The sequence below is a fragment of the Lupinus angustifolius genome, chromosome LG08 (assembly GCF_001865875.1).
Source record: "Lupinus angustifolius cultivar Tanjil chromosome LG08, LupAngTanjil_v1.0, whole genome shotgun sequence".
Classification (NCBI taxonomy): Eukaryota; Viridiplantae; Streptophyta; class Magnoliopsida; order Fabales; family Fabaceae; genus Lupinus; species Lupinus angustifolius.
The window spans coordinates 24,348,894-24,462,940 of record NC_032016.1 but is presented as its reverse complement, the minus strand read 5'-3'; the positions used below and the strand labels follow the sequence as shown (position 1 = coordinate 24,462,940).

At 34.5% G+C, this 114,047-nt stretch overlaps 18 protein-coding genes, 1 long non-coding RNA gene and 1 other non-coding gene across 40 annotated transcripts in view; 9 read left to right on the top strand and 11 right to left on the bottom strand.

Annotated features, from left to right (window-relative positions):
• On the top strand, nt 1,522-4,424 carry LOC109355459 (uncharacterized protein At1g01500-like). Of its 3 annotated transcripts, none has more exons than XM_019598635.1 (3): nt 1,522-1,672; nt 2,619-3,438; nt 3,917-4,424. In XM_019598635.1, the coding sequence occupies exons 2-3, from the start codon at nt 2,737-2,739 to the stop codon at nt 4,142-4,144; spliced, it is 930 nt and encodes a 309-aa protein (XP_019454180.1). In that variant the 5' UTR covers nt 1,522-1,672; nt 2,619-2,736; the 3' UTR covers nt 4,145-4,424. The 3 variants fall into 3 exon arrangements, with proteins under 3 accessions (XP_019454180.1, XP_019454178.1, XP_019454179.1); XM_019598633.1 differs by lacking the exon at nt 1,522-1,672 and adding an exon at nt 1,911-2,176; XM_019598634.1 differs by lacking the exon at nt 1,522-1,672 and having other exon boundaries at nt 2,201-3,438.
• TRNAE-UUC lies at nt 4,956-5,027 on the top strand. The gene has a single exon. It is a non-coding gene; the product is annotated as a tRNA-Glu (tRNA).
• Nucleotides 5,427-11,641, bottom strand: LOC109355452 (coatomer subunit gamma-2). The gene is made up of 18 exons (XM_019598624.1): nt 11,526-11,641; nt 10,922-11,019; nt 10,789-10,839; nt 10,536-10,649; nt 10,244-10,444; nt 10,065-10,166; nt 9,585-9,692; nt 9,273-9,506; nt 8,820-9,070; nt 8,526-8,697; nt 8,269-8,424; nt 8,110-8,160; nt 7,849-7,989; nt 7,580-7,777; nt 7,363-7,494; nt 7,107-7,280; nt 6,706-6,945; nt 5,427-5,930 (listed from the first exon to the last, which is right to left on the bottom strand). The coding sequence occupies exons 1-18, from the start codon at nt 11,569-11,571 to the stop codon at nt 5,736-5,738; spliced, it is 2,664 nt and encodes an 887-aa protein (XP_019454169.1). The 5' UTR covers nt 11,572-11,641; the 3' UTR covers nt 5,427-5,735.
• On the bottom strand, nt 13,055-19,826 carry LOC109355451 (SWI/SNF complex subunit SWI3D-like). The gene is made up of 6 exons (XM_019598623.1): nt 19,290-19,826; nt 17,220-17,755; nt 15,310-15,948; nt 14,639-14,805; nt 13,678-14,569; nt 13,055-13,592 (listed from the first exon to the last, which is right to left on the bottom strand). Exons 1-6 carry the CDS (start codon nt 19,774-19,776, stop codon nt 13,218-13,220), a joined length of 3,096 nt encoding a protein of 1,031 aa, XP_019454168.1. The 5' UTR covers nt 19,777-19,826; the 3' UTR covers nt 13,055-13,217.
• Nucleotides 21,414-22,094, bottom strand: LOC109355454 (organ-specific protein S2-like). Its single transcript, XM_019598627.1, has 2 exons — nt 21,937-22,094; nt 21,414-21,682 (listed from the first exon to the last, which is right to left on the bottom strand). The coding sequence occupies exons 1-2, from the start codon at nt 21,982-21,984 to the stop codon at nt 21,419-21,421; spliced, it is 312 nt and encodes a 103-aa protein (XP_019454172.1). The 5' UTR covers nt 21,985-22,094; the 3' UTR covers nt 21,414-21,418.
• On the bottom strand, nt 25,810-27,581 carry LOC109355453 (mediator of RNA polymerase II transcription subunit 32-like). The gene is made up of 3 exons (XM_019598625.1): nt 27,499-27,581; nt 27,371-27,413; nt 25,810-26,487 (listed from the first exon to the last, which is right to left on the bottom strand). The coding sequence occupies exons 1-3, from the start codon at nt 27,559-27,561 to the stop codon at nt 26,042-26,044; spliced, it is 552 nt and encodes a 183-aa protein (XP_019454170.1). The 5' UTR covers nt 27,562-27,581; the 3' UTR covers nt 25,810-26,041.
• LOC109355449 (probable E3 ubiquitin-protein ligase ARI2) lies at nt 33,662-37,951 on the top strand. Its single transcript, XM_019598622.1, has 7 exons — nt 33,662-34,021; nt 34,428-34,460; nt 34,561-34,837; nt 35,197-35,677; nt 35,866-36,411; nt 36,505-36,632; nt 37,489-37,951. Exons 1-7 carry the CDS (start codon nt 33,896-33,898, stop codon nt 37,641-37,643), a joined length of 1,746 nt encoding a protein of 581 aa, XP_019454167.1. The 5' UTR covers nt 33,662-33,895; the 3' UTR covers nt 37,644-37,951.
• LOC109355444 (kinesin-related protein 8-like) lies at nt 39,735-42,793 on the top strand. The gene has a single exon (XM_019598611.1). The coding sequence runs from the start codon at nt 40,121-40,123 to the stop codon at nt 41,960-41,962; it is 1,842 nt and encodes a 613-aa protein (XP_019454156.1). The 5' UTR covers nt 39,735-40,120; the 3' UTR covers nt 41,963-42,793.
• Nucleotides 42,637-58,745, bottom strand: LOC109355443 (serine/threonine-protein kinase SMG1-like). Its single transcript, XM_019598610.1, has 15 exons — nt 58,377-58,745; nt 53,329-58,288; nt 53,046-53,234; nt 52,054-52,168; nt 50,817-51,867; nt 49,892-50,339; nt 49,407-49,460; nt 46,454-49,295; nt 46,250-46,363; nt 45,983-46,113; nt 45,551-45,643; nt 45,159-45,428; nt 44,332-44,977; nt 43,546-43,621; nt 42,637-43,465 (listed from the first exon to the last, which is right to left on the bottom strand). Exons 1-15 carry the CDS (start codon nt 58,628-58,630, stop codon nt 43,366-43,368), a joined length of 11,343 nt encoding a protein of 3,780 aa, XP_019454155.1. The 5' UTR covers nt 58,631-58,745; the 3' UTR covers nt 42,637-43,365.
• LOC109355447 lies at nt 57,137-73,098 on the bottom strand. Of its 4 annotated transcripts, XM_019598619.1 has the most exons (8): nt 72,902-73,098; nt 72,669-72,748; nt 72,444-72,538; nt 71,679-71,787; nt 71,090-71,103; nt 70,655-70,756; nt 70,424-70,578; nt 57,137-57,149 (listed from the first exon to the last, which is right to left on the bottom strand). In XM_019598619.1, exons 1-7 carry the CDS (start codon nt 73,081-73,083, stop codon nt 70,444-70,446), a joined length of 717 nt encoding a protein of 238 aa, XP_019454164.1. In that variant the 5' UTR covers nt 73,084-73,098; the 3' UTR covers nt 57,137-57,149; nt 70,424-70,443. The 4 variants fall into 4 exon arrangements, with proteins under 4 accessions (XP_019454164.1, XP_019454163.1, XP_019454165.1 ...); XM_019598618.1 differs by lacking the exon at nt 57,137-57,149 and having other exon boundaries at nt 70,188-70,578; XM_019598620.1 differs by lacking the exon at nt 57,137-57,149 and having other exon boundaries at nt 70,317-70,578; nt 72,669-72,750; nt 72,907-73,098.
• Nucleotides 63,227-64,792, top strand: LOC109355446 (transmembrane protein 45B). Of its 3 annotated transcripts, none has more exons than XM_019598616.1 (2): nt 63,227-64,253; nt 64,418-64,792. In XM_019598616.1, exon 1 carries the CDS (start codon nt 63,351-63,353, stop codon nt 64,251-64,253), a length of 903 nt encoding a protein of 300 aa, XP_019454161.1. In that variant the 5' UTR covers nt 63,227-63,350; the 3' UTR covers nt 64,418-64,792. The 3 variants fall into 3 exon arrangements, with proteins under 3 accessions (XP_019454161.1, XP_019454162.1, XP_019454160.1); XM_019598617.1 differs by having other exon boundaries at nt 63,227-64,257; nt 64,630-64,792; XM_019598615.1 differs by having other exon boundaries at nt 63,229-64,283; nt 64,427-64,792.
• On the bottom strand, nt 66,184-69,459 carry LOC109355445 (B3 domain-containing transcription factor VRN1-like). Of its 2 annotated transcripts, XM_019598613.1 has the most exons (5): nt 69,182-69,459; nt 69,052-69,145; nt 67,198-67,864; nt 66,904-67,103; nt 66,184-66,828 (listed from the first exon to the last, which is right to left on the bottom strand). In XM_019598613.1, the coding sequence occupies exons 2-5, from the start codon at nt 69,109-69,111 to the stop codon at nt 66,472-66,474; spliced, it is 1,284 nt and encodes a 427-aa protein (XP_019454158.1). In that variant the 5' UTR covers nt 69,112-69,145; nt 69,182-69,459; the 3' UTR covers nt 66,184-66,471. The 2 variants fall into 2 exon arrangements, with proteins under 2 accessions (XP_019454158.1, XP_019454157.1); XM_019598612.1 differs by having other exon boundaries at nt 69,052-69,455.
• On the top strand, nt 71,088-71,547 carry LOC109355448. The gene is made up of 2 exons (XR_002108662.1): nt 71,088-71,348; nt 71,411-71,547. It is a non-coding gene; the product is annotated as an uncharacterized LOC109355448 (long non-coding RNA).
• LOC109355628 (arginine decarboxylase-like) lies at nt 73,877-76,384 on the bottom strand. The gene is made up of 3 exons (XM_019598871.1): nt 76,230-76,384; nt 75,532-76,023; nt 73,877-75,275 (listed from the first exon to the last, which is right to left on the bottom strand). Exons 1-3 carry the CDS (start codon nt 76,344-76,346, stop codon nt 74,256-74,258), a joined length of 1,629 nt encoding a protein of 542 aa, XP_019454416.1. The 5' UTR covers nt 76,347-76,384; the 3' UTR covers nt 73,877-74,255.
• LOC109355441 (membrane-associated 30 kDa protein, chloroplastic) lies at nt 76,973-81,774 on the bottom strand. 3 transcript variants are annotated; one of them, XM_019598607.1, is made up of 11 exons: nt 81,570-81,774; nt 81,349-81,458; nt 81,137-81,247; nt 80,878-80,942; nt 80,712-80,793; nt 80,036-80,110; nt 78,998-79,068; nt 78,817-78,899; nt 78,307-78,371; nt 77,532-77,606; nt 76,973-77,311 (listed from the first exon to the last, which is right to left on the bottom strand). In XM_019598607.1, the coding sequence occupies exons 1-11, from the start codon at nt 81,697-81,699 to the stop codon at nt 77,195-77,197; spliced, it is 984 nt and encodes a 327-aa protein (XP_019454152.1). In that variant the 5' UTR covers nt 81,700-81,774; the 3' UTR covers nt 76,973-77,194. The 3 variants fall into 3 exon arrangements, with proteins under 3 accessions (XP_019454152.1, XP_019454154.1, XP_019454153.1); XM_019598609.1 differs by lacking the exon at nt 81,570-81,774 and having other exon boundaries at nt 81,137-81,270; nt 81,349-81,460; XM_019598608.1 differs by lacking the exon at nt 81,570-81,774 and having other exon boundaries at nt 81,137-81,255; nt 81,349-81,460.
• On the top strand, nt 82,248-90,175 carry LOC109353419 (ribosome biogenesis protein BMS1 homolog). 3 transcript variants are annotated; one of them, XM_019595687.1, is made up of 17 exons: nt 82,248-82,573; nt 82,683-82,773; nt 82,875-82,993; nt 83,186-83,376; nt 83,503-83,713; nt 84,368-84,608; nt 84,851-85,242; nt 85,514-85,619; nt 85,838-86,034; nt 86,331-86,680; nt 87,044-87,143; nt 87,221-87,439; nt 88,037-88,276; nt 88,402-88,611; nt 88,733-89,002; nt 89,104-89,313; nt 89,543-90,175. In XM_019595687.1, the coding sequence occupies exons 1-17, from the start codon at nt 82,289-82,291 to the stop codon at nt 89,696-89,698; spliced, it is 3,588 nt and encodes a 1,195-aa protein (XP_019451232.1). In that variant the 5' UTR covers nt 82,248-82,288; the 3' UTR covers nt 89,699-90,175. The 3 variants fall into 3 exon arrangements, with proteins under 3 accessions (XP_019451232.1, XP_019451231.1, XP_019451229.1); XM_019595686.1 differs by having other exon boundaries at nt 85,835-86,034; nt 86,334-86,680; XM_019595684.1 differs by having other exon boundaries at nt 85,835-86,034.
• On the bottom strand, nt 90,752-96,670 carry LOC109355440 (protein NLP8-like). 5 transcript variants are annotated; one of them, XM_019598605.1, is made up of 7 exons: nt 96,227-96,550; nt 94,645-95,730; nt 93,891-93,935; nt 93,004-93,750; nt 92,590-92,713; nt 91,063-92,135; nt 90,752-91,031 (listed from the first exon to the last, which is right to left on the bottom strand). In XM_019598605.1, the coding sequence occupies exons 2-7, from the start codon at nt 95,605-95,607 to the stop codon at nt 91,026-91,028; spliced, it is 2,958 nt and encodes a 985-aa protein (XP_019454150.1). In that variant the 5' UTR covers nt 95,608-95,730; nt 96,227-96,550; the 3' UTR covers nt 90,752-91,025. The 5 variants fall into 5 exon arrangements, with proteins under 5 accessions (XP_019454150.1, XP_019454149.1, XP_019454147.1 ...); XM_019598604.1 differs by lacking the exon at nt 96,227-96,550 and adding an exon at nt 96,601-96,670 and having other exon boundaries at nt 90,752-92,135; XM_019598602.1 differs by having other exon boundaries at nt 90,752-92,135; nt 96,227-96,549.
• LOC109353317 (U11/U12 small nuclear ribonucleoprotein 59 kDa protein) lies at nt 99,224-103,801 on the bottom strand. Of its 3 annotated transcripts, none has more exons than XR_002108444.1 (9): nt 103,171-103,429; nt 102,737-103,079; nt 102,555-102,638; nt 102,022-102,087; nt 101,565-101,637; nt 100,538-100,920; nt 100,267-100,307; nt 99,640-99,771; nt 99,224-99,357 (listed from the first exon to the last, which is right to left on the bottom strand). XR_002108444.1 is itself a non-coding variant. In XM_019595542.1 (9 exons), the coding sequence occupies exons 2-9, from the start codon at nt 103,335-103,337 to the stop codon at nt 99,693-99,695; spliced, it is 1,236 nt and encodes a 411-aa protein (XP_019451087.1). In that variant the 5' UTR covers nt 103,338-103,349; nt 103,647-103,801; the 3' UTR covers nt 99,494-99,692. The 3 variants fall into 3 exon arrangements, 2 of the variants coding, with proteins under 2 accessions (XP_019451087.1, XP_019451086.1); XM_019595542.1 differs by lacking the exon at nt 99,224-99,357 and adding an exon at nt 103,647-103,801 and having other exon boundaries at nt 99,494-99,771; nt 103,171-103,349; XM_019595541.1 differs by lacking the exon at nt 99,224-99,357 and having other exon boundaries at nt 99,494-99,771.
• Nucleotides 107,112-108,893, top strand: LOC109354125. 2 transcript variants are annotated; one of them, XM_019596480.1, is made up of 5 exons: nt 107,112-107,353; nt 107,835-107,949; nt 108,101-108,174; nt 108,316-108,392; nt 108,505-108,893. In XM_019596480.1, exons 1-5 carry the CDS (start codon nt 107,141-107,143, stop codon nt 108,614-108,616), a joined length of 591 nt encoding a protein of 196 aa, XP_019452025.1. In that variant the 5' UTR covers nt 107,112-107,140; the 3' UTR covers nt 108,617-108,893. The 2 variants fall into 2 exon arrangements, with proteins under 2 accessions (XP_019452025.1, XP_019452024.1); XM_019596479.1 differs by having other exon boundaries at nt 107,113-107,353; nt 107,802-107,949.
• The window catches only part of LOC109355435 (calreticulin-3-like), a 5,506-nt gene continuing 4,349 nt past the window's right edge, over nt 112,891-114,047 (top strand). For both annotated transcript variants that reach the window (XM_019598596.1, XM_019598595.1), the window contains exons 1-3: nt 112,891-113,024; nt 113,153-113,260; nt 113,348-113,540. In XM_019598596.1, the coding sequence (XP_019454141.1) occupies nt 112,913-113,024; nt 113,153-113,260; nt 113,348-113,540 (413 nt within the window). In that variant the 5' untranslated portion in view covers nt 112,891-112,912. The remainder of the gene's footprint in view (nt 113,025-113,152; nt 113,261-113,347; nt 113,541-114,047) is intronic.

Sequence of the window (114,047 nt, the reverse complement as noted above, 5' to 3'; positions counted from 1 at the left end):
TATCTTAATAAATTAACGTTAAATTCTTTCTAGCCATAATTAAAGTTGAGTTTAGCTCACATATTTTATTATCTTGAACATATTTGAGTTAGATTTTGGAAGGGAAAAAAGAGAAACGGAAGACTTGTGAGTTATATTGCAAGTGTATTTTTTAGGTCCCAAAATTTTCATTTCTCTTTCTTCTCCTCCAAAATTTAACTCTTCAACTAACTTTTAGAGTCTATCATTTAGTTGATTTATGATTTAAGCTTCTTGAGAAAATAACATAATAAAACAAATTAAGGCTTGAGCTTTTGTAAAGGTCTAGTTAGCAAATTAGTCGGGACGATTTATTAAATAATTACATAATTAGTATTTAATACCTAAATAATAATTCACTTACCACAAATCAGTATAATGTACCTTACTATACAATATAATTATTTTATAAAAAATAAATTTACTCAAAAATGAAATACATGGTAAAAATTATTATCAGAGAATAAGAAAATAAAATAAGTCGTAACTTCACTTGCAAACTTAATATGAGCTATTCATTTTCATTTGGTAAAATGAAAAGATTAGTTTTTTCACACAAAAATGTATTTATTTATTTTGCAATAGTTTTCATTATTTTTCATATATCTTTAAATATTCATTTTTATATTTATCATTACATATAGTACTATAAATTTTGTAATTTTAAGACTAAAAAGGTAAAAATAAGTTTAGTTTATATGGAGTTAAATAAGATAAGATATATATTTTTAATAGGGAGTTTCATAAAAGAGTAAATGAAATTGGAAATAACCTTAAAATTAATGATAAAATTAAAATTGATATTTAAATAGAAAAATAAGCTAACTTTGTTTCAATTTTGTGAGTTTCATAAAAGAGTAACACTATGAGCACCGTGTTAGGATGTGTTTCGTCTTCTGATTAGACAAGTTTCTAGTCAAAGTGAGGAGGGGAGAATTACGCAGATGCAATGGTTGAGATTTGAGGATAGGGCGAGTGCAAGACACAACCATATGCGCGTTTGCTTATCTATAATTAATAGTCCTTATGTCTATAGTTACAATTTTAAATTGTTGTTTAATACCTATTTATTATTTTTTTTCTTTCAAACAAAGACATATACATTGATAATTAAGAGTTTCTTATATTGTCATTCAATAATTCATCATTAATATTTAATCACCATTGATTTTATATAAAAGAAAATAGTACAAATGAATGTTAAACAATATAATATTAGGTATAAATCTAGGTATTACACGTTTACTTTTTCTTTATTGACACAGTTTTATAAAGACTACCAACAAAGACACGATCCTAATTAAGCATGTACATTGCAAGTATACTTGTCTATGTGATCGCATAACCAGCATTGATGTGAAACTCCATACTCTCCCACACCATTGTGGATAAGATCTTCAGAACATTTCACGTTGAGGGACCCACTCCTTTCACTAAATTAATAATTAATAATAAAATAATAATATTCACACCCAAAACATCTCTTCTATTCATTTCTACCTTAATCTACATACATTCATTGTAGCAATGCAGCAAAACTGAGAAAAAACAAGAATCCGTTTTTTAAGGAATCATCGTTCTCCACTGAATCTGAGTTATTTTGATACATTACTCTTGATTCTAAGATCATACAAAACAAGAGGAATCATTGTTTGTAAGATCTGAATTTGACTCCTCTGCATGCCACCGATACAAGTTTTATTTGTTTGCTGTTCTATTAGCCACACAATAATCAAAATTCGATTTTTCTTACGCCCAAGTTAATAAGACACACAAATATTTTGAGTGGTCATTAAATAATGCTCCCACTTTCTCTTCTTTTTTTAATGTTGTTGCATTTGCATCAATGTATCATTCACGTCATGTTTTTGTCGTGTTCCTGTGACGTTAGTTGTTTCGTATCTTATCGTTCATTCTCTCAAAACTCAAAATCTATGGAGAGGAGATTCAGTTGCTTTACAATTTTTCCTCTGCCCATTAATTTTGTTGGGTTATAGTTTGTTTCCAAATTCCAACTATATATGTGGTTAAAAATTCCTTGTTTTTCTTCGGTAATTTGTTGCATCCAGTTTCTGAAGATTTAGCTACGGAATAGATAATAAATTCGTGCATTTTCTAGATTTCTCTACTTGGCTCCCCTCTTATCTTCTTTCCACAGGTTCGGTAACTGTGTTTTTCGGCTTTCTGCTTTATTTGCTTTTATTTTTTCATTCATCTCAATTTTGATTTACTGAATATCCTTTTCCATTTGATTAATATCTTACCTGTTTGAGAGTAGATTTCTGTTCTTTTCTCTGTTCTTCATTTGGGTTCTCTTAAAAAATATATCTTGTTGTGAGGTGAACTAGGCTTTGTTAATTGTATTGTTAGCAGTGAACTTTACTTAGTTTATTTTATTTATTTGTTTTCTAACTACACTTATCTAGTTTTATGCTTTGAGGTTAGTGAAGGATTCTGTCCTTTATTTCTGTTCATGTTAGAATTAATCATCTTTCCCTTTCTTGGCTGATATATACAGTTCTTATGATTTCATGTATTGATTCTCCATCATCTGCACCTTTTCTTTTGTTAATTCAGCTGAACTCGCCTTATTGGTGCAGGTTTTTGTGCTACCTATTTAACTGAAAGTTCAGTGGCACTAGTGTTGGCACAAGTCATTGGTCTAATAGAAATGAAAGAATTTGAGTCAGTAGCTCAGAAGAATTGATTGCTCGGACGATGGAGAATTCGTATACGGCTAATGGACACGGGCCAACTGGTAATGGATACGCTATTGCAAGACACTCTTATCAACCCCCCATAAAGGGGTCATTACCTTGGCTTGACATAAGGGTATTCTATGTAAGAGTTTGCAAGTGTGAGCTTGATGATTTCACTCCCGAGGTTCTTACACTGAACCATGTTCCTTTAAATCCGGACACCCTTCTCGAAGTTAACGGTGTCCGTTCTAGTATATATTCTGATGGGATGACAGCCGTTCTCAAAAGAGATAGGGTAGATAGAAAATCGGAAGAAGTGACATTCGTAAGCACCGATAGCATAAGGATGACTGGCAATGTGAGGTTTGAGGTGTTTGATAAAAATCTTATGTTGCTTTCTGGGGCCTTAGAATTATGTAATACCAATGGCTTTATCCGGGAATCAAATTACAATGGACAAAGCTGGAGCATGAACTGTGAGTCATATATAATTCCAGGAACCGGTTTCTTTAAGGGGAAGCATTTCATGTTGCCAGGTGCAGCTCTCCCTACAATTGAGGTCTACATTGCTGGGTCCTTCTCGGGTACTCCGATTATCTTAACAAAGACCTTGCAGCTCAGTTCTCAGAAAAAGCATGCAAGGAAGGGGGTCTTGGATTCAATTCCAGAGCAAGAAGCAAATGAAAATGGGAAATACACTTCTTCATCACTCACTTTGCAGGTAATTACTGCTTGTTCAATTGTGTTTTCTGTGAGCTTCTTGTATGCCCCTCTTAAGCGATGTTGGCTAATAAGCCAAGTTTACCGTATGTTCGGTCTGACTTTATTTTTACTGCCTTGACGCACTTTTCGAGTCACAAGAGATGGTTTAACAAATATTAGCATTTGTATTGGATGGATTCTGGACTTTAGAGCATTAAAGGTGGAGCATAATGAAACACTTAAACTGCATATAACTTCAAATAACATTTGTTCTGTGTCAGAGGTTGTATTTTTTTACCTCATTTAAAGTTTTCTTGTTCACATTAGATCACAATATCTGTATTGTTTTGAGGGATAGCTTTCAAGAAATGATGTTGGGTCCTTGACATTTTATGGAAAAGTGATAACAAAGGCAATTGGAATTTGAAGCAGATCCCTTTTTTTCTTCATGAAAATCAGAGACTACCCATCTTAACATTCATATGCCAATGCTGCAGGGGCAAGATTACCTTGGGCAGAGACACGAAGATGAGGAGTATAACAGCATGTACTGTAGAACAGCATATGCAGATGGTGAAGATGGAGAATTGTCATGGTTTAATGCTGGTGTGAGGGTAGGTGTTGGTATTGGACTCAGTGTTTGTCTTGGTGTTGGCATTGGAGTTGGTCTGCTTGTCAAAACCTACCAAGGCACTACTGGCCGCTTTCGAAGACACCTATTCTGAATATTCTTTTTGTCCATGAAATATATTTGTGAGATGATTCTGAAGTCTTCTATTTCTCTTGTTTTTCCTCCAAAACCCAACTCACAAATGCACCCGAGGTCACTAACTTAGTTTTTGGATTCATCCCATTTCTCCCTCTTCATCCAAAGACAGCGGTGCCGGAAAAGTTTTTGTTTTTGTTTTATAGTTTGCTTGTTTAGTGTATGTAAAATAGTTTATTTTTACTGCCATTTTCAGCTAGTTGTGATATCAAGTAAAGCAGTGAGAAATTTTTCTATTAGATCCTCAGTTATGTAAAATGTTTTTTGTCTCACTTTCTATGATTTTTCTCTATTCATTTTAATGTCACTTGCCTTATAAATGGCGTATAATTCTTTTGAAAGAGAAAAAAATGATAGTTCAACAATCGCTCATAAATCAAAGCAACACACTTATAACTTTTTCACAAGATGTTTTTATGCATAAATATAAACTGTGGCTTCTTGTTCTTTTGTGCGTGCCATTAACTAAGACATCGCATGGGGTACTCGTAATTTATGAGTTATGAGTGAAGTTGGACCTTATATATATTGCATATAAAAGTAGATAGATGTTCAAATGATAGTTTTTTTACTTGTCTTTGTGTCACATATCGTGTATTATGTAGTCTAAAAAACCTAAATTTCTTCAGGAGGATGAAGAATTAAATGTGGTGTTCATATGTTTTCATGAATATAAGATTTTTTACTCTAAAAGAGGTTGATTTATTCACAAAGGCCTTCGCAATGTATGTATATATTGATCTATTTATGTTGGTGAGATAACACAAACATCCGTTGTCGTCCAGCGGTTAGGATATCTGGCTTTCACCCAGGAGACCCGGGTTCGATTCCCGGCAACGGAACTTTTTATGGATTTTACAAATGAGTTACCGTTGAAGTTGCAGAATTTAGCACTCATTGAATTGGAGTTCTGAAAAAGGATTGCGATTTATAAATAGCGTGGAAGGCTCTAACAAGGAGTTCTCTATTGCCTTCCTTGTACATGTGCTGGTCTTGATAATAACTTTGTTACCATCTTGAGTTCTTACCAATTGAATTTTAATTCCTTTTTACATATCAAGGTACTGGTGCCTATTTTTCACACAAGATTAGTCCTTTATAATCCAGTAATTAAGTTATCTAAATTGAGTAATAGTACAAGGAGTAATATCCAATGACAAACTTAAAAAAACATAAAAGACTATATAATCTTATTTAAATGTTGCCTTAAATAAAGGCGTAATTTTTGGACAAAACAACTATTGAACAAAAATCCAGTTCATTGATGAAACAAATATTAGGGCAAAATCCTCAAAATTCATATCACATTTGCCAAAAAAAGTATAATCACGAGGATGGAAGTTTGGTCCAATAAAACCGAAGTAGTTGGGGACTTGGGGTATCGCTGCTAAGTGTAACAAGCTTTGAGGGACAAATAAATCGCAATATGCTAAGCTCAACGTTCAGTTTTGCAATTCTTTACACACATCTATCTATGTGCCTATTTATAACTTCAATCTCATTAACAAGAAGAAAGGCTGAGTTGAGTAAACATTTCTTGACTTAGAGAACTAGCCACTTGCCACAATCTCGTGAATGAAATCGCTGACAGTATCATCCTCGGATCTGACAGACAGTTTCATCGCGATATCCTTTGGACCGTCAAGTCCAAATGACAATCGCACAAGCACCTTCACATTCCCTATGAATACACCTGACAATAAGCACGTGTGTGACCTTGAATTGGGTGGAACAACTTCTGTGCCCTGCATATAGTGAACAGATAAAAATTATTAGAAAGTTATTGCCTTCCTCGAAAATATACCAGTGAATAACTGATTCTGAAGTGCTTCATGGAGCAAGACAAATGTCTTCCCATCAGCACCTAAAAATCTCTTCTAATTTATATTCTCTGTGCATACAAGATACAACAGTATTTATGTGTGCATCCATAACCTTCTCGTGGTTGGAGTTTGACAATGTCACAAAGTTCAACATCCATAGCTTTCAAATGAACTATGATATTTTAAATGTGTCAAATGTATTTGCATTCCACATCTACATGTTAGTTGAATCAAACTCTAATCACCTGGGCATGATCTTTGTGCAAGGGGGAGATGTCTCTTAACCCAATAACCCCCCCATGCACCTAAAAATGTCTTTGAAGTCTGACTCTATGCATGTGTGTGGCTACACGTATCCACACAAAAGTATTCTGCCCAAACAACATCTTAAACACACACAAGGACATCTTTGTGGTTTGAGTTTGCCAGTGTCACAGTTCAACTTCAAAGGATATGCACCTTAAAGTACTACTATTATATTAAGAGAATACTAACTCCTGGTAATAAATTATACATAAAAACAAATCTGTCATCCAATCTTGATAGACAGCAACATTATAAAGGTCTTTCGGCAGAACCTAACAAGCAGAGCATTAAATTGCAGTAAAAATAGTGCAAACAGCTCATAACCAGTTTAATAAAAAGGGCCATGTAACAAGAAACATTTACCGATGCAGCAATCGATATATTGGCTTACCTCACAAGGCTGCAATCCAAGAAGATTGATGACTGTATTTACAGCTTCAGCCAAGCTCTCTCTTGGGCCGAGACCATATTCATCCACTCGTTCAGAATCAGGGTCCAAGCTTTCCCATGCATTCCTGAAATTAGACACCCCCACTCTCAGTATGTAATCTGCTGCAACAACCTCCAGATCTTCAAGCTGGTATTCATCTTCAACTCCATCATCATCTGCCTCACCAGTGGTTGGGTCAACCTGGTCATTATTCAATTCATGAAGCAGAGATGAGATTTCCATAAAAATAACAGGTTTTATTTAGAACAAATTCCCCGCTTGGAGTTTGAATTATACACGGTACGGTATATATTGGGAATCTAGGACAAATAAAAACCACTAAGTTTCACAAGCACAAGTACCTCTTTGACAATAAATTTCAGAATGTTAGAAAATTTTCCAGCTGTTGGCAACCCCTCAGACTTCTCAAATGCCACAAAGGTCTGCCCAGGTGAATCATACGGAAGAGATCTGAGAGGCTTGGCGAAAACCTCGGAAAACTCTTCTGCTTCTGATGCATCCACGATTACAATAACCTGGAATAGGAGGGAAAATCATATAGATGACCTGAACTTGCATTGTGGTATGAAATTGTACAGTATCTATATTGTCTCTTACATCTTCCAACAACTGTTCTGGTATTGTATTTGTGCAGTTGTACTGAAACACAACATGCCTATCGAAAATGTGTTTAACAACATTAACTGCATATTCTGTCTCTGCTTCAGTAAGCTCCACAGGTGCTGAGGACTGGTAAGAAATTAACATCAAAATGCATACCATCACACTAGAAATAGAAAGAAAAATAATTTTTTTTATAGAATTGTGAAGGAACCTTAAAAAGCTTCCCAAAGTTTGCAAACTCAGGAATGGACAGCAGCAGCCTTTCATATGCATCTGCAGTAGATGGGGGGCCATTAGAAGGAGCACCCAAACCAGTTGGCTTTTTACCTAGGGCTTTCTTCTCTGCAAGAGGCAGAGACTTGACATCCTTGGCCACCGAGTTGATGTCAAAAGCCTCATCCGAGGGCTCCTGGATTCACGTATAAAAAACTTGAGAAATGCCCTTAACTAATTAAAGGCAAGAAAATGGAGATGGCTTACATAATTTTTCAAACTAGTCTCTAGATTGACAAGTGGGATATCAAATGACCCAAAGAGGAAGTCCTTCACATCTTTATCAGTCTCAACAACTGAACCATCACCTCCAAGTGTGTTCAGATAAAGTGTTGCCCTATCACGAACCTGGAAATAAATCAAAACCATCCAAATACAAACCAAAGCAGGTATCAGTTTTACACACACCAGAATCGCATAATTTTATGATCTCATAAACCATCTCCATCAGATATGACAGAAATTCACCTCATCATCATTGTCAAAAAGACATCGCCTTAGGAGAACAAATATGCGAGGCTGAAAAGAGTAAGTATGAGATTAAGTTAATACCAAATATCATCCCAAAAATAAAATATCTTCAAACAATCTAATAGAAAAATAACTAAAAACAGAAGCAGGTAGAACCTTCAATCCATCAACTGCAGCACCAAATTTTGCTAATGTGCTCACAGCACTGGCCCTGACAGTTGCATTCTCAAGATGCACTCTGTTATAAATATAACGAATATATTTGCTTGGGTCTGATGTTTTTGGTCCTTCAACTCCCAGGAAGTGCAGTATCTAAGGTACAAGAACAATAAAATGAATAACAACAAAAGGGTAAAATTCCAAAGGCACGCACAGTAAATATAAAATGACAACCAAAAAACAAAAAATAATACCTGTGTGGATAAATAAGTGAATTCACAATCTTCAATGAATTCACACAAATGAAGCAACCCACTTTCCTTTGCATCAGGGATATCTCTAATAAGAATAACAATTGAATCTACAATTGCTTTCTTGAAATCAAATCCACCTTCTTCCCTGAGAATGTTACTCAGGAAGTTCATCCTGAAAATAATAATAAACAAAAACCAGTTATTTATTTTGGACCTTTTTCTAAGAAAAATATTGAAGTGAAATATGCACACCATCTGGAAGAAAGAAACATATGGAATGACACATATACTCACAAAGATCTATATTTTAAAGGGAACTTCAAGCACAATGATCTTATTGCTTCAACAACAACAATTTTGAACTCATCGGCAATATCAGACATGAAATTAGTGATCTGCTTCATAAGACGGTCCACACTTGATTCATTTCCTGTCTTCAAGAGAGTAGTAATAGCAAGTGTAGCAATGCTTCTGTTTTGGTCAGAGATTAAACTTTCCATATCAATGTTGCAGTTAGTGACTGCCATTGGGTGTGTCATTGCCACCTGCAAAGTTCAAAGACACACTCAAGGAGATTAAGCTTTCCATATCAATATTGCAGTTAGTGACTGCCATTGGGTGTGTCATTGCCACCTGCAAAGTTCAAAGACACACTCAACAATTGTAAATAAAAATAATAACAGTCAAGTTTGACCAAGAAAAATCAAGCATTTCTGCTAAAATTTAAGCGAATTAAAAAAGGTTAACCTTGTTCAAGGTGCGGACGGCAGCAAATCTCAAGACTGGTTTAGAAGAACTTAAGAAGAGCTGAAGAACAGTAATTGCTGGAGTTAATTCTCGGCTTGTTACACCATTGAGCTCTGTAATTGCCTTGGCAGCTTCAAAAATCACCAGCTCTGACTTGTGGCGAAGGCAACTCTCAAGATAATCATAGAAGGGGCGGTCCCCTGATTGTGTATTATTTCCTGACTCGCGAATGACCTGCAGAGAGTATAGTACATAAAGATTATGCAAATAAGTATCACCACAATTACAGCTATATATGAAATGGAAGCACACCTGACTTGTATAACGGATCAAAAGGCATTGGGCCAAAGGTGAGCGAACAGTTCCTCTTGTCAAGCTGGTAACCAGCTTGCTAACAGCTAATCGATCATTTTGCCGTATCTGTGACATTGTAATCCACAATATGTCACTGATTCTGTTTATAACTTACATTTGTTTTGAATATACTAATAAAAGTATGATAATAAGAAGGTAAAAATCAAAACTAAATGATGCAGAAGGTCATAGGAGGACTTCAGAAGAATATAGAGCATACTCTTGCTACTAATGATTTTTTAACAATGATAAACAAAAAAAATAGTTAATTGAAGTAATCTTGCCACATAATCCAACAAATAGTTATTTATATATTTCAGCACTGATTTATTAAGTGATCTAAAATGATGATCGACCAAGAGAGCTTTGATTTTTTAGTAGAATTTATTCTAATACACTAATAAACTTGCAGATAATCAAACCATTCATGGAGCATACCTGATGTAGCAAAGCCAGTGCATGAAATTGTACAAGAGCTGCTCTTGATTGAACAGCTTCCTGAACCTCATTGCTCCACCTTTTTACAATTTCAGGATTTGTCTGAAAAGGGGACATACATAAGCAAGCATCTTACATGGAATGTGCAGATATAAGGAATTGCAAATTGAAAATAATACCTGGAGTAGATGAATCCCACTAACTAGGGCCGCACTTGCAACAACTGGATTCTTATCTACAATCGCCTGTTTCAAATACCGCTCAATTTGGGTAAGGAGGGTTCCATCCGTGATACGACAGAGTACACGAATGGCATTCGCCCTATACATATCAGTCTTACTATTCATGTCCTTCATGAGAGAACTTGTAACAATAATAACCTTCAAATAAAGAAAAGGTAATGTAAGTTTGTGATATGCATGGCATATATATGAATCTGACGAGTATACAAAAATTGAATTAATTCAAAACCTCATCTGCCGAGGGGGAGAGCTCCTTTATAATCAAGTAGACCATTCTCCTTAACCCAAGATCACGAGACTGGAAAAGCTTAGTCACTGAAAAGAACACTTCTGTGGCTTCGACCTATAGAATTGCAGCAAGAACAAAGTACCAAAAATGGATTAATAATGACTCTAACATAACTCTTAGAAGTCAATGTATAAAATTAGCAAGAAACTTTATGGAAAAAAATTGTTCGGAGAGATGAGAAAAAACTCCTGACCTTTGTAAATGACTCTCCCTGATTCAGCAGGTATAAAAGTTTTGTGATAACCTACAAGCATACAGTCATACAGTGTCAAATTTCAATTGCCAAACAGATAAATTCTGTAGTTCAAGATAAAATAAAATAAAACCTGTGAGCATCTCCTGGCATCTAGTTGTGGATCATTAAAAACCCTGGCCTCCTGAAGAACAGCCCCCTTTTCAATTCCCAAGAATGGGGAAAACTCCGCTGTTAACAACCAAGAAATATTGATCGTATATGTGTATTATATCACTGATTTGTAATATATTATGGACAAAATTCATCACAATACAACAACCTTGGCTCAGGACCAAAATGTGGAGGGGAAAAAAACTATATTAGCTCTCAACTCGTCAACATAAACTTTTAAGCACAATCAAATTACCAATTGCACAAAATTAACTATCCACATTGCAAATAAGATGCCTATATCAATTCAAGATTTCTATAAACAATGATGAAACAAAATCAGATCAAACGAGAGACGATGAAGCACGCAATTCAGAGTTCAAACAACACTCATCAAAACGAAATAACAGTGATCTACACGAACCCTAGCGCAACGACAATTGGAAATGAGAAATAAACAACGGATCTGGAATCCGAAGAGAGTGATCCAACAGTGACAGGAGACGGAAAATAAAACGGTAAGCAGAAGCATGGTAGAAATTAGATCGAATTGCGAAACAAGAAAAGTAGAATTGAAGAATAACCTTCATCGTCGCGGTCATCGTCCTTCTTCACGAGTGGCTGAGCCATCGCCGGAGTATGTGAATATATGAGATCTGGTCGCTAATCAATATTTCTCTCTCACCAAGTGCCTATGCAACTGCACCACTCAAGTTTATAAATGAAGGTATAAGAAGGAGAAAAACGCTTCTCCGGGATCGAAATCGACAAATTCCGACAATATATTAATATTTTAATTCTAATTAAATTTAACCTTAAATAAAATATAAAAAACCATAAAATATTTATCTCTTACGTTCACACAAGTTTTTCTTATAAGAATAAAAGTAAAACCAATTGTAATAATAAAAAATTGAGACATGCAAAATTGATTGCAACGATATCCCGTGTCTAATATGACATTGCATAATATTACCAATAAAAAAGTAATTTATACGTTTTTTTTTGTTTCCCACAGGCATCATCGCACTGGAGGCAATCATGTCGAGTCAAGAATTTACACGTTTGCACACACAAAAAATCATTCCTTGGATTTGTGTTTTTTAATGACATTAAGTGGTTAAAAAGTAGTTCATGTTGGATGATATTTCAAACTTTTACCATGCCAAGTAGTTTATTTGACTAAGTTTCTTTTCTCGTTGCTCCTTTTAAAGTTACAAAGCCTAAATTCTAGTGTCTTGAAATGTATTGGTTCTTGAATATTTCTGAAAATGGGTTTGTGCATGTGATGTAGTTTGTAGGTAGCTGAAAGTGCTGCTTCTATGCTTCCTATCATTTCACGGAAATTGTTTAGGAAAATGATATAGTCTCCTACTAATCATTGTATCTACAAAAAAGTAACATTTGTAACTTGTAAACCAATCATTGAAAAATAAGATATCACCTTGTGACTATAGCATTACTCAATTGTTTATTCTCTTCTTGATTTAATGTTATGAAAGTATGTCTTCGACTTGTGGATTCCTAAGATGCACTAGGACTTTATGGCATGCATAAAATATTATGATGCTTGTATTAGTTTAAACATTGACCATCTTTGGTATATATAATTAATAAATCAATCTAAGGGGATATAAAACTACACCCATTTAAATGATAGCTAGGTTTTGTATGAGTAATGACTGAATCTTTATCTTGCTATCTTAAGATCTTTTATGGAGGCTTTCTGGCAAAGATTGTAACATAAACTGTCTGAGTTTTTTGCATGTCACATTACAAGTGGGTGATATGTACATATCTCTGTAACTCTGTTCCTTGTGCATTTGAAAACCCTAGTAACTGATTCAGGTATGCCTGTGTTCATTTCTGTGGATAAATTTCTCAGGTTTATCAATTACCACTATCAATGGTGTAGTGATTTTGTAAATATTAAGATATATGATCACTTTGGCAGGCAAGTCCTTGTGAGGAGTATGTGATAGTTCTGGTAAAAACATCACCAAAAAATGGATCAAGTACTTGATCAAATCGATTAAATCGAATGATGAGATTATGTTAACCTTCCTTTACATTTCTTAGTTTATTTTCTGTTACTGTCTTCAAATACCAGAACTTGACTAAATTATTCTAGTCATTCTCAACTGAAGTAATGTAGTGGATATTCTACCATAACAGCTAAAATCCACAACATGAATATGCTACTTACACAAGTGGTGGCCAGTGATCAGAACTCAAAAGTATGAAGACATGAACTTTCTTCTATTTGTACTCAGCATTTATTTTGTCCTAACTAAAGAAAGTTTTTCCTGGTTGGATGGTCGAACTGAATTTCCTGCTGCAGTTGCAGATGGTAATGGGTTTGGAATAGTAGTCGCTACAGCGCCCACGGGTCTTGAAATCAGCTGCATTTGGGGATTCGTGATATTTTGTGATCTTGGGATTGAGTTTGCGAAATTCACAGGAATTCTATTGGTTGGTAAAGATGGTGGTACGCCTCTAGATGAGGAAGGTGGTAAACCAAGCCGAGATGCAATTATGAGAGCACGCTCATGGTAAAGCTTATGCCGTGACCACTCTAAATGATCCCTTGCTTTCATCACTACATTCTCCACATCATTGAAAAAAGCCAGCTTGGCTTCCAACTTATGCAACTGCAAGTTAATGGAATACCATGTAAGTCAAATGAACAAAACATATAAATACAGGCAACGAGAGCTTTACTAGGCATGAGAGTACCTGTTTTTCTATCAACAAAGAAGTAAGTTGTCGGATTTGGTCTTCTTCCTGATTTGCTAGAACTTTGGCCTTCACTGCTGCTGCCGCAAGTGTAGAAACTGCAGCATGTTTTAGTTTCTCAAAATTGTTATCATGTTTAGTCTCCGTACTATTGTCTTTCACTACTGTGCAATTTTCTGCATGATCTTCACCTGCCACTGCCTCAGAATTAGGTTTCACTGGATGTGAAGGTGACGTCATATCTATATCCTTTTCTATCCCATTAACTTGGATTGAAACTGCTGTTAATAGTGGTTGAGAGTCACTTATCTCTGATGTCAAGGAACAAGGAATCATATCAACATCCATTTCTAAACCTGTCATTTCAAGAGACTCATGAACTGGATTTGTAGATAGCGGTTTTTGAGGTCTGTTCTTGTCTGAGGGCATAGAAGCAGATGCCATCTCAGCATCTTTCGGTATCTCTACTGGCTGCAGATGCTTTCCTGATTGAAGAGAATCAGACACATGCCCATCCTTTACTTCCTCTACAGGATTGCAAGGTTCTTTAGCCAAAGTTCCCTCACGTAGCTCACTAGGTGGAATTTCATCCTTGGATGTTGAACCACCTGAATCATGCAGAGTGCTTGGTGCTTGATTATCAGGCAACTTCGAATGCATGAGATCTTTACATTTGTCAAGTTCAAGTGCTTCATGATTAATCACTGCTTGCTCTTTTGAAGCAATGGGTTTTTCTGAGGCTCCATCATCTGTAGAAGCCAGCTGTATGTTGTTTTCTAAAACATTGTTGTCAATCTTCATGTTATTGTGATCATTTGGTAAATCTTTATTGTCTAATATTGGCTTATCCTGTTTTACATTCTCATCTTCCTGCTCTCCATTTTTATAATCCCTATCATCCATTCAGACAAATCATTGTAAGTCCTAATCAACAACTAGACTAGTTTTAGAACACACATACCTATCAGAACTAGAGGAATCCTTCTTATTATATGGTGGATCCTCCAGAAGAAAGCAATGTCTTGCAGCAAGCTCCATGCCAGGAGAATTTCCAGTCATTGACTTTAAGAAACTATGAGATGAAGCAACAGCCACATCAGAACTCACCAAGTGTGCAAGAAAAGATGCCTGGAGACAAAAAGGAACATCATGTTACTCTGCATGAGGTAAAGCATAAGAGTGAAAACAACTACGCTATATGCATGACATAACACAAGGAAAGAGAAATATTGTGTATAATGAAGTAGTAAACAATAGTATTTTTTTATTTTTTTAATGAGTAAACAAGAGTATTTAACATAAAAACAGTGGCCATTTGGTATAGCTGGTTACGTGCAAGCAACAGGCATGGCACGGCACGGCACAAGCAATAGGATTACCACCAGCAATTACAGCAAAATATATAATTAATGCAAGAAAATTGTTCTGAAAGGAGGAGATTTCCATAAATATGATTTGGTTAACTGGGATGCTTCCTTGTAATCCTAATCAACAGTAAAGATTATCTAAAGCCTGACAATAAATATCAGGGTCATTACCAAGTACAGAAGGTCTCAAATAATCCAGACTAAATACTTGTGGCCATCCCTAGAAAAACAGAATGGAACTCACACGCTCAAGCATTCAACTTACCAATGCCATGACAGGATTACCCACTTCAGCAAATGATGATGGGCCTTCAGGTCCAGGAGAATTACCAACAGCAACAAATGCTTCCTTTAGAGCATTTATAGCACAGTCATTGCTAACTTCCTGACTGCATTGTACTTTAACAGTATCTTCTGAATTAGAAGTTTTCTCATCGCTACCACCTTCTAGCTTTGGGGACTCTTGATTAACTTTTACTTTATCATTTCCAGCATTGGAAGTTTCATCATGGCCTTCAATGCTATCATTAGCATTATTCTCAGCATCCTCTGAAGCATCTTTTTGCAATGATGAATAATTGTTAGTTGCAGTCGGATCTGCCGTTTCTTTGAAAGTGGCATAAACATCATCATCGGAATCAATAAAGGCATCCACAATTGGCATTTGAACAAAGTGTAATATGCATTCAGCTTTGGATTTTGTCCCAACATGTTCTACAATTTCATTCCAATTTTCTTTATAAAGTTCCAGTGCTTCAAGGAGCAGGAGTGTCTCCTGATCAGTCCACTTCCCACCACTAAACCCTGCAGCTTCAGCTGGCTCCATGAGTATGAAATCCAATGAAGACATGCCAGAGCCAAATCTTCTATTACTAAAGCAGTCGGTGCATAGATCAAAATCTGCCTGCCAGATACATCACACAAGTAATAAATTATACATGAAATGGAGAAGAAAAATAATAATCATCATTACATTGGCATTCCAACACGGTAATACTTAAGCAATAGTTCAACAGCCAGTTAAACAGTTGACCAGCTTATCGCTAATTACATTACAGACACATTTTATCAGCAACATGAACAAAGACCATTTAGATCGATAAGCACTTAGCTCTCTTGATGAATACATTCTTTTGTAAGTTCACTAGTATTTAAAAGGTCAGTGACTTTTCTGAGCTATTAAATATGATAGAATCTTTAAAAAATCATTTTGATAAAGGTCTTGAAAAAAGTTCACTTCTGTGTATGCTTCCACAACTCAAGGACATTAGTTTATGGCACTTAAGAAGCATTACCAAGTGTTTTAACTTTTAAGCCTCTGCTATATTTGTCGTCCACAGAAGGGTCAGACTCACTGTGTGGGTCTAGTAAACTGACCTGATTCAATTCACATAAGAATGTAAACTGATCTGATTCAATTCACATAAGAATGTAAACTGATCTGATTCAATTCACATAAGAATGTAAACTGATCTGATTCAATGCACATAAGAATGTAAACTGATTTTGTCGGTGTGTAACCAACATTTTTTTTTTGAGACATCGTAAATGAAAATTACCAAATAAGACTCCTAGATGCAAATATTGCTAATAACATAACTCCTCACTGTTGGAGGAGTTAAAACTTGAAAAGTCTAACAACTTTTATAAGATAACCAGGCTTGGAACAACACCACATTTGACTAGTATATTAGGTACTAGAACTTCAACAGATATATTAAAGGTCGAGCCAAATAAGAAGTCTTCAATATATTACTAAATTATGATCATGTTTCGACCATTCTAGAATGTTACTTTGGGCACATAAGAAGTGTAACCTAGAGCTGTAAAGCTCCTGCTATATGTGGGGTATACGGAAGGGTGAGACTCACTATGCGAATCTAGTAAACTGATCTAATTCAATTCACGTAGGATTGTAAAATGATTCTGTATCACAAAGTGACAAAGGTAAGTAACACAAAAAAAATTGAGACATCATGAATGACTACCAAGCAAGACTTCTACACACAATATTGCTAATAATATAACTAGCTCACTCATGGAGGAGTTAAAACTTAAAAAATCCAAATACTTCTATAAGAAAACCAGGTGTGGTAAAGGCCAAACACATAAAATGTCTTCAAAATATTACTAAATTGTGCACTTCAATAACTTGTTCAATTATAGATAAATAACCTGTTTCTGGCAATGGTAACGTTTGCAAGAACAATCGGCAGCACAAGAGTTGCAATGATATTCAAGCATCTCAACTGCTGGGCCCTCCTGTTTCACTAACTCCCCGGCAATTGTAGACTCTGGAAACAAGCCAGAGGTCATAGCTGGAGTCGTTAGGCTAGGTTTTTGAACAACAGGCGGACATAATTGGGGTGTTTCAATGTGATACAACTTTTCAAGCAGAGAACTAACTTCTGCTTCCCCATCATCACTAGCATTGGCCACAGCAGAACCCATAGCAGGAAATGGGTGGAAATTAATTAAACCCCAATAGTCCAGAAACTCCATCACCTCTTGCCTAGCATTCAAGTCTCCACCATTGAGCTCTGACAAATCTTTCAACTCAACTTGTATGTTTGGATTTTCATGAAACTTCTTTATTATGCAATTTCGTATCATCATGTATGCATCAGGAGTCCGGTTTTCAGTTTTGCCATTAAAGAAAGAAGGCAATGTCGAATTCTCAATTGGATGAATATCAGTCCAGGAAAACCAACCTGCAAACCAATCCCAAAGATAAGAGGATAATACAAAAATAAAGCTATTGACCTTGAGGTTAGAACATAAATAAGTTTATAGTATAGTTTTACTTATTTGTTGATAAAATAAGCTTACTGAGATTAAATATTAAATCAATGCAAAACCAACCACATGATAATTAAGCGTCTTTTTAAGATTTAGGGGGTGACTTAAAAGGATACGAGGTCGCCAAGGATATGAATAACAGTTTATCTGATATATTTTAGCACAGCGGAAGCATTGTGCATACTACTACATGATAAAATCAAATGCAATTAGTACTTATATGTTCTGTTCTTTATGTTTAGCAGCATATTTTACTCCCAGTAGTAAGGACAATATCACTTGCTGCGTGGTTTTGTTCTTTTTCAAACCTATGAATGTTGAGATAAACTAAACAGAAATACTAGGTCATTATGCTTATTCCTGGTTGTCCATGCAAAGTTGCACTTATCTACCAAACACAGCAGACGATAAAACTAGGCAACACAAAAGCTTAAATGAGGGTTACCAGAACTATATTCTTGAGAGTTGAGACTTGAGAGTAAAGCTATGTTATTGAAGTGGAAAAAACTATATGAAAAAGATATATAGTCCATACAAAAACAATAACAACCAATCCTTAGTCCCACTAGATGGGATCGGTACGTGGATCAAACGACGTCATAATGTTCTATCATATATAATGTTCATTGTCAAAGCATTGATCTCTAAATCTTCTATAATCATTTTTTTTCATGGCTCTCTCTGCCTCTTGAATTTGGATTAACCTCCATGGCTACATTTGGTCTGGTCTCCTTACGGGAGTTTCTAACAGTCTCCTCCACACATGTCTAAATCACTTAAGGCATGATTCTACCATGTTTTCTACGATATGAACTACCCCAACTTTCTCCTTAATGTGTTACTTCTAACTCTATCTTTTCTAGGAAGAGATATAATCCATAAGGGGACTAAAACAAAATGATTGGATTTACATTGTTATCAATTACTTTGTAAAATAACATTAGGTCAGCTGGGGGTTATAAATTGCAGTTGCCATTATGACTGGGGTTATGTTGTGTTTGCTGTAATTGCAAGAGAATAAGGACAACATGCCTCAATGCAGATGTGGAGAATACCAAAACCGCAATATTACGGCTTCCATTGCAGTTGCTGCTACAATTAAAACTTTCAGCACTCCCTAATCAAATTTCAGAATCTACAACAATCACACACAAATCCTCGCATCTTCCATGCTCTTTTTCTAGTGCTACTGTAAATTAATAGACCTGAGGCGTGCAGGTAAAAAACATTTCCAAGTTTTCAATCAGCTACACATACTTAGCGTAATCCTACACCAATTCAGCTGAATCACTCGATAGCATAACCAACCGAAAATAATCAATTAACCACCTAGTAATCTAGTATGACATGATGTATTTAACACTATTAAATGCAGCGAAAGAAGAATATAAGATTCAAAACAAACGATAAACAAATTAGTGTATCAGAATAGAGACAAAGCCTCACCACAATGAGTGGGAACCACATGAGCATTGGTTCCACGAGATCTAATAGCTTCGAATTCAGCTTCAATTGCAGCTTCCACAGACTCCCATTTGCTCTCCTTCTTAATTTCCTCCGCCACCACGACCGAATCTCCGCCCAAACCTTGTTTCTGCGCCGCATGATCCGTGTGTTTCACAATGGCTGTGGCAGAAGCGGAACCGCCACTTGCCGCCAAAGAGGAAGCATCGGCGGGGGCAGCGGCGGAGAGGTTGGTGGGGATTTGACGGGCCCTAGTCAACGGGCCGTTGTGGAGGGGAGAACGATGAAGTTGTGAGGCCTTTTCACGAGTGGCGCGTTTGGAGGGCGTGGACGAAGAATTGGAGGCGTTGAGAGCATTGGCCTTCCTTTTCTGACCTCCAGCGCGGCGGCGCGTGGATGATTGCTCTGGTACAGGTGAATTGGCGGCGGGTGGAGGATGAGACGCAGCGACACGGCATTTCTCCTCCATCGAGACGAGGTGTTAGGGGAAATGGGCTCTATCACTTCTGTGTAACTGTGCTTCGGTTCACATATATTATCCCTATCCAAAGTGTATCGCTCCATGTATTATTGGTCGTGGTCGAAACAAAATATGGTTAAAGTTAAAAATTAGTAATGTTTTTCTCCTACGAATCAAAAAAAGTGATACATGTCACACATAAGATAGAAGATGAGTTTCCTCTTAAGATACTGTACCCCAATTGAAAGCTGGAAAATTATGACCAATATATCCTTATATATTCCAATTAATAGTATTGGTGCAATTTTAGTAATACAACTTCAACATCGTTACTGTTATCAATTTTAGTATTACATCAATATATCATTATCTAGGGGACAATAAACACTAGAAAATATAAAATTTATCATATTCATGTTTGGTATTGATTTTGTTTCACTCTAATCTCTATCATATCTTGTTATGTTTGTCCTTTTACTTGTGTTCTTCATTCTCAATTTTAGGGATGGGATAGACCAAGTGAACCTCCATACAATTAGGTGAATGATAAATTTAAACTTATACAAATGTCATTTGGTATAATCGAACGAATATTGAAGTATGACCTAAGCTAAACTTGATATAACCTAGTGAGCATTGAGTTTGAACAATGCCCAAATAGTACTCTATATAATTAAGTAAGTAATTAATTAGGATCCACTCAAAATGCTCCTTAATATAATCTAACATTGATTTTGAATATATGTGAGTTACAACTAAATATAATGAGTAGATGAAGAAGAAGAAGTGTAACTAATTATAATGATTAGATGGAGAAGAAGATACTTGCATTAATGTAGCTAATAGGAATAGTGTGTTTTGTAATTAGTGTATTATATCATGTGATGTACTATGATATCTAAATAAGGTAGATTATGCATGTAAAGTAAATGATGATCTACAAAAAAAAGGGGTGATATTTTCCTTGTAATTTGTATACTTTGTTTAATGATGAGATTGTTAGTATATTAGTACACTTTCTATTAATTTTTTATCTTTATTTAAGATTATTTTGTTTTCTATTTATGTCAAATATACAATTTATAATTCTTTATTTTTTATAGGCAAATATTTCTTCCGGATGGGAAAATATATTCTTTGTGTTTTGAATGTGGATGTGGACACTTTATGTCTAGTAATTCTAAAAATTGAGGTAACTCTCAATTACTTGATTAAAGTAATTATGGAAATTACAAATTAAAATATAGTAGTTTAACATGAAATATAAGAAAGATTTGAACACAAAACCTCTTGACTAAAGGCTCGATTACTCAAATACTCAGTCAATAATAAACACAACACCACTTGGATGATTAATAATTGGATTTAATATGTATTAATGTTTTTATATTATCAGTAAATCATTTATTATTTACGTGTTAAACATCATTGACTCTCAAACAAAAATAATACAAATTAACAATCAATGATGTGCTGGAAATGTAATAACTTTACACTAAATGGTGGACAGATTTTAAACTCTTAATACTTTCCTGATAAATATACTATACATCATGATCTCTATGGGCCATTTTTCATGGAGATGTGTAAATGACACGAACCTCTCAATAGTTCAACCCCTTTTGTTTTCTTTCCTTTTTTTGTAGTTTATTCAAACACGAGTTCCAATTTCTTGAAACTCCGGTTCAAAGTTCTTAACAAAAGGGTGTTGCTTCTGCTTCTTGGACACAACATGGGTGTGATATAATATGACATTAGGCCTTATATCAAAGTCCCTAATAAAATGATATTTCTCTGTATATGCTTGTGGATCTTGAACAAGGAGATCTTTAATTGTTTCAGGCATAGGTTGGTCTTTCATAATATTCTTCCAATACTCTCCTTGATGCTGTCTTGCATAGCTGAGGTTGGTAACCTATTTCATTAGAGAGAAAATAGAAAATACATGAACAATAATATATGATAAACTCATTGGTTCAAGTTTAAAAAATAATTGAGTTACTAAAATTTGTTGGGTATTCAAAGTGTGAATGAAGAACATTGAATAAAAATAGATGAGTTACTAAAATTTATTGAGTATTCAAAGTGTGAATGAAGAACATTGAATAAAAATATATGAGTTAAAGTACATATAAATGAACTTTTATAGAGTTGTTTCAAAAAGCTTACCAGAAGAAAAGAGAAGACAAGAAACAAAGCAAAGATGGACTTCATCATTTCTTTGCAAGCGACTTCTGGTTAAATGTCAGTTTGAAAGCTAAGATCTTCAGCTTCTGAATATTTCTTTTTATAGCCTGAACTTACCCACAATATATAACTTAAATTATATGAAAAATGAGAAGTCAAAAGGAGCTAGTACTCTTATATCCTTATATTAAATCCTCAACAAATTACCATTCTCACACGAAATAAAGTAAACACAAATAAATTATTATTTTATGACATGTTATTTTTTGGTGGGTATAAAGATCTGGAGGAAGATTTAGTAAAAGAATATATCATTTTTGGTCAAATTAATTAAAATACTAATATAGGTTGTGGTTCCGTCATTTTAACTAAGAAGACATTCGTCTCATGGAACCAACGCTGATGTGGTTTCTTCATTCGTTAATCTAGTGATATAAGGTCCTACAAGATCTTCATACTAAAAATAACAAGAGATCAAATGTCAGATTCTTATGAGTCATATTTGTTAGTAGAGTTACACACCCTAAAATGGATCAGTTCCTTACCCAAAAAAGTGAGAAGATACTCTAGTAGTACAAAAAAAAGTCACACAATTTATGTATGTATTTTTTGTCAAGTTGACTAGGTTTCTATTACGATATTTTTATAAGATGGTTAATATTAATATTGAGAACTTGGTCTGGTCCCTCCCACTAATATTAATATAGACCTTAGATGATTCCAATAATATTGATTGTTTGGTGAAAGAAAGATGGTATTAGTGGGAGTAGCCGTAGTATGTGGTATCTGAAAATAATAATATAAAGTTTATTAGAAAAGACAATGAGTTCGGCCAAAATGCTAGTTGGCTTTTTTGTTTGCTTGTCAAAGTCAACTTAAATGAGCATCACAACAAAATTACTATGATGCTTATAAAGAAATCAAAATTCAATTTCACCTTGTTTTGTATCTTATATAGGTTCATGCCTCACCCTTCACATGTAATCCCTCATTTAGGATATGGACATATAACATTTTTTTAAAAGGTGTAGCATTGTTTTGTTTCTCTGACGAATCAGATATTGTTATATAAGTAAAAATGAAACTCTAAAAATAAGGATTTAATATGTATACTTTGATAGTGTAATTATTTTTACTCATTTAGTAAATTATTCATCATTCACATGTTCACTATCATTGACTCTCAAATAAAAGTAATATAAATCAATAATAGATGATGTGTTGACAGTGTAAATAACTTTACGCTCACGATACATAGATTTTAAACTCTAAAACAAAAAATAATATTTTTATATTATTGTTAAAATATGATTGATTCGGGACAAAAATGAAACACCATTTGAAACAAATTTTTCTGTAACCTTGGGTTGTGGTCCGAGCACCAAATATGTTATCATTTTATGTGGCTAAGTAGTATAAGTAATTTAAACATAAAAAAAAATTGAAAACTTAACAAACTATAATTTAAAACATAAAGTGTGCCACATCTAATTTCATCCATATTTGTTGTTGTCAACTTAGTTTCTATATCAAACTTCCATTCCCTTTTTTTAATTAAATGAAAGTTTGTCATACAAATGTCTGAAATTCTATTCATGTTATTCACTATGGTCATACCGAGACTAACCTTAACACCTTGTGTCAAAATTAGGAAAATTGTGTAATAATTTTAATAATGTCATTGACAAAGGTGATAGGCACATGCAAAATAAGGCACAAGAGTCATAATTTACTTGTTTTTTTATTGAAAGTGTTGTTTTCCATGTTGAACATTGAAGTAGTTGAATAGAGTTGGGTAGGTATTACACCATACTCGTTAGGATCTAGACCAAAAATTGGGTTCATAGGATAGTGTTATAAAAGCATTAAGGAATGAAACCTTGTACAAGAAACTATAAAGCTTAGCTTTCATAGCTTTTGACTTCAAAAATGGCATACGCGCATGAAGATTTTTGGATATCTTTTTAAGATCTTATCTGTTCTCTTCTTAAGATGGTAGAATAAAAGTGAAAATGTGCACCCAAAAAATTGAAGTTGAATCACTTGTAAAAACTATTAGATCGGGGAGCCTCCCACCATCGAGTAGTTCTATTATAACTGAATTATGAGAAAAGTGGAGAACCACAAGTAAGACATTCAGGTATAAGTTTCATGAGACTTTTATACTTATAAACTTTTTCACTATCCAATGTAAAGTTTATAAGGTGGTCTACTTTCATGCTGGTATGTGAGAATGTGACTAGTATTACATCTTATTCTATTGGCATTTTCTATATATCCTGACTTGAACGGTAGATGTGACCCTCCTACCTTGTGGTGTGAGCTAGAACCACCAAATGGTGTAACATGGTAGTCTTTAGGGTATGTCTTTCGAGCTAAAATTTGGAGGGAAATGAATAGAAAGAGAATGATTTACACTTTAATTGTTTTCTAACATCTTAATAGTTCCAAGTTCCTGACTCGAGCACAGCCTTTAAACAAAGCTTGAGTGGTTTCTTGGAAACTTTTTGGTGGATGGTGGATTATTGAGCTAGGAGATGAGGTCCAATATGATATATGATGCAGATTGAATAGTGTTGCCATAACTTTCAGTTTCCCACTACGTGGGATGCAGAACTAGTCAAAGGATTTGATTATGGGTTACCCTGTATACTTTGAGAACTAGTGGATAGTGAGGGAGTTGGGATCCTCTCCATTAATGGAGAGACAAGATACAAGTACACTCAAAATAAGAGAAAAATGTAATATGATTTAACATTTTTATCCTTAAAATATAATAATATAATATTTTTATCCCTATATATAAGTGTCAAAATAATCACTGTCTATCCATTAATAGAAAAGAAATCCGCAGAGAGGTTTGAATCAAGAAGTAGTGATATGATTTGTTGTCATGCCACTATTCATTTAGTCAAAAGTTCACAAAAGGGTTTGCGGCTCCTTTTTCTTCATAATCCTTTTTTTCTTCCAAGAATCAAGTTTTTGAGAGAGATTGTTTATGTCTTTATGATATCTATAAGCTATAGCCAAATTGAAATCTGACATGTATAGATCCCTTGATAATTCAGTTTTTATTTTGCACTGAGGCTTATTTCAAGGAATTTGTTTGTAGATTAAAATGGACATATTATTTGATGTATACAAAACTAAGACAATTAAAAGCTTACAAGAACAATTTACAAAAAAAATTTAGCCATATATCAGTTATTGATATTGACTTCATCTTTGTTGGAATCACTAACTTAAATAAAAAATAATTAAAAATCAGATGTAAAAGTTTGAATTATTTATTTTCCAATATAAATCATCATATTGTGTGCAAGAAATTAATGGTTCATTTTATTACATAATCTTATTTTATTTGTCATTATTGCTGAAAGTTTTCTTTTTAGAATAGGCAAGGCTCCAGTATGCCATTTCTTCCTGGTAAAACATCTACTTTGGGTTGCACCACCTACAGAAGCTTCCGTCTGACTTGGAGGCTTTGTTTCATATCTATGTTGTGTTTGATAAAGGTATACCTCAGTGGTATAGAAATGTGTTGTCATCTTTTTTGTGATCTTCAATATGTGTGGCACAATGAGTAGTAAGATGGTAAAACCGTAAATCCATGCCGAACAGATATATTTTGTTTACCTCACTTGAAATATTGGTTAATAAACACAATACCCTTTTTATTAACTCCTACCGTAGCATGGAATCATAAAAAAACATTACAACAAAAAGCACAGTAAATGGGAGGGAAAAAGGAAAGAGGGACACAAAAAATGAAGACTTTAAAGGTTTCAAGCTGCAAGTATGGAAATAAACAAGGCAAATGAGACCTCAATTAATTTAGTGGCTATAAAGGACAAGTAAAGAGAGAACGTGTTATGCAATTAGAACTCAAGCATAGCCACTACAGTAGCTATAACTAACAAGTTTCACCAACATAAATTAATGACTGTAACATACATGTAAGTTAAACCCCTTAACATCAACATAGCACTTAAAGGTGTTCTTTGCATAAACAATGCCTAAAGCATTGTAGCCTAAGTACACCTGAAATAGAGAATATGAGATCATACACTGAAAATTGACATTTATGCTACGGAGCAGCATCTTCAGAAAACCTGGCATCAAAAGGAGCAGATGGATGGGAAAGAGCTGCATTAGAAGCAGAAGCTCCAGAACCATTCTGCAATTCAATCACAAGCCAGTGAACAGCTTTACTCATTTGTTCCAACCGAACTGCACTGATGGGAGAAAGACCGGTTGTTGTAGCTTGTCCAGGCCTTCCAGCCACAGGCCCTGTTGCCTCATCCACCAGACACTCCGATCCTATCCTTTGCTTTGCAGACTCCACAAACTCCTCAGCTTGATCACATGCTACTCTAAATAATTCCCACTTCTGCTTGAAATTTTCTAGTGCAGTATCTGTTGCTGTTGTTTTGACAGCACCAGCACTTTCTTTGGCTTCAAGCACAGTTGCTGCAGCAGCAATAAAATCTTGATAGGCATTATTTATAGAATCAACTACACTGTCCATTGTGCCTGTTTGTGATTAAAGAAGGGAGTGGTAAAGATTCTAATAATTACATATTATGAGGACAATTAATGCTTCATAAATTAGGGTTCAAGAACAGCATATGCTCTCATCCATTAATGCTACATTAAGATATTTAATGATGGGTAGATTAGAATAGAATGTGATGAAACGGAATGGAATACAACAAAGTTAACATTCAATTGTTTGGATATTCATGGAACTCAGTGTGGTGAATAATAAGCTGATTCCAACCCATTCCATTCCACAAGATAGAAAATTAAAGGTTCTGGATCGAAATAACAGAAAAGAACCTCCTTGCATCTCATTCCATCTTATTTTAAAGCATCCCAACAATCGAAGCTAGTTATATTTCATTCAGTTCCATTTCGATCCATTAAATCAATCCAAACACAACCTAGAGAATATAAATCCCAGAACAAATTACAAACCACAACATCCAAAGATTCTAGTAATTACATATGTTGAAGGCAATTAATACTTTGAATTAAAGATCAGGAACACCATATGCTCTCACCCATCAATGCTACGTTTGAATATATAATGATGAGTCGAATGGATTGAGATAAAATGCAATGCAATGGAATAGAACAAAAATATCATACCAATGTTTAGATATTTCATGATAGAATGAAATAATAATCTACAGTTCTATACCAATCTCATTCCATCCAATGAAATAAAATAGCGGTTCTAGATGTAAATGAATCATGTTCCATCGCATTAAATCTTAATTTAAACTTCAAACCATCTAGACAATGAAAACCACTATCATTTCATTATATCAATACAATGAATTACAAACCACAACATACAAACCCTAATTTAAAAAGGATATAAAGAAGAAGCTACAAAATTGGTGAAGAATACCTGATTCGTGGTCAAAGCTCTTATCTTTGTCTTCAATGTGGGAATCCCAATTTGAAGGTTTTCCAATCACTTTCCCCCTTACACTTCAACTAGGGTTTTGAAACCGCACCAAGTGGAGTAACCTAGAAACTGAACCTAGGGTTTGATTGCATCGAGTGTAATTTGCTGTCATCGTTCATAAATCTCATCATTCTCAGAAAGGAAAGTGTAATACTTAAACCACTAAATAATTATATCTTAATCACATTGGGAGGGAATACTACTAAGCCCTTAAAGCTTAAAGCCTAGGCCCATTCTATCTTGGCCCGTTGGCACCTACAATGAGAATCTTCCTGACTATCTTTTGTCTCATAAAAGTGTAACATTTCATGTGTCAATGTTTGTGATTGATTAGAGAGAAAATTCAATTATTAAAATTTTAACTTACATTTTTTCAACCCATTACAAATAGTAACAAGTTTTATGAGACAACACATATACTCTTTATATTAGTGATTGATAACTCTAAATTAATAATTAATATTTTATTCACAATTAACACCAAGTTAAGTTAATTTGAGCTCAAAATATGAATATAAAAACATTGAAAAATTGTGTAAAATGATAGATGGGAAGGTATTACTTTGCCTATGATTTCAAAAGGCCAAGGTTTATCTTTGGGATGAGAATTACTTATTTTAACTTGGTGTCCACAATCTTATCGTTTGTCTTGTAGTGCTATATCAATTAAAAATGTTAGCTCGTTATGCAGTAAAGAATACCTCTTCACATGTGACTTTTCCTTTTCATGATGAAATCAAACATTTCTTTGTTGCATTCTTGTCTTCTCTAACCCAAACATGTTCCCATTCTAACCCTCAAAATTTTAGTTCAATTCAGAAATGGTTGTTTTACTGAAGTGATGATTATAGAAAAGGAAACATGATGGAGAAGATGATATTAATGATGTGCACAAACACAAGAAAAATAAGGTAATTAAAAGATAGAAGTTGTATAATCGTCAACCACTTTTTTCTATCTCTATTCTATATGCTTCTCTTGTATATCTCTTCTTTTAGATTAACATGTTAAATATTTTGTGATTTTCTATAAGGATTTTTGGAATATCTAAAGAACAACATCTTATAGTAAAGTTTTAAGGTATAGCAGATGCCTTAATAAACTCTAGACTCTTTATAACCCTACAACAGAAGAGAAACCCAAATATTTCAGGTTAGAAACAAGAGTCCATAATACTTGGTAAGAATATGGGTAATACACATTATCAAAATCAGAAATGACTAAGGCCATGACTAGCGATGCTAGTGTCTTTTTCAGCTACACAACATCTTAGAGTCGCCACTACGTTTTATAGTCAATAATGTAGAAAAAAATTTTAGCCCTCACATTGGGCTTTGAATTTTTGATTTCTATGTTCTAGAGTCAATTATATAATAGATAATGTATTAGCGCATATTTGTCCGGCACTATTCACTGAATTATATGACTTATATTATATTTTAAATTATTTGGTTATTTAATTAATTATTAAAAAGGATAATTTTATTTATTTTTATTATTGTTGTGCATGGCAAGGTGGCCTTAATCCTACATATCCATATTTTAGATAGGGAATCAAGACTACATAATTCTTAGTTGAAGTATGATTATTGGTTGAATTTTTTAATTAAGGAAAAAAATGACGCAACACGACCGTTCGAAGGATGAGTTGTGAAAAAGAAGCTATAAGATGCGAATTTTCCATTCTTTATCTGTTTAATCATTTTTATATTTTTAAGTGAAAATATTTATTAGGGAGTTCATATATGAAAAGTGACTATTAATTATTAATTTAATTTTAAAAAGTTTTTTATTGATTCTAGGAATTAATCGAGTGAAAAGAAACAATGTATCACGACCATTCGAAGATGATATAAGAGTGAGAAGCGTTTCCATGACCCTCTTCCATCTAGGGATGACAACGAGTTTGGATGAGTCCCGGTAGTGCATTATCCAAACCTGCCTCATTGTTACATTTTTAGACTCAGATCCGCCCTAGACCCATGCTGATACACATTAGGTATGCTACACACAGATCCTTGGGTATCCATCGTAATTGCGGATACCCACAATTTCAAAAACATTAAAAATAATTGTGAGTAATTTATGTAATTGTAATTGTTACAATCTTATATGTTAGTGACTTAGTAAGAGAAAAAAATATAAAATATATTTGAAGGTTTGAATACATTTTAAATTGACTATTTTAATATTATGATGTAAAATGATTTAGTAAGAATTGTTCAATAAATAAAATATTAGATTACACATATCAATTAACAATATAACGTCACATCAATGCTTAACAATATAACATCATTGTTTAACAATATAACAATCACACTTATTAATTAACAATAGAGTGAATTACATTGACACCCCATGAGTTTTAGTGAAATTACATAAACCACCGCTCACTTCTCTGCACCTACCCAAATCTCCCCTAGTTTTTATACTTTCATTACACTCACCACCCCTGCACGAGAAATAAGTGTAATTTTTTAAACAAAAAATGTATAAATACAATTAAGTTAAACAAAACATGATATACTGTTAGACAAGTCCAAATAATATACAAATCAATATATCTTTATTATTTTTTGTTACAAAATGCATCAACAATTCTAAAGAAATATGGTTTAAGTCGCTCTTATAATATAGTCTAACGAACCAAAAATAATAAAGATACATTGATTTGTATATTATTTGGATTTGTCTACACAACATATCATGTTTTGTTTGACTTAATTGTATTTATCACATTTTTTGTTTAAAAGATTACATTTATTTCTTATGCAGGGGTCATCAGTGTAATGAAAATATAAAATCATGGGAGGTTTGTGTAGGTGTAAAAAAAATGAGGGGTAGTTTGTGTAATACCACTAAAACTCATGGGGTGTCAATGTAATTTACTCTTAACAATATAATACTATGGATTAACAATATATATATATATATATATATATATATATATATATGAAAGAATAACGAATCCGATTATCCGTGGGTTTGGGTACCTCATTATTCGGATCCAGACGCATGTAACAATTAGTCTTAAAATCTTGGGTCTCAATTACCTCCAACTCCAAAAACACGGACCTATATCCGATCCATGGCGGATATCCACCAATTCGGATACCTATTGTCATCCTTACCTCCATATTTGATTAATTCCCACAATAAGATCATATATGGAATTTATAAACATTGATAATAATTATCATATGTATGAAAAGTTTTGATCCAAATAAAATTGTGTTAACTAACATTTTAATTACTAATTAATTTTGGTGGACGATAATATTTATTTAATTTAAAAATTGGTTTGTTAAATGGTTTATAAATTTATGCTTTTATTTTGTTATTGTTATTTACCCATTGAAGTGTCATTATAATCAATATTTATTAATAGTTAATTTTTTATTGCTATTTTTTATAAGAATAAATAAGAAAAAATATTCAAAGTTTATACTTCTCGATCATGATTTAATAGTGTAAAAATAAGATAGTATAAAATGTGACTATATATTGTGTAAAACAGAACACATGAAACACGATGGACTAGCCACGTGTCAGTTTTTGTTTGGGTACGTAGGAGAAAGAGGGTTGCACACTCAAGCAAGTGATTGAATGGATGGTAGGGTGCAAGGTGTTTAACTGTGCACCTGTGCGCATGGGACTCCACCCCCAAGAGGAGCCAAATATGTGGTGTGGTAAGGTACTGGTAGGTGTGTCACACTTGGTGAGTGGTCACACAAACTTACTTTATGCATAGAATGCTTATTGTGTGAATGCATGAAATTGTGGTGACATTGGTTATGTGACTTGTGTATAAATAATACATGAGTTGTATTGAACAAATCACCTGAGTCTAAGTTATCTATTCTCTCTAAGTCATTTATCCTCTAAATGAAGTCGTTAAGTATGTTCTTGTAACCTTGTTTTCTTTAATCTCTTTACATCATCATTCGATGCACAAAAAGATGCAGGAATTTCAACAATGTAAAAGTCGAATGATGATGTAAACGAGATTAAAGAAAACAAAGGTTACAAGTAACATACTTAATAACTTCATTTAGAAGATAAATGACTTTATTTCTTGAAGTCATTCTCTCACTTGAGTCTTGCTAGCTTGTGCACCACATAATTGATTTGTTAGTTTTGCTTGCAATTAGGCTACTTCTTCAAAGGAATCAATGTCTGTGTAATCTAGTGGATTTGAATTTCATTATTGAACCTGAGCCTGTATTATTTCTAACACTTGCATTTGAATGAAGTAAAGTTGAAGTCCAAACCCAACGTTTTACTTACATAGTTGCTATCTCTTTTTGCTTTGCTCACCAGGTATTTGATAAATAGTCTAAACCAAAAATTCAAAATCATTCAATTGCTTTCTTTCTTTATTATAGTTATGAACATATATGATATTCTAGTTTCTTTCCAACCAGATCATTGTATAGCAAATTGGTACTCAAAAATAATCTCATTTAAAACATTTTCTTTTTTACTTAACCTTTTTTAAAATTACACATGATCTGATCCACTTTCCTGTAGTATCAATTTTCATTCTTATTTCTCAAGCACATTTAAGTTGCTTACTTTTCCTTACCCTATGATCTCGCTTCACCTTGGCAACTTCATGCAGGAATATATATTAATCAAAATAACCACAAGCTACAACAAGGTCATAGCTATCGTCGAGATAAGCATAATAATCATTAAATTAACCACCCCCGATTTTGTGTGGAGTGTCTGATGACCACTCCTCTAGGGTATAAACATAGTTCTATGATCTCCTGGGCATAGATTCCAAACTCCATAAATTATATATTAGTCACTTTCTTGTAGTATTAGTCATCTTCTTGTATTTATGCAGATAAAGATGTTCAACATTATAATTACATCTGCTCTATTATGTTAGATTTACTTTTTCTAGTTTTTGCTATCTCAAATAAGTATTTTATTTGCTAATAAAGATTGTTTTAGTTAGTAAATAATATTCATCTCATTGTATAAGGATGTGTGTTCCTGAAATTCTCTAATGGATAATCCATAAATAAATACCTATATAAAAACTATAAGAGGTGTGAGACATATCTTATCTCTTATACTTGCTATACAAAACCAGAATGCAGTATTTGCAGAAATGGCTAAAGTAATATATGCAGATATTGACATTATAAAACGGTTCAACTAATGGTGAATGTACCATGCTGTTAATGTGCTTGGATGTTAAATGTTTAGAACTTAGAATTTAGTTTAATTGTTGCCTCTTATGAAAAGGAATAAATGTTCTGGTGTAGTTGATCAAATGTTGGAAAAAGATCTCATGTGACTGTCTCAGTAGGCGATGTGGGACTTAAATTACATTTTTTGGTCTATAACAACCGAAAAGAAGTTGGGTTTTAACTCTAATACTATGTTAAGGATCAATCTCAAAACCAATTGGCAATTAAAGGAGTAACGCAACATATATTTAAACCATTTCTGAGTAAATGAGATAGACAATGTGAGACTTACTTTCTAACATGTTTCCTCCACACAAGCCTGTGTCAATTCCACAAGTGTCCTTGTTCTTGAAACACAAGTTAAATATCTCTAAGGCCATGTTGTATATGCAGATACCTTGATTTCAAGCCTCTTACATCACCATCTCCTTATGCACCTACTGTAACACTCTCTAATATCATTTATTTCTTCAAGTCCTTTTGGTGGGACTCAATCACCACAATTGATCCATTTTGTAAATAATATTAAGCAATCCCTAAGAAATAGGAAAAATACAAATAAATAAAATACTAATTATTTAAACGGTATATTCAAGACAATACAGTTAAAAGAAAGCTAGTGAATTTCAGTAATAACGAATCCGACAAATAAATAAATTCAATTTCCAACTTCAAACTCAACTTAACCAATCAGAATATTCCTTTGTCTATTGTGTAGCATACAAATAATACTAGACAAATTTTAATGTTGTGTACATCAGAAAATAACAATTCTCTGGTTAAACATATATATTATCTAAATTGATACTGCTTAAGGTAAAACCTGAGGTGAAGTATTGTTAACTGTACTTAAATAAAATAACAACTAAGAAGAATTTCAATATCTCATTTATTAATAAATAAACTATTACTTTCATGAAATAAATAAATGATTAACATAGAATCAATGAATTATTACTTTCATTTTTGGAATTATTACTTGTAGTTAAGCAAAAGCAAAATTGAAATTAGAAAAGGGAAAAAAGAAAGGTTACTTGTGTATGTGTGAGACACTGCTCTCTCTCTCTCTCTCTCTCTCTCTCTCCGATGCTATCGTCGGAATTTCCGTTCTTCTTCTTCTTCTCCGATCACCGAATTCGATCCAATCTTGAAACCCTGATTTTTGTGATAGTAACGATAAATCGTATTTATCTAATAAAATATTGATTCTTTGTTTGTTTGTTAGTTATCCAATCGAATTTTTGAGTGGTTATTAGGGATGGACGATTACGTCATCAGCGACGACGATTACCAATACTCCGACGATCAAGATGAATCCGTCGAAGCTTACGAAAACGATGAAACCGATTATCAGTTGATTACTTCCAAGGGCCCATCTACTCAGGTATTATTTCCATTACCATAGGGTTTTCATATTTCTTCTTTTCTTTTTCAATTGCCTTTAATTGCATTATATTTTATCTTCTATTGATATAGGTTTCTCTCAAAGATTGGAACTCTATAATGTGTTCGTTCAAAATGGGCAATTTTTTTATATTTTTTGAATAGAATGTTGTTTTTACAAACTATGTGCCTGGTTTAGTTTCTGTTCTGCTTGAAACTATCCTCTGTGACATTGTTTTCAATTATTATGAGTGTAATAGCTGTCCTGGTTGTGATTTCTGGTTGGTCTTTGGTTATATGATCCTATTATCAATCTTTCAATTATGGTTATTATGTGATGTTGCACCTTTCTTTACATGCACTAATTGCACTAATCATACTCTGCGAATATGCTTTGTTATTTGCAGGTGATTACAAAAGAGTCACTGCTAGCTGCACAGGTAACATTACAAAGGAAGAAATTACTCTACTCAGTGTGTATTTCATTCAGATAAAATATATTTCTATGTTTTGCTAAGACCCTTATGCACATTCATGCAGAGGGAGGATTTGCGCCGGGTGATGGACATGTTATCAGTGAAAGAGCAACATGCACGGACCCTGCTTATTTATCATTGTTGGGATGTGGAGAAGTTGTTTGCAGTGTACGTGGACAAAGGGATATCACATCTCTTTGCTGAAGCTGGTGTTACTATGGATAAACATCATTGCTCTGATTCGTCATTCCACTCTTTAATAATGTGTGAAATCTGTATGGAGGATGTTCCTATTGATGAAGCAACAGGAATGGACTGTGGTCACTGTTTTTGCAACACATGTGAGGATTTGTTTGTTTTCTTATTCATCCGACTTCTGTTTTTTCTCCAAGATTTATTAGGATATAAAAAATCTGTACCTTTTCAACAAGATTATCAAGTGTTAAGTGGATGGCATGACTGATGTTGATAGTCATCGATAATGCAGTTAGTAAGGGTGCATCTCAGCCTTCTTTTTACACCCTGATCAGTGATTGATTACTGGTTGCAATATATTGTGATTTCACTATTGAATGGTTGAGATTGCTTGGACCTGCTGTTTTACCAGAAATTATTTTTCTTTGTTATCTTTTTGCACAATGGTGGAATTCCATGCAAACTTATTTTTGAGATTTTTCCATATTTATGTATATTTTTACAGGTTGGACGGAGCATTTTGTTGTCAAGATAAATGAGGGCCAAAGTAAACGCATTAGATGCATGGCTCATAAATGCTATTCCATTTGCGATGAAGCTGTTGTAAGAACTCTGCTTGGTAGAAAGCACCCTGATATGGCCGAAAAATATGAACGCTTTCTTCTTGAATCCTACATCGAAGACAACAAGAGAGTTAAATGGTGTCCTAGCGCGCCTCATTGTGGGAATGCAATACGTGTTGAGGATGATGAATTATGTGAGGTAGAATGTTCATGTGGTTTACAATTTTGTTTTAGTTGCCTGTCAGAAACGCACTCCCCATGTTCATGTGTGATGTGGGAGCTTTGGGCTAAGAAGTGTCGAGATGAATCAGAAACTGTTAATTGGATGACAGTTCATACAAAACCTTGTCCAAAGTGCCACAAGCCAGTGGAGAAGAATGGTGGGTGTAACTTGGTTAGCTGTATCTGTGGCCAACCATTTTGGTGAGTGTTCATTATTTCTGCATTTTATATTTTTGTTTAACTTTTTGTTTATTCTATTATAATGTTTCCTTTTGGCTATAGTATTTAGTTAAGTTGTGGTAATAGGGACGTTGAATTGAAGCCACTTATTACTCTCTCTGCTCCCATTAACCTATCCTCACTAAATAATTTGTCCTTTTTTGTTGCAGTTGGGTGTGTGGTGGGGCCACTGGCCGAAATCATACTTGGTCAAGTATAGCTGGTCATAGCTGTGGTCGCTACAAAGACCAAGAAAAATCGGCTGAACGAGCAAAGCGGGATCTATATCGTTATATGCACTATCATAACCGTTACAAAGCTCACACAGACTCCTTTAAGCTTGAAAGTAAACTGAAAGAGACTATACAAGGGAAGATTGATATTTCTGAAGAAAAAGATTCTAAACTCAGAGATTATAGCTGGGTAATTAATGGCCTCTCCAGACTTTTCAGATCTAGGCGTGTCCTGTCATATTCATATGCATTTGCATTTTATATGTTTGGAGATGAGCTTTTTAAGGACGAAATGTCAGAAGCTCAAAGGGAAATAAAACAGAACTTATTCGAGGATCAACAGCAGCAGCTTGAGGCAAATGTTGAAAAGATCTCTAAAATTTTGGAGGAGCCTTTTGATACCTTTCCCGATGATAAGGTTATGGAGATAAGAATGCAGATAATCAATCTGTCGGCAGTTATTGACAAACTTTGTCAAAAAATGTTAGTGCTGCTTTTAAATAAGGTGCTGGTACATATCTGACTTTTGAGTTTTGACATTGGTAATTGTCATTGTGAATTCTGATTTTAATGCAGGTATGACTGCATCGAGAATGATTTGTTGGGTTCTCTCCATCAAACTCACAACATAGCTCCATACAGGTCAAAGGGCATAGAGAGGGCATCAGAACTATCAGTTTGGAGCAATAAAGCTAATAATACTGGTATATATCTATTGTAGGTTTTTAATTTAATGCCAACAACCAAAGTTTTTGCATTAGCCATTTATGAATTTTCTCAAAGTATTGGAGGGGAAGTTGAGTCAACCAATGATTATTCTGACTTGTTATGAAACAACTAGTTTTTGACGGTTTTGATTCGTGGCAACATTTTTTTAGTACTTTATGGTTTTATGGTATTGACTATATTGCATCTATAGTTGTTGTTGTGTGTCACAATAATGTTTAGTTTTAGAAAGGGAAGGATTGAAGGAGGTGGAGAAAAGGCTGAGTCAGAATAATAAGGTCCTGTTTGGTATAAGAAAACATTTTCATTTTTCATCTACTACTATTGTTGACCTCGTGCTTTAATACATGATATTTCATTTTCAATTTTCACTAATAATTTCCGTTCTTACCCCAATAAGAAGAATCACGCAATTATCATTATGTTGCTTATATATTTATGGGCTACAGACCTATATGTAGATAGTTGTGGTGTTCAACTGTTTCAAGCAAGAGACAGAGTAAGTTACACTGTATAGAAAAATATTTTGTAAGCACATTCATGAAGGACAAAATATATGGATGAAGGACCGGGGCCCACACTTCCCCCTCTCTCCATCCCTGCCCTATGTGGTATTGACTAATCTTACTGGTGTATTAATTTCTTTCAGTTTACCTGGAAAAATTATGACATGAAAATATGGTGTCAAATGTTAATTATGACATGAAAATATGGATGAGCTTTTTTATTGTATGATGTTATGAATGTTCTTATATATCTCCTCTTCATTTTGACTTTGTGGATGCTAATCAGTAATGTTAACTGAGTGAGAAGGATTATTGTGCTGCATTGTAGGTAGAATAGCAGAAGTTGATCGGCCTTCTGGATCAGGGAGCTCAGATGACCATGAATGTTCTTCTCATAAGCGTGCTAGAAAAGAAAGTAATGGAGGTCGTGGTGGTGCCTTTTTTGATCTAAACTTGCCAGCAGAGTTTGTAGACAGAAATTGACATTGAAGGAGGAGACCTTATATACACACAGGTGTACATGGCTAACTGAAATTGCTTTTGCTGCCTTGACCTAGTTAATCATTTTGGTCATGATATGACATCCATGGATGCAATTTACCCCCCATTTGCCTCAATCCTGCTTCAAATCCTGGGGTTGTGTATATATATATATAGCCTTGAGGCATTTATTTACTAATAGTTTATGTCAAATGTGTATTTGTGTTTTGAGCACCCTGAGGACAAGTTGTAGGATGCTTTCATTGGTATCTTATGGAGTTGCAAATAAAAGTAACTTCACTGATTTTTTTCATTGTTTTTCTCCTTCTACTGGGTTACTTTTCTCTTTAAGACAGACAGACAATTTTCACATGACATGTATTTCTAAAATAATTAGGATACATAGTACTCTTATTTGAATTGATTGAAAACCCTAACCCACAATGTCTCCTACAATCCATCTGTGTGATTCTTGTTTGGACTGTATATTCATGTGAAAGGAAATCATGATGGAAAAAGATCACGGGCTTCATGTAATGTGGGTTAAAGACTTGGAAGTTTTGTCCATTGTTTCATTGACACATAAAATAAATACCAGTTTGTGGTAGTCCTTTTAGGAAGGTTGAGAAAAAGGAAGTTGGGGAAAGTGTGTGGAATTGTAAGAGGTTGAGGAAAAAGACTATGAATGTGCTTAACAATAGTACCTCTTCTCTTGTTTATGTTTCCTTTTTTTGTCAATATGCTATCACTTGACTTCTAATTAAACACCAGCTATCTAACCAGAGACACTGCATTTGGCTAATCCTTGAGACATGGTCTATGTGCCAAAAGATATGGTTAGTTTCATTTGGTTATCTTGGATTAATGCTTTGTTTATGTTTGTTTGTTCCCACTCTACTGATATTTTTTATGTGATTTAATAATAATAGCAACAATCACACAAGTTGGGCCCTACTTTGGAAACAATATGATCTAATCTGCATGAGGTGATGCTAGCTTTGAACAATCTCAGGCCAACATTCAAGTAGAATTTCATTTTGTAGTAGAAGCTACATCAAAACTGCTAATACTATTGTTAAAGTATTAGCTTTATGAATCAAAATGAGATTTAAATACTAAAAATATGCACGATTATTTTGGTATTCTTATCCATTTTGAAAGAGGTTAATTGGTTAATGGATTTTCTTTTGAAAGACTTTAATGGATATTTGATATATACGAGGAGACAACATATATATCTTTTACATTAAAGGGGCGTAAACGGTATTTATTTAATTGGACAAGATTTATTGGTCACCCCGAAAATAAGTCTATATAACAACTTAGAAACAAAAAATATTAAACAGATAATCAGCAAACACGATATATTCTTCCTGATAATCCATATTCTATCATCACACTCTTGATAATCTAATTAATTTAATATTAAACATATAAGAGAATACTCAAATAGATACAAAAGGAGAACAATCAAATCTACGGCAGATTTTATTAAGAGCTGAAGGTTTTTGTATTAATTTAATATTTAAATCTATGAAATGTTGTTAAACATGTCTATATACGTTACACTTTAGGTTTTGCATCACATCGTAAGTTAATACTAGATACAAAAGGAGAACAAGTTATCTGAGTGCAAAAGCAGTGACCTTAAAATATGAAACCTTATATTTGTTCACATGTTATAAGGGATACTACTGCTACTATCATTGCATGCCAACCCATTCCCTCATTAAAGAAAAATCATTCATATATCTTATATTTAACTTCTACACATTTATTCACCAATGTTTAGAAAACATATCGTATCTCAAAACTATGGATCATCATTCTATATGATAATATCAATAGAAAAGCGCTTTTTTGACCTCCTATAAAAAAATGTAACTAAAAATTACACCAAACCCATATTTGCCATTTTCCAAGTATAGAAATAGAAATAGTATGGAAGCCTAAAATACAATTGGTTAAAGTAGTATATATTTGATTCCCCTTACGCAATGTGTTGGGTTTAAGTCTTGTAGATGAAAAACATATCCACTAAAAAAGAGTTAGCATCACATAACTACAGATATTCTCGGCTCAGACATAATTACATATATGACATGTGGGAAACGAAAAAGAAATACAAAAACAGTAAACTCAATAATCATCCTCACGTTGCTTATCCTGATTTCTCCCACACAAGACCTTAACTATTTCCAGTTTCAACGTTACCGGTATCCCAGGTTTCCTCGCATGACCACAAATCTTTCTCATTCTCTCTCTCACTCTTTTCTATATAAACGCATTCCCGAACTTCTCTCCTAGCTTTTCATTTCATTCTATTTCGTCACATCAAACACAACCTTACCCGCAATCTTTCTCTAACTCTCTTTTGTTCTTCTTCTTATTATTATTTTTATCAAACACTTTCATTCATTCTCATTAACACAACACCAAATAAAACCGAATCCTCTTAGTTTTCTCGTTCTGCTTCTTGAATGAAAAACGAAAGAGTTGTTAGTGGCACCATGTTAGTAGAGCGAAACACATACCATAGACCGAAAGTAGGAGCTACCTTGCACTCCGATCCGACGTCGCTTTATTCCCCGGACCACAACGACGACGATGACTACTCCACCACCCGTCATAGCAACGTCTCCGCCGCAACACCTACCGGCAGCAGTAGCAATGCCTCCCCCTTAATGATGTCACCATGGAACCAAGTCCAAGACACTTCATCTCCTTACAACAAGTCACCATGGTTGTTAACCTCTTCCACGATCAACTTATTCAACCACCCTGAGGATGAAGACAACAATGACAATAGCAACCAATTAGAAAACGGCCTCATCGGATCGCTCGTTCGCGAAGAGGGTCACATATACTCATTGGCAGTTTCTGGGGGCTTGTTGTACACAGGCTCAGACAGCAAGAACATTAGGGTTTGGAAGGATATGAAGGATTACACCGGCTTCAAATCAAGCAGTGGATTGGTCAAAACCATAGTGATTTCCGGTGAGAAAATCTTCACAGGCCATCAAGATGGGAAAATCAGGGTTTGGAAGGGTTCACATAAGAACCCTAGCAGCTACAAACGCGTGGGAAGCTTGCCTAAATTCAAAGACTACGTGAAGAGCTCAATGAATCCGAAGAAGTACGTTGAAGTCAGGCCACACCGAAACGCAGTGAAGGTTAAGCACTTCGACGCCGTTTCGAGCTTGAGCTTGGACGAGGAAGAAGGGTTGTTATATTCTGGGTCATGGGATAAAACCCTCAAGGTTTGGCGCGTGTCAGATTCAAAGTGCGTAGAGTCCATCACAGCACACGATGATGCAGTTAACGCGGTGGTATCGGCGTTAAAGGGATACGTGTTCACCGGTTCAGCGGACGGCACGGTGAAGATGTGGAAGAGAGAACCAAGGGGGAAGAAAACGAAGCATGATTTGGATAGGGTTCTGTTAAAGCAAGAAAACGCTGTTACTTCTTTAGCAGTTAACCGTTCATCAACGGTTATTTATTGCGGTTCATCTGACGGGTTAGTTAACTACTGGGAGCGTGATGATAAGAACAACGGGCTTACTCACGGCGGCGTTCTGAAGGGTCATAAGCTGGCGGTGCTGTGCCTAGCGGCGGCGGGGGGGAGTCTTGTTTTCAGCGGCTCAGCCGATAAGAATGTTTGTGCTTGGAAGCGTGAGGATAATGGGTCCCACATTTGTCTTTCGGTTCTAACGGGCCATATGGGACCGGTTAAGTGCATTGCGGTTCATGAAGAACGGGAACGTTATCATGACAAGGGGGTTCAGCGTTGGACCGTTTACACTGGGAGTTTGGATAAATCAGTGAAGGTGTGGCGCGTGACTGAACACGCTCCTGAGTTGCATATGAGTAGTCCCACCTATGATTCCTCACCACCTGGATCAAAGCGTTCAAGTGATGGGAAGAGTATTACTACTGCTACTAGTAGCAGCTTCAATAGTAGAATGTCTGATCACGCGCCAAGTGAATCTTTTGATTCTTCGCCCACAACACAGATTAATTCTGTTAGAACCATTGGGAAGAGTAATCTTAATATGGGTAAGTTTGAACACGCGCCGAGTCATGGTGGCTTGTCATTTGATTCACCTGTGGCAGGAGTACTGAGTGGTTCTACGGCCTCAACAAATACAATAAGTGTCAGCAATGAGAGCAATAATAATAATAATTGTTCTAATAACACTTGGCAAAATTTAAGTTCAAAGTTTGGAAAGGGAGAGGAAAATAGAACAGGTGGTGATTTTGATGCTACAAGTAGCAGTTACCTTAAAAGCAATGCCGACAACTACCAAAACTGGAGGTTCTAAAATTAGGATTAAGTTTCATTTTTATTTATCTTTTTCATGTCACCTTTTTAGCTTCATTATGCACATGAACTATTCCTTGTAAAAGACAAATTACAAAAATGTGTTAAGAGTTTCTGTGTAGATAAGAATGTAAAGGAAAGAAGAAAGAGGGGGCCACCACCCTTTCTCCTTTGAATGGATGTGGTACCATTATATATATACCATCATATATACATATACATGTACTTGTACTATATTTTTTTAAGAAAATATCTAACCTCATGCTAGTATGTACTATGTACCTAGTATGCATTTGTATTGGTGCAAAACATGGCTGAAGTAAACCCATGGACCAGTTTGTTTCCCTCAAAAGAGGAGCAATTCAATTCAATTTTGGTTGCTTCTGTGTTTGAGTGAGACTCATGCCCTGCATGTGAGGGACTGTTACTAATGGTTGCACCATATTTCACACATCAGGCTGAGATGAGTCTTCACTTTCAAAGTGCAAAAAAATGGCCAAGAGATGACTAATCTGTGGCCACGTGCCCCGCCCATGTTCCAAGTGTCACGTCCAAAAGTGCTATACGAGTATGACTAAGCCAACGTCCTCCTCCAAGGAGAAATTTCTTTAACTAATATAAAGACAACTTTCTATTACAATTCTGTTCAAATTTATAACGAAAATACGACAAGAATTGAAACTAAAGAATACTCAAAAAGCTTTAATAATGTTGAGGTGTGATCAAAGAACAACCACTAACCCAATCTTGAGTAGGATTGAATGAACTTACATCATGAATATACAGGTAAAATGTTATATCTTTGTGCAATAACGCTGGACTTTCACATTTCCAAAAATATAATGCTCCAGCCAGAAACAGTGACTTGGATTTTCCAACTATCCAAGTGATAAAGAACCAAGTCTGCTCTATAGTTGGCAATGTCATACAACACTCTTTTTTTCAGCCTTGAAGAGCTGGTATCCAAAACATATTCACCATGGCAATGCAAGTAGCAGGTGTCAAAGCAGTTCAACCATAAGATAAAGCAAGGTAATAATACTCCATCAACCATGATAGTAACTGCCATTCTTGGACTCTTGGGGGCATGTCTCACAGGATGGCAGATAAGGTGTTGATAATAACTGCCTGGAAAATGCTGAAATCAAAAGCATGGCATAAGCTAATCGGAACACGGTGTGGCCATAGATACATTAAGAGATTGTGATCAATGGCAGTCTTCAAGATTATGGCCAGACTAATAGGACCTGCAAAAACATCACCTTGGTGGCTCCCATATATCATGAGGAAATAATATGAGGACCTTCACCTCACCATGGCCAACCCAACCCACAATGCCCGAGGGCAATTCTTGCATAATATGAGAATGGGGACTAAACTTAAGATGCTCAAGTCTCATAAACCTCAAATCCATGGTGTCCAACCTTCATACATGTTGCAAAGATTATCTACACTAGTAGCTTGTTTGAGTAGACAGTCTACTTGCTCTGCAATACCAATTTCTCTGAAATCCAAACAAAGCTGGTATTAATGAAACTTTTCAGCTAAAGATTTATAAAGTTCCAAAATGAGCCATACTCATACCTGTGTTCAGAAATATCTCGACCTTCAATTTTCATCTCAACCCGCCTCAATACTGACAAGGCATAAGCATTTTTACCTAGCAGATAAATGCAAAAGGCCACAAAGAAAATAAGGGTATATCAATTCCTTTTTTATTTCATCACACTTCCCAACAAATAAGATATTATGAAGTAAATCAGGCACAGTTGTTAAAGGTACCTGTATGTAATCCAAAACCTAAGACCATTTTCAAAACTAAACATTATAGATAATTTAAGATGAGAGGTAAAGATAAGATTTGCACAGTCACACTACTCTTCCAGAATATAGGGTTTGGTATAGAATTGGAAGGAACATAAATCATGAAGGGCCTGACCAGATCTAAAAGAAAGAAAACCACAAATAAAAGGTAGGTAAATTAATGAAAGGGGGGGATAAAAAACAAAATCTCACTCCTTGCTCCCTCCACATTAAAAAAAATAAGAGAAAGGACCTAAAAACTGCTGTCCTTCACAAAACTTGAAGCACACTACACCTTGTTGACTTAAATAACACTCTACACAGGATAATTCTTTATGCTTTATACTAAAACCTAGTATCATCCGAGTTCATGAGAATGGTAAATTTTTGCTTTTAATTTGATATAGGTAATATATTAATTTATAAGGTTCATATTCTTTCACGTGTTTATTTATTAGGACACCACAGCAGAGGACGAAACTAATCCAGAACAAAAACCTCAGCATTCATTTTTAGTACATTAAAAAAGATGATAAGAAAGATCAGTAAAAAATACTTCATACATACCCCTTCCTACTCGACTTCTGACATTTATGTTAGGATCAGGAGCTTCATGATGTTCAACATCATTCTTAACTTTATTTGCAGAAAGCAATTCATCTACACCCTCAAACTTGTCTAAGTTCCCATTTGATTGATGCTGGGAGTATGTAGGGATGGCATCAGATTTATCACTAGCTTTGGGATGTTCAGTGGCCTCATCAATCAACTGCACAGAGCAAGCACCGTTGACATTAGCCTCCATGGGATAAGAGTCTGCAGCCTCAAAAGGTAATATTTCTTCAACACCAGTTTGAGACAATGGAGTGGAATGTATATGACCAGTGGGGTTTCTGCTACTAGATGCTTGTGAAAGCACATCTTTATTTTCTGCTGAATCATTCAAGCTATCAGGAAGGCTAACTTCAGTTGAGGTATTGTCAGATCCTGAGCTGCTATAGCAGATGGTATCCGGTGGTGATATCCAATCTTTGTCTTCCAAAGAAAGTTGAGAAAAGCCTATAAGATCTTCAGTGTCACCACAATCAGAGCTAGAGAGATTCTCCACTTCATTATCATCAAATTCAACAGCATCACCACCAGCAGCTGATGATCTCGACAAAGCAATATCCTGGGATTTTACTTCTTGACTTTCTCCTATTCCTTCAAGAGCCTGAGCACAGGGAACATGGAGTTGTATAAAACTTGCTCTTTAAAAATATAAACAAAAAAATTCCAACAATTTTTGTTGGCAATAGTTCAACATAATTGATTGGATGGGTGACAGTTCAAGTAAACAATCTAAGCAGCATATAACAAAGCAAAATAACAAGATCATAAAACTATCACATTACCTTGTGCAGATTGCCAGCATGGAGATTAGCAGTTTTTGCAAGCCTAGTCAACAAAGAATATAGTCCCTTCACAGATGATGTCAGAAATGGTACCAAGGGCTTAAAGGTCTGGCAAGCCTCTCTGATTCTTAAACAATATGACTGGTGTATAGCTTGCCCATGAATGTGTGATATTTCCTTCTTGGTCTCTCTTTCCCTAGTTATAGCATCAGTCATGGCAGCTACATCCTTAGACAACACTGATTCAAGTGGAAGGAGGATGCCATTCACCTAAGAAAGCATAAAATCACCACCAGAAAACAATTCTGTCTTTATGGAAGCTCAATGTCACAAAATACAAAATGGACAGTTATAGTTGAAGCCTGAAGGTCAAATATAAATACAACAAAAACCTTTGAAAGATCCTCCATAAGAGAACGGTGGATAGCAGCAGCTTCCTTCCCCAGATTGTGAACATCGTGTATATCTTCAGTTATTGCTAGAACCTAGAAATAAAAGAAACATTAGATTGCAAACAATCCATAGAACATAGTCGTGGTGGATGGAATGCAATGTAACTTAATTGGACACTTTCTATAGATTGTTTGCCAGCTACATGTGGCAGAAATCACCTATAAAAGGGTAAAGAACATATTAGTTAATCCTTTTTAATTATTTGCTGATTTCTTATTAACTTATCATTACTTGGTTAAAGTCAAGAACCAGCTTTCCCAAAAGCTTAAGCTGTTGGGTGAAGGCAAATGAATATTTTTATATTATCATCTAACAGTTATCAAATACTCCACAGTAATTTACTACAATATCAAATACTTTAAAGACCATACCTCTTCAAGCATAGAGCCACATTCAGAAGTCAAAGCAGTATGAGTCCTTGAAACCCGAGCAAAAGCGGACAGTGAAACATTAGCATCATATGCACAATCCCTCATTGAAAGGACAGTGCTTTGTAAATCACCTATAAAAGGGTAAAGAACATATTAAATCCAACACATGCAAGCACAATGCAGATACATTCAATTGAAAGAAAACATGCACATGCATGTTGAACTTCAATGTGCAGATAAACAGTAATATAAGATGGTGAGATCCACCTGAAGCGGACTTTGCTTTCAAAGAGGCAGTGCAGAGTTCATTAGTTGCAGAATATAATCCATTGGAAGCAGCTTCAACCGTGCATTGTGCAAGCTTCCACTCTTGTTCAGTACCTTTTACAGGAACAGGAGTCATTTCATGCAGAAATTTAAGTTTAACTAACATGAAGAGACTTCAAATGCTGAAAAATATAGCAAACTCACGTGTATAAGAATGGAAAATAACATCTAATCTTGTTAATGCGTTCAAGTACACTTGCTGCCATGTCTTGCCATCAACACTACTCCTGGAGGGATATGGTTGGCCTGGTATAAGCAAATACCCATCTCTTGATGCTTCAAACTCTAATACTGACATACATAACTTCACAACATCAGATGCCTTTTCTCTAAATTCCCACAAAATCTGCCTCCGAGTCTTGATATGTTCATGAAACTCTAGAGGAATTCCTGAATTTTTAGTTGAATTATTTCCAGAGCTATTGGAATTTGGACCCCCACAAGCCCAACTCATTGCTCTCTCAAGCTGTCCTTCAGCGATAAGCGAAGTTTGTTCACAAGACTGAAGGCAATCCATTGACCTTGTTATGTTTGACACAGCAGATTGTATATTTTCCAATAACTTAGATCTGTTGAGATTTAAAATGACTGTATACAAGCTGTCATCAATATCAACATATTTCTCAAATCTGATTCTTCTGTTATATGATGGATCCAAATTAACATCATGCATCCATTCCATCTGAGCTACCTCAAGAGTAGTTTTCCAAAGTGCTTCTTTCAACTCATTCACTTGTCTTTTCATGAGAGAAGATGCTGACTTTGCTGCTTTCGCAGTTTCATGTACATTACAATATTCTTCAAGCATAAGTGAAACTTTTTTTACAGCCCCATCTCTTTTCACCAGATCTAAAGCAAGTTTATTCGATGACTCTGTTAATTGCTTCAAGTGCTCAATATCTTCATCTAAACAAGCCAACAAACAAGGAGCAATTCTTCCTTTCAAATAGTGACCAATGTGTTTCTGAAGTTGAACTTCAAGCTTTTTCTTCATAAAATTGAGTGACTGTTCAAAGCCCAGATTTTGTTCAAGTGACAAAGCTACATCATGTATGCACGTGTCAAGAAAATAATCTACAACGCCTATTTTCCAAATAAAGAATGAATGATCATTCAATAAACCTCCAACTTTCCAGACATAATCAGATATAGAATTCCCAGAATTGATCAAATCTGCTAGAGTATGAAATCTACTTGATGGCATTGCACCAGAACCATCATCTGAAGACAGCAACATATCACTGGATTCCAATTCCGAGAAGGGCTTAACAAGTGCTGCCAATAGTGATCGGCTTCTCAAAATATGCAGCTCACTTTCATCTTCTATACCAACTAGAGACTGAAAATGACAACTCACAGAAACCAGGGCATTTTTAATATCAGCTTCTCTCTTTATAAGAGAAGAAATCCTTACATCTCTCTGACTCCATGTCTGATGGAGTTGGTCCAGTTGTGCCCTACAAGCTTCCTCTTGTGATGCTAGTTCCTCTGCCTCTTCCCAAGAAAGATGGTCTCTGCCCATAGCTGCAGCTTCTTCAAGAGCTAGCTGCTGCTCAGTAATAAGACCAACCTTGACAAAATAGTTTTGCTCCAGTTCAACCAGTGATGCTCTCTCCATTTCAACCTCCACAAGCTGCTCCAGTGCAGTTTCTATAGACCCTCGAACTTGTGAGATTAATCCAAATGCATCCATAACTTCTGAATTTAATGTAACGGCAGACCGTATTACGTTGGGTAGAACAACTTCAGTCATTTGACTCACCAATCCCTTACAGGAAAACAAAATGGTTTTGAAAATGGAAACCGAATTACTTTGAGAAGAAAACTTCAAATGAACTTTGTTATCAGAAGGGATCTCCTTTCCCATAGATTCTAGTGGATCATTAACAAACTCCGCCACAAGATTACATTTTTCTACTTGCTCTTCAAACTCAGCAAAAATAGTTCCAGAATCATTCTGCATCATATTGTATTGATTTCTTCCTCCTGATAAATCACTACATATATTAAGTATTCTATGCCTAACCTCATTATAGAGTGAACTTACAGAGAGGTTGAGAACTGATAGTGCCTTCTCCTCCTCTAGTTCACCCAAAAGTCTAATATTTGTTGTCCCATCATATCTAGATTGAACAGAAGACATTCCATCTTCATTTTTTAAAAGACCAGTAGACTGCATGAATTTCATGAAAGCTAACCAAAGGTGATCCTTAGTTTTCAATTCAGACTCTAAGCCAATAGAACTCTCTAATGCAGCACACTCTTTCTCTATTTTTTCTATTTCTGCGGCATACTTCTCCACTCTAAAACAAAGATCATCGTGACTGCTTTTGATAGAATCAATGCTATCTCCTTGAAACTTTGCAAAAAGTTCAGAAGCCTGCCTTCTGGCGAGAGAGAGAATATCAGATGACAGTGCATTGATAGATAATTGCAGTACTTGTGCCCAGCCATGAATTGCACTGGTTGAAAGGTAATTTAATGGTAGGATTCTTTGCAGAGCCAAGGAGTATGCTTGCAGAGATGTTGTGGCAGAATTTAATCCATCATCCAACTCAGTTATGCACTGAGAAACTTCCCTATCTATATCATGGCATTGTGCTTGTGTTGGCTCAGGAACAACAGCTAGTGGAACACCTGCTACAGTAACTGCAGATGTAAGGGATAAAGCCATTTCCATGTTACTCAGCTTAAAAGAATCATTTATTTCTGGGATTAAATTGCATCGTAAAGCATCAAGAATCCTTCCATGTTGCTCAGCCCAAGTCATTGCCTCCTGAGCTTTGTCTGAAACAACAGCCTTTGCTTGCGTAAACTCCCGAGCCTGGATTTCAAATGAAGTTCGAATTTTCTCTGAATTACAGGTCGCTTCAGCAACAATTGACTTCGCAGATGTCTCATGCAACATGAGGTTAGACCTCTCTTGATCAGCTCGACAGTATAGACTAGAGGCAAGCTCGTATTGATTTAGAACATCAGCAAACCTCTGGTACATAAGTTCTCAGTCAATTCAAATGAAGAAATGATTGATTGAAAAAATCTAAGCAAAGCTACAATTTAAGTGTAGCAAAGAAAGTTCATGGCATTTCATCAATACCTCAAGTGTGGATTCAACAGCTGGTAGGACCATCAATAATTGATCATGGTGTTCCTACTCAATAATTTGGGGGAGAAAAAGATCAGCTATTTATCATATGATAGATAGATCTCAAGAAACTATGAGAGAATACACACACATATAAACAACTAGCTAAATTACATTAGACTATTTTTCACACTGAATTTGCAAATTAAAGGTTAAAGGAAATCAAGGAATTCAAATATGAATAAACTATGAAATTTCATATTTATTCTAAGTACATTATGCAAATTCTAAAATATACCACACAAGAATAATAACCTACACGAACTCTTGAAAGGAACACACACGCTAGCATACACACATTTGTCTTGGACCTTGGTGCATCTTGAACCAATTACCAACTACTTGAATTATAATAGCTTGGAAGTAGCTCATCTAATTATGCAGGCACATATTCTTCCTTAAATGTAAGTCATATTAGCTATTAGTTCAATAATTACCTGTAACGGAACACGGATTTCCTGCACACGTGATGCAAATAGACTCAAGCTAACAGCCAATTCCATGCCTTTTCTTTCTTCACCACCAATAGCAGCTTCATCATGAAAATCACCCCGTGTCCACTCCACAAGTGGATCCCAAACAAAAACTTCTAATAACATCAAAAGTATGTCTTTGTTCTTCCTTAGAACACCAATAACAGTCTCACAGTTTGCTCTGAAGCTACCCTCTATTCCAGTCAGCCCTAAAGCTGCTTCAATCATTTGCGTAAGACGGAAGGGAACAATCTCTGGAATCTTTAGTCTTTGTCCCTTATCAAAACACACATTGTAATCAATATGTACAATATCCCCACTACAAAAATCTATAAGAATGTTATCTAAATGTCTGTCGCCTAATCCCAGAACATGACCAACCATACTCATTGCGGCAACGCTCCCAGAATACCTGCAGATTGATAATAAAATGAAAAAACCAGCAACAACAACAACAACACTAATAATAATAATAAACTAACTGTGCAATGTGTCGTTTGCATATCATAAACTTTTGCCTCTAAGCAAATGCTCGTATCTTATACCAGGCAAAAGTTTGGGCGTAGATGCAAATAGAATAGTCAACAAACAGAACTTTGTATTGGGCACCGGATGAAAATAAGATCATCATGCTAACTAAGTTACCTCCACAAAGAATTAAGGAACAAATGTATGGGATAAGTTTTTAAGCAATGAAAATTTGTGAGCCTTCAAAGTGAAAATTGAAGTAGACTTGTGTCTAAAAGCAGTTCTAAGCCCAAAGATATGACGTGGTAAAAACAAGGCAAAATAAATAAAGTCTAGATCCATATTTCTGGGAAGGAATTTAATTATGCATGATATAACCCTAAAATGCACCAATAAAGGCTTAAATGTTCCTTGAATGTACCTCTTCATTTTTGAGCTGAAGGCCTTATAACCTTCACTAGCACACCATAACTCTTGGTAAAGAAGATGCTTAGGCACCTCCTTCATGAGATCAATAAGTACTTTGCATTTGACTTCATGAGGCCAATCCCTTCGAGAAATCACTCTCTTAATTCCTTTCTCTTTAAGTGCAGGTATGATCTTCCCATAAAACATATCACTTGGACGGGGAACAGGTGGAGGGGCTGAAGATTTTGTACTTGTAGTGCCTACTGAAGAAAACTGTGCTAGATGAAGACGGGTTTGCCAAGACTTAAATACACTATAAATGCTTACTACATTATCCACCCACTGGATAAGGCCTGCCCGACCACTGATTGGAGTCACAGAATAATAACGAATGCCAAGAGAGTTGCTACATGTAGAAGAAGAAGAAAGCAGAAAACCGTTTATAGCCTGTAGCAATTGCATAATTCTAGCATCAAGGCGCAAATCTTCACGTCCTTTAAGGAGATATGTGTACTTCTGACCATCCGAACCAAGTATACCAAGTTTTTTAGGCTTAGTCTTTGTGGATAAGATAGTGACCTGTTTATGGAAAGAAGCAATTGTGACAACCCCTTGGAGATCAGTTGCTTTGTCAGAGTCGGGTACTTTCATTTGCTTCTCAAGACCTGGCATCGGAACATCTGAAGATGATAACAGAGCCAAATGTGGTGCAACATCTTGTAATGAAATTGAAGACTTCCTCTGGTAAGAAGCCAAGGATGCAGCAATACTATCAAAAGGTCGCCAAACATCTCCTAGAGCAGCAGAAGATGCTGGAGGAGTCTTAAAGGATACAGTAGCTGATTTCAGTTGTTCTTTATACTCTTCCTGGAACCAAGCTTCATGAGGAGTCTCAGGTTTTCGAGAAGTTGAAGCTAAACGACGTTCCAGAGCCACAACTATTGGAGCCATCATTGCAGAATAACGAGCAGAATTTATCTTGTTCTTCTCATTCTGACTAAGTGTGATATTTTCTGCAATTCTTGCAGCCTCCTCTTTCAGCACATTTATTCGCCTCATTACATCTACAACAAAATATAGTCAGTCTCATTTCTATTCATCAACAATAAATCCTAACTCTGCAATAAAAAGAAACTCTCAAATGCATCCCCCCAAGTAGTTTTTTAAGAAATAATCATTAGTTCTTCAACGCGATACAATGAAAAAATATCCCATGATCAATAGAAGAGTTTGAAAACAAGGAAAGCAACCTGTGTGAAGATCCTGAAGAGTACTGAGCCATAATTCCTCCCAAAGAACAGTAACATTTCCAAGTTCATTTATCATCAGCTGAACATCCTGAACCAAATGCGGGTAAAGTTCTTTCTGCATTGAAACAAAAAAATAGTTAATCATTGTTTGTACCAATACACTACTTTGACCAAGCAAAAGCTAACAAAAGGTCAGTAACAATAACAGTAATTCAAGCATTAGTCAAACTAATGAGTATCTATCGAGATACCAATTAAACTGAACCATATTATTATCTATTTGTCATTCCAGATTCCAATTTCAGACTAATAAGTATATTATGATAAATATGCTGACTCACTTATAACTCCAGTGTAACCCTTTTGAGGACAATAATGCAAAATTGAGACAAGATGGTGCTGATAGGTTGCTACTAGGTTCTAAGCACCTATTATGGGATGCAAACGTCAACACTGATAGAACCACGACAATGCTGAAGATATGAGAAAATGCTAAATCACCATGCACATCACTTCAAACCAAAATGTTAACTCACTTAATTGTTTCTTCTAAATCTATTTACTGAAAAAAAGAATAATCATCTCCAGTTCAATGGACAGATTCAATACCCACATAAAGAACAGGGGACCTATATTTGGGGCTTTCATGTTACAGCACAATTTGGGGTAAAAATTGCCAATAACCACCTCTTCCAAAAGCTTAAGCAGTTAGGTTAAGGTTCATGATTGGTATGATAGCTCTACATTCAACAGAAAACCAATGACTACTTATCCAAAAACTTCTAAAATATATACACGACACCAAAACTATTATAAATCATTTAGCACTTTGAAAATATTATTTAACTACACATCATGGTTTTAAAATACAAACCAGCAGGACAGCTCAGACTAGTTAAACCATCACCTTCTGAGAAGAAGATTGAAGAGAGTATTTGCTGTAAAATATATATAAATAAGATACACAATGCAGACAGAACTTTCCACATTACCAGACAACCAAGCACATGATGAAGCTCTTCTGAAGACTTCTCTCTATAAGCATTAACATCAACTAGTGTTGGGTACACTATAGAACAGGGAGATTGCTTGGCCAACATGATCAGTAAGCCTTCCAGATGCTTACGAACCACTTGTTCAGGATGAGAACTTAGACGTGCAAACAGCTGAGGGGTAACTTCCTACAAAAGAAACTTCCAGTTAAAATTTCGCCAGACTGTCCCCCCTTAAAAAATGAAAGAAGAGAATGTAAAAACCCAAGATCTAGCATGCAACCTGCCATGGCAACAAAGGAACAACAGAAAGAGCAGATTCAAGAGTATCTTTCAATTCCACACCGTAATTGAGAAGTATATGCAATATAAACAATGTAGCCCTCAGGGTGTAGCTGCCATTTTTTTCCTTCAAAGCCACATAATCTGAACCAGGCATTTGACAATGGCGAACATGAGAAGATGAGTAGGAAAGAAATTGTATGTAACCATGAGCTGCATGTCCAAACAGTGACACTCTCCTCCTCCTCAAAGACCACCAAATATCAACAAAACCATCCAATGCGGATATTATGTCAGATTGTCCCAGCCCAAGATTTGCATGTAACAAACAAATCCTCAATTGGGAAGATACCATGGCTGAAAGACGTTCACCACCAGAGTTTTCTGTACCTGGTGCCCCTGCAGCAGTTTCAATAATATTCACCAAGTGCCGAACCAATGTCGTCAGAGGATTGCCATTACTTGAGTGCACCGCAGATAAATCGAACCACAAGCTTCCCTCTTCCAGTTCTTCTATGAAACCTTTCATATCACTATTGTCATGAAAAAGACACACAACCAACGACTTAACTCTTTGCACCTCATCCTTAGTCAACTTGAATCTCTCAGGTGAAATTTCTGGAACAAGTATCGGAGAAAATACACATGAGCGGAGGGTAGTTTCATTTTGAACAAGGAGTGAGTCCCTGGCTTGCTTAAAGCACCAAGAAGCATATGAAATCCATGACTTGCCCATGGTGGGGCAAATCTGAGTAGACAATTTTGTTGCTGTACCTACAATTTCCTCAGTAATAAGACTCAATTTCTGTTTACAGTTTATATTTTCTTCATTGCCATCTCTGCCAGGTGGAGCTGATTCAGCCATATCAAAATCTGCTGGCACTTTAAGAACAATACTCTCTGGACTCCAATCTGAATAATCCCGCTTCAACCAATCTGCAAGTTTCAAGCATGCTTTGGCCTTCAGAGTTCTCTCATCAGCATCAGATATTCTGGATGCAGAAGAAACCATGGAAGGACGCAAAAATGACCAAAGGTTTGAGAAAGCATCATCAAACTTGTTTTCAGCATACAGAAGTAAAATGCTCTCGTACTGCAAATTTAAGATGAGGTTGTTGTACCTCTCCTCTGTACAATTAGATGCATGATCTTTGAGATAATTGTTCAAACGGTTTGCTAACAATAGGTTTCTTTGCTTACGAGCTAAATTCAGCAAATTCATGCAGAATTTTAGAGTAACTGAAGAAGTTGGAGAAATGGTTTGATGAACTCGAAGCACTTTCAGCCATGGATTACAATCTTGACGGATTTTACTGATAGAAAATGGTACTGGGTGAAGTGAATTTAACATTGACTGAAGTTGCTTGCCCTTCTCATGGGTTGATTTAAGCTTGCATTCCTCTTCAAGAAGGGTAATGCAGTGCAACTGAATAGCAAAAGGTGCTGCTTCAGCTAACCCATCAAGTGGCAGAACAGAAAGTGGTTCCTCCAACATTGACCTCGCCTTCTGCAAATCATGCAGTACCTTATCAGTTTTTCCCTCCTTCTGGAAAAGCAATGATTGTAGAAGCATCTGCTCACTTCGTTGCAAGGCTATTTTTGGATCAAGGGTAAGCTCACTATTACTTTTAGGTGTCAAATCAAGGCAAGACCATGCAGCCTGATTATCACCCTCGTCAAAATGTGCTAATGCATGAATTGCATTAACTTCATTGCCTGCCATTGTCAAAGCACCAGAATAACTTTTACCGGCATGCTTTGCACGAAGCAGTTGCAGCTCTAATAGCCAGGTTTCAAGAGATTTCCAATCAGATATAGCTGTATAACTCTCGATTATACGTGCAATAACAAACTGTATACCATCAGAATCCAGAGAACTGAGTAACTCTTCAGTTTGTAGCAAGTGGGTAAAGTGCGCAGCAGCATTTTCATACTCGCCTCTTGCCTGGAATACAAGCCCACGTATCCACGAAAGGGGTGCAACAGGTCCACACTCATTGAAGGACTGGTTTTCATCCCCAAGTAAGGAGGAGAACGTAATCAAAACCCATTTTTGTAGTCCAATCAAAGAATCTGGTTCAGAACTCTTACAAAGAGCTAGTGAAATATGTCTAACAACTTTTAAGACATCTCCTTTATATCTAGCTCTAGCATTGTGGAGGTTGTCGTTTACCTGAGTCCTTGATTTTTCCTTCAAAGCTGACACAAAAAGATTCTTGAGCTCCTGCAAACGCAGTGTACAATATTGAATAACAGCATCATTACAATGTAGAGCCAATCCAGCATTCATCATCGGTTCACATATACGGGTAAACCAATCCTCACATACTTTTTTGTTTGCTCGAAAGAACAAAGAACTTTGACGGGTAGCAGGTGGTAAAATGACAGACCCCTCATATGCATTATATACATTTTTCTTTAGAGACTCGACAAAATCCAACAGTAACCTCATTGGTAACAAGTGAGCACCAGAAGACCCTATCATACTTAAGTTCCCATCATTTTGCTCATTATCAAGTTGTAAAAGGTGTGCAACGTCCAAAAGCATGCGCTCCAATGCAGCAAATGTTTGGGTAGGCCCACCAAGGTTAGTCCGAAGACGTGTGGCAATACAGTACCGAGCTGCTTCTTGTACAGCCCACCAGGCACCAGCTAAATTATTGACAGAACATATTTTTTCAAGTATGTCTTCATCCACTGGTACATCCAACCACTGAGAGCTAGCACCGAAATTTCCTGTTTCTTCAGGCTGACTTAAAATAACATCCTTTGAACTCCGGCAACTATGAATAAGCCGCTGGATCCAAGAAGAAAGAGGTACCTTCCATCTTTGTGAAATGTAACTTAAGATTGACACAAGTTGTTGGGAGTGCAACTGTAGTGGCAGCTGCTTCAGTGCAAATAATTGTTTCCAGTGCATCTTAGAACAGTTGCCAAACCCAAGGTCAACTGACCTAAATCTCCCGTGATTGTAGAGACCACATGTATATATAGTAGAAGGCAAAACATGGGCAAGTAGCTTCAGATATGCATCCCGTATCTCAATAGCTGGATCACCGAGTTTCTCCAGTATCACTTCAGCTACAGGATAAAAACATACAGGATGTAAAAGCTTTGCTTGCATAAACATCTCCAATGTTATTGCCACGTGTGATCTTACTTCTGGTTCCCTCTCAAATGCACAACCTAAAAGTGAGGAAACTAAATTCACTATTGCACCAGCATGTCCACATGCTTCACAGATGAAACCTTTTGCACTTGAAATCTTATTGACGGCCATAACATTCTCACAGAACTTTTGCACCCAATCTAGAACTACTAATTTAATTGCCAGAGGAGATGAAACATGAAGAGCTTTTATAATCATCATGCTATACTTATCTAAATGCTCAATTATAACAGCTGAAAACCCATCACTGAAATGATCTTCATTCTTTTTGGTCAAAAAGTCAACTCCAGCTTTGTCAGAATTCTGTTCTCTTAGGGAGCACTTGACTAAGAATTCAACTGAAGTTAGCCTCTCCAATGTCTTGAAAACAGTGACTTGCAACTCCATGAAGGCCTGAATAGGTAATTCAGAAGGATTCAGTTTTTTTGTAATAAAGGACACTAGCTTTTCTGACCTCTTGAGACTCAAGTTATCAATTTCTGTTTGGACTATTAAATTGTTTTCCCCACCGAAGGAAACACACGATGACAGAACTTTCAAATCAAACTTGATTAACGCAAATAATTCATGTTTAGAAAATATTTCAGGAGCTAAGACATAATTGAACTGGTCTGCATGTCCGGTGTTTTTTCCTATCATACTCTTCAACAACTCTAGTTCTTCAATCAATGAGGTGACTGCTTCATCGACAATTTCTTTATTCCCATGTTGAAGCAAGAACACATAAGTAGCAGCAGCACTTCCGGTTACTAAATGATTTGGATGCAATCTCAGCTGAGAAATTGAAGTATCAAACTGCAACAACTTCCGCACAGATGAAGGAAGCAGACCAAGCTTTTGCAATGATAACAATTGAAGATTAGTTTTCAAAACCCCATGAATTTGAAAAGACGTAACCTTCTTAAATCCTGCCCGTTGACCGGTTGCATCAAATTCCAAGCTTTGAAATAAGATATCAACTGCACGAGGATAAAAACTCGAAAAGCGTTCACACAATATTTCTGCTAAAAGAGTCAAACACTTCCAAGAATCTTCAATCCATTCTGACCATCCAAACTTCTGCCCAATCATAGACAAACACATCAGCAAGCGAGGCAGCAATGCGCTAAGAGGTTCTACTATCTGTTCAAGCATATTCATCTCAAGCAAGCCAGAAGCAGTAGACTGCAGAATTGTCGAAAAGCAAGAGAGCAAAGCAAGTAGCCTCCGAAACTGTGGTGGGGTTCCAGGACTTCCATCCGGAAGCAAGGCCTCCATGTCCCCTAAGAACTTCGTCAACAACCTCAACGACATAGCCAAACTACCAACCCAATGCTTCTGAAATTGCAAGAAGCTATCCATGATAACACGGCGATCCGATTCAGCTAGGTCAGGCACTAAAGCCCACCCAAGCAGCAGGTCAACAATATCGGTAAAATGAGGCTGAAAGCATCTAATAAACTTCAACGATATCAAAGTAATAACAGCTAGAAGCCTATGCAACAAAGTCAAGGAGGTTCTCTCGTCTTCGATGAGCACTTGACACGCTTTGAGAATAGACAAAGCATACCTCTCAGTTCCAACAACATCACCAACATTGAGAAATTCACGCAAACCTTCCAGTGCTAACTCCTTAGTGCCGTCAACGGCAGTTACATTGTTCAATAACGGCAATGCCCAACCAATAAAACGGTCAACTAGGGTTCCGAGTAAAACACTGTTCTGTCTAGCGTTAGAGGTAACGGGAACTGAAGAAACAACCGCACAGAGAGCACCATATGCAGTAACCGCAAGTTGACGCACTTCATATGATCTGTTACAAATGAAATTGAGATTGAAATTAGGGTGAAATGAGATTGAGATTGAAATTAGGGTGAAATGAGATTTGAAATAGAACTTACTTGTCAGAGAGGAGCTGGGAGAAGCCTTGGGCGAGGAAGGCGGCGGAGTGAGTGATGAGGAGAGAGTTGTGAGGGTGGAGGATGGCGCGGTGGAGGGAAGTGATGGCGGAGATGCGAGAGGTAGGGTCGTTGGTGGAAGAGGTGGTGGTGGTGGCGGTGGTGGTGGTGGAAGAGGAGGAGGAGATATCATCTTTGGGGAGAGCGGCGGAGAGAAGCGCTGCTAGCTGTTGTTGGTGGTGGTGGAGACCTTGCATCGTTGTGGTTGTTGTCAACAACGACGAGCACTCTGTAACTTACTTCTCATCTCTCTTGCTGCTTTCACTTCCATCCTCTCTCTCACTATGCCAATCAAAATAATACAATACATACTTTAACTCATCATTTTTAAATAATCTATATCACACTAATGAATATTGGATTCACTTAATCTAATATTAACAATTAGATATCTTGATGATTAGTATGGAAAAAAAATTATGTAAGTGGATCTTCACTCTCAACATTAATTCCTATAGATATAATCATCTACATAAGTTGAATAGTATCATAACAATATATTATATGAGAAAATGATGTATACATTAATGGTATATGAGTTTTATATACTGTTATTATATCATTCACAATTGATATTTAATTATTGTTGACTTTTCATAAAAATAGTCCAAATAAATAGTGAATGATGTATTCATGAGTATATATAAATCTTTATATTAACGATATATAAATTTTAATTTCTATTTATATATCCATGAAGAGATATAATCATGGTTGTGTTTTACTAATAAGTATAAGGAGATGTTACATTTCAAAAAGATTAAAATGTTAGTGGTTTAATTTATGGATTTGACAATGGTAGTATCTAAAAAATAGTGTTATTTTTTGATATATTGTATAGTTTAAAATGAGTTTTTCTGATATGATATGCAGATTAAGTTATTCAAAACCGATAAATTTATAGTTTATTCATTTGCAAGAATAAACGTGTCTTCTCCATTTCCTAATACATATTTATATAAAACTGATAAATACTATAGATATTTAATAAAAAATAATTTTTACATAATAAAAACAATGTGTTCATTGACTTTATATTGAATGTATCAAGGTGGTTCAAGCAGGAAACAATGTTTTTGAAGCGCTCTATCTATGGAGTGTTGACAAAATCTTAAATTCCTTAATCCTTACTGTGCAAGTTGATTTATTGACCAAATATGTGCCTGCACATGAGGAACGACTTAATTGAGTTATTGAAAAGAGTGTAATATTGATGCATGTAATCAATTATGTGCATCATTCACCCTTCATTTGAATTATTTTTTCTTCTGAAAAGTCAAATATAATTAGAAATGAATGGTAGATAATGAAGTGATAGTATAAAAAATTCTTACACTATTAATGTATACATCTTTTTTCTAAATTGAAAAAGTATAACTTGCCCTAGCTCATTTGTTTTGTTGTAAGGTTGTTGATTTTTATTTCAATTTTTTTAATGGTAATTATGCACTACATACAGCACTAGCATACTTCAAAAAATTGTTTATGGGTGTTTCCACTTGAGATTTAAAAAAAAAGTTAATGCTCCAATTCGGGCTTCTTTTTCACATAGAATTAAGAACAATGTTTATTATCCATCTAAATATATAATCGTTTGCTTAAATAATTCTAAGTTTTCATGGTTTTTATTATTTGATTAGTGTCTTAGTGTCAGCACTTGAGGTAATTAGTTTGACATAAAGGTAAGTGCTTTGTGATACGAAGATGAGTAAGACTTTATATATCTAATTCTCTACATTTATTATGATACTAAGTGCTCTATATATCAATCTCTTTCATTCAATAGAAAAAATGTATACACTGACAGTGTATGTATTTTATATACTGTCATTGATTTTTTATTATTGTTGACTTTTCAGAAAAAATAATCTAAATGAACGGCAGATGATAAAATGCATGTATATAAATCTTTACATTATTAATGTATACATTTTACAAATGAAATGCTTACTTTCACCTAATAATGGATATGTGTGTTAAGGTTTTGCAAGAGATAAAAAATGACACTTAACATATGAAAATAATTTTATCTATGCGCACAGTTAAATAAGATCAAACACAAATACAACATCTGTAATAAAGTCTATGAATTTTGATAAACTATAAACTTGTTTCTTAGCCCATACAAGAGTAGATGGAGTAACCAGTAATATATATATATAGTTCCTTTTTATTGCATATCCTTTTATATTGCATATTTGTCTCTCATCTTGAGTTGTACATCTGTTATCTCACACTTAATATCATTTTATCTGTCATAATCTTATAATTGGTCATGAAATTACTTAAAAATTAATTTTAATTTAAATATATTTTTTTCCAACTAATCACAAAGTCGTAATACTAAGTGTGAGACAATAGATGTGCACATCTCACCTCCGTCAAGCTTCTTTCATGCAAGGCTTATTGATTGCATGTTGGTGAGTTTAGTCATTCTCAATACATGTTGAGTCAACATCTTTTGCATAAAAAAGCAATTGGATTCAATGATATGATGATTTATTATTCACTAGCTAAAGAACCATATAAAATGAATTATAAGGAGACAATGTTTCCATTATAAATCATTCTTAGTTAAATTGTGTGTGTATGATCTCCACTATGTATATGTGAATGTGACATATATATATATATATATATATATATATATATTGTCTTACAAGTTGTTTCACTGTATGTCCAGTTATGATTGATTAAAAAAATAATTAATTATTAATTTTTTAACTTAAATATATTTTTTCAACCAATCAACGATACAAGTTGCGGTATAATTTGTGGTACAACAGATGTGCTTCCATTAGTTGCACAACTAAGTTTAAATTTCTTCAATTAGGCACTGAAGAAACTTTTTAACATATTATTTTTCTGTATTATACATTTCTTCTTCCTTTACCAAACTTCTTTGATTGGTGTTTTAATGTGGTTGTTATGCAATAACACTTACTAATAAATCTCATATCTACAAAGAAAATGGACAATTGATACCTCAAATGGTATATAATAGAATAAAAATAATAATTCAAGTTTCATATGAGGAGGTCAAACTAATATAAGAGACTTTAGTTTGCAAATATGAAGTTCTAACAGCACTAGGTAGCACATTCTACTTTGAACTGAAACACTAATTGTGTGTTTTTTAATAAAATAAATCAAACATTGCTAGTTATTTTTATTATACAATAAATTAAAGAATATTTACATGGAAGAGAAAAAGAGCAAACTATTTGAAAACGAAAAATAAATTAACTAGATAATGTTGAGGGTAATTTCTATATATAAACTCTTGTATTTTCTTCTTTCACATCTTCATTGAGAAATTATGAGAAGTTTTCTTTATCTCATTTTTTCTCTTTCTTTAAACTTTTTATTTTTCTTAATTTATCAAGAAGATTATTCTTTCATACTCATATCATTTTAACATACATGATTTTTTTAATTTAAAAATTATTAATAATTAATATGTCAATAATATAGTGTAAAAACAATGACATTTTCGGTTCATACATATTTTATATTTTCATGTTGCTTACTTTGTTATTTACTTATTTATTTATTATTATTTTGTTTGTATGAAAAGATGTTGGCCTAATTTACACCACTTCATTGGAGGATAGAATGCTAAATTTGTTGTTAATTGATAAAGGCACTTAACTTTCCATTGATAGGTTACAATAACATCGTAAGATAAACCCGTGATGGATTATCTTGTATTGGAAATAGCTGTCGAATCTTGAATAAAATTATATTGTCTCAAACTGTACCATAAATCAATGAAAATATATCATATTAATTAAAAAAAATTAAATATTCATTATGTTTTTGTTTCAATATTTGGTCTAAAACATTTAGACATAGTTTGAGATAGTAGATCTAAACCAACCTTTGTTTGTATTATTTTCTAATTCCTTCATTGGCCAATGCAGTTTTCTATTCGTCTTATTATTAAATCGTGTCCTAACTTCTAACACCTTATAATAAAACTAAACTTTTGCTTAATAAAGAATGAAAACTACAATTAAACTTTAAATAAAGGAGTCAATATGCCACTATGCCCAATCACTTGTGGTTGTAGTAATTCTAATATTATTTGTCTTTCCTAATCTTATTTAATTTTGCAATATAAAGTATGATTCTATCTGTTTTTAAGTGTGAGACCTCAACCTTTCTAATAGAGGACCACATTCCAGAATTATCAACTAATACAAAAATAATTATACTATGTACATCAATTATCCAATGTAAACAACTATTTTCTCTCGGACTATGTGACTCTCTGTCAATAAATATCATTTCACAGACTCGAATATTTGACTTTTGGCTTAATTCAATGCTTGAGAATTTAATGAAATTTTATACAATTAGATCAACATGTTTGTTTTTACGTGAATTTGATATGAATGGAGAATAGATTATTTTAATGAGGCACAAACTTATTGGACAAATTTCACTGTCCACTTGTTAGTGACACATTTTGCTTTTATGGCTCAATGCAAAAAGCCAACCACTAACGCTAGTGGTAGTTTTCTGTTTCACTATGAAAGGGAAGTTTGCATGTACTGATTGATGTTATATTTGGCTTCTTTTTTGATAGTGGAGTTTTGTATTATCATCTCAACTCTGATGAGGATTTCCAATTAGAGTGCGTATAGTTTCTAAATTCTGAACCTTTACCTTGGTGGTTACTTTTATTCCTTATGAAAGTGCTGTCCACATTTTCATCTTCTTTCAGGATATGTTACTCATAATAGACTCCTTTTTATGTTTGTGGAAATACATGTACAATGCACTCACTCAAATGCATGGACTGATAAATCATATAAAGCACTTTCTTTCTTGTAATATGCACCATCTTTGCAATGCCTTCATATATTTAAGTGAACAAATCTAGCTCAAAATCTTCTGAAGAAAAACATTGTCATGGGCACACTTGTAGGACATATAATACCGGCATTAGCACTGATCCTTCTCGGCCTATGGCATACTATAAACACCATCAAATCTTACCTTGTGAAGGGCCCTGCCAACTTCACTGTAAGATTCTGGTACCAGTTTAACACCCCTCTGTCTAGACTTAAACACTTGGAGCTTGTTTCCATTTTATCCTTCTCCGTTCTCGCGATTTTCATGCAAGTTCTAGACTTCCCTCATTTCCAATATGCTTTTAAGCTTGATAATTTTGAGCATGCAACTATGTTCATACACCTTGCTTTATTTGCTGGTTTTTCCCTCTCGGCCGAGTTGTCTGATTCACTTGACCTCTTCTCCGGGTTTGTTGGGACCCTTGTATCCTCAGTGTTTAGTCAAGAGCTCTTCTTACTCCACTTTCACTCTACAGACCATGTTGGACTTGAAGGCCATTATCACTGGTTGCTGCAACTCATAGTGCTTGTCTCACTTGTAGCAGCTGTGGCTGCAACTGCTTTCCCAAATAATTTCACTGCGGCTCTTGTTCTCGCTATTACAGTCATCTTCCAAGGTTGTTGGTTCTTAAACATGGGGTTCGCGCTGTGGTTTCCTGCATTTGTCCCTGAAGGATGTGCAATGAATTTGGCCAAGGCGAGTGGCAATGACATGCTTGGAGCAGTTACTTGTAGCTCTAAGGAGGCGGAATTTCGGGCTAGAGGATTAGCCAATTTACAATTCAGTTGGATCCTTTCTGCAATTCTGATATTTGCAGGAATTGTTTGCTTGAAACTGTCTAGAAAATGTACCATCATAGAGAGGTTGGAATACGAGAGACTTCAGGTGAAAGGTGCAGACTCAACTATGGCCGATGAAGGTTTCAAGCAGCAGGCCAAATATTCCACCACAGTTTGTTAAACAGATCACGTGCTCGCCCTTTTAAGGTCTGTTTGCGAGTTGTGTTTTGGAGAGGAAGGAAGGGAAAGAGAAAGCTTTAGAGTCATCTCACCAGTGTATTTCACAACTCTCAAGTCTCCCTTTTCCCGTGGTTCCCCTCCAAAACTTAACTCGCAAAGAGATCCTTAAAGTCCGAAGTATATACAGCAGACCTTAGATTATGAAATGCAACAAGCTATAGTATATTTTATACTAGTCCATGTTCGTGTAGATGCAGTATCCAACAATATATTGCACTTCATAACTTGTTGGGAAATCTTAAACAAAATTACCAGATATTAATGTTTGTATAGTTTTAAATTGTCTGGTGTCTAAAATTACTTGTCTTTTGGGGTAAGTTCTTGCAATATATGTAAGAAGCATGCTATCTACAGATCCTGTCCATTACTTTCAATCAATGGGACTGTTGATATCAGACTTATAAATTATGATGGATGTTTTATATGCATCAGTTTAGTTTTGTGTTGCAATGATAACCAAATAAAACTTAGAGGTCTTTCCTCCGATCTCGTGTTTCAAAATTTCGGCCTTTCTCTCCCTATATGCATACTATTTACAAGGATGAAATTCTAAAGGGGATGGAGTAACCTTTTCTGTTTCCCAAATTGAGTAAATGAAAGTATGTATACCAATAAAATTGCTAGAAGTAGCACTTGTCTGCATGCTCAATATCATAATAATAAAAATGGCAATTGAAATTGGTTTCCTATTTAGACTACAAGTTTATAGGCTTATAGTGAACTAAGGTAGTTTTCAAGTCCTCCAAAAGGACATTTTGTCCTTATCTCAGTAACATTCCACATGTGCTATAAGCCACAAAATTGTGTACAATTCTATCTCCAAATAACAATTCATACATCACACTTAATTTCTGTGCTATTTTTAATTTAAGATAAATATATGAATCAAATGAAGTTGATGAGATTCTTACTCAGCAGCCTCTTCCACCGATGCTTCCTACTGTGGAACTTCCCACCACAGTGATTGTTGCCGAAGATATCATCGCCGAGGCTGTTGCCATTGTTCTCTGAAAATTAGGAGAAAAATAGAAAGTTATAGGAGGGAAGATACTTTGTGGTGTGCAAGTTTAGATGCTGATCAAGAAGAGAAGTTGACTCCTATATGCTATTTTTGCATGCACACTTAATTCACTTATGGCTCTGCCACTCTTCTATTCTTGGCCACACTCTCTTTTTTCTTAACTTGGTAATTCATATGGTGGCACTTGTTTCCTGCTTTTGGAAACTGAATGTGTTATATGCAGTAGTGACCTATAAGCTCATCAATCATCAATAAGGATACTCTATTTCCATAAGTTGTCATTAACTTCACCCTTAAACACATGCATTTGACCCTTTTCTCTTATTTAATTCAACTCAAATACACAAACTTCAGTTTATAAAATGCCATGGATCAAGGCATTTTGAAAACAATGGTTCAAGTTCAACCACCATAAGCAACTTTCAATTGCTCTGTTTAATATTTTTGAAGTAGTATGATGAGCAATTTGCATGCATGTGAAGGTTGCTAGTTATCTTCATCAGCTAAAGTTTCACCCTTTTCTCCATTATTCAAATCTCTCACTTGAAAATTCTTTGACTTCAGCACATAAAAAGGTGGCATGCCCACAAAAATGGTAATGTACTTATTATTGCTTACATATTTATCACTTTTTTTACCTTGTGTTTCAACTTCCAAAATACATATAGAAAGAGGGTGAAATACAACATTTCCCTTGAAGATATGTACATTAAGTTATGCCTTTCAAAAAAAATTGTGAATGAATCAAGCCACAAGAAACTGAAAGCATATTTGTATGAGCATTCTGAGGCATAATTTATAGGGTATTAATAAAAATAATGGGAGAAAATAAGGAGCAAACAAGCCACTAGAAAAGAAAAATATGAAGTCAGATAGATTAAGATTTTTGTATCATAAACTGCAATAGACATGCATTGTCTTGGTTTCTGATCAACCATACTGAACAACTCTATATACAACCCATGTTACAAACAAGAAAGAAAGTAACAAAAACTACAATAACCAATTTCCACCATAGTAATCATGGCATGGTTATGGTCATAAAAACATCTAACTTCCAAGTCAAGAAATTAGGTGAATAACTAATCACGTGGAACAGAAGCATGAGCTAGTTGACCACACAGGAAAAAGACTGGTACTAGTTTCTAGCAAGTTTAACTGGGGTGAGGTGATGCTGCAAGAGAGTGTTCGTCAGTTTAGGTGGGCTCACATTTTGGTTCTGCTGCAAAGGAGGGCTCGACAAACCAACATCCTCAACGACACGAAATATAGTAACTTTGAGCACTACCTCCTTCATTCTAAGCAGCTCAAACACACAAACATCACCTTCCCCTATATTGTTCTCTAATGTAAATTCAAACCACCCTTGGCTAAACTTAGCTCTACCTCCCTTATAAAGGCACCGAACCAGCCACTGTCTCCCATCCGAGTTTTGAAGTTTAATAAATCCTGAAACTCCATTCAATTGTTTTTCTGCAAAGCATGATGGCAAATACTGCAAAACACAAAGAAGAATTTAGCATGCAAGATGAACAAAAAAATGTATTTTGTGGTAAGTCCAAGGGCTCGCCATTATGCACCCCCTATATAAATAGGAGGGTCGCAGGACAACCCGGCAGAAAGGATTATCTGGTTCAAAAGCTTTTGCTGCATTGATTGCCCGTTCTCTTTCTTCTGCTGTCACGGTTCTTTTTCTTGCAGAAGCACTTTCATAAAATCTATTGCGCATTTCTGTCTCCTCTTCATGTTCAATAGAGGGTTTCTGGCCTTCTGCATTTGCATAAATTCTATTAAACCACAAAATTGAATGCTGAGATAACCAGATCATATAGAGAAAAACTAAGTTATAAGAGCATAATATGACCTGATTTCCGCTTCTTTCTCACAGGTTTTATAACCTTTTCCTCAACAGAAGCACGTAATTTCAATTCTTCAGTAGACCTTTTAAACTCAACTTCATTAAACTGAAGACCTATATCCCTGGTAAACCGACTGTCTAGTAAACCGGCACCTCTCGATGAAAGGGTATCCTCACCCTCTCCCCAGTTTATGCTATTAAGTTTCGAGCCATTAAATAGATTCTGCAATGCTGGAGGAGTATTGCTCTTGCCAGGTTTGATATCTACTGATCCAGGAAAAACTTTGTTTTGCAAAGAACCAGAAGTAATGCGAGAAGGTGAATCGAAGAAATCAACAGAGTCTTCATCTTCCATTTCTTCAAAAAACTTGAGACAATTTATGAAGTATTTCCCTTCGGTACTAGTTTGTATGGCTGACTGATAGTTTATCTCAGAAGTAGCCAAATTAAATATATGAACATTGAAAGATGACTTTCCTTCATATGTGAACACTAACAAGTATCCAACACCAACGGAATAGCGTTGAACAAATTCTGGCCAACCATCGAGGAACCAAAACTTTTTGTCAGCATTTTTTAATCCTATGTGCCAGACAGTACCATCGGGAACAGATAGAGTAGCAGTTGCAGAAAGCTCACCCCCGTATTTCCTCAGAAAATCATCTGGAATCCTCTGCAATTTAAAAATTAAATTAGGTTACTTTCAATAGTGGGAAATGCTTTCCATCACAATGATAATGTTTTTAACTCTAAGAAGTAAAAACTCAACATTTATTAATGAAGATATTAGGCTCACTGTGGCCCATCCATCACCATTAAATGCCCACATGAAAAATAATGCAGGTATAATTCGTAGAGGACCACATCAATCAAAAAATGATAAAACCTGTTGAAGAGCCCCTCAGCGAGCGCCCTCATGGCAACTTACGAGAATCATCAAAGATTCAAAGTGCTTCATTAATGAGTCATCAAACTGAAGGCTACCCAAACAATGATCTAAAAAACATTGGTTCATTCTAAAAGTGCAAATTCTATGTTTATAGAATTTGTTTTTAAGTTTTAACTAGTTCAGGTAAACCAACATCGGAGTAATGGCACTTTTCAAACTCCATTAAATACTTGAAGGACAAATGAAGGTCAATGGCAAAATACAGAGATAGACACCTGAAAGATTCCAGTTATCACTTTTAACATAATCCCCTTGCATTGGTGTAGGTTTACTTAAAGTTCTTCCTATCTCAGTTCAAGTATCAGTGAATAGGTGCAACATGTGAAACCAGTTTCAGTAGATAGGAAACAAAAGGCATAAGTTCACTGCATGTAAGTGTTTCCTCCTTACTAGAAACAGTTGCAAAGAAATTGCTAGTGTTCAATAAAGAGATAAGATTTCTGGCAATTTTGTTGGAGGTTTTTTCAATTAGAAATATAGAGAAAATTAAAAGGCTTATATGTGTGCACACTGTTGGAAAGAGACATAAATTAGCCAACCAAAACACTGAAGAGAATAAATAAATTATAAATTCATAAAAAAAATTATAAATAAATTATAAATAAATTATAAGTTCATAAAAAAAATCTTACAAAATCAAAACTTGATGAAAGGAAAAGCAAGACCCATAAACACTAAAGATCCATTTTTTTCACTCATAAATTTCTCATAAGCCCATGCACAACTACTTCATAAAAAGGGTAAAAAAAATCAAGAACAGGAAATATTAACAAGCCCTCTTTTAATTCACTTAAATTTCTAATAAACCCAGGAACAACCACTGCAAAATTCAACACATGTAAAAAAAGGCCAAAACAAAAACTTTGAAGAATAACATAGAATTACAGAGAAAAGGGTATAAAAATATGTACCATTTGATTGGCTTGGAGAGTGGAGGGTAGAACAAGCTTGAAGAAAGAAGGGTGCGGCATTTTCTGAGTGTTTATGAAACCAAAAAAATCGAAGCTTCAAATCATTTGATCCTCTTTTTTGTTCACCCTTTGATTCAAAGTTGAGAACTTTGTAGTGTAGCTATTGGAATTTCTTCACCTTACAAATCTACTTCACTACCTTCTCTGTCTTTTACTCAAACAATGTTTTTTTTAAAACCTTAAAATAAACAAACAAAAAAACTCAACTAATCCTAAACCTTATTAGAACCTAACGAGTCAAGGACTCAGTGAGTCACAGTCTTGCTAAAAGTATTTGGAGTTTAGACATTGGAGGAAAGTGAGTGAGTTGTACACTTTAGTGGCACTTTTCATCTTCAGTCCCTATGTTTTTCCTTAATTCTAGTTTTGGACTTCAACAATAGAGGTAACAAATAAAGGCCAAGGACACTTCCATTTATATCCTTAAACCCTATAAAAGAAAAACGACAATTCATAAAGAGAAGGCATTATTTCCATATCCTTCCTTTTTTATGTACCAAAAAATAGACCCTTTATTTTTTACATTATTAATTATTAATAAAATCTTTAATATTTTTTTAGTAATATATAAACGTTTTCTCAAATGACAAGGAATTACCACAATGCGTTGGTCTAGTAGGCTAAGGCCACACGAGATCCTTAAAATGACTAAAAGGTTCAGAGTTCAATTCCTATAAGTGATACTTGTGCGGATGAACCAAAAAGATTAGTTTCTTATATAAAGGAACCCTTAGTAGTACCAAACAAATGATAAGAAATTGTTTTATTTCTTTTCTTTTCCAATGTACCAAAAAAATGATAAGGAATTAGCTTTCCTATGTATAACAAAATACAAGGAATTAATAAATTTGCTATCAAGAGAAAGAGTTCTTCATGATGTCAAGGTTCCACCATGATATGTATATGAAAATTATTTTATTTTAAAAGCAAAAATTACTTGAATAATGTTATAAGAATTAATTTTAGTCTCTCCCCAAGACATGTAATTATGTTGATTCTATACCAAGGAAGATTGATATGTAGACATATGTGGTATGAAAAAACATATAGGTATAGAAGATATTTCACAACACTAGAAAGCAATAACTAGTCACTCTAGATTGAGTTTGGTATCACACTATCACCTTAAAATAAAGATGAACAATTTAAAGATTAGTTCTTCATACAAAATTTCAAGTATGTATCATATTTAAGGCCATTTTTATGAGTACACTGAACTCAACCTTAAAATAACTCTTCAAGCTGTATAACAATTTCGAATGAGACATCTCATGTTGCCCCATTAGCCTTAAACCACTAGATCCTTTGTAACAAGTTCGCCGTGCCGCAAAGTTAACTAGAATCTTGTGAGTTTTCAGGCTCAATTATAACATTGAAGCCGAATTCAGTTCCGGGTTTGAAAGATTTTTTGAGTTGTTCTGCTGTTTGAGTAGTGCTTATCTTCCTGTCCTTCACATCCAAGTTTTCCTGGTATTGGGTCATGGAATGTGGAAATAAGTTTATATCTATGACAGCAACATATGAAATGGTATAAACTACTTACCTTTTCTGCATAATCAGCCATGGTAGAATTCAGTATTTCTTGTATTACAAACTTCGTGACACGTTCTTCCCCAAGCATCTGTACAAGGAAGTCTTTTGGGATCTGCATGGATTTCCTAACCATGTTATATTCAAGAAAACTACAGCATATGTGATGATGGTATATCGAAGTTTCGTTGCATTCATCGATATTAAAAGATTACTCGTTAGTCCTTTCTGGAGTCTGGAGAAGGACAATTGATAGAAAAAATGAATCATCCAAGTTTTATCAACCCCATATATTTTAATTATATATGTCATCGAACAAAATCATATTTTTATTATACTGATGCCAATAACAATATTACAGAAGAATGAGTGAATAATTTATAGATTTTAAAAGAAGATACTAGATAATAATTCACCAAACATGAAAGCTTGATTTGAAAGCACGCACCTTCGATGATTTTCCTGCAGCAGTCGCACATCACAGGCGCAATGTAATATGGTTAAAATTCATGAACTGTAAGTTCTTGTGCTGCTAAAATAATAACTGAACTATGATGAACAGGAGAATAGATCACATGTAAAATCACAGCTATGGCAATAAACAAGTACAAAATTTATGGGCAGCGACTCTCGATGTAATTGTGAAGAGTAAAATGGAAATCTGATTTCCTTTCTTTTCTCCTTAGTCTCAGCATTGGGTTGCATGTGTGGTGCCAGAGACAGATGACAACAATAGAGGAGAGGGTAGAAGGCAGAGAACTCTCAGAAGGTGGATTTCTCACTGAAAAAATGGGCTTACCTTGGTAAAGCACTCAAGCCAAAACCAAGATCAAGACCACCTATGCCAAGGATATTGCAGGAGCCATTTCACAATCCTTTTTCGATCAAGAAAATATGAGATGCAAATAAAAAAGGGTCCACTATTAAGACAAACTTTGGGAAACCAGAGATGATAATTTGGGCATGAAAGCTAAAGACGTACTACTAATCGATGGACATGTCAAGTTACAGTGTTAATATATTTTGCAGCTTCTTACCTCCTTTTCGCATGCGGAATCCAGGAACAGGTGGAGCAGTACGACCCAATTTTACAAGCATCTTGTCAAATATCTTTCGTGTTTGATCACCGGTCAAGTCTACTCTTAGCTGCCATTTATGCCACAAGATAGTATAACAACATCAAGCCCAAAAACAGCAGGATACAAGAAAATGAAAGCATCAAATTACTCTACCACAAAAGAAAGCATTGTGGAGTAACTTATTATAGCACAATTGGGTTAGAATACTACACAATGAAAGGGGGAGGGAAAAGTGAAAAAGAAAAGGCTAGTTGTAGTATATAGTCTGGCCTCATTTTGTTGATTATATGTCTGGTCACATTTTGTGTATATATGAAGCTGCATATTGCATAATAAGTCATAGTGTGTGGATAACAATCAATTCAGATGTGTAAAGCAACATTAACTTCACCATTGAACTGTTTGTTTAAACAAAACACTACTAAAGGTTCAAGTCTATCCTAGTTCTTAAAGGCTTCAAATTGATAAAGTTTATTAGTAAAATTAATAATTCTCCAGTATATCAAGTAGAAGAGTTTATATAATCCTCTGCGGGAAAATATGGTTTTTTTCTACACAAATATTGATCATTCTACTCGATACGAGAAGGCAAAGATGGTTATGTCCAGAAAGACATGAGACATAAGAAAAATTCAACAGAAATATAAAAACACTGAAGATATAATTTAAGATAGAGTATGGCAACATGAAATTTAAAAAATTCAGTTTTTGCTGCGGCCTCACTTGTGTCTTATTTTCATCTCCGGATTCTGCAACTATTTTAGCATCTGTTATGGTGACTGAATCATCCTTGGAATCAGTAATTGATGCTTCTAAACCTACAAAACAAAGCAAGAACATAATACTAGTTAAGCACTTAACTTAATTATAACCCATTTTCTTTACTTAGAATAAAAACTCCACTATATATTTCAAATCCAGCAATGAAAAAAGGGTTAAAAAAATCACCTGAGTTAATAGCTGAAATTGGCTTATTGAGGGATCTGAGTGTGAGAGTTGTCCTAGTTGGATTATAGAGAATATATGAACTAGAAGGAAATAACATGAAAGTAAAATAAATGAAACATGCAGATAGTGTATGAGTATAAAAAAATGAAGAGTTAGTAATAGTAACAATAATGGTGAGCAGATAAGGAAAAAGTAGTAAGTAAAAGAAAGAAGTGAAGTAGTAATTTGTGTACCTCATGATGGAGAGGTTGAGAGAAAAAATGGTGTGGGGTTTTGCATTTGGATTGAGAAGAAAATGAGTAGTTCTAGTAACTGGGAAAGTTGTGAAGGAAGAAGCAAGTCCATGTGTAATGGAACTGGAGTTGGAGGACATGTTCATGTTCATGTTCATGTTAATGTTCATGTTCATGTTCATGTTAATGTTGGTGTTACTCACACCACTCTATAATCTTTTATCCTATCTTCCTATGTGAGTATGTGATGTCATTATGTGTGAATTACCATTCTATCCCTTTCTCTTTACTGTTTTTTTTGCCTCAACAAGGTTGGGACTTGGGTTTACTGCAACATCCAATTTCCAAACAACCTCCATTACCAACCTTATTTGCTTCTGTTTGGGCTTTCAATAAAAAATTAACTCATTTTTATTTTATCATTTTTAGACCCAAAAAAATGCACCCTATAACATTGAATAATTAATGATTTTCATGACACTCACTAAAAATTCTAGAACAAATGTTATTTTTCTTGGACTTTTGTCATGTAAATTCTAAAATGTGACATCTATAATATAGAAGACCAAGACGATCATAGCATATGAATTTGAAGGGTCAAGATACTCTCTGGTATTAGAGAGGGAAATACATCAAAATTAAAAAGAAAAAATAACATAATATAACACTTTTACTCTTTAGATATAATGGTGTGACATTTTTATCCTTACAATTTTTTTTTAAAACAACTATGTTTGCCAACATTAACCCTTGACCTATCAAACTTTGATCTTCCATGTTACCATAACTAAATATCTTCTTAATGTCATATTTCCATTATATATTTATTTACTTAGAAAGAGGGAGATCTTATAAACTCAATGCTGAATCAAATGGTGAGTGAGGAAGGCAAGGTTATCAAACCAAACTCTGTCTACAAATGCTTGCACCACCCAATCAACAGGATGGTGGGCAACTTGGTTGCCTGACCTAACATTGAAGGTAAAAAGACCTACATTAAAACTTATCCACTATCCTAAGAATCAAAGTTTTTCATAGAAACAAGTTTTCCATTTTATATTTAACATTATGTAAATCTATCAACTAGACATCAATTTAAACATCCAACTGATACAAGTTCTCCATGCATCCAGGTTGTTGCTTCTAGCCACAGTTTTGGTCCTTCGATACGGATAACTTTAAATAGTTCTGTGAGTGTCACGACATTCCAAGTGATTCTGAACTACATTCAAGCATCAAAATCAAAATCGGGTAGCTGTATCAAGAGAAGAAATTCTGCTGAACTCATTGTAAGAATTCCTTTAATTTTGCTATATGAACTCTATCCCTAAGTATCATATAGCCTTTTGGTTTGCTATACATTGCATACAACTATAGAAGAAAGTGATGGGTCAGAGGCTCCACTTATATCAGCTCCTTCGCCTCTAACATGGAGCAGATAGTCAATAGCTTCTTTAGTAATAACCTCACCGGGTATCAATACTGGAATGCCAGGTGGGTATGGGCATATAAGCTCCCCGGAAACCTCACCGATGCTCTCCATTGTTGTTACCTTCCTTTTACTTGCAAAGAAAGCATCTCTTGGGATTAAACTCATCATTATATCATCAAAGGGTGCATGCTTAGTATGCAGTCTCTCTTCAGGTTGCTGAATATATGCATGTGTTCTGGCTACATTCTTTATTCCCAATAAAAGCCTTTGGATGTGATCCCTACAAGTTCCAAGATTAAGGGCATAAGTAATAGATTTACTCCCAACAAGTTCACAGACAATTCCATAATCCCTATATAAGATTTCATCTGCTTCATAACCTGATAGACCAAGCTGCCAAAAACCTACAGTAAGCCGCAATGGATCAATTGCGGGAGAGGTTGGGAAGCTTGAACTCTCAAGCACTGATATACCCGGAATGCGCTTTAGCATGCACCTAGCTTCATAGGCTAATTTGATCGCTTGGTTGAAAACAATATCAGGGCTTTCACTAAGTTGAGCTCTAGCAGCATCCAGGGATGCCAAAAGCAGATAACTAGGGCTTGTGGTTTGAAGAGTTTGTAGACATCTCGAAATCTTTTCCTTATCCACAGTATTGCCTGACATGTGTAACATAGATGACTGAGTAAGAGAGCACAGAACTTTGTGAGTGGACTGTACAGTCAGATCAGCTCCTTGCTGAAGGGCCGAGTTAGGAAATTCAGAATGGAATCCAAGATGTCCACCATGTGCTTCATCAACGATGAAAGGAATTTTACGAGAATGACACAACTCGGAAATCTCTCTCAAGTTGCTGCAAATACCATGATAAGTAGGTGAGGTAATGAACACTGCTGCTGCTTTTTTACCTTCCCTTTCGAGTTCCTGCATAGCTTTCAAAACCTGCAACAACACCCAGCAACCCGAATCACAGAAAAAAGTGAGAACATTAGATAAGATCACTACAAGAGAGTATTAATAAATAATAATGAAGAAAGTAAAAATCATCAGAAATTCAGAGAATTCTATGTAGTTTGCTTCTTAAATGAACATGACAATAATTCTATTCATATCAACTGCTAGCACGCCAACTATTTTTCCCAGAAACTTTTCATAAACTTAAGCACGATATGATAGTGTATAGTATCTGAACCACTACCTGCGATGAACTAACACCAGCAGCAATGTCCCAATCATTCTTATAATCAGGAACGATATACTTCGGCACTGCACCAGATAATACCATAGCCGATATAGCGGATATATGACAATTCCTAGGAAGAATCAGAAATTGTCCCGGTGAACAAGTTGCCATTATTGCTGCCTGGATTCCACAAGTAGTACCTCCAACAAGAAACCATGTCTGCGAGGCACCAAACAGTTTGGCTGCTTCTGTTTGTGCTTCTAATATAGGCCCTTGGGGACAAAAGAGGTTGTCAAGTTCCGGAAGCTCGGGCAAATCATGAATATACGGTCGAATTCCAATTAGGCGAGTGAATGAAGGTGGAGCAGCATGGCCTCTGTTATGTCCAGGAAAGTGAAAAGTGGCAGCATTTTCTTCAGCTGAGGCTTTTAATGCTCGAACTAGAGGAGGCAATTCTGGTGTGTCATCAGTGATTGATTCAAAAGCTGGCAATGCAATGGTTCTTTCCTGAAAGACATGGTAAAGATTGAGTAAGGATCCTCTCCATTAATATTAATAGGAGACAAGTACCACAGAAAACAAAGAAAAACTTTTTTATCCTTTTAATACAATATAATAACACTTTTGTCATTATTAGGGAATAAAAACAATATAATGAACAATAAATGAAACGCAGTGAATGAAGTAAAAGAGAGAGGGATAGTGAAAGTAACCGGAGAGGAACGAAGGGGATGAATACGTAGCGGAGAAAGAAGTGAGAAGGAGGAGTATGTTGAGGAGTTCAAACTAACGCCAAAATGAGAAACAGGTGAGAGCGACAGTAACATCATTACTCTCCTTCTATCCTCTCACTCCCCCTTCTCACCCATATAATATATCACTTCATTTTTTGTCAAATACAATTCATATAAATACAAGTAATAATAATAATACACCAAAGATTATCTCTCCCATTCATTTTTTGTGAAAGTAACATGCTTGATTTCATTAAGTAAGATCTCGGATTTGATTGTAGATACAAAAAAATGTCTGATGGCAGTTAGCTCACATACTATTATTACTTAATTATTACTTTGAATTTCTTAACTTATTTTATTATTAATATTCAATTTAAATTAAGTTCCATTATTTATTCTACACCACTCAAGTAAATTTTGTCAAATATGACCATTTTTGGTGAAAACATGTCACTTCATATCACTTTTTAACGAGTGATAAATTTTATTGTAAAAACTAAAGACATAAAATTTGCGATTCTTTTAATACATAAAAAAGTATGTACATTTATGGGTCTTTAATCTCAGCCTGTCAGCACTTAGTTAAGAAAACTCTTAAAAATAAAATATAATCAAAATTATTTTTTTATAAATAAAATAAAACACTTGTATGAACAATAAAAAAGGTTAATATTTAGCTAGTTGTCGAAATTGTTCATGATAGAATGTGCGAAAAAGTTTGTTACTCGTGCATTTTTAATAAAAAAACTCTGATTATTGATCTTACATATATTACAATATAATCAATTAATCACACTGAAGGTGTTTAAATGTCACATGAGCTGCAGAAGTATGAAGCTAATCTGGTAATTTTACCACCAACATTCAGCCATTAGTGAAACAGTGTTAAAAAAGAAACTAAATCCAAGCATGAGATACGAAGAACCAAAAAGTCTACTGCTTTAAAATTCCTTTGCTCTTTGTCTCAATCGATCAAGTTCATTCTCAATCTCGGAATCTCGAAATGGAGTTCCAGTGTTGCTGCTACCAGTGCCTCTTCCAGGAGGTAGCTCTCCCTTCTGCTTGAATCAAACATTAAAACAATGAGAATGACATAAAAAGTTGATGTAGCCATGTTGGTATTATATGACATTTCCTTCTCCCCCATTCACAGGTTTACCAACTTATGGTCGTGAAAATGGAAAAAGAAACAAACTTGTAATCATATAATGACTTCTCTAACATTTTCATCCCATTCTTAACCATATATACGAGAACTATTTTCCATTTGAAGCTTACCTTTATATCACCAGATATTTCTTTCTTCAATTGTGCAAGGTCGTCATCAACTGATGAGCTCTCAAGCAATGCAAACTGCAAAAACAACCATTCACGGGCACAGTACAAAGAAATCATTAATTCCCCAAATAATTATATATAACTAATGGATGAGGTAGCCCACTAGTTCTAGATAAGACTGACTATAAAAGAATCCATTTGACCAGGGTTTCATATGGTGAATCCCATATTATTTTGGAAATTAGGCTTGTTCTAATCTTATGGTTTGGTGGTTCTGATTTCTGAGACATATTCAATATATTATTTCTCAAAGGAAACGGTCTATAAAGAAGATTTGGTTACATACTATAATCACAAAAGCTTAGTCCTTTTCATCCAAAATAGCTTTTGAGGAACTAGTTTCCACATTCCCCAAGGTCAAGTGGAATAGACATATTAAAATACATTGCTATAGAATAGAAAACAGAGTTTCGGTGGAAGACTGGCTTTAACATCTTGCAGGAATATGTACAATAACCCACAGACAAATGTTGTGAATCTAGCTATGACATTAATATTTTCAAATATTTTAATTTCCACTATTTTAAACATTAAATTTTCCTATGATAAACGACCATAGGTTTGGCTCTTTTGACCCTGTTTTCCATAAGAATAAAATAAAAATAAAGCTAGGCTTCATTCCTTTTCTTTTGTATTCATTCATTTCCAAGCTCGATATATAATTCATATTAATATATATGAACTCTGAGTTACATGACATACAAACAGTTACTACCTTCCCTTCCAGATCATCACTTGTCAGCTGGCCAAGAGCTTCAGCTTGGGACTCCATCGCCAACACTATCAAGATAACAGAAACTATTAGGACGAAAATTAATTTCAAATACAATAACGAGCACACCAAAAGTTTATGTAAACAACTCAGGCATCCACTTGAGTAAAAGTTTGCATATTGTTTTTCTATTGTTTAGGCTGAAGTTTTTAAGCATCACTTATTGTGTTCAGCCTAACCAAAATATATCATGATTATGCAATATAGCCCTTATCAGATTGTTGAAATGAACATGTCACTGTGTTCTCACTGATTTTAAATGGGTATTAGTTAGCAAAAGGAAAAAAGAAACGGAAGCAGAAAAGGAATCATGGAACCTATATATGGCATGCCAGACATTGTATGTTTTTGTTTGTGGTTGAGGGCAAATATCAAGTGCAGACCATGTTATAACCTGCAAGTATTATCTATATATCTAAACAGCAAAAGAGTACACTCAGTGAATTTTCTAACCTTTCTCCTCCATCTTTTCAAAAGCAGAAAGAGCACTGCTTGTATTGACATTTCCCAGCATCTCACTCACCTTAGTTGAAGTCCTAAAGGAACATCAAGTCATCAACCATTATTAAAAAAGCCAGAGAATATAACCTGGAATAAAATGGAAGTCAATGAGAAAAAGGTTTGAAAGACAAACTTTGCAGATTGAGCTCTTGCTTTCAGAGTATCCTTCTTCGACCTTGCTTCTTGTATCTTACTCTCCAAAAGCTACAAAACAACCCATTTTTAGTGCACAACAGTCATAAATAAATATAAATATGTATTATAAATTAAAAACAAAAAATACCATCATTAGAAAATTAAACTAACACTAGAAGAGATCAAATAATGTATTATGCTTTCCCTCCTCCCTCCTGTTGTTAACTTCTTTTGACACTTGCTTTTTCCTATTACTCTATTCTCAAAATAATTTGCATTCATACCTATGGTAAGGCAAATTTACTACAAGATATAGGAGGATATCATTGTCTGATTTTTTTTATACAGTGGAAGGCTGACGACTGACAAGGTTAAGATAAGGGTCTCATGGAAGGAATGCTAGAAAATAGGGGTAAAATCATTGTCTTTTAACAATGTGAACAGTATAAGAATTGGAAATCACGGTTCATTGGTTCTAGGTATAATCCAAAGAAGGAGCAATGGTACTTTTCAAGGATAGGAATAAAAGGTGGCATGCCAAGGAAAATAGCTAAAATTTAAAGAAAACAAGGTGAATATTGAAAAAAGTAAATTAACCTAAACTTCACACCTACAGTAAAATAACCCTAAAGAAAATAGGTTGCACCTAGGATTTAGTTTCATCATGCAATAAAAAACATAGCAAATTTCTATAAAAATCATAGAATTAATCATTGATCTTAAAAAAATGTATTTTGCATAGTTTAACTTCTCCTAGAAGTAAATGGACTGAAAACAAAGTCACAACCCTTTACAGTTTATCATTTTAACTAAACACAAAGGCAGGTTTGGGGATACACAACCATCTCATGATCAAAACTAATTCAGGATGCTAGCTGGATTAACTTTAGACTCGAGGTGATGCTAATGCGTTCTATGTCACAACTATACTCCACACAAAAAGAGTCAGCACAGTGATTCAAAAACATTGGTTTCTAAATACTAACAGTGACCATTTCAGTGATGTAACAAACTTAAAGAATATGGTTTAGCTTACCCGTGTATTAGAGACAAGATTGTCAACAACACTCTTTTGTTGATCAAGTTGTGCTTTCAAAGAACTGGAATTATCCTGCAACATATTAAAATAATTTAATGAGCTTCCAATAATGTGATATGCAGAATAAGATATCACTTCAAATTTGCACTTTTCTGAATGATCAATGACTGATCTAAAGGTCAAACTCCAGCAAATCCCAAGTTTTTAATCATCATATTATAGTTGTATCCGATGTAAGTTGAAACATGTACATGAAAGCACTTTACGGAAGTAAAATATTGTGAGGTATGTTTATTATCATCTACGAAATCTGAAGTGCCTTGAGAAAATCAAAACACATTATGACCCAGGGATTTGGCAATCTGAATGGTCATTTCATTTCATAGACCTACTACATAATTGGTGATGAGAATAAACTAGTTGTGAATGTTATGGAGAGTTTCCGTAAAACATTACATTGCTTATAGGAATAGGAACAATAGAAAATGCAATATTATTAAGCAATGATATGAGCACAAAGTAATATAATCTTTAACCAGCATGTGTAAGGAAAAAGTAAAAAAACAATAAAACCAATTGATCAATTAAGACACTGCAAAGACAATAAACTTTAATACCTAAAGTAGAAATTTAGTAATAGCAAAAAAAACCTTCGACAAAAATGAGAACATACTGCATAAGATTTACGCCTCTTAAGTGCTTCACGAGCAAGATTTTCTTCACCTTTCTGAAGAGCAAGTTGTGCTTTACGGTACCTATATCAGATGAAAAGCAAGTAAGTGTTATTTATACACCAAACATTGTAAGCAAGCTACACAAACAATTCTTTCATATATTACCACTCTTCAGAAGCTTGTTGTGCGGCTTTGTATTTATTTTCCAACTGTTTTTGGGATGCCAATACCTCAAGGAAGAAAACATACAATTTTTAATAAAATTCAGTGAGAGAGAAGAGAGTGATATAGCATGTGGAGGGAAAATTACAAAATACTTTTTTCTAAGTCTATTTTCAGTATGTTACACCTCCCAGTTAACATAGAGAATAGCATAATCGAGAAAACACAAAGGAATCAGAAAAGGTGAAAAAATGTAACTAACTTGTGCAGTAGCTTGACGCATTTTAGTTAAGTCATCATTCATTTCAAGCACTGATTGCTCCAATATCTTCTCAGGATCCTCAAAGGTACTTATGATTGCATTTGCGTACGACTGCATTACTAAGATGACAAAATCTAACCATAAAAATGACAACAACAATGAGATTAACAAATCTAAACTCAAAAAAACTGGTCTCTGTTGACTGATTTCACCTTCACTACTCTTGTGAATCGATCAAATAGGTTCATGCGAGTACCAAGAGCACCTCCTCCACATTGCACTGGCTTAACAATCCTTATCCTTCTCAGTTTCAGAACTTCCACTAACATAATCGGAAGTTAATTAATTAACTAATCAGATGCTAAACCTAACTATCGATTAAGCAAATTAAGTTTAAAAAAAACAGGATAATAGAAAAACGAAAGGGCAATACCTCCTGTACCGAGAAACGAGGTGGTGAGAGGTTTCTTCTTGAGTACACAAAGAGTAGAGGAGGAGGAAGAAGAAGAAGATTGAAATTGCGGTAGGGGTAAACCTGTAAATATCTGAAGTTTCGTCGCCATTTTTGTGATCAATAGAGGTTGTTGAATGGTGAATGATGATGACCAATAAGTTGCAGTAGTTACATATTATACGATAGAATTGTAGATAATATATTGTGTAAAATCTGAATGGGCTGTCCCACTACATGTAGAAAATAAAAAAATATACATAGCATGTGATTGATTTAGGGACAGATAATTATGATTAGTAAAAAATTCTATACATTAATAGTGTAAAATCTATATACGAATTGTGTAAAATTATACACATGCACTTTATTACTTACCATTTATCGAATTTTTTTCTTTAAAATGTCAACTATAATTAAATATTAATGGTAAATGATAGGTATAAAATTCACTACATGTATCTCTTATCTAATATATATTGCAATTTTGGGAACACTCCTCGCTCCTTTCCATGCTTGCATTGGGCCCACAAGCTGGACCAGCAATTTTCACAGGCCCATACCAATATTTTCCGAGGCCCGTTATTTTTAAGGCCCATTAAGAATTTTTGGTAACGTCGTTATTGCATTGCCGCCATAACCGTTCTGAAAATGGAAGAATTTAAACCCTACACTTCGTGAGTTGAAGTTCCTCGATTTCAATGGCAGTAAACGATGCTGATCAATCGAACAAGTCACACAGGACGCGTCAATCTGGCGCCAAAAAGGACAAGAAGAAGCTGAAGAAGAAGAAGCAATACGATTTTGAAGATGAACAGAAACAGCAACAGAACCCTAAGGCATTCGCTTTTTCTTCCTCCAATAAAGCTAAGAAGTTGCAATCACGCGCCGTCGAGAAAGAGCAACGCCGTCTTCACGTTCCAATCATTGACCGTTCTTATGGGGAACCTGCTCCGTTCGTCGTCGTTGTGCAGGGTCCACCCCAGGTGGATTTTCTCTTCTCTTATGTTTCAAGTTCCAATTTTGAGTTTTGGGTCGAAATTGAATTTATATAAGTTTGTTGTTAATTTTGCTTTGTACTGTTTTTGCTTTCAGGTTGGGAAGTCACTGTTGATAAAGTCTCTGATTAAACATTATACGAAACAAAATTTACCTGAAGTTCGAGGTCCAATTACTATTGTGTCAGGTTTGTGCATCTGTTTCCTTTGCCATGTTATTATAGTGTTATCAATGTTTGTACATTCGTGGTAATATAGTATTAAATAAGTGTTTGAATGTGAATGCTAGGAAAGCAAAGACGACTGCAATTTGTGGAATGTCCAAATGATGTCAATGGCATGATAGATGCAGCAAAGTTTGCTGATTTAGCACTGCTTCTTGTAGATGGGAGTTATGGTTTCGAAATGGTGGGTATTAGAAAAGGAAGATATTGTTGTAAATTGCTTGTGTTTTGCTATTGTCGCTGCGGTACTATATGATATAATTTAGATGAAGTTGGTATGCAGCGGTACTATATGATATAATTTAGATGAAGTTGGTATGCGATTGATTTTTCAAATTCGGTTCTCTGATTTTTTGAGCCTTTAATTCACTTGCAGGAAACCTTTGAATTCCTCAACATTTTGCAAGTTCATGGGTTCCCAAAGGTGATGGGGGTTCTTACTCATCTTGATCAGTTCAGGGATGCTAAAAAGTTGAGGAAAACAAAACAGCGCCTTAAACACCGGTTTTGGACTGAAATATATGATGGAGCTAAATTGTTTTATTTATCAGGCCTTATTAATGGAAAGTAAGTAATCAACATAAACCTTTTTTATGATTATACAGTTTATTCTTTTACACATGGAGGTTGACGGTGTTTGCCAAGCTTCATTGCATGTTTTACTTAATAACATTGCCTTTCCTTACTAAATAGGTACGTCAAGCGTGAAGTCCACAATCTTGCCCGATTCATTTCTGTGATGAAGTTTCAGCCTTTATCTTGGCGAACTTCCCACCCATATGTTTTGGTAGATCGTTTTGAAGATATCACTCCTCCCGAAAAAGTGCATGAAAATAAGAAATGTGACAGAAAAGTCACACTTTATGGCTATCTTAGAGGGTGTAATCTGAAAAAGGGGCATAAGGTGTGTTCAGCAGTTCTATGATCTTTAATTTCTTTATAATGAAATTGAATTCATTAAAATCTAGATTTTTTTGGGAAGAATATGCAAGGTTTCAAGTGCCTTCAGTTGGTACTGGAGATGGTTTGAAGCAATAGATTGAACATCATTGTCCTCATTCTCCTATGTATTTGTGCTTTTAACCATATATTCCTCATATTATAGTTGCTCAAAGTTCATATTGTGTCTTCATCTTTTACCATTATACTGATCACTGGCCAATTATTGGAAATACTATTCTGATGTGAGTGATGAACCTAAATCCTGATACTGGTATCTGACTTTTCATAAGAATTAAATTTAATATCAGGTAACCTATTTATGCATCTCCGTGTGTTTGTCAACTAATAATTAATTATGTACTCATTATTGATTCACTCCAGTAACCACTTCCCTCAAAACATCCATGACCTTTGTATTTCTCCTTAAAGGATTCGGTGTATATTAGATACGATGAATTCAGTAATGGCATACTTTAACTGTTTTAGCTTGATGCGTAGACAAAGTGTGCAGTTAGCGTGGACTATATGCTTGGAGTGATATTGTGACCAATGGTGCTTGAAGTATTCTGTTCATTCCCCCACCTGTTGGTACTCTAACTTATTTTTTTGAAACCAGGTGCACATTGCTGGAGTGGGTGATTATAGTTTACCTGGTATTACTGCTTTACCAGATCCTTGTCCTCTTCCATCTGCTGCAAAAAAGAAAGGACTTCGTGATAAGGAGAAGTTATTCCATGCTCCAATGTCTGGCCTTGGGGATCTTATGTATGACAAAGATGCTGTATACATAAATATCCATGACCACCTTGTTCAATTTTCAAAAGTTGATGATGAAAACTCAGCCATGATGAGCAAAGGTTATAGATAGATTCTCATCATGCATTTTATCTTTGTCTGAGAAATCATAGTATGACCATATGGTGGAAATTTTCAATAAAAGATTTCCAAGTTTGTGTTGTCCTGAGACTGTTATTGCTTCTCTATGTTTCTTTCCTTCTTGTTAGATCATGAATAACATAATGTTTTTTTTTTTACTTTTCCTATTTCCTTCTTGTTGTCATATATTTTGTTTAAATAATTATTTTTATGTTTCTAACAGGAAAGGACAGAGATGTGGGGGAAGTTTTGGTGAAATCACTACAGAATACCAAATACTCAATTAATGAAAAGTTAGAGAACAGCAGTATCAATCTCTTTGGTCAAAAGCCAAAAGTGTCATCAGAAGCTCTAGCTGATACACGGGATGATATAGCTGGTAAAGATAGTGAAGATAATAATGAAATGGATTCAGATGGTTCAGAATCATCTGATCAGGATGAAGCTGATGCCATGACAGATAGGGAAGCGTCTGGTTCTGATGATGAAGATGGTGATGCATCTGATAGTAAAGTTACTCCTGGAGACCACTTAAAAGAGCATATTGAGTTTATTGATGGAAGACGAAGAAGGGGAGTGATCTTTGGAAGTGGTGTTAATCAAAATGATCTGTCGGTAAGCTTAAAGTTATTGTTTTTGTTGAGCTGGAATCATGTCTCAGTCAGCTCACAAGAAAGAAAGAAACTTTCTTGTTGGCTATTGTCTTGATTCTTTCTGGATTTCATTTGCCAAGGACCAGCTTTAAACTTGCATTTAATCTTGGGCCAAGCTTAAACATTCATTGAATTATCTGACTCAAAAAATTGTTTCCAGTTTTGTTTCATGTGATATGCATGTCATGTTGCATTGAGAGTGCTCATAATTTTTTGAATGATTTCCCTTATAGGATTTAGAAGAAGAGAATGGTGCTGCCAGTGACGATGTAGCATCTTCTGAGTCAGAATCTTCAAAAGAGGAGGAGGATGACGACAATAGTGATGATGGCCCAGATGGTGCAGTTTCCTTTTGATTGTTAATATTTGTATCTTGTTGTATAAATGTATTCATGTCATGCATCAGTGCTATGTTTTGTAAATCAATGTTCAGTAATAAGATTTATATGACACATTGTTTTATCACTTCCCATGTCAATTACTATAAATCAGTGAGTGACTTGTCCCTTGAGGCTTTATATCGTTACTGACTTTTCTTTCTTGATTTTTCTCAGAAGATGATGACATGGGAAATGTTTCAAAGTGGAAAGAGTCTTTGGCAGAAAGAACTCTATCACGGAAATCTCCTAGTTTGACGCAACTTGTCTATGGGGAATCTACTGTTAATCCGACCTCTATAAACAATGAAAATGATAATAGTGAGGATGATGGAAGTGAAGATGACTTTTTTAAGCCTATAGAAGAAGTTAAAAAGGTTGGTCCTTTATTAACTTGCTCTAGTTTTAGTGAATTTTTTATTGCTTTCAGAGGACTGTTTTTAATGACAGATTGCAAATCTATTTGTTTCCATTTTTTGTTGTATTAAAATTGATCTTTTGGAATTAGTGAAATACAGCACTGACAGTGACAACTAGAAAAGCAATGTCTAAATTGCATGTTTTGGAAGATTTTAAAGATCACTTTTTTAAGTTTGTTGGCCTTCAAAATATCTGTTTATTTGCTTCCTGAACTAAGAAACCTTGTGTTTTGCTTATAAATTTAAATATATAGCAGAGCATGACAGACGGGTTTAACGATGGAACGGCCAACATTGAGGATTGTTCCATGCTTGCACATTTTGTGCATCAGAAATGGGATGATAAAGATAATGAGGGTATTCGCAATCGTTTTGTGACTGGAAATTTGGCAAAAGCTGCACTCCGTAATCCACTACCAAAAACTAAGACTGAAGAGGAGAATGATGATTTGTATGGTGATTTTGAAGATTTAGAAACTGGAGAAAAATACGAGAATCATCAGACGGATGATGCTTTTGTTGCAACAATACCCAAGGGAGATGATTTGGAAGCTGAACAGCGGCGGCTTAAGAAACTTGCTCTTCGTGCGAAATTTGATTCTCAATATCCTTTTTCTGTTTCTCTCTTGATATACTTATTTAACTAGAAAATATATTTTTTGCTTTCTGAGCCTCCACCAAAAAAATGGAAAGGAAAAATGGTTTGTCAGAGTAGGGGGATTAAACCATTTTCTATCGCTTCTGTGTTATCCTAAGGTTGAGGCCCAACTTTTTAAAATTATCTTTGATTGAACATCAGAAATTTGAGATGTTTATGTAGACAGACTTTGATTGATTTTCTGATGCTATCATATTGTACCTTTGACAAAAAAACAAAATTCTTTTTTTGTGTGTGTGACTGATTCATTCGTGGAGGTGGGGTGAGGGCAAGAAAACAAGTGCATTTGTAACCTTAATTTTGATCCACATATGGTGATGACTCTGGGTCAGCTGAGGAAGATACTGGTAATGAAAATGAGGTCAAATTCCATCGTGGTCAAGCTAATGAAAGTAGCTATTTTGACAAGGTAAAACTCATTGCTCATGTTTAATGTCAATTACCTTCATATTGAATGGCCTCTTACTTAGTCTTGTGCTTTATCAGTTGAAGGAAGAGATTGAGCTTCGGAAACAAATGAATATAGCTGAACTCAATGAACTTGATGAAACTGCCAGAATAGAGACAGAAGGCTTCCGTACTGGGACATATCTAAGATTGGAGATTCATGATGTTCCTTTTGAGATGGTTGAATACTTTGACCCCTACCATCCAATATTGGTGGGAGGGGTTGGTCTTGGGGAGGAAAATGTTGGATACATGCAGGTCAGCGGATTTTTCTTAAAAGCATAGTTCTCGTAAAGTTCAAAATGTACACAAATCATTGAAGCTTTTAAAATTGAAATAACAATTGGCTTCCTATGATGTTTAAGATTAGGGATTTAGGGAGAGGTTATATAAGGGGAAAGCTAAATATATGTTGATTGAAATTAGTCCAGTTTTCTAATTGGCCTTGTATTATGCAATAATCTTGGAAACAAATGCATGTTATGAAATTTTGTAGAGCGTGAAAGTGAGTATATCCTGGTAATTAGGTTTGAATGGTACTTACAGCTGTATACTAGGGTGTGGGGGGTAGGACTTCCTTTTGATATTGCAGACATGGAATAATAAACTACGCCCTTGTTTTATGAATACATAATTGAGCTGTTTATATAGAAGTTAAAGTTTTGGCTTGAAGACCATGTTGTGACTTTTGTTAATTAGCTGTCTGGAGTCTAATGTGAAATTGTGAATTGATAAAAGTTGATTGAAACGTTCTGATCTTTCCATTTCCTTTTAAATTCATCATTTTCATTGTTTTTTCCTTCTCTCCTTCTGCTCTCTTTTGTTATAAAAAAATCACTTTCTTTTCCTTGTCAGGCCAGGTTAAAGCGGCACAGATGGCACAAGAAAGTGCTAAAGACTAGAGATCCAATTATTGTTTCTGTTGGATGGAGGCGTTACCAGACAACACCAGTTTATGCTATTGAGGACATCAATGGAAGGCATCGAATGCTAAAATATACTCCAGAGCACATGCATTGTCTCGCTATGTTTTGGGGCCCACTTGCCCCTCCCAACACTGGGATAGTTGCTGTTCAGAATCTATCGAAAAATCAGGTCAGACGCCACATTCTTTTCTCTTGCCGAACAGCATTGCTTGAATTTCTCTCTGACTGTGGGATGCCAATTTGTTCCGGCTATATTTTTCCCAAGTGACTGATAGGCTTTATTTGATTTATCAGGCAACATTTAGGATCACTGCAACTGCTGTTGTTGTTGAGTTTAAACACGAAGCAAGAATAGTGAAGAAAATCAAATTGGTTGGTTACCCGTGCAAGATATTCAAGAAAACAGCACTTATAAAGGATATGTTTACTTCAGATCTTGAAGTAGCTCGGTTTGAAGGTGCATCTATTCGAACAGTCAGTGAGATCAGGGGGCAGGTCAAGAAGGTCTGTGACTTGTAACTTGGAGACTTTTGCTGATATTTTATTGATGGCTAGTCCTGTTAGTGTCAGGTTGATAGTTATATTTGCTATCTATTTTGTGCTAAGTTATTTTTATGTCTGGCAGGTTGCAAAAGAAGAGATAGGTAACCAACCAAAAAGGAAGGGTGGACAAACCAAAGAAGGAATTGCTAGGTGCACTTTTGAAGACAAAATTCTGATGAGTGATATTGTTTTCCTGCGTGCATGGACACAAGTTGAAGTTCCCCAGTTCTACAATCCATTGACAACTGCATTGCAGCCTCGTGACAAGACTTGGCAAGGAATGAAAACTGTTGCAGAATTGAGAAGAGAAAACAATCTTTCAATACCTGTAAACAAAGATTCACTTTACAAGGTATGTCCTGGTTAGATACCGATAGAATTTTAAGCCTCCTGATCCATTTCTCATCCTTTAAGATTGTGTCACAACTTAATTTTCCTTTTTTTCTTTGGCAGAAAATTGAAAGAAAACAAAGGAAGTTCAATCCAGTGGTGATTCCCAAGTCTCTACAGGCAAGCCTTCCCTTTGAATCAAAACCCAAGGATATTCCCAAGCGGAAGAGGCCATTACTTGAAGAAAGAAGGAAAAGGGGTGTTGTGATGGATCCTCGTGAGCGCAAAGTTCATGCTCTTGTTCAACAATACCAGTTAATTAGACATGATAAGGTAAGAATGTCAACTAATTGGATGTTTTGCTTTACTTTTGTTTTTTGAATTTCTATCCAAAATTTCGTAGTTTTTTAGTTTAATTATTCCCTTTCAAAAACAAAAATATTTCTTAGCCACTATACTAGATGCCAAGTATATCAAAGTTGAGTATGACTTGAACTTCAAACATAGCACATTGCCTTCTCACATCTTGTCGCATTCTGTATTTTGTCCAACCCTCTTGCAGATGAAAAAGCGAAAGGTTAATGAAGATAAAAAGAGGAAGGTACTTGAAGCGGAGAGAGCAAAAGAGGAGGAGTTGTCAAAAAAGCGCCGAAGAGAGGAAAGGCGAGTGAAATACCGGGCGCAAGACAAGCAAAATAAGAAAATTCGTAGAGCATAGATCTACTGAGTTAATAATGGCTTGGGTATGTTCTCCAATTGATATTTATTTGGAGGTATATAATCTTGAAAAAGTGGAAACCATCATCCAACTCCAAGAAAGAAGGGAAAAAGGAAAAAAAGGAAAGTTCATGCAGTTTGAGCTACCTACATTATGGGAATTAAAAAAGAGCAAACTTAGTGTATTCATAATCTTGGAGATTGTTTTGAACATGGTGGTACTGATTTTTGAAAATACAGTCAACATTTGATAGATAAAAAGTGCTTGGGAAATTAGCTGAGTAATGAGTACTAAGCACAATTGGACTTGTGGCACATTTTTTGCCTGATAATGGCTTCATATAAAGGTTGATTGATAGGTAATAATTTTGTTGTGTAATAGATGCTTTTGTTAGTTTGCTTCTTAACTTTTCAGTATTCTGAATATCATTTTTTAGGCTCTATATTTTCAGGAATTTGTATGATTCCTTTAAACAATAGTTTAGTTTTAAATTGAGTTTCTCGTTTATTAATGGGTGATAAAGTTTAACTTTCCGCCATTTATATAATTTTCCTCTTTGGGTGTTTACTCTGAACTCAAATTATTAGTATCTCATAAGCCCATTACAAGAAGTTAACATTGTTACTTGTACAATGCACATCTTATAGACTTCTACAACTTTGGGGGGGAAAAGGGAAAGATGAAACATTAAATTCATTTACTTTATTTTCCAAAAATAAAAAGGTGCGCACTCTACCATTAAAAATGTATTTTTGATTTTTCTAAACATATATAGGTCATGTCAAAGTCATTTTCAAAATGTATAGGTTAAAATAAAATAATATGAAATACTTCCTTGAGACACATGGAATGCATATTGACAACAAATAAGAGTATGGCATCAACACTTTCTTGATTTAGGAGGCTATCTTTATTAATAAAAAAATCATTTAAACTTACCCAACCAAAATTTATTGACCAACATAATCTAATAATTCTACATAATTTATTTAGCTTACTTTTGCCATGGTACTACCATAAACTAGTCATACAAACCCACAGGATTATGGTATCTTACTAAACTTTATTATATTAATGGAAAATTTATACAAACTGAGATATATTCACCCAGGGCTATTATTCCTATTAACCTCAGTTCAGATTACAACTATATTAACTTCTATATGCTGCTTCTAATCTAAGATAAAGAGACCTACATATTTAACATGCTATTGCTACTGCTTCCATATGAGTTTATAAAACAGCCACTCAGATGAAGCATCATGACCTTACCTCAAGGTCATTTATTCTTTGAAGACTGAACTTCAATTCTGTTCTATGCATCAACTCATAATACTATGAGTTTAAGTTGGCTCTGCTAATAGGCAATTGTTACTGCCATGGTTGCTTACAACACAAGGCATATCGCGAACGATAAACTTCACACTACGCGTGTCGATATCACCCATTATTTCAACACATTCTTGCAAGTCTGAGTCATTAACCAACATCACCCATTCCTTTTCATCATCTAGATATTTCAGCTGGAATGAACCATTTTGCAATTTGAACCTTGTTGCAACTTCAGCATATAGCTGTGAACAACCTATAGATGGATCAAACTTGAAACGGATAGTATCTTCTCTATAGGTAGCTTTCACAATAATTTTTGACTCACTATCAACACAAGTCGATTTGCGTTTGGACTGTTTCTGGTTTTCAGAGATCTGAGAGCTTGAAGAACTGCCATGCATTGTGGAGCCAGAGCCACTAGATGAGTCTGTCATGCTTGAAAGAGTGGGGTGGTTATGTTCAACAGCGCCGCCAATTTCCAACTCATCAGCAACCAAAGAGCTTGAATTATGACACTCAATATCATGGCTACTTTTATTCAGACTCCCTGAATCTTTTTCAAGAAAAGAACCCGGATTGATTTGGTCAGGACAATCCTGAGACTTGGTCCAAGGGCAGGTTGTTCGGTATGATTCGTTGTCCACGGTCACTGATTTTGAATAATCATTACAATCAAAAGAAAAGGCATTGTCTTTCTTCAGTTCACCATCACAGGAATTGGAGATAAGCACACTTCTCGAGTGCAGAAGCTGATTTCCCTCCAAAGAAACATCCTCCTCCTCCAACTTAATCACCAAACTCTCATCTTCACTACGAGACGCTGGAAGTACTGAGACTGCACCTTTAGTTAAAGACTCGGGGTCTTTTACAGTCCATTTCTCAGGGAACATAAGGCCTTTATGTGCATCAATTGCTTGGATGATTGACCCTCCTGCCACAAAACCCCCAGTAGAAGGATCAAACTTCAACCCTCCTTCCACTCCCTGCACCGAATCAAGCACAATCTGTATTTTCTGCAATGATCGATTCACTTTATTTATCTTGCGGGATGGCCATCTGGAAATACCATGCTGCCTGCATATCCTTTTTAGAGTTGTTGGGCAAACTGTTCAAAGAAGAAATATTGTTAACAACCAAGTTGTCTTTTCTAACAACAATTACCTTTCAGAAATATTTAACATCTTCTATAGTCAATGAAAGGACATTCTTAATACAAGGATATAAACATAGAACAATAGCAATAGAAATTTAATTTGTTATTAACAAGGATGTTAATGAACTGCACTTATTTTTGACACAAGCATACTGCAAATCTTACTTTGCAATTCTCTCTTTTATCATTCTGTGAATTGCTTTCATTATTTCCCTGGTAACATTAGAAGAAATAAGAAATCCTACAATGGGTTTCAGAACCAGTATGTATGCAATCTAAATGATTGTGAACACCAACACTCATCTAAAGCATACCTGATATTTAACTAACATCTGTCATATAACCCACAATAATAAGGTGGGCAAATAATTATGCAGAAATTAGCCAAAATAACATTGAGCCTCACCACCAATGCTTTTTGCAGCATCCTTAAGACTACCAGAAAAATATTGTTGGAGAACACTCAAGCTAACATTCTTCTCCACTGTACTTCTCTTTTTCTCGGCCTGCCTTCTTGAACGATTCATTGCCTACAAGACCAATTCGTACGATGTTAAAGTTCAATCACAGAAGACATCAAAAATCATTACACCAACAGCTTACAATGTTGAATCATAAATTATATGTTTTTGTGCCATTAGTTCACTCCTTTATAACCTACATGAAGACTAAGGGACATTCAGTATTTCCTCCACCACTCTCCACAGTTCAATTCCACACAATTCACAATAACTTATAGCAAATGCTTCCTCAGATGGAGCAGCCATTTCATATTAAACTCCACAAGGATAAAATAAAAGAAGATACAGTAAAGATATACCTGGTTATGAACAGCTCCAATTCCATTGTTTCTCAGGTTAGATGCCTTCAAGGACATCTTCTGGACTGAATCATGGGCACCATTTAGCATTGTTGAATGGGAATTTTCTCTAGACAGAGAAAAAAAACCTGAGACCTTTTCATTTTCAAACCCCACTTGGGGGCCTTCTATTCCTGATAATTCAGCATCTGAGATAGTCCTCAAATTCCGACAAATTCTCTGCATAGTACCTGAGAGATTGTCTAATAAAAGTTGTTGTTCTGAACTCCCAGTCATATCGACAGGCAGGAAGAATTCCAATATGTAATCATCATCGTTAGTATAGATACTCCTTAGCCTTATTGCGACTGCAGCATTCAAATTATATTTGCGTGCATGATGAACAAGGGGGTATTCACCAATATCACAGACTTTGACATCAGGGTAGAAGAATGGAAGGTTTGATTGAAGAGCTTTCCCAGCTATACCTTGCCCTTCCTCGAGATAATGTTCAACGCATGCATGAACAAATCCTCCTACCATTCTATCATTTATATAGCAAGCTGATTCCTCAATGCATAGTATGCATTTCTCACCAGAACTTGCATGACCCTCTTTAATTCGTACTCTCCCCGTTCCATCTCTCATTCCCTCGCTGTAACAACAGGGAATCCATGTCAGTGCCAATGGCAATTTATGCGCATGACACACAGCTCGTAACACATCAGTTATCTCTGTTAAAGCAGCTCTTTTGTTATTTGATAGACACTGCAGAAAAAGAATCAATTTGTAAGAAGTTCGGAATCCAGATAGTTAGATTTAGTTTATCTTTGTTTTTTTTCCTTCTCTTTTCTTATGGTGGGGGAAAAGTACAATCAATAGGAAAAAAATTGAAGTTCCAGCAAAACCTGGGGAAGAACTCGTGGAGGCATAGGCGTCCTTAAATTTACAAGCTGCAGAAAGTCATGTGAAATACAATCATCATTACTATCTTCAATTTAACATGATCTGAAATTTTTTCAAACATAAAAAGGAATACTTTTTCTAAGTAGTTGGAGAGTTCAGCCATAACTAAATCGACCAAGATTTAATTGTTATTTGAAACATCTTATCACAGATTAACAGGTTTCTCAATCAAATGGGTAGAAAAATTTGATATGACCTAATGAGTATAGGATGCACCTACAGAGCATGATCACAGACTACACAAATTTAAGTATGTATGATTTTTGTTCCAGTTTTGGCAAAGTAGTCTTAAGTCTTAACTATACAACGCACACCCAGAGAACATCGTGAAATAAATTGAATGAAGATGTGAGAAAGAAACTTCCCGATAATAACCTTGTAGCAAGGCATCAGCGTTCCCAATGAAGATGTGCGAACAATATGAAGTCTATATTCTAAAACATAACATATTTTCACAATTCATAAATGAAGAAAACTCAAAGATATGTCATGCAAATAATAGGTAAAAAATAAAAGAAATCTTCCAAAACCAAGGCAACATACTTCTGGTTAAATTTGAGTAAAAGAAGAGGAATAAATTGAGCCAAGGCCATGAGTACAAGGTCAACTAAAACCAGATTCAATATAAAATGCAGAGCGAGACAGGAAAATGGCAGAATTGAATTATAGGCTAAAATTAGCAAAAGAAAAACTAACCTGAAGTGCATGAGAAACAATTTCCAACTCTCTGTCAAAATCTTGCTTTTCCTTTGTAGTGACAAGTTCCAGTACAGCACAGCACGGCAATTCAGACTGCAGATCGGATATGGGAAGAGCAATTGATCCACGAACCTCATGATTAATCGCATCCTCCACCCTCATGTACTCGGATTTATTGTAGTAACCAATATGGGAGGTCCATTCAGGAACTTGGGAGAGAAACACTCGACCGGGAAGCCCTGGAAAAGAACCCGGTTTTCTTTCTGCAGAAAATGTGAATGTCCTTGACACTTCGCGATACCCTGCAAGCATTTGGTCTAGCAGATAGGGTTGCTCACTCGTGGTTAAGATTAGTTCATCGCCATGCTTTTTAGGTACCCAAACTTGTGCCAATATTCCTTCACCGGCTGATTCCTTAAAGAAGGACAAAGCCCTCAGCATTCTCTCATCAAGAGATAAACCAGATGGTTTGGAGGTTATGTAATTGTCTACATCTAAAGTATTAAGTTGTTGAAAAGAACCATTGAAGTTTTGGTTTGAATCTAAGTTACTTGTATCATTTGCATAATCTGAGAAACCAAGTTGAGTGTCCATTGGCTGAAATACAACTTTCTCCCCATAACTAGAGGAGTTTTCCATAGTATTGGAATTTCCACTATCTTCTGTCATAAAGAATGGACTATTGTTCTGTTCAACTAAATTGAATCCACTGAGTGGTGGATATGGTGCTGAGGCAAATGATGAAAGACCATTGGTCAAACTCTGATCATTCATCAATGGACTAGTGCACCAACCAGCATAATTATCAAAGTTGATGAGCTCGGAGAAATTGTTAAGCATATCCTCGGAAATTGAACTTCTCGTTCCACCGTCTAACGATGGCGGTCCCTCCTCCACTTGAGCCTGAGGAGATGTCCAATACCCAAATTCTTTTCCCTTAAGGAAAAAGGGATCTTCCATGATTAAGTTGGAGAGAAAAGTTGAAATAGAAACTAAGCCAATGTTAGAGTTTCTTTGGATCAAAAGTTGCACAAGACATTCCTTCACACATTCCCAACACCCTATAGGCCTGCAAGGTTAACACTGCACAAAAACATTCTCAGCAGGAAGGAAATTAAATAAAAACTAAAACTTCAAATCTTTCAATCACAAAAAGGAAATTTCAACCCCTCACTCCAACATTGAGGAAAATTGCATGGGAAAGATTTCTAGGAAAACAAATTAAACCCAAATCAAAGATGAATATTAGAGTGCTGAACTGATTTAAATCCTAAATTTTAAAAGTCCCCCTTTTATTTTATTTTCCAAGTTTAAAAGTCTTTCTGGAATTAAATATCACAAACCCATAAGATCCTAATTTCAAAATCCACAAACCAACCACTGAAAATTCAACAACTACTCTCAAAGCTAATAATTAAAACATTTCCAATCTTCAAATAGGTACAACTATGTAAGAATAAATTGAGCACAAATTATGTTTAAAACATTAGAAAAGAAAAAGCCTACTTGAAATAAAACCGACGAATTTAACTAAAAAGCTGATTTTTTTTGTAGGCAAAAAAAGCTGAATGGCTTAAACCTGAACTCCGTAGGATCATATCTAGTGCAGTGAAACAGTGTGACCTAAAGGAAGCAATGATTTTTGACAAATGACAAAGACCCAGTTTTTGTATTGCACATGAAGCATTCGTTAATGCAAAATTCCTGCTCCAAACTCAAAAAAGCTTGAAACTTTTACAACCAAACTCAGAATTTCAAAATCTCACAAACCCTGGGAATTGAACCAACTTAATAATTAAAAGGGTCAGAAACAGAGACAATTATGTGTAGTAAATAAAGAGAGTGAGTGTGAGGGTAAAGTAACAAAGAGGAAGAGATTACTTCTATATAAGGAAAGATATTGTACTAGGTTCCACACAAAATGGTTACTGAAAATAGAAAGTCTTTACTTACCAACATTCTTCAGAGCACCTCAAATCTCATTGGTTGATTTGCTTAACTAAGTTCAGTTATGGTTATAGACATAATAATAGTAATAATATTAATTATGGTTATATTAAAATTATGAAATGAAACTTTAGGTTGTTGTGGATTTATAAGCTATGGTGATTCAAATGGAATCTCTCATCGCATGGGATAGACAAAGACGTTTGAAAATGTTAAAAAGGTAAGTAGAAAATTATTCATGTGATAGATCGATGTTTTTTTGTTTCTCATATGTATCTTTGCACTAGAGTCAATCATATTCGAGCTGAGAATATCCACAGATACGTGAAACTTACTCTTCTTATAGGTATTTTTTTCATCTACAGAATTCGAACTCCTCACTTATGGAGAATTAAACATGTATTACTTGAACTCATAGTAGTTAGTATTCATGTGATAGATTGGATGTTGAGAATGATGTGTTATTTTTTAATTTTATTTTTTAACTTAAGATGTCTTCTAATAGTCAAGTTTTGCCACACTTTTCCTTTTATTGTACTTTGGGGTCAAACATTAGTATCTTACTTTAAATACTATTTTTATTAATACTATCTTGTTTATTCTAATAGTCATTACATATTTATCAATTAGAAATGTACTTGAACCAATGAATCGGTTACTTTATCAATTAGATTTTTCATGCACCAAAATTAAAGTAAATCAATACAAACCTATATTATTACCTATGTTATGATATAATAAGTATCTTTAAAACTATAGTATATTGATTAAGAAATGTACTTTAATATGCTTAATTATATTAAATTTATGTAATATTTTACTAATTTGTATCTTTTTAGTATGTTTAAAATGTATATCACATGATCATATTTATTATATACTAAAATATGTGTGTGTTGATTTAATCATTTCTACAGTTGGAACTTATCATTAGTTAAATTAGTAGATCACTAAGGAATATATGATCTAGTACTCTCATTATATCATTTCAGGTTTAATGTCATTACTATAAAAAGCATGACAAAATCAGATTCCCCTTTAATTACATGTTATTATAGTACAAAGTAGATAATCTATTTTATTTTTTGGTTATTGAGTAGATAATGTCCTTGAACACAAACATCAACAAAAGCTACAATAATTTGTATACAATTATTAAGGTAAAAATACACACCATTAAGGTTTTCACAAATGTTAAAAATTCAATAAATTTGAGTTCTTTTGAAAAGCTGATCACGTATAAAAAATTATATAGTTTCCAATCAAAGTTGTTTGTGTAATTATAATGTGATATAAGGTCTGGATTTTGTTTATATATTAATATAAATTTCAAATCATTTCGTTGTCATCTTGTGTAATTTCTTCTTTTCAATCATGGTAAAAATCAAAAGCTTACACATCCATATAAAAAAAAGTAAGTCTTAATTTATTTTTAATGAATTATAATGGTATAGTATAAATACTTTGTCAGTACCATAAACTTGTACATTATGTTTGACAAATCCTATTCATAATACGTGGGTACGATTAGTGGTTTATCGAGATGAAAAATCTTGATACGAATTTAAAATTAGTTTGCGTTACTATCCTAATGTCATTTCATATTTCCAGTGACGTGAATTGCATTTAAAACTATATATATCCTACAAAGTAAAATATTCCAAAATGAAAATAATATAAAATGCATTTGTTTAAGATTCTTTCACGAACATCCCTTTCTATGTTAGGATCCTTGATTAAGTATTTGTAAAATACAAATATTAATGTCAACTTTTCAGGGATGTATGTTTCTTATTTGTTTCCTATATCACATCACATTTATTTTGCACCAAGCCTAGATGAATTACATGAGCATTAAAGCCCTCATTACTAAACATATGATGCATATAATCCTTATTCCTTTTTAAGTATCCATTTTTTAAAAGTTCTATTCATATTTATTTATCATTTTCAAACATTAAACAATATTATCTATTATTTTATTATGCAGAGAGAAAAGTTATGATGGGTTTGAAGAGATGAGAGAATGTTAATATGGAAAAGAGTTAACCCTGGTTAAAACAAAAGGAAAATGTTCTCCATTGTAACCAAATTTTACGACGTAGTAACAATGAATAAATCTTTGCACTGACAGTATATGAATATTACACTTTGATTATAATACCAATAATATTATAATAATGCTATCACCATTTATTATGCCTGATAGTATGTTACAAGCTTCATTATAAGACCCAAAAAATTTATTGTCCATGATGCACTCCACCAATTTCTATGACAGATGAAGCAAGGCTGACATGAGCTCAAAAGTGTTTTTTTCAGACAAAAATATCATTTTATAATGCCTATAAGCATGAAAAAAGTTTGTTTTGAACTTGTTTTTAAAGTGGAACCATACTTCTTGTGACTTAGATCAACAAACGTTGATTTAAGTATCTTGACTTTGGTGATGAAGTTGGTGGTCTCTTTTATTAGAAATGAACAAAGTCCATTAATGGCACACATTTCCTAACAGAAAAACAAAAACCGAGTATTTGTACTTTCCAATTGGAGAATGTAAATCAAAGGTAATTGTTATATATTGAAAATGTGTGTATCTATGTTTTGAATGTTTAAAGATTATGAGTTTCCAATACAAACTTCTATTGTATTGCTTCATCAATGTCCTTATGGCATCAACATCAATGTTTTGGTGCATTTCTTGACTAAGTTGATAACTGTTGTAGTGTGGGCTGCATCATTAAAGTGGGATATGACATGATCCTTCAATAAGGACATTCCTTCAGAAATGGTTCTTAGCATTAAGTAATACAAATAGAAAAAGAAAATAAAAAGTGAAATATAAAAAAGGTTTTGCTAAAATATAAAGTAAATCTTGAAAAGTTAAAATGCCAAGTCTTAAAAATCAAATACACAGCATACATTTTATGACTAGCAAAACACATTTATAAGAGCCAGAGTATGACATGAGTTATGGAATCTATTTTTAAAATGGGAGGTAATGAAATATATAAAAAAAATAGTTTAGTATGTGAGAATCAGCACCTTTACTCGTAACCTCTTTGTTGATGAGCATGCATGTCTCATAGTTTAACTAATCATTTAGGCCTCACTAAGTAAGATGCATATATCTCATTGGCTGGAGGAGGAGGCTGAACCCAGTGCCCTGGTATGCGGCTGTACAAAGTTGCAATGAAAAAAATCATCCAAGTAAGCAAGATAATCAGACTTTTTATTTTCATTTTTCACAATGATACAAGGAATGATTGAATTAGAAATTAGTAAGCTGATGAACATGCCAGGTGACAACAGTGTCAAGGTTATATGATAGGCAATAAATATCAAAATAAATTGTGGTCACTCATAGCTATTATAGCAGCACTAACACTGGATTTTGATTTAATAACAGTGGTATGGATGACATGATATACTGTACAGATCCGTGATGTTATAAAAGACTGTGGTGGCAGATCAGAGTCATGATCTCATGAATAATATATATATATATATATATATATATATATATATGTATGTATATGTGTGTGGTATATATATAATATAAATGACTTGACCTCGTGCCCTCCTTGTTTCACCCAGTTTTGAAATGCAATCTAATATATGCCAAAAAAAATGAAATATTAGCACAAAAGCTTCATTGTTATTGTTTCTTACCTTCCTCCTGGTCTGATATAGGCATCCCATCCTCTTCTAACCTGCATGAGGTTATTCAGAAGTCTTAATAATTTCGAGCTTATAATGAACATGCAGTCGAGAAAAACATAAGTTGGTTAAAAAAAAGTAGCACCATTAAGCTATAATGGTGTCAGTAAAGTAAAATTAGCAGCCTTCGTACCTAGAAAATTCAACTGATTACATATGTACTCAAAAGAAACAAGGGAGAAAAGTGTTGTTTCTCAAAACATGTAGAGTTCAATTGAAATACCTCGATAAGTGTGCCCATGTCATTGTTACTGCCATGATAATAATGATAGAACTCAATAGGTAAATTTGCCAGAGGGTCATATACTCCGCTGCTCTGTCCTTCGGATGCTATTTTACTAGATTTCTTCTCATCCAATGCACCAGAACCCTCATCAGTTCCACTGTGAACGAGTTGCTCTTTTCTCTCCTCAACTGGCTTATCACCATCGCATCCTTTTGAGAGTTTCCCTTGATTCTGAATAGCCTTCCTGGACTCCTCAGCAGTTGCGATTGCATCTTTAGCAGCATCTGTTTCAGCTGCAGCCAAAGCATCACGCTCCTCTGCTTCCACAGCAGCCTGAACACTCTCAATAAACTTGTCATCTTCCTCTGGGAAAAAGTGACCTGCATAATTTGTAAAATGAATCACATGTTACTTACATGAATATACACACACTTGCACACATAAAGGACAGACATATTGGAAAAATCCAATTAGAAAAGCAAGAAAAATCATGCCTGTTACATTATTATTGAACTAGAAATGTATGATTTTCAATTGATAATGAACAAATTTGTCAAAGATATACATTTACAAGGTGAATAGGTAACTATTCAGCTCCAATCAAAAGGCTAAGTGCTAGAGCTTGAACTCAGGCACACATGATTTATAAAGAATTTAATCTATCACAAAACTGCATTTAGGACTCAAAATTTAAAAGGACAGCCTAGTCGACTCCCATCTAGTGGAGTCTAGGGGTAGATGTACGCACCCTTACCTTTACAAGCGAAAAAGTTGTTTTCAGGATTTGATCAATTGGACCTATGACCTCTAGGTCACAAGGCAAACAACCTTACCATTGTGACAAAGCTCACCATCATTCGGGACTCTAAATTTAAGGTGATAAATTAGGATACGAAGTTCAAAAGTTATATATGGCTGCAGGGCTGGAGAAAAATTACCAAGCAAACACATGAAGCACTTGAGTCACAACGGGCAATACAATTACAACAAACTTAGAAGCAGACTGACTTTCGTATATATTTACCTTGTTTTTTCAACTTTTGTATCCTCATGGAGCGTAATTCTTGAAGCTTCTCCACTACCAACAGTAGCTCAAGCTTCAACACAACAAGCATGCAACAGAATTGAAACCCAATGAAAAGTGAGGGGACACGGTAGAAAATAAAAAAATTAAAGTGATTCATATTGGTTGAGTAAACGAAAAGACAGAAGAAAGTTGTGTATATGCTTTTTACTGGGGACTGACAGAAGAAAAAAAAAAGTGGTTCATAGTGATGGTAAGGAGCTAAGGAACATACCATATTGGGAATAAAAAAGGAAATGGTTCACGTGATATATTTGTCATAGACAAATGTGAGATAAAAATCATGACATATGGGGTTATGGTAGATTGCAGAGAATGTTTGAACAAGTTCATCAAACTTGACAACAACCATTAATTAGCAATGATTTAACAGCCATTTGTACTAAAAGAAAGTTACCTCAGATTCTAGTTTCTTCTTCTCTTCTTTAGCTTTAAGCTTCGCAATTTCTTTCATCTTTTCTACCTGCAAATAGACATGCATCAGATATTACTAAGATTTGCATTGCAAACTGGTATCAGGGCTAATACATCTGCAAGTCATTTCCAAACAGAACGAATCAGTTTTACCTTCCTTGTTTTTTCGTGAGGGGACAGTAAGGAAAAGATAGCAGCAAAAAGTTTGAGTAGAAGTAGGCAAAAGTAGAAATGTGTGATTGGAAGTATCATCAACTACCTTTCAATTATTTCCAACATCTACTCTTAATCTGGAAGTATATAGGGATATAAACAGTGCCGTAAAGGGGAGTGCACTATAGTTATGTGTAATGAGGATAAAAAAATAATAACAATGAATTATACGAAGTTTTATGTAATTGTTCATGCTTATTTCAGCACCAATCCTTGAGTTTCCAGAGATGATAATCACATATCTGATTTTGAAAATCATATCAGCATGATCTTTCATTTAGCCTCTGGCATAAATTTGAATACCTTAATGTTTGCAATGTCCTTGGCGATCTCCCTAGCCCTCCACTCATCAGCTTCTCGGTTGATTTGGTCAAATTGCTCATGCTCCTACATTTTTTTAACAAAGAGAACACCCAAACAAAGCTATCAATCTTAAAAAAATGGCAAAGGAAATGTCTAACAAAAATAAACCAAGGGAAAGTAACCTTTGCCAGCATTTCTGCAATTCGCTTCCTTTTTTTCTTCCTCCATAGTTTATTTCGTTTTGATTTATGCACTTTATTCTCAAACCTAACTGCTGCAGATTTCTCCTCCCATGGACTTGCTTCATCCGCAACATATCTGAATGGCTCTAGCTGAGCTTTAAGCTTTACAATCAAAGAATTCGCAGCTTCCACAGACAACGATTCTTGGGTTTCAATACTAACCCATAAATCTTCCATACATTTCAAAACACCAGAGATATAAGGTTCATTTAAGCTACGTTTTACATCTTCTAAATCCCCCTTAGCATCTTTTACCATCTCTAAAATCTCTAGCTCCTTCTGCCTACAATATGAAATAGCATGTACCCAATTACCTTATGTTTGAAATAAGCATATGATTAAAGATGTAGAAAGTTGCAATAAGAACAACATACATTGCCTTAGCAAGATTGAGAGTATGTTGCAATTCTCCGAGGCGTTCAGAGAGATTCCTATTCTCCCAAAAGGAACATGAATTTGGTGATTGAGTCGGTAATAACGGAAATTGAAGAGGTACATGAGGACGAGGTTGTGGTGCGGGTTGAAAGTAAATAGGATTCATTGCAATCTAACACTGAGAAACAGAATACCTAATTATTATGAGAATAGCTGAATTTAACGGCATAAAACGAGAACTGGAAAAGCGCTAGCATGCTTCTCACACGATAACTGAATTACCTAAATACACCACTCCAAAGGTTTTTGGAGTCTTAAAAAACGCAAAACCTTGATAGCAACTGTAATGTGAATGGAGAAAAACGCAGACCCTAAAATTGTTCGATTGGTGAATTTCTAACCCTTTTTCAGTTTAATGAAAGTGATAAGAACATAAGATTTAGTTCTACAGAGAAAAACGGAGAGAGAAAAGAACCTGGTTGTGGTTGGTGGTGGTGGTGGCGGAACCGGGTGGAGGTGGTGGTTGAAACATGATGACTCGGGAGTTGTTGAGTTGACTCGCTGAGTTTGTTGAGTGTTATCGTCAGCACTAACACAATGAATCTCTCTAAAGGCTTTACGTGGTAATTATTTTGGTTGTTTTTTAAGTATTTTTAAATATACATTTTTTTTATATTTATCATCTTATATGTATTTTACTTAAAAGACATGCATTCTTTAAATATACAATTTTTATATCACCATAATAATTTTATAACTTCATTATAAAGGCTAAAAAATTAAAATAAAAGTAAAATGTCAATATTTAAAAACAACATGACACATATTTATGAGTGAAGTTTAGTGAAAAAGTAAATGAGAGTAGAGATAACATTGAAAGTAAAAGTAAAATGAGAATTTACATTTCTATTGAAAAGTAAGTCAACTTTAAAATAAACAATTCATCGTGGAGGAGCTTCCATTTTTTTTTTCCAAAAAATTAAATTGAGTTTATAATCTATAGAGGTTACCAAACATACTTATGCTGCAACTTTAAGCTTATTGAAAAAACAAAAAACTACAAACTTTCATGTATACCAAACAAGCAATAGATATGATGATATAGCATCTGATGCAAGTATGGCTAGGGTAAAAGTTATCTCTTATGGGAAGTATGGTTATGGTAAAGATTATCTCTTACCTGATCATAAATATTAATTGTATCAGTCTTCTCAATATTATTTTTTATTATATATATAATAATTTGATATATGAAATGATATATACATATATTGTTAATTATATATATGATGAAAAAATTAGAGAATCAATAGTACTTTCGACCAAAGATATGTATATATATATATTAATCGCATTGTTAATGATATTTATTATTAGATATACTTTGTACATAATTGATAGAGACACATAAAAATATGATGAGTGACCATGAATCAGTTTGGGTCATGTGTGTCCCCTATTCAGCCATAAAGATTGATCGAGTCTTATTTTTTAACCCAAATCTTAAGGTTGACAAATGACAATGAACCAAACCAACTCGGAATTCGATCGAAACTCAACTCGTGCGTTAGCTCGACAAACTTGGTTCATGAACCAAATGAGTGAAACTTAAGCTGAAAATTGAGCTCGTTAAATAAACGAATAGAACTTTACTTATATATAGTTCGACTCGTTATGTTCATGAACTGGTTCGATATGTATATATATACATATATTTATATTTATATATAAAATATATTTTTTATGTTTATTGTGATTATTTATGACTCATATATTATTTTTTAGGTTTATTGTTATTGTACGTAAAAATAATATTATATATATATAACCTTGTACAATATATTGAAAAAATCAATTAATTATGAGCTGTCTAAATAAATCAATTTGGACTGATCTGAACAGATGAGAATTTTAATTAAATCAAATTCAAACTAAAAATATAACTTGTGAATTGCGATCTTCCTCGTTTAAAATAATTGGTTGATCGAGCATAATCTCCATGTTCAAAAGATAAGAGATTAAAGCACTAAATAAAAAGATAAGAGATTTATCATAACTAGTTGATGTAAATGTAGCTCATTACTTTATCACTTCCTTCAAATAAAATCATAAATAAGTGAGTTTGACACAATTGGATAGGAATTTAAACTTTGTTCTAACTCGAATTCTTTTATATCTACACGATTTATTTCATGATTACCCAATTTACGAAGCCATAAAAAACCAATGTAATTTTCCATTAGTTATTAGCCGGTTAATTATATAACAGCAGAATGTGCTTAGTTCAAAAAAAACCTTAGTACCTTCCACTGAAAACATATAAATTAAATTGTATAATATCTATGTACTATAACAATTAATATATTATTTTTATTTATTTATATATTTTTTTAAAGAGTCAATAATAATTTAAAATGAATAGTAGATAATGAGTTAATAATATATAATTTTTTTACACAATTAATAAATACAGTTTTTTCAAATAAACTAAATCCTCCAAAAAATAGTAATATTGGTTTTTCATTGCACAATTACCTCCTCATCCCCTCATAAAAAAATCCCAAATTTATGTATTTCAACATCTTATCTATCAATTCTAAAAATCCAAAAATTTAGATTAACTTATAAATTCAAACTATTAGATTTTAATAAAATTGATAGCTAAAATAATATCTCGGCAAGTAAGGCACAAAAGATAAATAAGACAGTTTGAAAACAGAAAATATTCCGCCATATCAGTTTGCAACAGATTTTCAAATTTCATATTCAGAATATGCAATCCAAATCCTCTATTTATATCTCTCACAATCGCTCTCTCCATCATCTTCAATCCCACTTTCTTCTTCCTCCGATCCATTCCCCTCTTTTTGATTTCGCGGTAATTGGCGGGAACCAATTGTTAACAATTTGAATACACTTTGAATCTCAAGAAAAGGAGTTAGGGTATCAAAACAATGTTTAATTCTTCATTAAACAACGAGAATTCAGTTCCTGGTCCTTCATTTGCAACTTCTAACAACAGTTATGGCTCATTATCGGTTTGGACCCCAGAAGAACAAAGGATTCTTGACGAAGGACTTATTAAGTGAGTATTTTTTTCTTCTTCATCATTTCAATTTTCAACATATTCGCTGAGTTTCATGAGATTGTAGGTATGCATATGAAGAAAAGCTTGTACAATATTATTCAAGAATAGCAAATGATCTACAGTATAAATCAGTTTACGATGTAGCTCGGCGAGTCAAGTTTATGAATGTAAGTTGATTCTATCGATTCTATTGTGAAGAATGCCATAAAATTTAAGAGAAAAATTTGTATAGATATGCATGTAATACGTCACATCTAGAGACCAATGCATTTTATGGTTTTTGATACTATCATTTAAAGTTAAATTTAATTAGAATTAAAATATTAATATGGTGTCCAGATTTTAGTTGTCTCTATGTGGTTTCGTATCTACATAGGTCTTTCTCGAAATTTAATTAGTAAGTGCTATGAACTATTTGTTGCTAACAGTTGCTATCACTTTAGGAACCGGCACGTGAATCTGTAGACTTTAAGTGGCTAACATATGAGGTATGATCCAATTGGCCTTTGTTTTTCAGCAGTTTCTAATTATCATTGTCCTTTTTTGTATATAGAGAGATTATTATTTGTCGCTAAAATTTCAATGGTTTAATGAAAGTGGTTCATGGTCCTAATTAAATTTATTCCGTTTCGAACAATTGTTCCTCCATTAAATTCACTTGTGGTTTGTTTATTAGAAATGGAGATCTAAATCAATTAAAATATATCAGAAAAATATAAAATCAAAATTATATTACTTGGTCTATATTTAATAGATAGGGACGGAAGAAACATGGTTTTTAGGACAGAGGATCCTTGGTCGTTCGTTAGAGTCATTTATACTACTCCTAGAACCCTCTGCCTTATCTTCTTAGCCATTTAAGCACAAATGTTTTCTTTCCTATGCTATTCTTTGCACTCAAAGCTCTTGATATGCATCCGCTTGAGTTAAATTTACATTCTGATCTACATAGAGATCTTATAATCTGTTACGATATAATATATTTGGAAGTAATCGTTTTCTCTGACTATAACATGTTTGGTTTGCATTTTTTACAGGAAAGACAAAATAGGGAAAAAAGGAAGGGTGATCATGACCTGATAAGGGAAAATCAGGTATGGCTTCCATTTATTGGATGTTCATATTATTAATCTGGTGGATGTTCATATTTAATTTATGAGAAGCTGTCTTGAATAAGGTATTGATAATTGAATGAAGATCAGCTATCTACATTTGTGTCTCAGTCTAATGAAAAATTGTTATGTTTTGAAAAAAAAAAACATCAACATTTTTATAAAGTTTTGGGAAGAGATAATACTCGTTCACTGATAATCTTCATTCTTTAGAATTAAGTCCTTAATTAACGAGGAATTGATGATTGAATTGGCCCTTTTCCATGATCTGTTGAATATTTCTTGTGTCATTGGAGAACCTTGTGCCTCCTTTTTGAGGAAACAATACATCAACCAAATGCTGTTTTAAATTGATAATAAATCTGAAATAAAAAAGGAGACTTCTACTTTTAAGTACAGAGCTCCATTATATGTTCCTTCTTTATTTCAGGGAGGCTTAGATGCTTTTCAATTTCTTCCCCAGGAAAATGTTTGGGATCTTGCTGCGATGCCTTCTTGTTCTGTTGCTCAACCCAATGTTTCTCCATATGAACCAGCGACAATTACGATGGGCAATGGCGATGGCATCTCTACCCACTGTTAGTTCCATGTTTTGTGAATGATTCTGCAGACTTAAACTTTTTGATGTTTGCAATTTGCATAAATGGTTTATTTTTCTTCCCTTGGAAGCATGTTTTACACCTTTGGACCTCTCATGTATTTGCATCATGCTTTTTGCACCAATTGTAGGTCCTACAGATGAGCTGTTGGAGCAAAACGTAAAGATCTTGTGTCAAATCTCTGCAAATATTGATGCTCTTCAGGTGAGTTGACACAATTTTCAGACGATTTAACATCTTTACTGTGAAAATAATCTCCTGACCTAAAAGACTAAAACATGATTTATGAATCAACCTTGGTGGCTATAATACTGATCTGTAGCTTGTTCTTTCTTTTTTTTCCAGTTGCAGGAGAACGTCCCACTTTTCTGCGAAGTAAAAGATAACATCATGAAACTTTTGAATGTGCAAGTTATAAAGAGGTTTTGAACATACCAAAGATTTATCTATATTTGACTGAATTGCATCTCTTACTTATTCTAATATGATTCAAAGTAATCCACTTAAGATTTTCTCCTTTTATTTCCGTGGCAGTTTTGAAAATTTGCCAGATGCTATGAAGAAAGTGCCACCTTTTAACTTTAGTATAGATGAAGCGGAAGTCAACTCCATACTTCTGCAAACAATATTCCCGACGCAAAAATGATGCTTGCTCTGTCCACTTTGACCCAACATCTACATTTGAACAAAAAAGAAGGAAAAATATGAAACAAGTTGACACTTGACAGCCATAAAGTGTTTCTGCTCTTGTTCTTTTACTGGGTTCTTAATTTTAATGAGTTAGCTCATGTTACTCTGGGTTGAATTTAGGAAATAAAGCAATTGGCACTCAATTTCATTTAATGTCAATGCTATTCTTGTTAGTTCATTTTATTCTACTCATTGTATAAAATACTATAGATGCGTACTGTTCTATAAAATATCAGCAATATAATTATTTGTTTTTCAACCTAGATGTGTGACATTCCTAATGAATTCCTAATATGTAGAAACATCATATATCAGTAATATGATATTTTAAAATATTAGGTGCATACACATACGTCCAGTCCTAACCTATTTTAATATGAGCATCAAATAATACCTAATATGATACAACATGATATGATTTTAATTTGAAACATGTTTCCTACAACATGTAAGATATTTTCTTGTATAATCATCACCTTCACTGTTAACACCACAACAGCTAATGATCTGATACTTTTTATTATCATCATGACTCTATATAATCACCTTCATCATTACTACCACTATTGGAGGGGTATCTTGATGGAAGTGAAGTGATTTTTATTTCATGACAAGTGATTCATGATAAATTTCCATAAAAAATAATTTTACTTGCAATTTTTTTTACAAACTTCACTTGCTATATTAGATATTCAATTCCTAAAATTACTACTTTAAATGTTATTTTACTGAAAAACCATAATAAGTTCTGAGCATCCCAAGAAAACAGTGACTTGATACCATTATACGTGTTAGGGAAACATAATTATGGATAAATTATATTGATATTCTTTAATGTTTGAGTTAATTAGGTTCACTGCCTCTCTTATTTCATAAAATTACTGATTTGCCCTAAAATTGACGCCTAAGATTCGTAAGGGTAATGATGATTTAAGCTTCAAGTTGCTCTAATATAAAAATTTACATATAACCACTATATTATCTATTGTATTTAAGAGTTAATCATAATTAAATATGAATGATTATAGAACTCGTATATACATACATTTTTTCTCGAGTTAGGATGCTCTCTATTAATGGAAAGACAATTAAAGCAAGGAAGAAAATAATATGTTAAGATATTTTTATCCTTTTATGTATAAACATATAAGTAAAAACAAGTATTTGTCTCTCTATTAATGTAGAGGATGAGAATCCTTGATCTTTTTTCCCTCATAATTAAACCAAATTGTAAGATATATTGATATAAAAATGTATCTCTACTCATGAGTTTTGGGCCCTTCATATATAAGTTTAAGCCCATACGAAATAGGCCTAATATGTGAAAGGGAAGGATAGAAGAGTCATTTAAATAGAATTTGGGGCTATTCGCGGTAGCTTAGTTTATGAACCCTAAACCTAAATAGCTGCTGCGTTGCGCCTAGGGAAGAAATCGAAGTGAAGTATCCAACCATGGTATATCGATCTTATTACTTTTTCTTCATTTTCCTTTCCCTTTTTTATTTCAATATCCCGATTCGCTGTTTGCAATATGAAAAGAGCTTTTCCATTTTCCTCTTCCACTTTTTTTTTTATATTTCTTCCCTATTATATGATAAGTAATTAGGATTATCTGATTACAGTGTAGGTTTGTGTGATTGCATAATGAGGCGAATTTTATTTTCACTGGAAATTAGGATGGATTTTTTTTTTGATTTTCAAGTCATTGTTGATCCGTAGAAGTTGTAAAACCCACTTTCATGTTATATTAGTAGCTAAATTAGTGTGAAAAATGTCACTCTATTTCTAATTGTCCCATGTTGTTGTTGCTGTCACTATTTTATTTTCATTCCGGAGATCTAAGCTCAGATAAAATGTGAAGGTAGTAGGGTTAGATAGTCCGCAAATAACGTAAAACTTTGTTGAATCTTTGTGACATGAATCTGTGATATGTTTAGGAATTGTTTTATTTTACTGACATTTGTATCTCCTGTGTGATCTAATGCAGCCGAAGCAAATTAACGAGATTAAAGATTTCCTCCTCACTGCGCGTAGGAAGGATGCACGCTCTGTGAAAATCAAGCGTAGCAAAGATGTGGTGAAGTTCAAGGTTCGTTGCTCCAAGTACCTTTACACCCTTTCTGTGTTTGACACTGACAAGGCTGATAAGTTGAAGCAATCACTTCCTCCAGGTTAGCATTTCAGAAATGTTTCGTATAATTCTCTTTGATATGTAAGATCAAATAAAACTTGGTAGTGCACTATGTGAATTGCATATGTTGTACATCTCTGTTTTTGTACTTTGGTTACAAGATGTAGTTCTTGAAGATGGGATCGCAAATAACCGAAAGATAATTTTGCATTTTGGTCACAAAAAAACAATTTTACATGCCTCTGATTTCATATTATCAACTAGTAGGATAATGCGTATTGCGTGAATTTACTTAAAGAATTACATCATAACTTGTTAGTGTAAATGTTATTGAAGATTACCTCGAAAATATTTACTTAAAGAATTACATCATAACTTGTTAACCGAAAGATAATGTGTATCAACATGTTTTTTTGTTGTTTGATATAAATATTTGAGTTTTATGTTACTGACTTGTATTCACGATTCATTTTTTGCAGGTTTGACTGTGCAAGATCTGTGAATTTAGCAGATTGATTTGAAGATCAGATTGAGTTCCCTTTTATCTCCTTTCTTTTTGTATTGGCTCATGAATATTGAGATGTTCAATTTGGTTTTATGTGTCAATGCATTGTTTGGGTTATGTAGCTTAAAGCCTTTAATTTTATATTAAAACCTTTCAGTGCTTTATTCACTTTGGTAAACCTTTCAAGTGAGCTTGCATCATTTCATTCTGCACTCTACACTACACCTGCAATGATCACTGTTTGTTTGGGTTTATCCATTTTATTTTGTCCATTGTAAATTTATGTTGTAATTTCACTAATAGGTAATGCTGACTTGAATTGCATGCAGTGAAGGTGGTATTGTTGGTAATATTAATATGTTGGATTATGTTTCTCTGGTGTGTCCAAACCAGAAGGACACAAGAAATCAGAAAGAGTTGCGTTAGAGCACTGATCAAAATTGGGGACAACATCTGATTCCCATAAATTGTGTCACTGTATCAACATGAATCTATAATTGGTTGAAAAAATATTTTTAAAGTTAAAAAATTAATAATTAATTATTTTTCTGATAAATCACAGCTAATGGAATATGCATGGGATAGGAGACGCGGACCCTCAAAATTGCATCATTATTTTTGGAAAATAAATGTCCGCAAGCAACGATTGCAGTGACAATTAAATAATAGTATAGTAGCGTATGTAATAACATCCCAGCTGCATCTAAGTTATTTTCTAATTATCTTAAATAAAGATTAATTCTAATTGCCTTTCTTCTTTTCGGCCTTTCCCTTTTCTTTTAACTAATGATATATATTGGTATTGGGTGCCAATATTTGAGTTTGAATTTTTGTTGTAATTAATGAAGGAGAAAATTGTGAATATAAACTTTGTTAACTGAAAATATTTGTTCTTAATAATTTAGTGGGTTAAAGTTAATGTAAAATAATATAGTTCCGAGTTAAATAAAATGCTAAAATCACAATTAATAATAGAAACTATTAAGCTGAATAAGTAACGTTTCAAGTGATGGATGAGTTTGAAGTGACAACAAATAAAACAAAGAAAATCAAAGTCAAATTACTTGTATTGAAATTTGTTAACATGTCCAGAGAGATACAGATTTACTTATTTTTTCAAAAAAGAACGAAGTTTTAAATTTGGAAAATGCACTTAACAGTCAAACCTTTCCTCTGATAGCTTTGTTTTGGTATTAGTAACTGTGTAGAGGACCAGCAAGACATTTTCTCTAATGGTGTAAGAGCATCTCCTTCAACTATTACAATCTCTATTCTCATTTATGTCTGACACACTATTCTATAATTTATTATAACTCTCGACAAAATAAGAATTTTTTTTCCTATAATGATAAACATAGTTACTTTAAGACATCATCGAAAAAACAAAAAAGTAAGTATTCAATTTATGTTAACAATACTTATTGGACGTGACAACTAAACATTCTAGATTGGTTTCTACCATTGGTAGGGAAAAAAACTTGGTAGAGTGACATATGACATATAATGTGGAGGGACCCACCCACTCACCCATGTAGATGTTCTATGGTTCTAGAAGGTACTATCCCTTTGGTATTTAAAAGCAAGTTTAGCACAAGTGGAAAGAATGAGTGAATGAGATGGGTAATTATAGTATTATCAAGTTTTGTCTTAACTTGTCCTTTTTCCTTCTAATTTCCCTCTCTCATTCCTTTTCCTTTGCTGAGGTTTTCTTTGAAGAGAAATTTCAAGGTAACCTTTCCCTCTAATTAAATTTTATGTCTTTTTTTCTATCTATATGTTATTTTCTAAATGGTCCAGTTTAGTTAATTCAATCAAAGATTCTAGTTTTATAATAAGTTTATAATCTTATTCATAAGATGGATGGAAAAGCCGTTGGGTTTTGTCTGATTGGAAAAGGAGTGAAGGAAAAGCTGGCACCTTTAAGTACACTGCAGGAAAATGGCATGGAGATCCTGATGATAAAGGTGTGTACTTTCTGGATATGGATACCCAATTTTATATTTATGTCAATTTTCTATAATCTAATTGTATTCTTCATTGAATTGGTATAGGTATTCAGACATATAATGATGCTAAGCATTATGCCATATCTGCTAAGATACCAGAGTTAAGCAATAAGAATAGAACTCTTGTGGTTCAGTATTCAATTAAATTTGAGCAGGACATTGAATGTGGTGGTGGTTACATTAAACTCCTTTCTGGTTATGTTAATCAGAAGAAGTTTGGTGGTGATACTCCTTATAGGTTTGTCTCTTTGTCTGTCAATTTATTACTTTTCATGGTTTGCAATTTTGAGATTCTTTGACTTGATATTTTTGTTGTGAAATTATCAATTCTAAAGATTGTAATGAGTTTTGTTCATCATTGCTGATGATCACAAATGATACATTTGTATGCTTATGCTGTTTCTAGTTCTGATCCAACATAAGGGTACTCTGAATTCTAATCTACTAACTTAGTTACGAGCTTTTGAAGACTTAGGGGCGCTTGAGAGGCTTATAAGAAACACTTATTTTCACAAGTTTATGAAAACAACTTATGACCTTACTATAAGTTTTTTTAAGCTTATTTCGATAAAACTTATTGAATACACACTTAATTAAGTTTTTACTCAAACACACCCTTAAAGTATACCACAATAAATTGTTAGCTATATGCTTGTCCAATTGTCAATTCTCTCATGTCTTTGACATGAATTGAAGTGAAGTTTCATCTTTAATGTGGAAGCATTCTTTTGTTATTATCCTTGTT

Bases quoted from the DNA above. Each gene is read 5' to 3' on its own strand.
- LOC109354125 (XM_019596479.1), top strand. From the start codon at position 107,141: ATGCTATTCTTTGCACTCAAAGCTCTTGATATGCATCCGCTTGAGTTA. The intron at 107,354-107,801 runs GTATGGCTTCCA...TCTTTATTTCAG, and splicing joins ACCTGATAAGGGAAAATCAG to GGAGGCTTAGATGCTTTTCA. The intron at 108,175-108,315 runs GTGAGTTGACAC...TTTTTTTTCCAG, and splicing joins CAAATATTGATGCTCTTCAG to TTGCAGGAGAACGTCCCACT.
- LOC109355454 (XM_019598627.1), bottom strand. From the start codon at position 21,984: ATGATGAAGTCCATCTTTGCTTTGTTTCTTGTCTTCTCTTTTCTTCTG. The intron at 21,683-21,936 runs GTAAGCTTTTTG...CTAATGAAATAG, and splicing joins TTGTCTTCTCTTTTCTTCTG to GTTACCAACCTCAGCTATGC.
- LOC109355449 (XM_019598622.1), top strand. From the start codon at position 33,896: ATGGACGATTACGTCATCAGCGACGACGATTACCAATACTCCGACGAT. The intron at 34,461-34,560 runs GTAACATTACAA...ACATTCATGCAG, and splicing joins AGTCACTGCTAGCTGCACAG to AGGGAGGATTTGCGCCGGGT. The intron at 36,633-37,488 runs GTATATATCTAT...GCTGCATTGTAG, and splicing joins CAATAAAGCTAATAATACTG to GTAGAATAGCAGAAGTTGAT.
- LOC109355628 (XM_019598871.1), bottom strand. From the start codon at position 76,346: ATGATGTTACTGTCGCTCTCACCTGTTTCTCATTTTGGCGTTAGTTTG. The intron at 76,024-76,229 runs GTTACTTTCACT...CATGTCTTTCAG, and splicing joins ATCCCCTTCGTTCCTCTCCG to GAAAGAACCATTGCATTGCC. The intron at 75,276-75,531 runs GTAGTGGTTCAG...GTGTTGTTGCAG, and splicing joins CTGGTGTTAGTTCATCGCAG to GTTTTGAAAGCTATGCAGGA.
- LOC109355447 (XM_019598619.1), bottom strand. From the start codon at position 73,083: ATGAACATGAACATGAACATTAACATGAACATGAACATGAACATGTCC. The intron at 72,749-72,901 runs GTACACAAATTA...ATTTCCTTCTAG, and splicing joins CTCAACCTCTCCATCATGAG to TTCATATATTCTCTATAATC. The intron at 70,579-70,654 runs GTAAGTAGTTTA...ACCCAATACCAG, and splicing joins TGGCTGATTATGCAGAAAAG to GAAAACTTGGATGTGAAGGA.
- LOC109355446 (XM_019598616.1), top strand. From the start codon at position 63,351: ATGGGCACACTTGTAGGACATATAATACCGGCATTAGCACTGATCCTT.
- LOC109355441 (XM_019598607.1), bottom strand. From the start codon at position 81,699: ATGGCGACGAAACTTCAGATATTTACAGGTTTACCCCTACCGCAATTT. The intron at 80,943-81,136 runs GTTAGTTACATT...TTCTTCCTTGAG, and splicing joins TGCGTCAAGCTACTGCACAA to GTATTGGCATCCCAAAAACA. The intron at 80,111-80,711 runs GTATGTTCTCAT...AATATGTTGCAG, and splicing joins AGAGGCGTAAATCTTATGCA to GATAATTCCAGTTCTTTGAA.
- LOC109355452 (XM_019598624.1), bottom strand. From the start codon at position 11,571: ATGGCTCAGCCACTCGTGAAGAAGGACGATGACCGCGACGATGAAG. The intron at 10,650-10,788 runs GTCAGGAGTTTT...GCAATTCTATAG, and splicing joins AGGGAGAGTCATTTACAAAG to GTCGAAGCCACAGAAGTGTT. The intron at 5,931-6,705 runs GTAAGCCAATAT...CACTATATGCAG, and splicing joins TTGGATTGCAGCCTTGTGAG to GGCACAGAAGTTGTTCCACC.
- LOC109353317 (XM_019595542.1), bottom strand. From the start codon at position 103,337: ATGAATCCTATTTACTTTCAACCCGCACCACAACCTCGTCCTCATGTA. The intron at 100,308-100,537 runs GTATTTCAATTG...AACCTCATGCAG, and splicing joins ACATGGGCACACTTATCGAG to GTTAGAAGAGGATGGGATGC. The intron at 99,772-100,266 runs GTAAGAAACAAT...AACTTTGTACAG, and splicing joins TATATCAGACCAGGAGGAAG to CCGCATACCAGGGCACTGGG.
- LOC109355445 (XM_019598613.1), bottom strand. From the start codon at position 69,111: ATGCCGCACCCTTCTTTCTTCAAGCTTGTTCTACCCTCCACTCTCCAA. The intron at 67,865-69,051 runs GTACATATTTTT...TTTAAATTGCAG, and splicing joins CTCTCCAAGCCAATCAAATG to AGGATTCCAGATGATTTTCT. The intron at 67,104-67,197 runs GTCATATTATGC...ATGCAAATGCAG, and splicing joins GAGAAAGAAGCGGAAATCAG to AAGGCCAGAAACCCTCTATT.
- LOC109355443 (XM_019598610.1), bottom strand. From the start codon at position 58,630: ATGCAAGGTCTCCACCACCACCAACAACAGCTAGCAGCGCTTCTCTCC. The intron at 49,296-49,406 runs GTATTGATGAAA...CTTATGTACCAG, and splicing joins CTGTTGAATCCACACTTGAG to AGGTTTGCTGATGTTCTAAA. The intron at 43,466-43,545 runs GTATGAGTATGG...TTTGGATTTCAG, and splicing joins CGAGATATTTCTGAACACAG to AGAAATTGGTATTGCAGAGC.
- LOC109355440 (XM_019598604.1), bottom strand. From the start codon at position 95,607: ATGGAAGATCCCTTTTTCCTTAAGGGAAAAGAATTTGGGTATTGGACA. The intron at 92,714-93,003 runs GTATATCTTTAC...TTGGTCTTGTAG, and splicing joins TTGGAGCTGTTCATAACCAG to GCAATGAATCGTTCAAGAAG. The intron at 92,136-92,589 runs GTGAGGCTCAAT...TTCTTTGAACAG, and splicing joins TGCTGCAAAAAGCATTGGTG to TTTGCCCAACAACTCTAAAA.
- LOC109355451 (XM_019598623.1), bottom strand. From the start codon at position 19,776: ATGGAGGAGAAATGCCGTGTCGCTGCGTCTCATCCTCCACCCGCCGCC. The intron at 15,949-17,219 runs GTTATTTATCTA...TGTATCTGGCAG, and splicing joins GTTACCATTGCCAGAAACAG to GCAGATTTTGATCTATGCAC. The intron at 14,570-14,638 runs GTATGTGTGTTC...AATGGATGATAG, and splicing joins GATTCCTCTAGTTCTGATAG to GGATTATAAAAATGGAGAGC.
- LOC109355459 (XM_019598635.1), top strand. From the start codon at position 2,737: ATGGAGAATTCGTATACGGCTAATGGACACGGGCCAACTGGTAATGGA. The intron at 3,439-3,916 runs GTAATTACTGCT...CCAATGCTGCAG, and splicing joins CTTCATCACTCACTTTGCAG to GGGCAAGATTACCTTGGGCA.
- LOC109353419 (XM_019595684.1), top strand. From the start codon at position 82,289: ATGGCAGTAAACGATGCTGATCAATCGAACAAGTCACACAGGACGCGT. The intron at 82,994-83,185 runs GTGGGTATTAGA...ATTCACTTGCAG, and splicing joins GGAGTTATGGTTTCGAAATG to GAAACCTTTGAATTCCTCAA. The intron at 86,681-87,043 runs ATATCCTTTTTC...ATTTTGATCCAC, and splicing joins CGTGCGAAATTTGATTCTCA to ATATGGTGATGACTCTGGGT.
- LOC109355453 (XM_019598625.1), bottom strand. From the start codon at position 27,561: ATGATGAGATTTATGAACGATGACAGCAAATTACACTCGATGCAATCA. The intron at 27,414-27,498 runs TTCTAGGTTACT...TCAAATTGGGAT, and splicing joins AATCAAACCCTAGGTTCAGT to TCCCACATTGAAGACAAAGA. The intron at 26,488-27,370 runs GTATTCTTCACC...AATCACAAACAG, and splicing joins GAGCTTTGACCACGAATCAG to GCACAATGGACAGTGTAGTT.
- LOC109355444 (XM_019598611.1), top strand. From the start codon at position 40,121: ATGAAAAACGAAAGAGTTGTTAGTGGCACCATGTTAGTAGAGCGAAAC.